General features: G+C 40.7%; 1 protein-coding gene across 5 annotated transcripts; it reads left to right on the plus strand.

The window, feature by feature from the left end:
* The first annotated feature begins 3,083 nt into the window (after window positions 1-3,083).
* On the plus strand, window positions 3,084-107,801 carry igsf9ba (immunoglobulin superfamily, member 9Ba). Of its 5 annotated transcripts, none has more exons than XM_061719553.1 (21): window positions 3,084-3,339; window positions 27,085-27,282; window positions 43,520-43,666; window positions 56,213-56,364; window positions 62,919-63,036; window positions 65,873-66,014; window positions 67,941-68,086; window positions 71,792-71,934; window positions 73,985-74,125; window positions 74,224-74,343; window positions 74,484-74,634; window positions 77,000-77,123; window positions 80,013-80,188; window positions 87,126-87,352; window positions 87,784-87,868; window positions 87,969-88,133; window positions 88,888-88,933; window positions 89,703-89,789; window positions 94,450-96,075; window positions 102,145-102,275; window positions 102,748-107,801. In XM_061719553.1, exons 1-21 carry the CDS (start codon window positions 3,276-3,278, stop codon window positions 102,954-102,956), a joined length of 4,398 nt encoding a protein of 1,465 aa, XP_061575537.1. In that variant the 5' UTR covers window positions 3,084-3,275; the 3' UTR covers window positions 102,957-107,801. The 5 variants fall into 5 exon arrangements, with proteins under 5 accessions (XP_061575537.1, XP_061575538.1, XP_061575542.1 ...); XM_061719554.1 differs by having other exon boundaries at window positions 87,972-88,133; XM_061719558.1 differs by lacking the exon at window positions 102,748-107,801 and adding an exon at window positions 97,277-97,322 and having other exon boundaries at window positions 102,145-102,266.
* Window positions 107,802-110,406: the final 2,605 nt, after the last annotated feature.

Raw genomic sequence — 110,406 nt, forward strand, 5'->3', positions numbered from 1 at the left:
ATCTGACATTATTACCAGAAAACTTAAAACGTATACGGATTTCTTTCATAAATCCTGCCACAATCCGGCCTCAAGCTCCTTTAAATCCACAACGGTGTAGCTTTAATACTGATATATATACATGCTGCACATGTTCAAGAAATAAAACACAGACTATACATAGAAATTTGTGTTTCTTAGGCATGCAAAACACAACACCAGAGAAAAGGAAAACACAAAACAACAAAAGAATACATAAGAAATTCATGATTTCTTTAACTGGAGTAAAAAGGGAACACTGATGCACTGACTATAGGCCTCTTGTGGTGAAGAGAGAGTCAAACCAAAAAGCAAGACTCTTTACCAGTTGATCTATGCTCACCCACGGTCACATGGTGACCAAGCTAGCAAATGTGATGGAGATGAGTTTCCTCTGCAGGCTTGCTGGAGTTTCCCTTTGAGATATGGTCAGAAGTTCAGTCATCCAAGATGGGCAAGATGGAGTAGAGCTATGGCTCCTCCTACACTTTGGGCATCTGGCAAGGATAACTCCTCAATGCCTTTCTTGGGAGGTGTTTTGGACGGGAAAAAGCCCTGAGGCTGCCTAAGAAAGACACACTAGAGAGATTACATCACTTGGATGGCCTGGGAACGCCTTGGCATCCTCCCAGAGGATCCAGGGATGACTGGGGAAAGGGAGATCTGGGCCTCCCTCGCTAAGGTTGCTGTCAGTGTGACCTGAACCCAAGTCAGAAAACAAAGAACACATCATTTAAGAATACAAAGAAACTTTTCACTAATACCAAAATATTTTACAAAATACAGCAGGGCTGCTCTCAGTAGCCAGTGGACAATAATATGTGCAATAATATCACATGTGCAATAATATAAGATGTGCAATATCTGTCAATCTGCCAGTCTACCTCACAACACTCCACCTGCTTTTCTGCACTGTTTCTTAACTGTATATACTGTTCATATCCTGTGTTTATACATATTTTATACGTATCTTTTTGTATTCTTTATATATTTTTTTATTTCTGACTTTTCAGTCTTTTTTACCCCTCCCCTACATGTGTGTGCTAAGTGTACTGCTGACAACAAAATAAGTTTCCCCACTGAGGGAGAAAATAAATGATATCTTATCTTATCTTATCTTGTCCCTATGTTGTTATCTTGTTACTTCCTTCTGATGTATACATACATTTTGTGTTTTGGTGTTGTACTTTATGAGTCATGTATGTTTTGTGTTTCAATGCTGTTTTGTGAAGCATCCTTTTTGCTCTGGGGGCCAAACATGCATACTTTAGACATCATCAAAAGATAAATGTTGTTAACTCATCTGGAACTGCAGTCTTGGAAGTTCATGTGCAGGAGTGTGAATCTTAATGTGATCCTCCTGGATTTAACATACAGATGGAACTCACACGAAGGCTGAATAGTTAAAGGTGGAAAAGCTTGCTGAAGCCCACACAAGGATTTATGCATTAAATTATTTCAAAAACATAGCACTGAATATGTCAGTGGAGAAAAATGAGTACCCTTGAATTTTTGCTCTCATTTGATATTTCCTTTGATTTCAGCCATGAAGATGACAGCTTCCAAAAAAGAGAGGAGGTGGGGGAGCGAGACAGACACAAATGTCGAGACAAAAAATGGAACATGAGCAGAAATATGATCCGTAGACTTCACTCAAGGCTCATAGATCACCTACATGTTTATGTTCCACTAACGCAACAGCAGCAGCAGTAGGTGATATTTGGGTGAGATCTGAGCTGGTGTGGACCAGCCAGAGGCGCACAGGCGTCATGAATCCTCTGTGGTGGTGCATGTCGGAAACAGGGGGGAGAGGGATCTGTGGCAGCAGCCTTATCAGCGCTAACCATGTGTGCGCAGCGGGGCAGCATGATGGAGCCGCAGATCCCCGCGGCCGTCAAGGAAAAAAAAAAAAAGAGCTGGTGTTTGGATGCGTCGCCACACCCATCGCATCCAGCCAGACGCGTGTTTCTCTCGGGATACAGCGGCCGTGGGTGTTGTGGGTGAACCGTGGATGAGTCAAACACCTCCACCAGCACCACCGCATCCTCCTCCTCCTCCCCCTTCCATCACTGATACAGCAAACCCGCAGCATGAAATAGCTGGAGGGGACCAATGCTGACATGAGGGAAAATGCAAAAAAAATAAATAAAAAAAATAGAAAAAGGAAAAAAAAAAAGAAAAGGCAATTGAATGGATGATGGTTATGGTTTCACTTGTGGGGGGCCAGTTTAAGAGAGGTATTAATGCCGCGTTCCATTTGTCCTCGGAAGTGGGGATTTCCCAGTTCCCAGTCGGAATTTTCAATTGGAACGCCCCTCGAAGTGGGATTTCCCACTGGGAAAGTGGGAGAGTCTTCACCACCCCCGAGTTCACATTCCAAGATGGCTGCCCCGGTTGTAAACAGTAGAAGAGAGCTCTGTAAAAATTCGTAGCACTTCATTCTAGTTTTGGTCACACCAAATCAGTCGTATACAAGTATTGTTCGGCATATATATGCTGCTATAGTGTAATTTACATTTTTCATGTGGTATATGCGAACTACAAACTTGTTTTCCTACTTTGTAACTGGAACGCTGATAACTCGGCTGTGACGTCATTCCCAGTTCCGAGTTCCGAGTTCCGACGTAAATGGAACGCAGCATTAAAGATGTGGCCGCGGCTCCCTGTCAATGCGCATGATACTGCGGCTCCACTAAAGCCTGATTTATGGTTCTGCGTTACATCGACGCAGAGCCTACGCCGTAGGGTTACGGCGTAGGGTTACGCGGCGACGCGTACCCCTACGCCGTACACTCTGCGTCGGTGTAACGCAGGACCATAAATCAGTCTTACTACGGCACGCTCCAACTCACCTTGAATCCGCGCATCGCTCCGCCGCGGCTGTCATTCGGGCGCCGGGGCTTCACGGAGAGCCAATACCCGCCCTAAAGCCTCGAGCAGCAGCCAATCCGAGGACAGGGGGGGGGCGGACCCGGCGCCCGCATTCTCACACTCGGTTTCACTATGCGCTCGTAAAACGGCTCCGTCTACTACCAGCGCGGCGGTGCAGGTGCTCTGTCTCTGCGGGAGAGGATGCGGACGGAAGGACGGGGGAGGGAAGGGATGAAGGGAAACGCCACGAGGAAAGACAATTATAGGATATGAAAAGGGGCTTTTTTTGCTAAGAAAGAGACCTGCGAGAGGCTGCGAGGTCGAATAATGAGAGATTGCTTGAACGGGGCACTTTGCGTGGTAATAAGCTGGTCGGCAATAGTACTATGATTTGGTATGTGGCCACTCTGATAGCAAGTGTATTCAGCACCAGAGGAACGGCCGCTCAAGGTGAGTTGAAGTGCAATATATCTCGTGCTGATTTCTGCTGCTGCTGGTTTTTTTTTTTTTTTTTTTTTTTTTTTTTTTTTTTTGCAAATGGGTGTATGTGATCGCATGTTATTTGTTTCATATGAACTGGTATCATCTTTATCAAATGGCTGCATATCTCATATATGTCACGTGAAAGTTCAGCCCTGCTTAAATCCTATCAAGAGAAATAACAACTGTCTTGAAACCTTGAAACGGCCCTGGTTCAGATTCATGATATCCGAGAGAGGGGGATTATTTATCATGACAGTGATGCAAGTCCATGTGTCCGTGGCCTGGCTGATAACTTGCCGTGGCTTATTTTGCGTGATAAAACAGCGAGGAAATTGCAGGAGGATAGCGTCTGCGGTGCTGATGGGAGGAGGAGGAGGAGGGGGGGATGTGTGCGGTGTATCATAGCGAGCAGGTCCCATTTGAGTTCTCCAGAGAGGGGTGTGACCGTCTCAGCCCTAAAGATGGAAAAGTAGCTAAATAATGTATCACGTGTCAGATGAAATGCGTTGTTGAATGTGACAAAGCCCGCTGCAGCGTGCATGACAGTGAAAGGCTGGATTTCACACGGCTTCACATGGATGGGGGTCACAGAGCTGTGCGTCATGCACAGGCCGCAGCTCGCCTTGTGCTGACCTAAGAGCTTCATAAAATACTCATTCCTGCACCTCAAAGCTGCAACAGTATCCATTTTGCTCATTTTTTTTCTTTTTAGCACTCTGTATTGACCCATGTACTTACTTAACCTTGCTTTTCCACTTGTGCCCAGATGAGGGAGACATGTGCCAAGCTGTCGCCTGGTAACTGATCCCAATGACCCCCACATACCCAGTCAGAACTGGTCTTCTCTCTAGTCTGGCTCCTCCTGTAATGCCAGTCAGAGCCGAGATAAGAGCAAAAAAAGACTTGCAGTGCAACGCGTTTGATTTAAGAACAGAGAGCATCTTTGGGGTGTCATTTTCTAAAGCACACCTCAGGCAGGTGTAGATGTGTTGTATTGACTCAGCACTGAAGCAGGTTTAAGCCTTAGAAGCTGCAAGAGAGCTACAAATCACAGCATTGAGTATCAGGAAATACAAGTGAAAGCTAGTCAACTTTTTTTTGCCAGATGTTGAAGAGAAAAGGAAAAAAAACATAATTGCACCAGCTGTGACTTATTTTTTTTTTAAGTAGTTTTAAAGACAGCTCATTAACCTGTTATGACGCTTTAAGGGTTTCTGAAAACAGTTTTGCAAGTTAGTGTAGTAAATCCTTGAATAAATAAGTAAATAATGTGTCAAGTACAGTTGAAAATAATTAACATAGATTGTATCCTTGTGAGTATTTTAAAAGGTATGGTTGCTACTAACGAGCCAATGTCATCATCTACTGGCCCCGCCTTTGTTACTTTACAAGACATGGCAGTGGTATTGATTTGCAATTGGGCTACAAATGTTTGTACAAAATATTTTTTGTTTATATCTTTATATCTTTCCAATTGGAGCTGATCGGGTATCATGCTGACAAAATGATGCTCCATATATGACCTTTGCCTAAGAGAGCTTAGAGTGCATTTGATTGGTTTGGCTTTGTGGATAATGTGATTTTGCCTTGTTCATATTTACTGTATCATGCCTGAAAGGAGGGTTGAAGGTCATCTTTTCAGGCCTGAACCTGCTCCAAAACAAAGAGAAGAAAAGTTGGATCAGGGCAGCTCAGTTGAGCTGAAACTTGGCTCCTTTCTCATGAGCGCTGTTTTGCTGCATGTGCACTTTGCTCAGTGTCAGGCATAAACAAAGGCTCAGTGAGTCTTCAAATAGACATACTTCCAGAGAACAAGATTTGAAGGTAGCTCAAGTTTTATTAAACAAGTGATGTTTGATTTTTATATTCATCTTTTTTTTCAGTATTTGCATTTGTCCTAACTTAAGTGCATGACTAGGCAATATATGACATATAAAAATAATTTTGGATCACACCACAATGTACAGTGAATGCATATTTTTACTCTGATAAGATACAGTGTCACATTTAGAAAGTAGTAATTTAGCATTTATGTGAGTATCTGCTCTAAATTAGTGTCACTTGGAAAAATGGCCACAGAAAGGAACAGTTCTTTCATGAAGAAAGCCGGCAAATAGACGACAACATCCACTGGATTAGCCGAAAGCTCCAAGCACCAACAGATGGTATTATACAGATTTAGACAGTACTAAAACATGCAAACATGCACTAAAATATGTTTTGGATATTTGAACTAGGGCAGACATTTCATCATATCCATGCCACTTGCGGTAGAGCATGAGGCAATACAGGGCCTGCTCTTCCTTTATATGGTTGTATGTCATTTATGTAAGGCTGTAAATTTGGTGTTATAAATAACCAGTTTGGGTTGAAAATGTAGGACCGTGGCTGGATGAAGTAAGAGGAGTAGAAGAAGTGGAGGAGCATGTCAGTCCCAGTAAAAGATAATCTGACCAGTTTCAATCTGATATATGAAACATTTATAATACGACTGAGGCCCTTTTGACTCTTGAAGACAGGCCTTGATTGTGCATCGTTATCCCATTTCCAAAGGTAAGGAGGTGGAATACAGGCTTGAGGTTAGGGTTGGCATTGGAAGTTGTTGCATGACCCAGTCGAGATATGCAATCGTTTTCACATTTCACTTCCTAAGGTCCCACTGTTCCCATTTGGGTACTGGGTCAGGCTATAATGCCACGTCAGAGCATGCTTAAAAACAGCACGCCGTCATGGTGGAATCATCTGAATGATGGCAGCATCATTGGTTCTGGTGTGCTGGCTCACGCTTACACACACGAGCTGATTAGACCCTAAGACCACCTCCACTGCTGCTGCACGCTGACGTCAACCTCCCGTTCTACCTTTATACAAACAGGGGACCAGAAACGCATCAATCAGTCTCGAGCCAGAAGAATGAAAAGGGCTTAACCCTTTAAGATCCGATGCCATGCATGGATATTGGACAGTAATATGTAAAAGATGATTGTGACCGAAGCGTAGCAGTTAAAGTAAAGGGAAAAGTTGACAGGATGCCTGTGAATCCTTCTCTATGGTATGAAGGCTCTGGAAGCAGAAGTAGAGGTGCCAGAATTAAAGACGTTTTTATTGGGAGAGATGAGTATGGATAGGATTATTAATCAGCACATTGGAAAAACAGAGAGTTAAACGTCTTGGAGGTGAGTAAAAGAGGCGAAATTGAGACGATACAGAAGACAGAAACCGACAATCCACTGATGCACCCCTAAAGTGAAAAGCCAAAAGAAGAGGAAGGAGGATCTACACGTGGGTGTTACGGGTCCATCAAGTGCCAACCGTTTTAACTTCCGGGATGAGGCTCATGCAGAACTAAGATTTGTTGCAGTTCCTTGACTGGCATCTGGAGCCTGGCTTCCAAAGCGAGTCAAATTTCCATTGACCTCTAAGTTAAAATGTCCAACTTTAGATTAGAAATAAACATATTTACAACCTGGTTCAAAAAACCATTTTGGTCTCAATCGTTTGATTTCAAATCCAAGACAACTCTGAGGAGGGTGAATTTTTTTTTGTACCACGCCAGGAGAATTTATATAAAGCATTCAATGTATTTCTAATATGATTGATTGGCAGTTGCGTCAGCCAATAGCTAGCCGTTATCATCCCCTCATCTGTAATCGTCATGCTACCGTGCCTAGCGAAGCAACAACCTGTTTTTATTCACCCAACGTCAGTTAGATGTGAAAATCCTTTTTGATTTAGCTGTCGAGTCAACATGTTAAACTGTATATTGTGCTGTAAAATGTCTGATGGCAGCTCTGTAGGTATTTCAGCAGGGTTCAGCTAAAGGAGCTGGGAGCCAGTGCTAACTTTGACTGACACGAGGTGGGCGTGAAACCAATGAGTCACTTGACCTAATGCTTCGGACAGTTTTTTACAGTCTCTGGGGTCCACGCGTACAGTGTGCCTCAGGTTGGGTCTGCCAGCACAGCAGGACACAGCAGTCAACAGCACAGGTGTCGCTGGGCTGACTGCTCTTGGAAAGAATGCGTTGACACTCCACTAAGCTGTTTCTGTTCAACCAGTATGAGCGACCACAGGTGAACACCTCCTGCTTAATGGTGCTTTCTTTTTGCATCCATAATCACATTACATATGATGTGAAACGCCTTGAAAGTTAGGGCCAAATCACTTCTTCTGCAGCCCATTTCAGTTCCTTTTTTATTGTTTTATGTGGTTTGATATTAAATGGTCATGGTGTTCCAATGTTGTGTTTCAGAATAGGACTCACAGTTCTTTAACTCCAGCTGACTTTTCTCAATGTGATTTTATCACATCACTGCTACCTGTAATAACGTGTGAAATAAAAAAGTAGTTTTAACTTGTACTGTCATCTCATGAATTTGTAAGTGTTGGAATTTGCAGTGAGATGCTTCATGAGCCCGCTGAGAACACAGTGGATTAAAAATGCATTTAACTGAAGTGGAAAGTAAGTGAAAACCTTCTGAATTTAAGACAAATCCGACAATTCATTCATTTCCATAAATATTTCAAATGAAAACAGTTGCAGGTTTTCTCTAGTTTCAGATTCAGGTGTGGATGAAGGAGCATTTGGTCAGTTATAAAACTGCGTCATTGCAGGTTGCGGTCTTTTTCAGTGACGTACATGACAAAGCTCAGGTATGAGTATACCTAGCCACAGTAAACGGACATTCAGAAAGGTTGTCCTGTGCCAAGTGCCCATTGGGGAGACAGCATATGGTTAGAGAGATCCAGGGTTAGTTCAACAAAATCCGCGGTGACTTGGCAACCAATCAAGGGAGAGCAAAAGCGACGCTAATGGCAATATAGAAGTAATTAAAAGTCACTGGCAAGTGTTGAGAAGTGGTATATTTGAAGGACTATTTTCAGCCAGAGCCGCTGATGGCAGACAGAGTCTTATTTGGGTCCTGTGCTTGGACGTTGTGCTTTTTAAGTGTTTGTGGAGCTGGCTTTGGGCCAGCTGGTATTCATCTTTAATCTTCTACTTGTGAACTGCCTCCCCGGTGTTTCGCAGGGTCTGGATCTCCCTCATGCACATGGCCAGGCACGGTTGTCATTGAAAGAAAGAAATGCAGAGCAAAAAAGATATGTAAAGGTGTCTGGAATTTGAGCCATAAATCTGAGGGCTCCTGTCGGAGCCGAGGAAGCATCTGAAAGCCCTCTCCACCAGTATGTCTACATGCACAGTTTAGGCTGCTGGACTGGACTTCTTTCATTGTCCCAGTAAACATGCATGCAGGGAATTGATTTACTGGTGAAAGTATGTCACACTCCCTCTTTCCTGCTTTCAGCTCATTAGCAGTTGACTTTTCCGGCTGACCTATTACACTACAAACCAAAGTTTTGATGATATGTATAAGGGACATGACTATGATCCCTTTAAAGCTCTGCTACAGGCGATTCATTTTTATGTCCTTAATTCTTTTATATCGTAACACTTTATTATGTTTACTGAATTTGCAAAAGCAGAGAAGAAAGTTTACATAAAAAAAAACTCTGTTTAGGGGTATTTTAGTGGAACCAGCCTTTAATTGGTTTAACAACTTATTTTCAGTTTGTCGGTGCTCAGCATTAAGAATCAAAGCCCTGGCAGTCCTGCCGTCTTCTGACTGCAGCTTGCGACCAGTGCAACAAATACAGAAAGAACAATATCTCAGGAATGCATTTGTTTTTGATTTCTCTTCATGCTAAAAGAAATCATGGTTCTGTCGGGCTAAAGTCTTGTCATATAAGCTCTTTTAAATTTTATGATTTTAACTTAAAACAGTTAAACTATTTTCTAATCTGGCTATTCAGTGATAAATCCAATAATAAAAAAAGAAGAAAAAAACATAAAAAAAACAGTGTATAAAAGATTTTGGACCAAAACATTTATAAGACATTTGAATTCACTTCACTGTGAAAGAAAGCAACACTGTTTTTAAGCATAAACCATGTGTGCATTCTAACTACGCCTTATCTTTATTATAGAAACTGTAGATAATGTGTTCTGATATCATGCCCTTCTTTCTGTAGTTTTGTTTTTCCTCTGACTACATTGAGAAGAAACAAGAAACAAACACTGTGCCTCAGTACCTTAATGCGTTTAATCATATGCGGTACACAGTATGTATTATGTAGGTTCATGCACTCTTTGCAAATGTTCAGTTATCACAAAGCGCCCATGGCATGGCTTATCTGGGATAAGGTAACAGGTGCCAGGGGCAACAGCCTAAGCAGAGATCTCTCCAGTAGGGTTACATCTTGAGATTATTTTTGTAGTTGACTAATCTGCTACTTTCTCAACAAGGTTGATTACTTTTCCAACTAGTTGCCATAGTTGCTGCAGTCAAATGTCAGCTGGGTATCACAGTTTGCGCAGACAGCTCACCACTGACACACAGACCGTTGAAGACATGGGCAGAAGTTCGCTCAAGCAGCCAGGCAACCCTCCGGGGCATCATCAGAGTCATATGAGCTGTTGAAAAACTGCAAGACTTTCACCGTCTGGCATGCTGTTTGTCCATACTCTTTGTCTTTAGTGGGCTGCACAAAAAATGACATGTGAATATTTACCAGCGGGATACAAAGACCCGTTTGCCTGCAAAGTTTATTTGGTTTCATCGATATGTTGATGCTAAACATTTTGTGTCGGCTAATTTTCTGAATCATTGACACAATTATGTAAACTAATTTTTGCAGCCTTACTCTGCAAGGACTATTGGGTCTAACCACGTCCAAAACAGATCCCCTACAGGCTGTCCAGGAGGCATCCTGACCAGATGCCCAAACCATCTCGTTCCTTTTAATGTGGAGGCTCAATGACACTTCCACTTTGCATTAGGCTTAGAGAGCGCTCCTCCTCATGACAGACTGGTACAGCAGCACAGCACAGAATTCTGCTGCTGTAAATCCAATAAATACTATTGGCCTGCTAGAAAAGTCCCCAAACTAGATGCTATTTTCACTCCCAGAATAAGATGTGTAATCTCCTTGAAATTATTTTTTTATTGTTTTTGTTCATTTGGTTTGTTATTTAGTCGTTTATTTTTTGTTTGTTTCCTAATTATTAAATTGTACTCTATCGTTTTTTATAAATCCAATCATTTTTCTTTTGTGTAAATTCTTTGTAATTTTCCTTTAATTTCTATCATTTATAGATTTCTAACTGCTCATTTGTATATTTAGTTTTTATAAGTATGATATTAAATTTTATGTTAACTATAGGTGGAGGCACCTGATAACTTCTTTGAGTTTTCGCCTCTTCCTGCACTTTAAATTTGTAATGTTGGTAATTTTATTTGTGTAATGTTTAACTGTGCAAATAAATAAATCTAAATCTAAATCTAAATGTGGAGGGCTACAGATACCAGACTGTACACCTGGTACACCTTGACTGGTTTGGAGATGCAACACTACGCTATCTAAGACGGGACACAGCAGAAAGTACTTGAGAAAGCTTAGGTCTTTCAGTGTTTGTAGGAAGTTGTTTTATATATTCTATAATTCTGTGGTGGAGACGGACAGTGCAGGTTCATCTGCAGTCATGTGTTGCACAAGAGCCAGTGAAACAAGGACACTGAATAACTCAGGCTGAGTCTGGACTGGGGACTGGAACCGCTAGAGTTGGTTGTGAAACACTGCGTCCTCTAGACGAAGCATTAATGATCATAGTGTCTTCAGAGACTTCTTTTGCTTTGCTGCAGTACACACCAGAACAGACCTTTTACTGCAACAGTATTATTTCCATGTAGAGATTAATAAAGAATTAATGAATTCAATATAATTTAAATTAGCATATTCATTACATAATCACATTAAATTTCCATTCAGCCTTGATCCGGCCCTCGAAATCTATTTGATTCTCCCCTGCCTCCTGTTCTTAAATATACTGTATATTAACACAAATTTCAAACAGAGCGGGTTTCAATCACATATTTTCTTTCTGTTGTTGTATAGTAAAGTAAGTCTGCTTTGATAAAAAAAAAAAACTAATTTTATAACCACTCATTCATCTCATGACATCATTGTCCAAATTTGATCTCTATTTTTTTTACATTTACAGTCGTGCAAAATGCAGAAGCATCAGGATTTATTGGATCCCCCCCCCCACACACACACACACAGTTCACTGCAGGATATTCCTGCCCATGTGCAAGCAGGTCATGGCTGCTGTTGCCCGTCTCGGCCGCTGACATAGCTCAGTGGAAGGAGAGGAAGTTGCTCCAGTATCAGGAGGAAGCTTCGATCTTGCAAAGCAGTGCTTGCAATGGATATTCTAATAGTCGCTTGAATTTATTGCCGGGTGATTAAAAAATAATCTCTGACGATGTCTGGATAGCAGCAGTGTTTGCATCATCAACACCACTGCTAATGGAGTACTTACTAGTCCTTCCTCTTTCTCTGTGTTGCCAAGATGGCATCCACGGAGAGTCAGAAATGAAACCCCTGAGAAAAAGGGCAGTGGACCAGATAAGAGCTTTATTTTTAGACCAAAGCACACCCTGGTCTGAATCTAACTGTTCATTCACAAAGAAATCAACATTACTGGCTAACATTGATCATGTTGTTGCCATTGCTTTCAAACTTTGAGTCCTAGCAGTCTTCCGGCTGTCGCTTTGACGTGTCGGTAGGGATGGGCGGTATGGACTAAAAAATGTATCACGATAATTTCTGGCATTTATCCCGATAACGATAAAAATGAGGATAAAAAAAATACCAATTCAACTCCACCTTTTTAACTATAAATCTATCTCGCTCTCAGATCCGCCATGTTTGTTACACAAAAACGTCATCAACGGGAATTTATCCTTCCTTCCTTCCTTCCTTCCTTCCTTCCTTCCTTCCTTCCTTCCTTCCTTCCTTCCTTCCTTCCTTCCTTCCTTCCTTCCTTCCTTCCTTCCTTCCTTCCTTCCTTCCTTCCTTCCTTCTTTCCTTCCTCCATCCTCTTTCCTTCCTTCCTTCCTTCCTTCCTTCCTTCCTTCCTTCCTTCCTTCCTTCCTTCCTTCCTTCCTTCCTTCCTTCCTTCCTTCCTTCCTTCCTTCCTTCCTTCCTTCCTTCCTTCCTTCTTTCCTTCCTCCATCCTCTTTCTTTCCTTCCTTCCTTCCTTCCTTCCTTCCTTCCTTCCTTCCTTCCTTCCTTCCTTCCTTCCTTCCTTCCTTCCTTCCTTCCTTCCTTCCTTCCTTCCTCCATCCTCCTTCCTTCCTTCCTTCCTTCCTTCCTTCCTTCCTTCCTTCCTTCCTTCCTTCCTTCCTTCCTTCCTTCCTTCCTTCCTTCCTTCCTTCCTTCCTTCCTTCGTTCCTTCCTCCATCCTCCTTCCTTCCTTCCTTCCTTCCTTCCTTCCTTCCTTCCTTCCTTCCTTCCTTCCTTCCTTCCTTCCTTCCTTCCTTCCTTCCTTCCTTCCTTCCTCCATCTTCCTTCCTTCTTTCCTTCCTCCATCTTCCTTCATTCTTTCCTTCCTCCATCCTCTTTCCTTCCTTCCTTCCTTCCTTCCTTCCTTCCTTCCTTCCTTCCTTCCTTCCTTTCTTTCTTTCTTTCTTTCTTTCTTTCTTTCTTTCTTTCTTTCTTTCTTTCTTTCTTTCTTTCTTTCTTTCTTTCTTTCTTTCTTTCTTTCTTTCTTCTTTCTTTCTTTCTTTCTTTCTTTCTTTCTTTCTTTCTTTCTTTCTTCTTCCTTCCTTCCTTCCTTCCTTCCTTCCTTCCTTCCTTCCTTCCTTCCTTCCTTCCTTCCTTCCTTCCTTCCTTCCTTCCTTCACGTACGTTGTGCGTGGATTTAACGCAGAACCATAAATCAGGTTTTGCACAAAAACGTCATCAACGGGAATTTATCGTTTTTACCGTGAGATGACAAACTCTTACCGTGGGGAAATTTTTTCACGGTATATCGTGAACGATAAAATATCGCCCATTCCTACGTGTGTCGGCCCTCTGTCCACCTGAATACCGTTGCCGCCCCAGCACCTAGTAGCAGGCTCTCTGAGCAGGACGGCAAACCCCAACACAATATAAAAACTCCTCAGGAACAGCTCGACGCACACAGCAAAGAGCTCTCCAAACTCCCCGTGACCCAGTCAGGCAGAAATTATTACATGTGTTGCTATAGCAACATGAGTAATACAATGATTGAATCTCGTGTGCTGGCCAACACAGTCAATGACCTCATATTGGGTTGTACGGGGTGATAGCACTTATCTGTGTCATCATATTACCCCACATTCATTTACTGGTCTATGGCCAGCACGGTGGAGGAAGGTTCAGATACTTGACCACAGTATGAGAATACTCCACTGGAAGCAAGGGCTTTGTTAGAAAATGCTACTTAAAATGAAAGCAGAAGTTAAGTATCAGCACTTTTTATAGAAGTGGATGGTATGCCAAAGTGCGACAATCATTCATCTGTTTTAATAAGCCGAGGTAAAACGCTAAAGCAGAAGCAGGCGATCCGGAAATCAACCAAAAACTCAACGGTAGCGGGGATCCTTGTACGTGTGCATTGTAGTGTGAGACAAATTATTATTCATGTAAAGCATATAAATTAAGACTGAATATCTTGAACGACTTAACACCTCATCCTCAGTATTCAGAAAGCTTTATAAAACCTCGACGACATTTAAGATCACTTTAGCTGCTAGACTTAAATAAAAAAGACATCAAAAAAAGGCTAATAAAAGTGACCTGTACGGTTGAAGTTTTTTCTAGTGACAGTCTCACTGGACTCCGAGGAGTCGTTTTAACAGTCGTTTTAACAGTGTCGCATCATTTCTGAGCTCATCTGTTCAATCTTGATGTTGAACGTTTGACATATTTTCTTGTGCGTGCATGTCAGTCCGTGTTGAAATAATCTCCTGGTTTAACTTAACCAGTATTTTTTATCTTTCGGCAGACGTAAAACGCAACTTCCCATCTCAACCTTATTTTCCCCCCCCCTCTCTGCGCTGTATTTTATCACGATTGTAAGAGGAAAGCTTAGTAATGAGCTTAGGAGAGAGGCTGTGCTCAAGCTGTGGATGCAGACTCTCAGAGCTGGACATCTGCCAGCTCTCTCTGGTGATGGGGCTCCTCCTCTCCTCCCCTCTCCTCCTCTCCTCCTCCTCTCCTCTCCTCCTCTCCTCCTCTCCTCCTCTCCTCCTCCTCTCCTCCTCCTCTCCTCCTCTCCTCCTCCCCTTGGTCTTCCTCTGCCTCAGCCAGTCCAGTCCCACCGGAGTCTTCCTTGCAAAAAAAGCCTGCAGCATTCTGGGAAAGCCAGTTTTCTTCTTTTTTTTTTTTTTTAAATTATGGGCTTCTGTTTGACAAACTTGTTGTAGATTTTCACAGGTTTTATTTTTTATTTTTTTTAAACAAGTAGAATTTGATGTCATGTTGATTTAACATCAAAGTTATGTAATAATTTTCTCTCATATGCAAATAAAAGCTTTTTGGAGATTGTTGCTTGTAACCCTGTTACACTTGAAAAATAAGAGCTGCAATAGGCGCTCGGTGAGGACTTCAACTGTTAGATTTAGTGCTATCTAACACAAAAACAGCTCTTCCAACAGCAGTCTAGTAGGCTTTGTTAATGTTGTCAGTAAGGTTATATAAACCCCATTTAAAATACACAACTCCTCTAGTCGTGGTTGGAGTGGGGCGGACAGATGAAGGGCTATCCCATTTTATAATACAAGCAAATGTTTGGTATTTTTTACTAAATGAGAAAGAGAATACTCAAGTTGTAATACACGGTAAATAAAAATATTTTCAACTAAGTTTGCTGCATAATAATTTAATTTAGTAGCATTAGTCCTCTTTAATTGGATGCTTAATTAAAAATACAAAACATTTTTTCAATACAAAGTGAGTTTTAACCTGTGTTTGTGTGGTATGCCAACAAAATAAAGAGGAATTTCAATAAAAGATATAGATGGATAAAGAAAATATTATTAATACAATTCTATACTTTTTTAAAAATGTAAACTTATATTGACTTAAACATTTTCATTCAGATTTAAGACATGGTTGATTTCAAGCTTGTTGCTGCAGAAAGTAACTATTTTTGATGGAAAAATAATAGAGTATAATTTGTTAAAAAATAAAAAGGCCGTTCTTCCTTTGTGCGTGCTGTAATCCAAGTGTCCCAGTTCGGGGTTGTGGAAGTCAGTCACGATGCAAATGGTTGTGAGACCCAGAGGTCCAGAGGCTGGAGTGGCAGGAAAAAGTCCTTTATTCAACACAAACTGCTGCCATAAGCAGGAAGTCCAATAACACCCCACCAAAGGTTGCAAACACAAGGGGGAGCCAAAGAGAAAGAAGAACCCAAGCAACACTAGCAGTGGCAGCGTGAAATGGACTGTCGGGGAAAAGGGAAGACAAACAATGGCCGTTTCTAAATATGCGTTGTTGTGTTTGCGTGTGGTCTGGTGAAATGTCATAATCTGCAGCCCAAGTGCTGCTCCAGTTCTCAAGGACTCATCTGACCAAGAGCAGAAGAAAATCCCGGATGTGTTCTCGAGGATGCACCCATGGAGTCTTGTGTAGACTTGAGATGGCATGAATCCCAGAATATCCCAGAATTCATTTCACACCAACACGTGACAGTAATGGAAGTGGAGAGGGGAGCAAATATGAAGTTAGAACTTTATATTTGTGGTAAAATTGTAAAGATGGAGTCTACACTGTTTTTACAAAACACTGAAAGACATGAAACACTGAAACACTTGTTAGCTGTGCTGTGACATCATCAAGAACACAAGTACGCTGCTGGTCCAGTTACAGAAAGTGAGAGGCGTTCTTGAGTCCTCCAGAGTACGTTCTCCCGACTTGTACTTGCCAAGTACTGACCAGCGTTCTCGGCAATTGAGAAACGACCAACATGTACTGGTGGGTACTGATGAGACACAGATGTGAACAATCAGGAGAATTGGGACCAAGGGAAGTCAAACAGAACTTAAAACACAAAGAAACAGACTTTCAAACTAAAACAGGAGTTAAAGCAACAAGGAATGTAAAACACACTTTTACAAGCAAACAAGATGAAATAAAAAAATCCAACCCTAAGACATGAAACACAAGACATGAAAACCCAAACACCCTAAATTGCATGTGGATTGAACAAATGTCCAAATTTTACTTCAATGAATAAACAATCGTCTTTGATTAAAATTTTTCCCATAAGGTCAAGTCCATCTTGCTCTTAAAGGGGACCTATTATGAAAAACACGTTTTTTCTTGCTTTAACATGTATAAAGTGGTCTCCCCTCAGCCTGACAACTCAGAGAAGGAGGAAAGAAACCAAATTCTGCAGTGTCTGTACAGCCGCCCAGATGAGCCATCCAGTGAGATGTGGCTTCTACGAGCCGTTCAGATTCTGCTCCCGTCATTACGTAATGACGGGCGCGATTTACATAGGTTGGCCTCCGATGTGTGAAACCACGCCCACAACTAACTCTGCCGGCCGGAGCTTCCACCATTTTTTCGTAGTGGTGTATCGTGTCATTCAGGCAGCCAATCAGCACAGAGCTTCATTATCATAGCCCCGCCCACTCAGAATCCTGCATAGATAATGAGGTTAGAGAATGGGAAGATAAAGACATGGCTCAGAGGCTGAATTTCTAATTTATTTAGCAAAAATAATCAAAAGTGGGGGGCACGGTGGCGCAGCTGGTAGTGCAGCGGTCTCACAGCAAGAAGGTCCTGGGTTCGATTCCCGCCGGGGGACGCTGTGGGTGCTGAAGTGCGTGTTAGTAAGTGCGTGGGCTATACATGCCCCCTCTGGCCAACCGGGGCGCCAGATGGGGTGGGGAGGATCCGGCCGGAATAACGTGATCCTTCCACGCGCTACGTCCGGTCAGAGAAACCCCACCCTGTCTGGTGAAAAGATGCGGCCTGCTCACTCCTCAGGTTAAGGAGGAGACCTGAGCTCAGTGCAGGGCCCTCCCGGGGTTGGTAGAGGATGGCAATGCCCAGGACTGTCAGTAGGTAGGAGCACGGGGTGGTAAAAATGGGAAAAAAACCGGGATAAAAATATTTGAAAAAAAAAAAATAAAATAAAAAATAATCAAAAGCTTGTTTTTAAGACATTCAAGGCCTGTTAAAAATAGGTATTAGATGCCATAATAAGTCCCCTTTAAGATAGCCACAAAAAGATTGCCCCAAGTTGCTTGAAGGGCTCCAAATAAGTTTTTGTGCTTGGTTCTCTTTATCGTGGAGGCAGATGCTCATCCTTTAGTGCAGCACACCAATTTCCTGTGGTTGTCCATTGGACTATTACTGTAAACAATCCTTAACTGAGGAGTCCTTTCAGATTAAGCCAGTATGTTTCTATTCCTGCCTTTCTAACACTACATTCACTAGATACATTCCACTTTCGGTTTCTTTCATCTGCAATCCTTAAGATCATTCTGTCCAAGAAGTACTTATTTTCAGAGACAAGTGTTGCATTTGGAGTCAGCACACTTATGTTACGCTGAACTGCAGCCTGAGTGCAAGAGTTATAAAAAGAAGTGAGTGTGAGAAAAGATGAGAACGCATTGGGAATTACATGGAAAGGTTATATTAATTGAAAAATACTATAAATATAGCTGATAATACTTTGCAGATATACTGTATATCTCATGTGCATTACTGGGATTCTGGGCTGCTTTGACTTTGTCACTCACATGGTTATATGGGGACACTGATGCTGAATAAATGATCTTATAAGTAGCTGTAATTAGACAAGGCAAATGGAAGCAATGATAAATGTTACAGCAGCAATATGCCTCTTTGTATAATTAGCATGAAGCACTTTAGCCAAAGCATTTGAAATAACCTGAACATTGCTGCGAGCCACACTGAAAATGTCTGGATGGAGGAATTTTCGTGAGTCACACCTCTCGCACGTCTGTAAGCGCAGTGCCCAGCAATGTTGCTTTGCCCTCTGTGCCTTTGGCAAGCCAAGTTTATTTCACACATCCTTCATCTCTTTTCTCTCTCCTTGCTTGCGTTCGAGCAGGTGTCAGCACATCCACTGTATTCCTGACTGAGCATCGCCTGCCAGTGGGGGAGGGGTTACTTTGCCAATAAAGCTAAATAATAAAGCTAAACAGTGAAGAGGTGGGATCTATATGGGATATTTCCTGTAGACACAGCAGACAGCTTCTCAGTCTTGCACGGAAACTGAGTTGAAAACTAGAGCACGGAGTCTCACTATGAAGGGATTCACTTCTCAAGACGAGATGACATGAGCTCATGTTATTGATACAAAAGGGGGTGGAAAGTTGTGCTTGATGAATTTTTGTGGACTACGCTGACGAGTCGATTTACAACAGCAAATCTTGTTTTTTAATCAAACAATGGTTAGTATACATCAGGTATAGAGCCACAAATCTTTGCAAACTACATTCATGTTTTGTTCCAATTTAGAATTAAAATGATTCCCTGGATAAGTACAAACAAGTTTATGTTTCGGAGTCTATTCAAGACCCCCGTGTGCAAAGAACCAGAATCAAGCTTTAATGCAAAGTACAATTGTTTGCTGCATACTTCACGTTTATGACATTTCTTTGTTAAAAAAAAGCAAATACTTATGGGTAGTAGCTTCTTTTCTGTTTTTTCTTTTCTTTTTAGAGTCTCAGAAAATAGTTGCGCGCATAGGAACTAAATTTAAGATACATATTAGGATTATTTTTGCACGAGTTACATTCCTTGACAAAACACTTGACTTTCATTTTTCAATGCCTGTATAGTAAATTCATTATGTCTGATGAGTTTTTGTTTTTTTCAAGATCATTGTAGAAAACAGTGTGTCCAAGTGCTTGACTTAATAGAAGACAGGATTGGCTGCATCAAATTCACATTTGTTGTCTCAGAAATGTCAATATGTCAGTTAGTATATCCCTGAAGAGGCGTGTGGAAAATCAAATTTGCCAAACGAGGAAATGAGTGTTGGGTATGCAGTGGGTAGGGGGGTCTTCCTCCAAAAGGACCCTGGCCCCTTCCCTGTGTCTTCCTTTAGCAGGGCACACTTACCCCTGCACTGGGCCCAGTATTTTCATTGTTACAGTATGTGATTGCAGACACTCAAAACTGCTCAGTACTGTTGATAGAGTGACTTTTTTTTAGATTAAAACATGTCTTTTTATGACATGCTTAATTAACTATGAATGATAGACTGGCAGGTACTTGAACCCTCCTGACAGTCTGTGAGAGAGAGAAGAGAAGAACATATATTGTTCTGTTTTGTTCTGCTTTACAGGCCTAGATTAACACAGTCACGCAGACATATACAGACATATACAAGCATACTGCTGCACACTCACGTACATGCTCGCACACACACACTCATAGACACACGGTCAGGCCTTTTCTCTGATTTGACCTTCAGCACATGCAGGCTGGCATTCAATTACCGCCCTGTCAGTGGCCCATCCAGCCCAGTGGCTGCATGTCCTTGAGATTCTCTCTGCAGCCTCTGTCCAGTCTATATTCCATTACATTCACCACGTCGGGAGCTTTGTCCAGCATGAAACGCTGCTCCCGACGTCATCACTATGAAGCATGCATGCACAAATATACACGCACAAAGCATTTTTAACGCTGGATTCAAAACGAACTCTGTGGCTGCACTGAGCAGAGGAAATCCTTGTTCATGTGCTGAATCAAATCCAAGGAGGAGCTGCATATTAGATTTGAGTAACTCAGTGATATATTGTTCTGATTGTGAAGAGAGAGCTTTATGGAGGATAGATCAGGAAATCCAAGCACAGCTCATCTAAAGTCGTCTCTCTGTGAACTCTTTTGGTTTTTGTACATTGTGTTATTGGACTGTATTACTGCGTAAATATTACCCAGCTCCGCTCTGCCTGATTATTACCCCAAAATTGCCTTGAGAGGACTATTTACTGTACAAATCTGCAATCATTACGGAAACTACAGTGTAATGTGTGTTTTGTGAAAAGAGCTATTTTAAGCTGCAGAAATTTAGACAAAGGAGTTGAAATCTCTTTTGAATTCAACCCTGCATGTCCCTGCTGATCTGCTGAGATGATTCTGAAAGATGATTTGACAGCTGTTGATTGAGCTTGAGCAGATGTCTTTTATTGATTTTTTGATGTGTGTTACATCTCATTATGCATATCAGTAAACATTTTCTTTTGCTGCTTCTAATTTTTTTGATTGTCTCATAGTGCACTCGAAAATAGCGATTAGATCAACACAGGATTTCTGTAAATGACTGAGCCGTTACAAAAACAAAGCGTGTACTGGATCTGCAATTAGAAAATTAACTGATTTGCCGGTCAAAAGGAAAGATTTGGTTACCACAGGAATTATTTTGAGGATTGGTTACAAAGTCTTACATAAGGATTTGTTACCTTTTTGCTCTGTTAAGCATTTCTGAAGCTCAAGGAGGAAAACATCTCAAAAAAATCTCAAGTTAAAGATACATTTCAGAGTTAATTAGATTATTAGCTAGTAAAGTGTGTAAATATTCAGTGAGGATTAAACTTACTTGAATTTAAGTAGTATTGAGTGAGAATTATGTGTTTGCATAAAAAGGATAATTAAGACTAGAATTTGTGGCAGTAAAATTAAATTGCTGTTTTAAACCTCTGATGAAACTCAAACTGCCCTTCCATTTAAGAAAATGGGGTCCTGCAGACAAACCGAGGTAATTCTGACTTCACATGTGTACAAATCCAGTACAAAAAGAAATACCATAGACTGTCTAAGACGTACTGGACAAGTCCTATGTGACGTCACCCATGTGTGACTGTTTAGCATGGTTTTACTTGCACTGTGCCTTGATGCAAATGACCGGAACAAGGAGGCCTAGAAGCTGGAACAGTCCCACCTCAGTTCTGTTTCCAAGAGTCATCTTGGCTAGCTTACCCTATGCTAACTTATGATTCTTCTTGATATTGCTTTATATTGATTATGATAATATTTGGCTTAATATCCTCATTTTAAATATTGCTTCCAAAATAAGTGCTGTCAGAACTGAGACGAGTCATTCAGTTCATGGATTGTGGTGGTAGACTGGTGGGCAGGCCAGGTGACACAGGCTTCAGCGAACCTCTGTTCTTGTTTCAGCTCTGCCAGCACCTGTTTTGGATGTTGCTGGTTAGTCAAATTGGAAGGGTCCCAACTAATATCCTGTTGTTAGACTTTGCCAGCAACTTTCAAATGTAGAGAGAAGGGGGCTACTTTAGGCTGCGTTGCTAATCTTAACCCTCCGAACCCATCCTTGCCAACCCAAAATCAGTTGCAGAACTCTCTTATTGCAGCAAAACAAGCTGTACTATATATGTATAAATGTATGCCTTTATATAATTTAACCTCATATGGTACAAAAAGTTCACCACTTGTACATATGTTATGAATATGAAATCAACCTATGGAGACAAAATATTTTAACCAGACTGTAAATATGTTTATATCAGCTGCAAATTTGGACATTTAAAGCAGGACAACGTAACTTTCAGCTTTTCTGAGTTTGGCGGCATCTTTTGGACAAAAGCGGTAGTGCTTTACCAGAAAGAACACTACGTTTCCCATGAGCACCAGCACCAGCGCCGGAAAACTCCTGTCCCGTCGCGTGCATTTGTTTTGAGAGAAGACGGGACGCTTTTCTGTTTCACCAAGTGAACAGACGGAATGCAAAAAAAAAGATGTTAAACTGCTGGGAAGGAACTGGAATTTACCGGAATACCTTAAACAAGGAAGCCAGGGAGCGGTATATGGAGAAAATAATGATTAACGGTCTGGATCCATATGAAATCCCTACTGAAGAATGGAGCCACTCTTTAGAAGGATTTACTGCCGCAGTTCTGCAGAACCACCGTCTCCGGCTACCTTGTTTAGGAGTGTTTGGCAGCTGCTTTGGTAAATGTTTGACTCGCCATGTGTTTCAATAAATGAGTATAATAGTACAACATACAGTACATGTTTTGTATTACTCTTACTTTTCTTTTTTTTTTTTTGACTGCTTTGAAGAGGCTCCGAGGAGTGAGCAATATTTTTTTTTCCTCGTGAGATAATTTTTTTCCTCTGCAGCTACAAATCAAATAGTTAATATTTTTTCCTCAACAAAATTAATCGCACCGCAGAGAGCTGGCCAGCAACTGCGTTTAGCTGGAGAAGTGGGGACTAAAACCCGTTTGAATGATCCGACCCCGGTCTGTGAGTGTTTGTTTGTGGTATAATAAACCCGTGTTTTGATCCGACGCCCGTCTGTGTGCATGTTAGTTCGTTTACTGAGGAACGTTATGTTTGGTCGTTACAGCCGCGATCCAACCGAGCCGACGACTCTTTTACTCTGTTATCTCAGATACTTAGCCTCCGTGGTTCTGCCTCAGAGCAGGAAAGTGGTGAAAAGTTAAACCATTAGCGATCTTTTCCCCACGTCTGTTGTGTGGAGCTGCTGCAGCCACAACGCAGCAACGGGTTACCAGCTTCTGCGGAGCTCTGAGCTCCAAGCCCCGCCCATTTTCGTCTCGACTACGAATCGGGAAGGAGGGGGAAGTGACGTATGTGCCGTAAAGCAGTCAAAGCCGTAAAAAATTTTAGTTTTTAGTGTGGCAGGTTTCCCACCATGCTCCTCATAGTTACATAGTGCCAGTGAAGGTGATACAGACCCCTCAGACCATGACAGAGGTTCATTAAACCTGTTGGAAGTTGATGTACCATCACAATGACTCTGGAAATATGATATTAAGGTGGAAAAGTTACGTAGTGTCGCTTTAACATGGGAGTCAATGGAGATTGACTTGTGTTTTGAGCCAGCTCCCTAGTGGTCAGCCAATGAACTGCAACCTTTCTTATTTTTAAGCATTAACTTCAAGCCAGAAATTGGAATGTTGACAATTGTTTAGATCTAATGCTTGTTGTATAATAATTCAAATAAAAAGACAGTTCTGTTTCTTTAGATCTGTTAACTTTCGCCCCTTTGTGTCTAAAACTGTCCAAAAGGGAGAGTCAAAAGAGATTTAGATGGAACCTGTGAGCTGTGAGGCTTTTTGTTGGACACAACTAAATATTGCTGGTTTATTTTGATTACCAGCAGCCCTATTACACTGTCGACTAACATTTTACAGCTGAAATCATTAATTGCGCGGAAAAAAGTTGCCATTTGGTTGATAATGTTTTTTAACAATGACTACTTGAAGGCCAAGCTCTTACTGTCTCACCGTAGTTGGCCCGTTTAACCAGTATCAAACAGAAAAGTCTTAATCCTACTGTGTTTCTCTTTGGTACCTTTTTGTCATACAGATTATTTATCTGACAGGTGACTTAAACTTTATCCTTTGGGGACTCATAACCAAAACAGGCCAAAGGCTGAGGATAGATAGATAAAACAGATTGGTCTGCATGATTTATTAGATTTCTGATTTATGCTCTTACTCAAGAGATTTGTGTATTTGAAAAGTTTCTATCTTCACTCTGCAAGGTTTGGTTAGTTGACATTTATAGTGCCAAAGCAATCATGAGTTGCAGTCATGTGTCAACCGTACTGATCCCTTTATATCTTCACTTTGTTTATTTGGAAGACCTTATGCACATACCCTCATATTGCATTTATGACTTGTTGAGCACATAAATATTCCCCTTGAATCAGCTCTCATAAAACCTACCGGGTAACTATGTCTTCATTAAGAAAATGAAACGCAGTGACCAAGCTGGTGCTGATTGTTGCCTCATGAGGAACTCATAAAAGAAGTGGAGAATTATTAGCCCTGCAATGTTTTATAGTCCTGCCACGAGCATCTAAAAATAATGCCAGCTAGAAACTTGAGCTGTGAAACTTGTGCAACTTGAACTGTCTGCAGAGAAAACAATGGATTTCAGCTGCATGCGCTGTGCGCCTGAGAGCCTGTGCTTCACATCAAGTGACTCTACTTATTTAAAGCAAACAATGTGTCCAGTGTGTTTCGAAATGCTCTTGTTTTTTTTCTTCTGGAGGTCAAAGAGGATATTGGTGCACAAGTGCCGGAGCTACAAATTTAAGACAAAAGATAGCCAATTTCTCTACTGCATTTAACCCTCCTGTTTAAGTCCACAGATATGGCTTTACCGTCAGTTTCCATTGCTTGCAAGCCTGAAAACCTGCATATTGAAAATCTTAAGATGGGATACTCCAAAATTTTGGATATTTAGCTTATTTGCAAACAATCCCAGCATATGATAAAAGGCCCTTTTTCTTCTCTGTACACCCACTAAATTCATCTTACAGTTGCTCAAAGTGGATTACTAGCCTATGTGACAAAAATCCACACAATAACTCCAAAACGTTCGTATTTACACACGTGATTATGCATTTACTTTGTGTAAAAATAACTGTACAATGTCACTCCACAATCCTATATAAGGAACTATATATTGACGATGCAACCCTATCAGGACATATTTGCCTGCAGCAGCAGATTCACGCATGACCAGGAAGTTTTAATATATCGTGAAGTGTGTTGTGTTAGTTTTGCATTATGAAGACTTTTATAATCACTCACATGATTAGGTCCAGTTGGCATAGAGCAAAATGTATTAAAGCTGAAACTCGTCTGTTGTTGAGAGACAGAGTTTATGCTCCTACTTCTTCTGCAGCTACGAAAAGCCTTGCAATCATGGACGGACCGGCTCCAGTTCCTTTAGCCATTCAATTTCTGGAAAACTCCACCTTTATGTTTAGATGTCGAAGTTGGCATCTGATCTAAGCATCTGATTATTCTCAAATGAGGGAGTTAATCATCTTCTAGATAGTAAAGAATACATGAGTCACGGACTCTATGTTTTAAAGTTGGCTGACAGAATATTTTTGTACTAAATTCGATTCATCAAGTTGACCATGTGTTGTAAACTTTAGCACCGGCATTTTATGGGTTGTTGAAGAGGATTATAATAAATGTGTTCTAGACAGAGCTGTCAAACATCCAAAGGTGTGAATTTCAAAATTTGGCCTTTAAGGGTAATTTAACCAGATTTCTTAGTTTGTAGTGCTTATGATGGGATGGGTTTCCTCGGAGGTGCATTTAAAGGTCATGCTTTGCACAGCTTGCGGGTGGCATGATGCCAACAGAAATCCCTACAACCATCAGATTCCTCATGTTTGGTGTTAACTAGCTGAGATTGTTCACTTTCTTCATTTACTTTTCCCACGTTTCAGGTTAAAGTTCAAACCTGTATTCTTGTGTTGATCTGTCAATGGGTCATGAGGGGGTTTACTGAGCCATGCGCACATGTTTCATTTGTTTTTTGCTGCTGATTAGAGGCCCATGTAGCACGGCTTGTCTGTTTTTTTCCCCTTGTTAACAAAGAGGAGTAACGGCAAAGATTCCAGCACAGAAGTCTGAAACTGGCAGACCAGATTTCCACGTTGAAATGTGTAATTTGATTAAATCTGCTCTGTTTCAGCCCAGAATCTGGGCTGGCTGAAATGAGAAAAGTGGATTATCTCTGTCACAGGATAATGCAGATTAAAGGGGTAAGCACAATTACTAAGAGATGCATATGGCCCATAGGGGTGGAGTTAAAGCTTTATTTTGTAGACAGAAGAACTGAGTCAAAATATTTTAATTTTTATTTCTGTGAAGTCAGAAGGCGGAGCTTACTGGTCATCTAGAATTTCAGTTTTACATATCAATGATGGTGGTGAAACATCAGCGTGGGTAGAACCAGCAGTCTTGCCTAATCTCTTAATACCGACACGTCTGTAGAATTAGTTTTTCCGTTAAAAATTAAACCCGATAATGCAAACGATGCTGCTAATGAAAGCGTTATTCAGCCGGCGGGCCTCTGGAGGGAAATGTCAGCATGCGTCTTGATCCCTGAACCGATTTTCTCCCCCCTGGGCGAGGGCTGGTAGTTGAGCTTGCTCTGACGGTGGGGATATAGCCAGCTCAATGACAGCGGGGGTGGCAGCTGGAGAAAATCCATACCAGAGTGAACGTTCTGCTGAGGCAGGTATGCCGACCTTTGAGTCATCTTGATAGGTCAATGCTCGGGAGCGTGCCAAGACGTTGGTGGCGAAACGCCAGGCCTGGTGGTGCTCACAGTAAAGCTCATCTGAGCAGAAGTCAGCTTTGATCAATGGAACCTCTTGGCAGCACTCTTACAGTACAGTATGGTGCAGCCCCAAAACACTCACCAACAGATGCAGGTGACAGATGACGGTAGTACGATGGGATGAGGGAAAGTTGGTGCGAGGGAATAATAATCATTCAGATTGCAGAGTGCTGCCTCTGTACAGTGCAGTGGGCCTTAAGCAAAATGTACCTGTAATCGATTGAAATCGTCAATCACCTTTATTTGGTGCCCAATTATTGTTTGTGAATTAGTTTTGGATGACTTGCCCTGCAGGAATTGTCTGCATGAGAATGTTCCTGCACATATTTTTCTTGGACTGATATATGGTACAAGGAAGCTAATGAGTAAGTCCATGGGTCCAAATTTAGATTCTACATAGTGAAAAGGTTATGATTTGACACCAAGATCATTCCAATAGGACAACTCTATTGGATTTTATTGCGAAATGCAATATTACTGTATATTCGATGGCGGCCATCTTGAAAAAAGGCCGCCATCTTTTTTTTTTTTTTGGCACAATGGTTTTATCAAAAGAGCAACCCCTAAGGAGTATATGTGCCAATTTTTGCTGCTTGTAGCCGCAACTGAACGATTCACCTGTTTTTTGCCTGTTATTTCTCTAACTAACAGGGCCTCTCTTGGAAATGCGTCCGCTGCACAGCAATGCTCATAGCTACTTTTGCCTCCTCTCAGGTGCCCACGGAGTGAGAGAGGAGCCCCGGTTTGTGACGGCACGCGCTGGAGAGACCGTGATCCTGGGGTGTGACGTGTCCCCTCCCCTGGACGGCCAGCAGCCCCCCTATGTGGTGGAGTGGTTCAAGTTTGGAGTGTCTATTCCTTTCTTCATCAACTTCCGCTTCTACCCTCCTCATGTGGATCCAGAGTACACAGGTAAGATTAAGTGAAGCAGCGTAATCCTCTATGGCATCTGGGATGATGAGGATTTAAATACATTTTGGGTTCATTTGGGATGAAAAACCTTTTAGTCACTGAGTGCAGTATATCCAACTCATTTTGTCTTGTTTACGCTGCATCAAAGAGGGAGTTGATGACAGAATTCCTGACTGTATGTCAATGAACATTGTCCAAACAGAAGGACACAATGAGGCAGTAATATCCATATTATCCACATACGGTGTACCGTAGCAACCATCCATCCATCCATCCATCCATCCATCCATCCATCCATCCATCCATCCATCCATCCATCCATCCATCCATCCATCCATCCATCCATCCATCCATCCATCCATCCATCCATCCATCCATAACTGTACTCAGAACTGTACGGAGTCAGGTCGTAGGGGCAGTAGCCTAAGCAGGGAAGCCCAGACTTCCGTCTCCCCAGCTACTTTGTCTAGCACAGGGGTCGGCAACCCGCGACTCCAGAGCCCCATGCGGCTCTTTAGCGCCGCCCTAGTGGCTCCTGGAGCTTTTTCAAAAATGTTTGACCTTTTTTTTTTCCTTTTTTTCTTCTTTATTTTCCTTTTTTTAATTTTGTTTTCTCTTTTTTACTATTTTTTTTGTTCTTTTTTCTCTCCTTTTTTCATTTTTGTATTTTTTCTTCTTTTTTTTCCTTTTGTCTCTTTTTTTTCTTCCTTTTTCCTTTCCTTTTTAATCTCGACATTTCGACTTTCTTCTCGAAATTTTGACTTTTTTCTCGACATTTCGACTTTTTTCTCGAGATTGTACTTCAACATTAATCTCGACATTTCAACTTTTTTCCCCGAAATCTTGACTTTTTTCTTGACATTTCAACTTTTTTCTCAACTTGTACTTCAACATTAATCTTGACATTTCGACTTTCTTCTCGAAATTTTGACTTTTTCTCGACATTTCGACTTTTTTCTCGAGATTGTACTTCAACATTAATCTCGACATTTCAACTTTTTTCCCGAAATCTTGACTTTTTTCTCGACATTTCGACTTTTTTCTCGACATTTTGACTTTTTTCTCGAGAATTTCAACATTTTTCTCGAAGTGCATAATGAAAAAATTAATTTCCCCCCAGTTATAACTAATATAGATACATGCAGCATGTGTTGCCTTCATTCTAAGGCTTATACAAGACTTTTCATTTTTTGCGGCTCCAGACATATTTGTTTTTTGTGTTTTCGGTCCAATATGGCTCTTTCAACATTTTGGGTTGCCGATCCCTGGTCTAGCACATCTGGGAGCTTTCCAAGGTGTTCTAAGGCCAACTGAGAAACATAGTCGTTCCGGCTTGTCCTGGGTCTTCACAAGGGTCTTCTCCTAGTGCGACGTGCCTGGAAAAACCTATTCAGGGAGACTTTCAGACGGCACCTTAACCAGATGGTCGGACCACCTCATCCGGCTGCTTCTGATGCGGCGGAGCATCGACTCTACTCTGAGCACCTCACGGATCACTGAATTTCTTACCCTATCTCAGTGGTCCTCACTCCCGGTCCTCGAGAGCCGCTGTCCTGCATGTTTTAGATGTTTCCCTGCTCCAGTAAACCCTGATACAGATGACTGTGTCACCAACAGAACTGTGCAGACCTGGAGGAAACATTGGTGATGACCACTAATTAGAATCAGGTGTGTTGATGCAGGGAAACATCAAAAACATGCAGGACAGCGGCTCTCGAGGACCAGGAGTGAGGACCACTGCCCTATCTCTAAGGGAGAGCCCAGACACCCTGTGGAGGAAACTCATTTTGGCCACTTGCATCCGTGATCTTGTTCCTTTAGTCACTACCCACAGCCCCTGAGCTTATGTGAGGGTGGGAACAGTAAAAAGATCTGGACAAACCCTGTCTGATGGTTTCTAAAAAGCAAGTTTAAAACCTGATTCTCCGGACTCATGGCCGGAGCTGACTCTACCATTCCTGGTTAATCCAAAATTGGATCAAATATGCCGTGGCTGGCTGGACCACACCCACCTTAGCTCAATTACCACCCCACGTTAAGGATTTTATCTTTGTTTAGCTCATGCTAACATATGATGCTAATTAATATTGCCTTGGATTCAGTCTGATCAGATCTATCTATCCAGCCTCAATTCAGAAGTCAACATCAAAACAACATCTAAAATGAGTACTGCTGGAGCTGAAACGAAGACTGGCAGAGCTCCACCAGAACCCACGGTTGCTTGGTCACCAAGCAGGCTAGTGACTGCTGTGGCAGACTGTGACCAGCAACCCTTTGTCCTCATTTTCCTAATTTTGCAGAAGCAAATCACACATCACACCTTTTTGTTCTGGATCACGATACAAATATGGTAGATGGGTACCCAGCTAGCCCCGCCCCCTGCCACAGAAAAATTAAAAAACATTTTTTTTTGTCTTTCAAAGCTAGGCAATAAAACACAATAAGAATTTAAGTCTAAAATTACATATTGAGTGATTGCTTTGTTTGATTGTTTCATCCTCTTGACGAGGAGATGGGTACTCATGGTACTCCGCCTACGCTCAATACTAGATAAAATAAGCAAGATTAAAAAAAGAATCTCAGCCTGCACAGTTCAAATTAAAATACTTATATTCCGTTTAATTTGACTACAGTTGATTTTTCACCGACTATATAAGACCTTTTTTCTTTCAAAATTGACATTTTTCTCCTGTTGGTGCATCATATATTACTTGCACATATTTACTGATTCATCTTATTCAAATACTAATTCAACAGGTAACTGAAAATTAAACTTAAGTTTTTTTTTAAGGTAATAATGCAGAATTATCACACAGATTGCGCAAACAACAATTAACTTTCCATGAACGACAGACGTAGCTTCTGCTACATCAGCCATTGATATGTGGACTACTGTTTTGTAGTCTTGAGTTTGCCATTCGGTTGTCACCATCTTGGATTTTTTGCAAGTGATTAATATTTTTGAGAACATGAGGAGTCTGTGCACGACTACTGACTACCTTCCTTGCGTCATTTTAAGAGAGCATTACCTTTAATGACCTTTTAATTGCGTATGGTTACAGCCGGTAAGCACCTTTACTTTTGTTGTAAAGCTTGGAATTGGGGTTGACACACTTTTGGCGTTGGGCTCAGCTAGTCTTTCATGGAATTGCAGTTTTTGGACCTTCAAACAGGTGTTGGCTTCACTTTTCAGTTTGGGATCAACATGGGCATCACCTCCAGTATTTCACTCTGTTTTTTAGCTTGTTTGGTGTACCAGCTCAGCTCCTCAGGGAAATATCCGGCTCTTTAGTTGCTAAGTGCTCCTCAATGTTAACAATGTCTCTCTGCTGCCTGGTACTTGGCACACAGCGAAAGGCGAGATTCAAAAGTTTTATGTTGAAATCTGCTGCCTGTTGTGACCGAATTGACGCGCAGAGACCGCTGACAATCAAGCAAAACAATAAAGTTGTGGGTAGTAAAGCAAAACAGCGATGCTGCAACCCTCTCTTGAGCTAAACTGAAATGCTGAATAGGATAACTCATTACAGGTTGAATCTAATGTTAATGTAGGAATATTGATTGTAGCAGTTTTTAGATTAGGCTATCACATTCACATTAATCTCCTGGTCGCACAAACTTAAAAAAACAATCCCCTGAATCCCTACAGTAGAAAACTTGCTCTCATGATGCTGCTTCAGAGTCTGTGAAAAGACAGCAAGCTGTCAGAATGAGGTCAGAATCATCCCTTCCTGTCCCCACCTCGGTGCAGAAACCCTACCGAACCTGGTAATAAGCTGTGAAATGAAGAAAAGGCATAGCTTGTTGAAAAAGCTGGGGGATTAACATATTACCTTCCCCTAGTGTCCCAAATGTGGATGTGACAGATTTTCTGTGTTTTTATTGACATGAATCTTGTAAAAAATGTGTGAACATAGTAAATTAATTGATATCCCTCCCACCTGGCTTCTTAAGCAGAGCCTTCAATGCAAATAAACAGCAATTGACTGTCTTTTGAATCCTTTTTTCACATTGCAGTGGCCTCAGGAGACACTAAATCTGCAGGGGCATCATTGTTTACCCTCCTGCCTCACAGGGGGTTTGAATGAACAGCACTTTTCATCACTCCGATATGCTACTAGTGGGTATCAGTCATGTGCTGTTGAATCAACTCTTGAAGAATTACCAGTGAATGGATGCAACTTGAATATGGCCAGTCGCATTAGATAGATTAAAGGTTATTCTAAGGATTGCATGTGCATGAGATGCTCTTTGATTGAATTTGTGCAATCTCAGAGCTCATTTGAGCTAATGCCATAAATTGTTATCACTCATGTAACTGATGAATAGAGGACATATGTGCTTATTCTATCACAGTTGCTACCAAAAGGTGATTATCCTCGACTGCTATACAATATTTACAAATCCATTTATTTTTTTACAAGGCAGCAATTTGAAGGTTACATGTGTATTAGCAGTTTATTTGGATCATTCGGCTTATTTCCAGCCTTACTCATTTTAAAAGACTTATTTGATTTCAAAATACCAGAGAGATGCTGTACAGCAGCACCGTTTCCAACATGTCTTTACAGGCTGGTCATAGCGGGTGGTTTTAAGGGGCAGAGCCAGCCACTTTACTCCACCTCTCTCTTCCGCGGGGCTATCGTCTTTTGAAATCAGTGATACATCTTTGTGTTTCTCACTTCAGAAGAATAGTGAATGCTGCATGATGTGAATTTGGGCAGGAAAAAAAAAGCTGAGTCACTTTTAATGTATAATCTAAAAGAAGACATTTTCTTGTTGCAACTTGACATTCTTTCTTTTTGATACACTATATTGTACATATTTCCCTGCTACCCCGGAGGACTTTGTCAGTTTGTCCTGCCGCTCTATCAATATTATTATTTCAAAAAACCTCTATTTTTTGTTACGTGAAAAGTGAAAAGACACAATCAATAAATCATAAGTACAGCTTGTTAAAATTTAGTGTCAGATCCTGCTGCTTAGGGACGAGCTGCTGGAAAAACACTCCAGTCAGTCCTCTCTCTGTTGTTGTCCGTCCGGTTTAGTCACCGCCGACCCATGAATATTATGGATTTTTATGTTTGCATGTTGTCTTAATTTTGTCATCATCTTCAGATGGATGTTGACTTGCTGCAAACAGATTTTTTTTTGTTGCTTCTAACAAAAGAGACATTGATGGTTTTGCTGTTTCTTTCTTGAGCTGAGTTGCTAACAAATGTTGTATGCAGTTTAACAGCATAAAGGGAAATATATAAATACAAGCAGCCACATGAGTGGAAACCCAAGATTATAATAGGAGGAATTTTGGACAGCTGTATGTCCATCTGAATGACCAGAATGGAGTTACATGATATCTACAACTCTAGCTAATTAATATTTTATTCTTTTTAATTTGTATTTAATTCATTATTTATCACATCTAAGCTCAGTAAACCCTTGGTACAGTATGTAGAATACGAGACAAAATGTTATTAGTTCAATTTTGTTTCAAGAAAAAAAGAGTTTTGATCATAGATGATACATATAGATGAAATTATAAATGGTATAAAATTAGATTATAATGGTGAGTAAATCTGAGGTCTAAAAAATAATTTATTTATTTATTAATATATATATTAATAAAATAAATATATGTGATATGTTTAAAAATATATATATATCATATGTATTTTATATCAAAAATGCACATATATATGCTTTAGGTTCTTACCAGCATGGTATTAACCATTAATATATGTGCAGACAAAAAAATTAATAAATAAATAAAAAAAACTGAATATTTATATTGGAAAAATATATGCACAAATTCAAATTGTACGACATAAAAAAAAAACTAAAGCAACAGCTTTAAATGCCCACTACCCTGTAAACAAACTTGGTTTTACCTATATGATATGGTCATATGATATTTGTTTCCAAAGAGCTTAGCTACTTTCCTTGAGGTCAAAAGTGAATTTAGTTTGGAATTCAATTAATAAAATAATGGGTTTTATTACTGATTCATTGATCTTCACCTTTAGATGGAAGAAATGGCACCAGAAAAGAACTTAATGTCAAATAGTTTTCATAGCAGTCAATCTTTCAAACGGAACTGTTACATTAGTGTGAAAAGATGAATCGCTTGAGCAATGAGTGGCATGATGTTTGATTATAGTGATCATAGAGCAGATGCAGGCACATGTTTGCATTGTTAGTAGTTACTTTGAAGGAAGAGTTTCAGTTGTTCCAAACTAGAGCGCAAGGTGGGTTAATGCATCATCATCAGAATACCGAACTGACCCTGCATGCCCCATACTTTCAAGGATGATAACAACTCTATAATTACAACCAACTGCATTTCGAATTATTCCTGCAGCAGTCACACTGCATTTAAAACAGCGCTACTTCAATCAAAGCTCTCAAACCTGGCCTATCAGGTATACATTTTTCCTGCTCTTCTCATTGAAGCTTCTTAAGTTTATAAATATATATTTTTTTCAACATTCTGCCTGCCGTCTTTGTCATTTTGGATCGTTAGTATTTGTTTTTCAAAGCTTTCCTGTCTTGCGAAGCCTGTGATGTGATCTGAACAAGGTGCCAGCTCCTCTGTTTTCAACAGAGACAGAAGCTTGTACTGTGTAAGTGGTCTATGCCCAGGGGGCCCGTCTTCATGTGGATACAGTGCTGTTAACTGTTTACAGCAGCACCCTCTCACTCCTTGACAAATGGGAGCTGGGGTTGATCCCTACCCTTCACGCCACCGCCCACCTCACTCAGCATTTCAATGCCCAGGCAAAAATAGACCTGACTTTTTAAAGGCAAGCTACTTTACTTTTTTTTTATTGCAAGACTGCGTTCCTCACTCCTTTTGCTTCCTGTTTGCTGTATTGATTTCCTGCTAACCCATAAAAAAAAGGCCAGTTTTCCACCCTATCCATGACAGCATCTCCCGGGTTGGGCATCTGCTAGTAGAGCAGTTCAACCCCACGCTCAATATCAGTATATTTTCCCGACATACACTTTGAAGTAAAGGGAAGCTGTGCTTACAGTACATCTACACATCAAAGTTGGGGAAAACGCTCCATCTCTGAACAGTTGTCAGACAGAGCAGAAGCGAATGTTTTAGTCTGTTGGGCTGTCAAAGGCAGCCATGTGAGCAGCAGGCTAGAGGCTTGAAGACAGACAGCTTAGCAGCTCGAGATTTCACCATGCCTGCTTTCCTGATCGTCTCTCCTCCCTTGTGATTTCCTCTTTTTAGAATTCCAATTTATCCTCAGCCTTGAAGTAAGGAGAAGTGCGGATGGGGAAGTTATATAAGAAATATGGTATCTGTGAAGTGCAGGGCTGGTATATTTCCACAGTGACACCAAGTAGTTCATGTTAATCCATCTGAAGGTGTGGCTTCCAGCCAGTTTCATGTATAAATCCTAATTCTTCAGGCTTGGTGGCTTGATGTTAAGTTATGTTCAAACTTTGTGGATTTTGATTAGTAAAAGGTAGATGTTGCTGTTGAAGGGGGGGGTGATGGATATTAGGGATGGGTGATATTTTACTGTTCACGATAAACCGTCAATAAAATTCCCCACGGTAAGAATTTGCCATCTCACGGTAAAAACGATAAATTGAGGAAATGAGAAAGAAAGAAAGAAAGAAAGAAAGAAAGAAAGAAAGAAAGAAAGAAAGAAAGAAAGAAAGAAAGAAAGAAAGAAAGAAAGAAAGAAAGAAAGAAAGAAACGACTATCGTTATTGGGATAAATGCCAAAAAGAAAGAAAGAAAGAAAGAAAGAAAGAAAGAAAGAAAGAAAGAAAGAAATAAAGAAAACGACTATCGTTATTGGGATAAATGCCAAAAAGAAAGAAAGAAAGAAAGAAAGAAAGAAAGAAAGACTTGACTTTATGAACACTTTATTTAAGACACATTCTTACAGTTATTTAAAAAAACATTTCATAATAATTTAAAACTACAGGAATTATTCCACATACACTCTAAAAACCTCCATCTAAACCTTCAACACCAGAGAGCCGTCGTCACCCAGTGAACACAAGACCTGCCTAACAGCCCACATATTCCTAAAACCATCCAAATTATTGGTCAGATTGAAGAAAGCATATTCCACCCTCAGACGTGCTGCCACCAAACCCCTCAGACAGCGCACCGCGTCAGTCCAGCCCACTCCAAGCATCTTGTTCTTACGGCTTTTCCAAATCGCTAATTTGGCATTCGCGAAAATAAAATTCAGTAAAAGCAACGTCTGCCTTTTTTTAGGAGTGTACTTAGCTCCAAACACAAACAGGGGGATGGAAAAAACCTCTCCTAAACCCCTCACCCACTCCTGCAACAGAACAAACAGAGCAGCCAGGCGGGGACAGGACACCACCAGATGTTCTAATGTCTCTGTCTCTGGACAGAAAGGACAGCCCTCCCCAGTGCTCGGGTCAAAGTGAGCTCTGTATCTGTTTGTGGCTAGTGCTCCGTGTACAATCCTCCATTGGATGTCAGCCATCCGTTTTTCAACCGGAGGCTTATACAGGAGCCGCCAACTGCCGTTAGGGGAAACGTCTGAGCCAAACAACTCTGTCCACCTCGACTCCCGAACTCCCGTCAGCATTTCGAGGTTCAGCACCTTCACGCAGCTGGAGTACAGCTGCTTCCCTTGACAGGAGATGAAAAGTCCCAGTGCTGGAGTCTTCATGGACAGGAGGAGACCGTCTTCCTCTCTCCACTCCCCCACTGCAGGACTCACACTCAGGGAAGGGAAGACGTAAACATGCCCGTCACTCCACTGGTCGGCCAGGTCTTTATTGGTGGCAAAATCACGGAAGGGTGCTGCTAGCGACTGCCACACCTCGTCCACCAGCTTCTGCAACACCCTGGTTGACCTTATGCCCGTTACTTCTGCCAGCTTCCCCACTGAAGTCCTCGAGAGATGGCCCAGCTTCACAATTCCGGCCTTAGCGAATGCATCTCTCAGGGTGGCTGAAGAGAAAGGGGCGTCAGACAGAAGCTCACTGCCAAACAGCGGCTCCTCAAACAGCCACATCCCAGGCCTGGGGTCCGGTGGTCTAGTGAACCTCAGAGTCCTCCAAGCATCCATGACTGAGGAGTAGAACGGTGTGAGTCCATCAAGCCTGAACGCAGGGAACTTCAGCAAGAAAAGCTGCTTGTCGTAGCCCAGGCCCCCGGCTTTCCAAAGCAGCAGCTGAGCCGCAGCCAACCAGCAGGGAGAACATCCATAGAGAAGCCGCTGAGCCGCCTGAAGCCTGAAGGCAGCAGTTCTTGCAACGACGTCCACAAGGCCCTGCCCCCCCTCTGCCACAGGGAGATACAGGACCGATGCTCTCACCCAGTGATGACCAGACCAAAAGAAATCCACCAGGAGACGCTGCAGTCGTTTCAAAAGGTCCAGCGGAGGTGTCAACACTGCGAGCCGGTGCCACAGAGAAGAGGCAACTAAGTTGTTGACTATCAGAGCCCTTCCCCTGTAGGACAGCTGGGGTAGCAACCATGTCCATTTAGATAACCTGGCTTGCACTTTCCCGAGCACTCCCTCCCAGTTCTGTGCAACCATGTCCTCACTCCCTAGATAAACCCCCAGGACCTTAAGACCCCTGCTTCCCCACCTGAGGTTACCTGGAAGATTGGGTACGTTGCCTGCAGCCCACCGCCCTACCAAACAGGCCTCACTTTTGCCCCAGTTGACTCTGGCTGATGCAGCCTTCTCATATAAAGCCAGGCTCATTCTTAATTCATTAACGTCCCCCTGATCCTGGACGAGAACATTAACATCATCGGCATAGGCCGATACCACTACAGGGGGGCTTTGAGTGAGCTCCGGCAGGCACAGGCCCCTCAGTCGGCCTCTAAGCCTGTGAAGAAGAGGCTCAATGGCAATGCTATACAGTTGCCCTGAGATGGGGCAGCCCTGTCTGATCCCCCTTCCCACTGGAACAGGACCGCTCAGCCCTCCCCCCACCTTCACAACACAACATGCACCATTATACAGTACTTTCACCCAAGACAAAAAGTGCTCCCCAACACCAAAGGCCTGCAGTGTGGCAAAAAGAAAGGAGTGATCGACACGATCAAATGCCTTCTGCTGGTCAATGGACACAATACCAATGTTGACATCATACAGGTTACAAACATCAAAAATATCTCTCATTAAAAACAGATTGTCCAACATTGATCTGTCAGGGACACAATAAGACTGATCAGTACCAATAAATAATTCCATAAAAACCTTCAGTCTATTTGCTAAAACCTTGGATAATAACTTATAATCTGTGCATAAAAGGGCCACGGGTCTCCAATTCGTCAGTGAGGTCAGATCTCCTTTTTTCGGCAACAGTGAAATCACCGCCCGCCTACAGGAAGCTGGAAGAGTCCCCTCAACAAAGCATTCTTTAAAAACATCTAAAAGGTCGTGTCCAAAAAAGTCCCAAAAATGTTTAAAAAAGTCAGCAGGTAGGCCGTCCAAACCCGGAGCCTTCCCAGAGGCCATCTGTGTCACTGCAGAGGTGATCTCCTCCAGCGTGATGTCCAGGCCCAGCGTATCACGCTCTGCTTCACTCAGCTGAGGAAGACCTTGAAGAAGCTCAGCAGCAGCGTCCTTACTGCATTCTTCTGCCTTAAACAAATCCTTGTAGAAGGACACTGCATGCCTTCTCATCTCAGCGGGTTCTGATGTGACCCGTCCATCCGGCAGACGAAGACAGATCATCTGTTTTCCTCGACCCACAGACCTCTCCAGATTGAAGAAGAAAGCAGTGGGTGCATCTATGTCCCTCAAAGTGGTGAAGCGGGCTCGGACCAGAGCTCCTTTGGCTTTCTCTCTTGCAGAAACGAGTTCAGCTGTTGTTTTTTCAGGAGCAACTGGTCCACACTCTCAGCAGATACACCCTCTAACTCCCTGATCTCTATTTCTAGCTGCTCGATTGTTCTCTTAACAGCTGTAGTCGAGTAAGAGGTATATTGCTGACAAAACACTCTTATTTGAGCTTTACCCACTTCCCACCACTTACTCAGTGAGGAAAAAGCTCTTTTTTCAACCTCCAATTTTCCCAAAACAGTTTAAAATTCTCACAAAAGGTAAAATCATTTAAAAGTTTAACATTAAAATGCCAGAAAGAACTAGCTTTGCCAGCAGGAGATAAAACCAGATCTAAAACTACCAAATGATGGTCTGTAAAAGCAACAGGGTGTATCTGACAGTTTGCTGTCCGGTTGATAAAAGCGGCAGACATGTACAGCCTGTCTAACCTGGCCGCACTGACATTCCCATCTACCATCCTCATCCAGGTGTACTGCTTAGCTGCAGGGTTGTTCCTCCTCCACACATCCACTAAGTCAGCCCCTTTGGTCACTTGTGATAAAAACGAGGATGACTGAGGATGAGGCTCCTGTCCTATCCTGTCTAAAATCCCATCTGTGCAACAGTTCCAGTCCCCCCCCAGGATAACCCACTCCCCCTGTACACTGCTGCCTAACTCGTCTTTTAAAGCCTGAAGCACAGATAACTGTTCAGGGCCTTGATTAGGCAAATAAATATTGATAAAGGTGAAAGTAAAATCTAATACCTCCACCTTCACCATCAGGACTCTACCTGCCACTATCTCTGTGCTGGATATGACGGTAGCATGTAGAGAGGGGGAGAATAAGACAGCAACTCCAGCACTGAGGTTTGAGCCGTGGCTGAGAACATACTGACCCCTCCCACCATATTCCCCAGTCTGTCTCATTCAGGCTATCGCTATGTGTTTCCTGCAGAAAAACAACATCTAGCTTCTTCTGCTTAATCACCTCCGCCACCAAAGCTCTTTTCTGTGCAGTCCTACCCCCGTTGATATTTAGGGAAGCAACTTTTAAATTATGCATAATAAGAAAGGAAAGACAGAAACATAAAACAAAAGGACAGCATGGAAAAAACACCCAGTGTTGGATCTTCATTTTTAAAACTACCTAAAAAACTCTCATTTTTTTCAACCTCTTACTAGTCCGACCTTTTTTCTTCACAGCAGTCACGTGTTTTTTCAAGCGATACCGTTTCTTTTCATCCAGCAGGTCTGTTCCCACAACCTTCTGGAGAGTGCTCACTGTCCGAATAAACTTTTCAATATCAGGGAAGTAATCGCTCACTTCCACTGACCTGCCAAAAGAGTCGTCTAAGAAATCGTTCACCTCCTTCAAGGAATACAAATTCGCACTTTGAGAGCTGGATATGCTGTCTGTGACAGAAGCACTGTCAGAATCAGCCTCCCCGTCTGTTTCCATGTCAGTTACCTGACTGGTACCTGGAGTTTCCTGCTGCCCAGAAACAGACTGCAGCTTCTTCTCCGTCTCTGCAGCCTCTAGTCCTGCACCAGCCTCCACCTGTTCAACCATCACCTGACCTGCACCAGTCTCTTGTCCTGCAGTCTCCACCTGTATTCCCCCATTCTCTACCTGCCCTGCAGGCTCCACCTGCTCGACCATTACCTGTCCTGCCACATCAACCCTCCATCTGCACCACACCAGCCCTCACCTGTCCTGTTATCTGTCCTCCACTCCGCTCCTCTTCCTTCCCCGCCGCTCCTGGTTCCTCTCCCTCAGCCGCGGTCCCGGCCCCGGCCCCGGCCGCCCCGCCGTCCGGCGGGGCCGCGGTCCCGGCCTTCCCGCTCACGGACGGAGCGGCCCCGGCCGCCCCGCCGCCAGGCGGGGCCGCCCCGGCCCCGCCGCTCACAGCGGGAGCGGCCCCGGCCCCGCCAGCCCCAGCTGGTCTCACCGTGTGTGGTCTGTTCGGGCACGCAACACGCTTGTGTCCCCCTTCCCCGCACTCAAAGCACTTCAAGACCCCAGAACTGGCATAGATCATATAAAAACCGTCCTCATGTCTTACCCGGAAAGACACGTCCAGAGTCTGAGTCGGAGAGTCCAGAAACATCAGCACCTGTCTCCGCAGGGACTGGACATGCCTGAGTTTGTCATCCTTACACCCCAGTCCCACCGACCGAAACCCGCTCGCAAACTTACCGAAGCGTTTCAGTTCCCGCTCCAGCGCGTCGTTGGGGATGAACGGAGGAACGCCAGACACGGTGATCCGCGTGGACGGCACTGCCAGCGGGGACACCTGAATGAACTCGTCATTCAGAGTTAATCCGCTCTCGATTATTTCAGTCACATATTTAGGGTCCTTAAAGAACACCACCACCGCTTTATTCATGCGGGAAGCGTAAACGATGTTCCCGTGCCCGACCTGCTCTCCCACGGCCAACAGCACCTGCTCCACGCTGGAGCTGGGCTGGGCTACCAGCCGCACCCCGTGTCTCAGGGACACTGGCGGCGTCCCGGAGGACGCCATCCCGGCCACGAGGCACGGAATAAACACTTAAAACTAACAATAAACTAAAGTCAAACAATACACTAAATTAACAAACAATTATGATCCAAAAAAGAACCAAAAAAGAACATTTAAGAAAGGAAAAAAACTAACGAAAACTGCAAACACTCTCTTCCCTCTTCAGACACACCTCCACCACAGAAAGAAAGAAAGAAAAAAAGAAAGAAAGAAAGAAAGAAAAGAAAGAAAGAAAGAAAGAAACGACTATCGTTATTGGATAAATGCCAAAAAGAAAGAAAGAAAGAAAGAAAGAAAGAAAGAAAGAAAGAAAGAAAGAAAGAAAGAAAGAAAGAAAGAAAGAAAGAAACGACTATCGTTATTGGGATAAATGCCAAAAAGAAAGAAAGAAAGAAAGAAAGAAAGAAATAAAGAAAGAAAGAAAGAAAGAAAGAAAGAAAGAAAGAAATAAAGAAAACGACTATCGTTATTGGGATAAATGCCAAAAAGAAAGAAAGAAAGAAAGAAAGAAAGAAAGAAAGAAAGAAACGACTATCGTTATTGGGATAAATGCCAAAAAGAAAGAAAGAAAGAAAGAAAGAAAGAAAGAAAGAAAGAAAGAAAGAAAGAAAGAAAGAAAGAAAGAAATAAAGAAAACGACTATCGTTATTGGGATAATGCCAAAAAGAAAGAAAGAAAGAAAGAAAGAAAGAAAGAAAGAAAGAAAGAAAGAAAGAAAGAAAGAAAGAAAGAAAGAAAGAAAGAAAGAAAGAAAGAAACGACTATCGTTATTGGGATAAATGCCAAAAAGAAAGAAAGAAAGAAAGAAAGAAAGAAAGAAAGAAAGAAAGAAAGAAAGAAAGAAAGAAAGAAAGAAAACGACTATCGTTATTGGGATAAATGCCAGAAAGAAAGAAGGAAAGAAAGAAAGAAAGAAAGAAAGAAAAGAAAGAAAGAAAGAAAGAAAGAAAGAAAGAAAGAAAGAAGGAAAGAAAGAAGGAAAGAAAGAAAGAAAGAAAGAAAGAAAGAAAGAAAGAAAGAAAGAAACGACTATCGTTATTGGGATAAATGCCAGAAAGAAAGAAAGAAGGAAAGAAAGAAGGAAAGAAAGAAGGAAAGAAAGAAAGAAAGAAAGAAAGAAAGAAAGAAAGAAAGAAAGAAAGAAAGAAAGAAAGAAAGAAAGAAAGAAAGAAAGAAAGAAAGAAAGAAAGAAAGAAAGAAAGAAAGAAAGAAAGAAAGAAAGAAAGAAAGAAAGAAAGAAACGACTATCGTTATTGGGATAAATGCCAGAAAGAAAGAAAGAAAGAAAGAAACGACTATCGTTATTGGGATAAATGCCAGAAAGAAAGAAGGAAAGAAAGAAAGAAAGAAAGAAAGAAAGAAAGAAAGAAAGAAAGAAAGAAAGAAAGAAACGACTATCGTTATTGGGATAAATGCCAGAAAGAAAGAAAGAAAGAAAGAAAGAAAGAAAGAAAGAAAGAAAGAAAGAAAGAAAGAAAGAAAGAAAGAAAGAAAGAAAGAAAGAAAGAAAGAAAGAAAGAAAGAAAGAAAGAAAGAAAGAAAGAAAGAAAGAAAGAAAGAAAGAAAGAAAGAAAGAAAGATTCCCGTTGATGACACTTTTTGTATTGGTATTTTTTTTTATGGTTATCGGGATAAATGCCAGAAATTATCGTGATACATTTTTTTGTCCATACCGCCCATCCCTAATGGATATGTTATCATTAAAACTGCAAACACAAGCTTGATAACTTAATGTTATCTTAAACGGTGGAGGGCAGCTCGGGGAAAACAGCTGGCCGGGCTCTTTTCCAGAAGCTCATTAATTACCACCTTACTTGATAAAAAGCCCCAGAAACAGTGTTTCACTTAACCAACTCACATATCTTATGGCAAACTTTGTTACTTCTGACTCATTACAGCCTTTCAAACTTGGCTGTACCTTCTGTTAAGAGATCAAGGCTGCGGTCAGTGTGCGCTGGGAGTGAAAGTTGGAATGCAAAACCAGACTTTTTCTGTGGGAGTTATTTTGTTCATGGTGTAAAATGCTTATTACCTGAGCTGCAGTTAAAGAGTGCAATAATGCATCTTTGTGGCAGCCGGGCAAACTGTGCTGGTATGTGTGTACTAGGGCTGTTCGATTAATCGATTTTAAATCGTAATCGCGATTATGTAATTAGAACGATGTTAAAACATGAAAATCGTAAAATCGATTTTTCACTTTTTTTTTTTTACCTTGTCTGCACACATTAATGATTGATACCATATTAATGATTGATGGAAATACCTCTCAATACCTGCGACAAGTGCCCCATCGGAGAGGCTCTTTAATGTAGGAGGGGGCGTTGTAACATGCCACCGGGCATCCCTCAAGCCAGATGCGGTAGACCGGCTCGTGTTCCTTGCAAAAAACTTGCAATGTGAATAGCAAATGTAATGACTGACATTACACACCTCTACCTCCTTCATGGGTTGCATTATTATTTAGCATGCAAAGACCCAGTTTAGTTTAATTAGAAAATGTCTTGTTTTATTTAATTGGAAATATAACTTACTGTATGTTTGCAAGTGCTGATTTGCTGATAATTTTTTTCAGAGATAAAACTTTATATTTTATTATATTTTTTAAAACTTTTTTTCAACTTATTTTACAGAGTTTTGCACCTTATTCATTCATTTTTGGTTTAATAAGAGCAAAGTTTGCACTTAAAGCCCAATGGGGCAAATGTTCAATAAAAAAACAGCATATTTGAAATCATTTCTTTGCCTTTTGTCAATTCACAAAATAATCGTAATCGTAATCGAAAATCGGATTTTGAGAGAAAAAAATCGAGATTTTATTTTTGGGCAAAATCGAACAGCCCTAGTGTGTACTGTACATATGTTTAAGAATTTATAAATATAGTCCTGTGGTCCCTTCAAGTGTTTTCCGCCTCTCTGTGCAGGTAGAGCCACTCTGCATGGGAAGGCGTCCCTGCAGATTGACCCCGTGCGCTCCGAGGACCAGGGCTGGTACGAGTGCAGGGTCCTGATGCTGGAGCAACAGTACGACACCTTCCACAACGGCAGCTGGGTGCACCTCACAGTCAATGGTGAGCCATCTGAACAGGAGAGATGTGTGTGTAGGTGGGAGTCTCAGCAACAAATTCATTTGCATCAGACACTGGAGTTCTACGTGGAAAAATCGAACATTTGTTCGAGGGCATTTGAGATACAACCTAGATCTTTTTAAGTCAAAAATAAACACCAGGTAATGATCTGCATATATCAGTCTTATATACAATAAATATATTTTACTTAATCCTAGTCAGTCATAATACATACTTACGTTTTTTTAGTAATTAAATGTTGAATAGGGTTATAAAAGTGTTTTTTATCAAATATATATATATATATATATATATATATATATATATATATATATTTTTTTTTTTTTTTTTTATTTATAAAATATGAAATAGTGCATAGATCTGTAGAAACACATCTGTAGAAATAATGATTTATTTTCTTTGCACAGATTTTTTTTTTTTTAAAGAGTTTACTCTCAGCTTCCCTTTATGATTGTAAACTTTTTTTATGCATGGTTTTAACTTGTCGGATGCTAACAGGTACTTTATGGTTTCCATGTGGAATTAATTTTGTATGTGTTCAGATCGATCCACTTCTTCTCCCCTTCAGAGAAAAGAAAAGAGGGAAGGAAGAGGGAACAAATCAATATGTTTTAAAAACAGTAAGGTAAAAAGACAATAAACTACTTAAAAACACAACTAGAGTAAAAAAAACTAACAAAAAGAAAATGTTTTGCTTAAAAATGTGGACTGTATATCTAATAAAAGAAGAGAGAAGCTGCCTCTCCAAAACTAACATTCAAATCCAGTCAAAGTAGCACTTTCACTTCCCGTGTCCATCTAAAGTCTATCGAAAGTGAGCGCTGGCATCGGTCGATGCGCTGGATTGGATCAAACGTTTGACCAGTTCTACGGAAGCATGCGTTCATTATAAAATCTCTCATGCCGTGTGTCCGGTCACTACGCAGAGAAACAATCTTTGGTTTACTCGTAATCTCCGTGCTTGAACAGACGGTACGGCCAACCATACAGCGAGCTTCAGTCATGGAACATGAGCAGATTGAAATTGTGCGTAAACCGTTCGCGGTGTGTAATTAACACGTGTTTGGACATTTATCAAAGTGTTGGCAGTTTTGAACTTTTCATATACAGTAGGCACTAACATAATCTACTCCAGGCTCTGACCACATTTAGAGCTTCTATGAATAAGAAATGCAGATTTCCGATTTAAAATTAACATCAACACATTATCTTATTTTCACAATATGTGAATGCCTTTAAAACACATTTTAAAATGTGAGAATAAAGTTGAAACAACATGTTTTATCTTAATTGATAGGAATCTTGCTAGATTCAGGAGGAGGAGGGGAAGACGTGCCGGCTGAAACAGGAACTGTTTTACAGTTTAATGAAGTACTGGGTTTGTGGGCCAACGAACGTTAATTACACACAACAGAGAAAATTAACTATACGTTTTATTCCTACCATCCATCCATCTATTCATTATCTAAAGCTGCTTATTCACATTTCTTAATTCCAGTAAGTGACATAATTTGTTATATTCATAACGCCTTTATTAAAAAAAAATGTAAAAAGATTTCAAGGGTCAGAAAAAAAACCCACCAAAGAGTCGTGCTTCAGTTGGTTGAGCTAATATGATGTAAAATGGAAATTGGAGTAAATCAGAAGTGAAGTCTTCTCATTTGGCGTTACGACAAAATCTGTCACATTGTGGTGGATGTAGGAACGAAAAGCAGGAGTTCCAAAAAAAAGGTGATTTAATATATCAAAAACAAACCAAAAGTGCTGCAGAGCAGGGTTAATAAAAAAAAAACACAACACAAGAGCTTATCAAAAACCTGACAGGACACGAGGAGAGTGGAAACAGTTGGGAGCAGCAGGGATCAAGGGAAAGACAAGACAAGATATACACAGAAGGCTTGACAAGTCACAGGTGCAAACGATCAGGGCAGATGGGAACAAGGGAAGTCAAGACAGAACTGAAACACAAGGACACGGGGTTTCAAAATAAAACAAACTGCATACCAAAAGGGTTGCTGTTCTGGGATTTCCAATGGAATCTGGTTGTAGTCGTGTAAATAGTGATCACGTTAGTTTAGGACTTAAAACCCCAGCTTTGTGGTCTTTAGATGTCAAAGGGTGTCATGTCAAAACTTTCCTGAAATGAAATACTTCTTTACACCTGAAGGTGTGGATATAGCAACAATCCATGTGTACATGGAGGGATAAATTGCTCTACAAAATAGGTGCAGCTGCTGTAAATGCTCCATTACTTCTTTGTTTAAATTTGGATATCAGAGTATCCACCTGCTGTTACAGCGGTCTGGATATGTAAAATATCTTATAAATAATATGGTGCCAGTCCATTTAAAATGATGGAAGTCAGTAATAAAATCCTAAAATCAATTTCTAAAATCAACTGACTGTGTGTAAAATCATACACAAAGACAAAATAGGCTACAAAGTGCAGCAGTCGTAAGTAATTTAAAAAAAATTCCAAAACAAGAAGAGAGGCAGGAACATCTGATGGAGGAAAAACAATACATCTAGACCAGGGGTCGGCACCCCAAAATGTTGAAAGAGCCATATTGGACCAAAAACACAAAAAACAAATATGTCAGGAGCCGCAAAAAATGAAAAGTCTTGTATGTATAAGCCTTAGAATGAAGGAAAATGGCGAAAGGCGAAATCAAAATGTTGAGAAAAAAGTCAAAATGTTGAGAAAAAAGTCAAAATTTCGAGAGAAAAGTCGAAATGTCGAGATTAATGTTGAAGTACAATCTTGAGAAAAAAGTCGAAATGTTGAGCAAAAAGTCAAAATGTCGAGAAAAAAGTGAAAATTTTGAGAAAAAAGTCAAAATGTCGAGATTAAAAAGGAAAGGAAAAAGGAAGAAAAAAAAGAGAAAAAAAGGAAAAGGAAAAGAGAAAAAAAGGAAAAAAATGAAGAAAAAACAGATAAAAAAGAGAAAAAAAAGAAAAAGAAAAAAAGAAGAAAGGGGAAAAAAGATTTTAAAATGAAGAAAAAAAGGAAAAAAAAATGTCAAACATTTTTGAAAAATTCTCCAGGGAGCCACTAGGGCGGCGCTAAAGAGCCGCATGCGGCTCTGGAGCCGCGAGTTGCCGACCCCTGGTCTAGACAAAGACCAGGATGTAGCGCTGAGCAAATGAAACCTAAGGAGGTTTAAATACCTCTGGAGGTAATGAATCACCTGTAACGAAGCCGGGTGTAAAACACAGACAGGAAGCAGTTTAGAGGTGTGAACGAAAAGCCTAAATACAGAAGTAAAACTGATTACAAAATAAATCACAAATGAGCCATTGCTAAAATACAAAAGAAGGAAACGAGGCCAATATTGATTAAATATGGAATAAAAACGTAAGAAAGACACAGAAAACCAAGATCCAAACAGAATGTGATACATGCGCGTGGATGAGAATCTTCGGTGCGGCTGACACAAATGTTACTTGTATGTGTTTTTCTGTAGAGCTTTTTTTAGTGACTTTATCTTTAATTAATTGATTGTTCAAACAGAAAGATAAATGATAAGTTTCAGCCTTCCAGTCATGGGATCTTAACGACCCGACTCCCTGGTTTTGGGGACAATATTTATGTTTTCTTCTTAGTTTTTGTCGGCATGATTGAAAGAGGCAGACATTGTTCCCGCTGCTCCTTCTCAGATGGCCTCCAGTAAAAAAGGAGTGATAGGCTGGTTAGAGGAGGATTGATTGTGGCCAGTTTCAGACTGCTCCGGCAGGAATCGTACGTGATAGTCTGAGAGTCGTCGTACTGATGACCAGGCGGAAAACAAAAAAAAAAAAAAACAATCAGCACCTTTGCATTTCCCAGGAATGCCCCAGTGGCTCAGAGAACCCTGTGTGAATGCGATTCCTCTTTGTTACATGCTTTTAAGACTTGTGTCTGCTTCATGTGAGGTGGGACCATTGCTGCATATGTTTGCTGTTCGGACTGCTTGTGATTAAACTGCAGCAGCACCTCAAATTCGGCCCTATTATTATTGCAGTCATCTCAAATTCTAACGTGGCTTTGTGCTAAATAGATGATAAGCAAGGTGGGAAAAGAAATAGGGTTATTTTAATGGTGGCTATAAGCTTCACAGGTTTCACATATCAGAGAGAGCCGAAAGGCTCTATTTAGTTAGAAATAGAGTCAGGGAGCAAAGTACTGTCAAGCTCACTTGCATGTGTATTTTTGGTCTGTGAACATATGAGTGCTGTGTGAAACTCATGCATATTCGATTTGATCATGCATATGTTTTACAATGACTGCAATTTCCTTCCTCGAATAATGATCACAATGCAGGATGTGTGAAATACTGTAAAAAGAAGCATACATAAAGTCCATTGCACAGCATAATCACTTTAGATTAGGAACGCTGATCTGCTTAAACGGTTAATTTCAATGCAGAACAGAACGTTTTCTGTGCATTCACGTGTCAGCGTGTATTAGCGCTCTGCCCACTGCAAAGTACATTCTGATTTAGGTTCTGTGTGTACTAAACTGACATTAACACAAAAGCATCTCATCACATGTATTTGTATGCAACTGAAGGGGATCTCTGTTGGCTGGTGGGCATTGAGTCGGGCGAACAGGCCGTACTCTGCAGCTGAGGGTCACCTGCACACTCTCGTGATGTTGGGACTTTGCGAGCATCTGTAGGCATGTGCGTATAAATGCCTCGTTGTGTAGGCATACTGCATCTCTGTAGCCGTCTCATCAAGATTCACTCTTAACTGCTCTCTCCTCCCCTCCCTCCCTCCCTTCTTCCTCCCTCCCTCTTCCCTCCACTCCTGACAGGCCTTTTAACAGAAACTGAGCTCTTGAGGCTGCAGCAGCAGAGCTAATAATATTCCTTAATGGCATATGTATTTGGCATTGTAAATAATGCCATCTTACATGTCTTCAAATGTGAAATGTGGCCCGCTACAGGGAGCCATACAAAAAAAAGCAAAGGAGGATGTTAGGTTTTCTGGGTGAATGATCATTTCTGTGAATAATAAGCAGAAATTTGATGGAATCTCCAAAACTGCTGTTTAGACGTCGAAGGAGTGAAGACTTTAGGTCCTCTAAATGGACGTCTGTGAGGGAAGCAGGTGCTGTTTTCGTCTGGCCTCCGCACAGACACTAAGGACACTTATTTCCTTTGCCCGTTTGTTTTTGCATATACTCTTCCTTTGAGTTCCTGTTGGTTGGCCTCAACTTCCTGCCAAGCGGACAGCGCTTCGGCGCCCACTCAGTGGCAGGTGTCAGATGGCGAGGCCTTGTGCCTGAAAAAGACACTAAGGCCAGTCTTTCTCTGTCCTCCCTCCTCTCCTCTCTTTCATCAGCTGCGTGTTCCTTGTCCCCCCCTGTTTTTTTTTACTTCTGAGGCTGCAGCAAGCTTTTAACACCACGATACTCAGATGATTATAAGTTGACCATCTACAATGTTTTCAAACAAAAAGACATTTAAATCATTCCACTGCGTTGCTGGCTTATTGAAGATCTGATATTTAGGTCTCATTTGTTGGACCCAACTGAGGCCCAAATGCCAGCTGCACGCAATCCTCGTGTGTATCTGCCTTTTTCTGCCTCCATTCCTTTCTGCCCAGTGTGAAAGAGATTTGTTAACAATCATTCTCTAGACCATATGGAAACCAGGATGACAAATCTGAACTAGGGAGATCATTTTGTTTTCCTTCCATTTATTGGAATAAGATTACATGAATTTTGCCTTTTTTAGTCTGTCGGGACGCACCACCCACTATCAACCAAATATCGTTTTGGATCTGGTGGGTGGTTAATTGAAATATTGCTTTTCCTTTCTTCTAGTTGGATTAATAATATCACAAACTCTTTTTTAGAAATTTACCAAGGTACTGATTACCAGTAATTACAAGCAGTTTTCCCTGTTTTAACTTATAACAAAATGTATATGCAACAATGGATCAGAGTTCAATATACTGTATATTAGTTTTACAATAAAGGTTATAACATTGTGAGATTACCTTTTTTCTTCTTTTACTTGAGTTGAGACAATATAGGGAAAAAAAGAGAAAGGTGGAAAACAAATCAGTTCTAACGTTTACTTTTGAATTTTCTTCACCTGCAGACAAGCCACATTATTTTTATGGTTTGTCTTAACAAACTAATTTAGTAAAATGCATTAATATGTATCTTTCAGGTCTCCAACATAGTAAATAAATACAAAAAAACAGTTTCAACAATTACGGTTTTGCTACTCTGTAATGTGGCTTTCCTAATACAATTTCTAACACAGAACTTCATCATGATCAAGATCTGTTATCCGTCCGTAGCTAACAACCACATGGGTAAACAATTACACTACAGATCTGTTTAAAACTTAAACTGTGCGAAAAGTAAAGCTTAATCGGTTAATATCAAATGTATAATGTTTGATTCATGAATTTCTGAAACCCCTGCAGCACCAATGATATTGACACCCCTGCTCCCAACCAAAAACAACAAGAAAAGGCTGTTTTATGCATTTTAAAAGTAGATGAAGAAGAAGATGAATTGAGGTGATCATTAGATAGTCATAAATGCCCTAAGGACCATGAAAAGGACCATCCAAACTTTTATATGCACAAAGTCAAGAAACCACGGTGTGTAACTGTACGGGGGTTGTATCAGTGAAGCTGAAAAAAGTAATTTATTCTTCTGTGATTGCAGCTTCACTGCAGAAAAGTACACAGAGAGCCTTTGTATAACGTCACAACCTGTCCCCTGGTGAAGAATGTGTGGAGAAATGTTTTTTGAAAATTAAGTCGGAGATGCTGTTTCACATCACAAGACGTGTAGAAAAAGACAGCGTGCAAAACATTTCACTTCCTGGTATCCTCAATTCCCAAACATCCTTTAAAAGAGACATTTTACCTTTTTTTTTCAAAGGTTCTTAGTTGGATTATATGTGTTTTGCTTCAGTTAAAATGCCAAAGCTATAAAATACGTAGCTCACTTTATACCCATGTCTTTAAACCCCTATTTAGGGGGCGCGGTCAGTCAGGTGGTTGAACAATTCTACTCTGATCTAGGTCTGTGATGTCACAGTACCCTCTAGATGACGATTGCCCATTCACTGAGAAATGTTCAGAGCTAGACCTCTCCACGGAAGGTGACAGGGTTGTGAGATATTTTGATATATTTTAAGGTAGTAGTGAATCCAGACACCCATCTATGTGCTCTCAAGCACAAAAAAAGTATTTTTTTTCATTATGTCCCCTTTATGTATTGTGAGAAAGAAGAACATTAGAATGTGGTAAAAGTTTTACTCCACGTTCGCATCTGGTCCTTCAAAAAGTCTCTTGGGACCTGGAATCTTTATTTTTTTTACTTATTCTGAAAGCTCTGATACAATTAAATTGGTTGGTTACCAATAAAATGTGCCCGAAAATAATGGACTCAAACGATTTTGAAATTAACTTGTCAACCCCTCTCTACCAGCTTGTAAAGCAGATCCTGCCTTCACAGGTGAGGAAAGTTGAACACTTGTTTTATTTGTTAGCAGTTTACCGTTCCCTAGATATGTGTTCTCGCAACTGCTCCCAAGAGGCACCAGGGAAGATCCCAAATTGATGCAAAACATATGTTCCAGAGATTGCAGGATTTTGCATATCAAGGACGGCAGTTAAGGCTCCCTACTTTCCTGAAATGATGACTATGCTGCTGTCTGTTCTGCATGCATATGTATAACATCTGCAGCATTGACAAACAAATGGAAATCAACATAGAAGCAAGTATGAAGTCGCAGCCACTATGAATTCTCAAGAAAATTTCTCTGTTAACAGATGACTTTCCACGTTTGGTAATGGGAGTTGAAAAGTAATATGCAGAATGTTTTTTACTTCTCAAATGCATCTTCTCCAAATAATGGCTAGATAATTTGTAGGACTGTGGTGTCAACAAGTTTGCACTGGAAAACCGGCAGCAGCAATTTACTGACATTCCTGCTTCCACACAATTTTGGATGTCTAACCAATGGCGTCCTCTGCGTACCATTGGTACTGCCTGCTGCAGATAAAAGTTGAACCCAGCGGAACCAGATCAATTATTTTTATCGAAGAGGCAAAAGAATTAGGATGATTGGCCAGACTAATCTGATGAATGTGGAACCTTATCATAAAATATTCCGATCAGGATTCTGTGGAGTATCTTAAGTGTTGCCGTTGAGACTGGAACATTTCAGACTCATGATGTGAAATCAATATTAAATATCCTCTGTCTGTTGCTGTTTCCTTAGGAGATGAGAAAAGCTTGGGAATAAAAAAAGATTCAAAAGTCAAGAACGATGCAAAAAGATCTTAGTGTTCAAAGATCAGAACATGTATCTTTGAATGAACGGGCAGAAATGTGGATCTTATAATCCCAGCCACTGCTGATGTGCTGTTTGGTCACAGCGTGGCATCTTCAGACATCTTTGAATGTATATCATTAATGAAGAGCTGCAGTAAGGACGGGGGAGAATCTGAAGTGCAGGTTGCTATTTTGTAGCGCTATTCCCAGGTTTCCCAAACCATGGCAACACTTCCTCCGTGAAGAGCTGCAGCTGACGATGTGAAACGAATCCCAGCTGGGCCGCTGTACATGATGCTGTCACCAGCACCGCCACGTGTGGCACCTACTTCCTGTCAGCTGATGCACGCTCCCTTGACGAAACTCGAAATTGGGTTTGGAAGTGATGACAGCATTTCAAGTGGCCATCTTTTACTTAGGTATCAGTACAGATACTGCAGTGTGAAAACAGCTTACAACACAAAAAAACTAAGTATTATCAAGTAAGTTAAATAATCTTCAGGGCAATTTTTCATAAACTGAGTTTAAACCCTTATTTTGATCCATCATTCCTCTTCTTCATGAAGGTGAAACAGGTTTAATTTCCTATCTTATAATGCACATTTCTACACATGTCCGTGACCTACATGTATGACACATCATTTTATTGATAAAGAGACTGCACTGGCTAGAATAGAGCTGGAGTGGCAATTTGAAAAGGAGCTTACGGCTCCAATGATTTATTCTTAATGTAATGATGTAAGTCAGCTTCAAAAACAGAATTAAACTCCAAATTAGTCCAATTGATATAAAACCTTTAAAAATAACAATTATAATAGCTGCCGAGCTAAGGAAACCAATAGATAAGAAGCTTTATTTATCCCGAGGGAAATGATTAGTGCAACAGTTGCAGTACAAAGGTTGGAATGTAAAACAGGGAGGAGTAAAAATAAAAAAAGTAGGCTAACATAAGATAAAATGGGGGTAAATAATAGAATAAGGCTAACTTAACATAAGAAAACAATTGACAAATGTGACAAAATGAATAAAATTTGCAGCCGACTGTATGTACATACAATATACATTAATACTAGCAGTGCAGTTTAGCAGCATAAACTGATGTAAAATAAGTAGAATCATTAGAATAAGTACAAAATGAATATGTTATGAGGAGCGATTGGATAAAATGGAACAGTGGTAAAAGTGATAAGCACCATAAATTAACAGTACAATCCTCCGTCCTGAGCAAGCACCAGGCGACTGTGGAAACGATAAAACACACCTTTAACAGGAAGAAACCTCTGGCAGAACCAGACTCAGGAAGGGTCCGGTGCCCATCACTAGTCACTCATGTGATATTATACCACTCATTATATTATTTAATTATTCTCCTGTCAGCTGTCCCCTTTGCCATTGCAGCCATGTTCCTTTTTTTCTACCGAAAGATGTGCGGATATTCACGATTTGATTGACATTTAGGTCTACCACTGACAAATATGGTAGAAGGATCTCCTGCACTCACTTGGCGTTGCTATGGTGAATCAGTTCCACTTATGATGGGTTTTTTTTGGTGTTTTTTAATACATGCATTTTATACAGAGTCAATATTCCGTACTCAGGAGTTGGTTAAACTAAGAAAATCCGGGTTCTAAGGCCGTGATTTGAAAGTATAAACTCTAGGTTTCCTATCAGGATTTTTAAATCTGAGTTAGCATTTTAACTCAGACTTTATGCTTATTGAACCTCCTTTCTGAAGGAGACCCCTGGAGAATCTGTGGAACAAACCGTAAAAACAAAAACACAACATTTCAGTGGAGTAATGATTCCTCCTAATGACTTAAATGATGCGTCATGCTCAGTTTAATCTAACCACTGACCCATCAAAGGCATGAACAAGGGACACATGAATCAGTCATGCATTTTATTGGACTCTCTGTTAATCTACTGTATCATGTAATGTAGTGAGTGTTAGGGACTGAGAGGGCAGTATGGACAGGCAGATGTCTAAATGTGTTAATTGGGCGGTTTGTTTAGTCCATGCCAGGTGCTGGTGTGCAGTCTGAAGCGTGGCTGCACTCCCAGCGGCAGGCACTGACCCGCTCATGTGGCAGCAGCAGGACCACTATTTATCCACTAAATATTATGTTAAAAGAGTGAAAGCTGGCTGAGGAAGCTCCAGTTCACCGGGCTACAGGAAATGACGAACAGCTTGCTTCTGGTCGTCAGTGACGCTTGGGAACATCAGTAGAGTGCAGTTGTTTTGGTTTCTGTTTGCTTAAGTTTTCCTATTTTCTGCAGCCTACTGGCATGGTGGTCACATCGCCCAGTAAATGAGCGTTGTATGTGAGAGACATTCCTGCTTTTGCTTACCTAGCCCTTCCTCTAAAACTGTACCACAAAGACCCGCAACACATCATCACTACAATATAATTCCTTTAAGGACGACACAGTTTCATTTTTACCTTGACGGCTATTTTGCAGCTTGCAGTGAATGTCACTGTATTTTCTAACCTTATTGATATAAAACTCATGAAGAAACCTGAGTTTGAGACCACTGAGGAAAAAACAACTATTGGAGCTGTAAGTGTGATTTATGATAATGCCATGGTAAAAATCAAGTTTTTTCATTGCTAAGGCGGCGCCCTATCTGCCTGCAGAGGATCGAGAAAACGTAGTGCATGCTTTTGCTGCCTCATATTTAGATTACTGTAACGTAGAGGTGGGTGCAATTCATCGATGTGTCGATGCATCGCGATGCGTCACGTGACGACTTGGAATCGATTATAAAAAAAAAAAAAAAAAAAATGTATCCTATCCAGATTCCAGACTGAATAAGCTGCTGAATCATTTCATTTTCAAGAATGCACATTTCTTATTGTTCACTTGAAATATGGCAGATATGTTTACACTAAGTACATATCTTGTTTACTTGAATTAATGAACTCATTAAATCCAGGGCTTGACCGTTTTCAGTTTTCCACCAATAGAGGGCGCTCTCATGCAAGTGCAGCTTTCCCTGGTCAAAGTTAAGTAAGTCAAAGAGCAAATGTTTACATAGTCATAAAATAAATTATTTTGTGTCTTTGAAAAATACATGTCAAATGTTCAAAAAACCTTGTTATTTACTTAATGAGTGTCGTTAGAGGAACTGAGTTCATTGATTGGCTATTTATTTACAAATGTAGCCACAGATGAAGACAAAATAAATCTTGTATGGAAAAAAGCATTAAAAATCACAATAATCGAAGAATCGACAATCGTTATAATCGAAGAATCGAAGCACCAATAATCGAAATCGAATCGAATCGTGAGGTACCCTTGTTTGCACACCCCTACTGTAACGCGCTGTGATGGTTTAAATCAATCTTCTCCTCGACGTCTGCAACTGGTTCAGAACACATCAGTTTGGCCTTTAATTGCACCAAGAGAATCGTGATCATGTTTCATGTACCTCCAGTCTCTGCATCCCTCCATTGGCTCCACATCCAGATCCAAACTGATTTTAAGATTTTAAACTTTAAACTTTTAAGTTGAAAATGGTTTGGCACCCTCTTATGTGTCAGAACTCTTGCACATCCGTACACCAGTAAGATTACTGCAGTCAACCAACCAGCTGCTTCCAGATGTTCGATCACAATTAAAGCATAGAGGTGGTCGAGCTTTTACTCCCAAAGTGATGGAACCTTATCATTTTTAATAACATTTTAAATTTTTAATAACATTTTAATAAATGTGACTTTGACCATGACAGCTAACTCTAAAGGAAAAAACAGTGAATGTGAACTGAATTTGATACCTGTGTTTAGAATACCCTTCAAATGTCTGCCACCGAAGAGAATCAATAATTATTAAATATTTTATTGAATTAAATCATACTTTAGTCATCTTCAAAAGGAAATTATACTGCTGTAGTATAAACTGAGGGATATTACATAAATAAAGGCAATACAAATGAAGATAAAATTAAATGATTGTAAAAAAATAAATTTTTTAATTGTAAAAAATCTTCTTGGAGCTAAACGTGACAAATGCTTATACCAGTCCATCCCAGGCCTGTTGTCTAAATCCTTTCACGGTTTTGATTTTGATCCTGCAGGAATAAAGAAAATCACTATTTTTACAATGACTGCCGCTCTCTCAACAGGCCCAGACAAAAAGTTAATATTTCATGTAACCCATTTAACTGTTATTGATCTGTTTGTATCTTAAGCGAAATGGTGCAAATTGTTGTGATGAAAGGGATTGCTTCCTCTCCACAGCCCCACCTTCATTTACATCGACGCCGCCACAATACGTGGAGGCCAAGGAAGGGGGAAGCACTCTGCTAAGCTGCTCTGCCCAGGGAAATCCAAAACCAATGATCAGCTGGCTGCGGGAGGGGGAGGAGCTTGCAACTAACGCCAAATACTCGGTAAGAAAAAAAAAACAAACTCTGATTTATTCTTCTGGACAAAAATAGAAGCAGGCTTCTGTGCACAGATGGTGTCATCTGTGCACTAAGCCCATCTGCACAGAAAGTATGTAATCATCTACATCTCATCTGGGCTAATATCAGCCCATTCTGTTGTTTTGCTGAAGAACTATCACTTTTCTTCCATGCAAAATCCCAAAACAATGGAAATATCAAGTATAATCAGTGAATATTTTCTCTTAAACTGTTTTCACTTCCCCTATGGTGCACAAGAACTTACAGTTATTTCGTTAGAATTGAGCCAGTGTGTGTTCAGTCCAGCATAACTGACAGTTCTTGCATTTTTGTAATGTGTCACTTTAATGGTATTTATAACAGCTGCAGGCAGCAGACCTCACAATTTCAAACCCTCTTTCTTGTCTGGTGATGCCTGATTTTTATTCTTGTGAAAAAAAAAGAAAAAGATGAAACTTTCAAATGTCTGATGTCATGGCGAGTTATTTCCAGCATCACTTCAGTGGGATTCAATAGCAACAAAATGTCTCAGCCACATACCACAACAGCAATAAACACCAGGTTTCTGGTGCCGTTTTTAGAGTCAAAGACATTTAACTCACAGTTCCCTCACAGGTGACTCAGAAACTGCAAAGGCGTCAATGAGCGGTGATGCATAACGGCCACATGATGTTGCATTTTGAGTACGAGGTACAAGCGTCACTTTCTCTGGTGATACATCCCCTACTCTCATGACAATGACAGCAGCACTCCCTCCACCTACTGCAGACATCGGAAACAAAGATTTACGGAAAGAATTAATTAAATCACTGCTTGTTTCAAGAACTTTTGAGCATTGCGGGACTTTTTCCTCCCCCCCCTTTTTTTTTTACACTACATGCACCTGTTTTGGGTGTTTTCATTAAAAGGTGGTTGTCTCCGTCCTGTTTTGCATGCGTTCTCATCCTCATATGTCAGTGATTTAGCATTTTGCTGCAGGCGCTATCGAGCTTTCACAGCTGCCTGTGTGATATACTGTAGAGGGAGTGACAGGAGCATACTGTCTCTGTTAAGAGCCTCTTTCCCCTTTCTCTCTCATTTTCCCTCACTGCTCCACCATCCCTCCCTTCAGTCGCCTCTTTTTACACCATCCCCTCTGTAAATGATTAGACAACATTCTGCTGCATAATTAATGCCTCCTTTTTGCATCAATATTACATTAGACCTAAAATGAATGTTTCACTAAAATGGGAAAATCTCTCGCGACAGCCGAATGTCGTTTTTCACTAGGTTCACTGTTTTTTACCAGCTTCTCTTGCACATTCGCCGGCTTTCTCTCCACATTTTGGGAAATCTCCTTCTTGCGGTGAAAGTGCGTGAGGATGTATTTTCTCACCCACATGCTCAGATCCAAGGAGACGTCATGGAGAAAGGGAGGAATGTGACAGACAGACAGGGTTGGTGTTAAGCAGGAATCTTCCTCCATTCTTCTTCTTTTCTTTTCTCTTTTCTTCATTACTGTTTTTTATATGCACTAAAAGAAACTGAAAAAAATAGTTGAAAAGGAGAGAACAGATGCCAAGATGGGATTGTAAAGTCTTCTCAAAAATCACAAACACCAACAGCCAAAAAAAGAAAAAGAAAAGAAGAAATTAAAGCATGCACATCCCGCTGTTACAGAAGTGAGTATCTGAATTTCCGGATGTTTCAGTGAAGTTAATGTGGGAGACATTGAGATTCTGGCTCACCTTACATACCTTTAAGCTTTTCCTCTACCTGACCTTGGACTGATTTCAGCCAGGGCACAGAGACTGTGTGAACAGGGTGATAACCAAGACAAATCATCAGATCCTGTTAATTTTGACAGCTCAAAGGTCAACTACAATCACTGCTGTATCTGCTCTGTCTGTTTGACTATTATAGCATCAGAAGGCACCCTCCTTCTGGTCCAATACAAATTTAGATTTGTTCAATATTTTTAAGACTTTCAACAGAATTCTCAACAAATTCAATCCAGGCAAGAGAAGTTTTGTCAAACTGTGGGTTATATCTGAGGTTTTTCCAGAGTTTGACTATTTTTTTTAATCGATCGGTTCAGTTTCAGTTGAGCCACCTTTAACTGTGGTCCTTAATTGCTTGAGCTTTTTTCCACTTGCTCTTAAAATATCTCTTACTTACTTCTGTTCTTTAGACTTCATCTGTAACATCCTCAGCGCGATCTCGGTCTGTGATGCTGTGACAAATCTATCGCTCTATCACCTCTATTCTTGGAAATGTCTTATTTTCCTTTGTGGACACATAGATTATTATACCTTGCAGGTCTTTGTTCGATTCTAAACAAAATCTGTCCTGCTTGGTTTTAAGCTATTTAAAGCCACCCCATGTATCACTACTACTTCTGACCACATGGGGCCCTGCAGCGCTTCTGACAATGCTGTCGTTATGAGTGGGGATGGTCTGGCAAGTCTTATTATGCTGCTTAACAACTTTCTTGTGAAACACTTCCCCCATGTGGACAGAAATGGCATTGCTACATAAAGTGGCTTTAAAACTACTCTATGTGGTTGTGGCTATGAAACATGGGACTGATTCCCATACTCTTCCCTTAGCCGTTGGTGAATTTTAGGTTCAACAATAGCCCAAAGAGACAAGCATGGATTTCATCACTTATTTCAGGGCTGGATAGTTTTTTCATGATTACAGAAGATTTAAGGTTTTTCTTTTTTTTCTCCCAACTGGCTCTTGTAGGAAGTTGAGGAAAAGCACGGCATGATGGGAGTCTTTGTTGGTGTGGTTGTTCATCTACTCTGTTGAGTCTTGGAACCCCTCCCCGAAAAAAACTGCTTCTAAACAGACAAAAACTGCATGCAGAGTGAAAAGAGCAATGTGGAGTTATCCATAGTTTACATCCATTGTACACCATTATATGTATGTTTTAGAGGATTTTTTTATTGTGCAGTACTCAATTGTTGTTTTCTTTTGGGGTGTCACTGTTTTTAATGCCTTTGAAATGTGGGCAGAATGTGGTTTTGCATAGTCTTGTTTAAAAAAAATGCAGGAAGATCATAGTAAAACATGTCATCTTAAAGGAATCTCATTGTACCTTTTCTGAATTAATGTTATAGCCACAGAAATGTAAATGACCTTTGCTAATGACCTTTGCTAAAGGCACTGATAAAACCCCATTCCATCACAGATCCTGGCCTTTGGTCATTGAGAATTAAAAAGATCTGGAGTACTAATTTGTCTGATCACAACACACATTTCCACTGTGTGATGGTCCATCCCTCTTGCCTCCGAGCTCAGAGACATCAACGCTGACTTAGGATAAAGTTAACATGACAGGGAAGTGCCAATGGCATTCGTCAATGTACCGTACTTGTGCTCGGCAGAGGCTTCCCTCAGTAATCCCTTTTCCATGTGCACTCATCCTTACACTAACCTTTTGGAAATAGTTTGTTGGAAATAGTGTTGTTTTCACTTATTTCCTTTTTAGGAGAACTAAATTGCCTCTGTGACTTTTTTGCAAAAATACAAAAATTAGGAAAAAAAGTTGATTATTCTTTTTGAATTTTTTTTCTCCACATTGTCCCAATTTTTTCTGATTTTGAGGTTGCATCCTTGTCACTGTACACAGCTTTCCAAACCTCAAAATGCTTCACAACAAATCACTGATTAGTTTTACACTCTCAGCACTCATTGCGTCACACATGTTGCTTGTTTATATCAGTGACAGCCAAAGTGCTATCTTGTGATCGAAAGGTGACGATGCAGTTTGCCAACAGACTTGCAAAAGTTAAAAGCTGCTTGAGTTTATGCACCAGCAGCATCTCTTGAGTATTAAATGTTTGAGACAGATGAATAGGAATAATTGTGTGGTCGTAGCAGACCCCCCCACCCCAGCAGTGTGAACGGACAGACAACAGCTGTGCGTGACTTGAATGGACAGAGTCTTTTGTAACCTGTTACATAATTTATGAGGGGATTTCTATTAGGTTTGGTTCATGTGTTTCCCCACCACTTATTGGTTCTCATCAGCGCCTGCACACAGGGTTGCTCGGCGACAGAGTTTGACTTTTTCAAGGTTACAGAATGCAGTATTCAGATCTGAGGTTAATTAAAGCTCAGTACATTCATGTCTTTTAAGGGTTTGACAAGTTTTTCTTTGAGACACAGGTAGAGGGACATCATGTCTTTGTATTCTCTAGGAAAATCAAACTGACATGCTGCAAACTACCAAAGGCAATGGCTATGCTCTATAATGACTGAAAGTTACAGTTGAACATATTTTATGTTTCTGTTCTCACTTGCTTCCTTGCTTTCTTGAAGAAGGTCAAGTTTTTCTCAATGTGCCTGGAACAATGTTAGCATTAGCCAAACACCTCACAGATAACACACTCGGGGTGAGAGCTGTTCACTTATCCTGTCCAGCTAAACACACAAGACGCCTCATGATACTCTGACCGTATGTCCTGATCTCTGCAGGTGGCTGGCCAGTTACACTGATGCTTAGGTCAATTTTGATTTTTGTCTTCCTCCTGGCTGAGTGTGCATAAAGTACGTCCAAATGAATTCAAAAAGTGTTTGTACTAATGTAATTTGTTGTGACAATGTAACTCATGATACACCTTGACTTATTTCATCATATGGCTCACCAGGTGGAAACCTCTTGCTTAATCTGACATGTTATTTTGTAAATTAACTGGACTATAACATACTAAAAATAGTTAAATATACACCACTTTAATTTTCTATTCCAACCCAACTGCATGTTTTTATTGATTATGTTTGCCATTGCAACGCTTTGTCCCTTTTGGGGTAAAAAACACCCATCAAATTTGAATGGCAGTAAAAACTATGTACAAACAATACCAGGATGTGGTGAGAGGTGTCCTATCCTGACACCTGTAATTTGCTGAATCGCCACATGGCATATTTCTGATTCTGTCTTTTTTAAATAGAGCATCATATTTGACCACTATGACTTTGAACATAAGAACCAATTGCTTTTTTGATGTACCTGTGATAGACGATGAGCACAAACATGTATGCAACAGCTGGCTATGTCCGGCGGTTTCCTGTTTAAATCCTCTTTGCAGATTGCCTGAAGCAACAAATCTTTCCTTTTAGTGTCCTCCTATTGAATAAATCAACAAAAAAAAGATTCTTTTAAATAATGTTTTTATCATAATGCATGAGTAAACAGCTTTTGGGCACGATATCTCCTCCTTTTGGGGGCGTGGTCAACCAGAGGAGAGGGACTTAACGTAAAACTGTTACTGATCTACTGGCTGTTACATTTTACTTTCATCTTTTGTTAAGAGGTTAGAACACTACATTTTTAATTTTGATGTCACAAAAACTGAAAAATGTGTAAAAGGCTTAGATCAGTGAAATTGGTATTCTATATTATGCTTTGAAAATGACTGCTGATGAGATATTGATGAATGCAGGGCAGCTGTGGCCCAGCGGGGTAGACTGGACTAAGGGCCAATCCCAATACACCCCCTACTTTCTACCACTAGCCCTCACCCACTACCACTAGCCCTAAAAATGAAGCCACAGGCGTAGGGCCCTTGTAATCTTTCCTAGGGATTGGGACACCACTTGCTACGTCACTGCGTGGTTTACGTTCGGGTACGTAAGTGACTGAGTAGTTACATTTGCACATACGTCACACCATATCAGGAAGCCCAGAGCTAAAAGCTGTTTTAATTTCCGCTGTAGCACTGTTAATATGCCACTTTATTAAGTTTTAATATTTTTCCAGGCATAAAAGTAACCGTTAAGATCCCCAACCTGGGCTCAGTTTATCCAAATAACGCCTGTTAAGAAATTTGCTCCGATGTTTTCGGGGGATGAGAAGAGCAGCCGGCTCGGGAGCTGATTTATGGTTCCGCGTTAAATCGACACAGAGCCTACGGCGTAGGTTACGCGGCGACGCACACCGTACAGCGTAACCTACGCCGTAGGCTCTGCGTTGGTGTAACGCGGAACCATAAATCAGCCTTTATTCTGGAGATCTGAAAAGACTTCGCAACAACGGGCAAGTGAGTGATTATATACATTCACTGAGTGAATATAATGAAAGTAAAATATATATTTCTCGCTAGAAATGTAATCAAAACGCATTTTTAAGAAACTAACTCAAAATATTGATTTTATTCACTAAAAAATGTTTTTTTCTTTGATTCAGTCTGCAAATGATGACGTAAAGCATTCTGGGAAATTTCTCTAGCCCTCGCTCAGCGAGTCAGCGTCTGAAATCCCTAGCTGTGAAGGGGTAGATTCATACACACTACCCCTCGAAATGCCCACTACCCCTAGATGCAAATAGGAATTGGGACACCACTACCCTCACGGGAACATGCAACATTTAGGGGTAGGGCTGAAAAGTAGGGCTAGGGGGTGTATTGGGACTGGCCCTGGTAGGGGGCTCTCTGATTGGAAGGTCAGCAGTCATTGGTGTGTTTATTGGTATATGACTGCAGAAACAGATCCCTCCACACATGCATTTTTCTTGGATGTTTACATGTGTCCTTATCCCATTTAAATCCCAGGTACATGACGGCAGTTTAACCATTCTTGCTATAAACAGAGACGACAGGGGTGCGTACACTTGCAGAGCCTTCAGTGACCAGGGAGAAGTGCTCCACACTACCCGTCTGCTGGTTCAAGGTAACGCCTCCATAGATTAACACCACTTTGCTACTTAATATGACACTGATAACTGCACTTTTACAGATGATCCGACTTTGAAAATGGTTTCTTGCTCTCTCACCTTCCTTCTGATGCATGTTCATCAAAAGATTTTGGCTGAATTTTCCATCGACTCAAAAGGCAAGGCCGTGCAGCTCTATAGTGCACTGATGTGCGTAGCTTACCTTGTGGAGCTGTATCCGGCGATCCAATAGCTTAGTCTGGGGCTTCTTTATGTGCGTGTTCCTGTGTGCGCTCTTGTGCACAGCCATGTGTGTACAACGGGATCTGTCTGTGAGAACGTCACTGTCTGTCTCCGGTCCATTAACCAGGCTCTCTGCTCGACACAGATCAGATTGATGGTTGTGATACCGGCGTCTAGTTCCTCGCAGTCTCCTGATGCAGCATGGCTTCAGGGAGTTAACTGAGTGTATTTAACAAGCAACTGAGCGTCTTGCTTTTATAGCAGAGTAGGCGTCAGGCCTATTTTAACGCTTGACTTGGGCAGGTGTGAGCGGCAGAGGAATTGCTCTTTCCTGTGTTCCCGGCGCATTGAATGAAGATAAGACACTCAAAAAACGGTGTTTCAACAACATAAAAGACCAGCAATCAACAGTACATTTGTTGTTGTTGTTGACACCAAATTGACAATGCAGTCTGATAATTCTCGCTTTCACATACATCACATATAAAATTACTTCAATAATTTTGCGACATTTTCATAATTTTTCATGAAAATGTTAGTGAAACTGATAGAAATGCTATGATCTGACAGTTTTCCACCATTTTGTGGAGTTGATACCATATACACCATTCACATTTTGCTTTGTTTGTTATCAAAGCCATTAAAGGTAGATAGAATCCTCATGTGGCAGTATTTACCACCATAGCTGATTGTATATCACACTGAAGTACCTGCCAAAACATTCAAGGGATTACACACAGATCTAGCACCGGACAGAATGAAAATAGGAGGTTTCTTTTTAAACAATTGCACTTATCATAAAATGAATAGACTGAGTTTGCATAAAGAGGATTTTTTAAATGGAGGAACTGTCGCATTTTTAGTTTGTATCATTGTCCTTTTCTGTCACCAATCATGTGAGATGCTGACATCTTAATCTAAGACCCTGCCACTCCTTGTTAGCTTCTGTCATTTTAATATCATAATAATGCCAGGAGGGTGACTGATGGGGGGGGGGTGAATTTGCTACACCGCTGAGTGTGCATGCAGAAATCTAGTGCATAGGATGACTGGAAGCCACAAAAATGTTTGCTCTGGAGTTTTGTTCATTAATGCAGTGGGAATAACTGTGAAATAAAAGATCTGATTGCTGCTCACACCCTCGGCAGCAGGAGGCAGATATCTGAGGAGTCCTGGTTCTCAGCAGGCTGATCTGTTTTTAATTGTTTAGTGAAATACCTGCACAGTGCTACCAGTTCTTCTGGCTGATGCGCAAAGCTGCGAGGGCTGAGAGGAAAATAATCAGGAGGTTTGTCTCTGGGCACTCTCATAAAAGACAGCTTACTGTTCATGGCTCCTGCTGTTTATTGAGAGTGTTGTGCAAACCTGGAGCAGCTCAAGGATATGAGGAGGCTACGATGTGACGCACACGAGAGCTGCAAATCTGACTACTGTCAGTATAGTATTTTATTTATTTATTTCGATAGTATTTTATAACAGGTTGTGGTGGTTGTTTTAAATACAAGATGCTGCATGTGCTCGTTCTCATGCTGACCCTCCCGAGGATGAGAAAAAACAGAGGCCTTTGCATGATGGGGAGTTACTTTAGTTAGGTATTATGGTTACACTTTGATACAAAGAATAAGGTTAATTAATGTGGTTATTGATGGTTCTGGTTTTTGTGTTGCGTGTAAATTAAAATGTACATTTTGCTTGATGTATCATACTTGATATACACATTTCTGAGACCGGTCCAAATACCCCATCATCAAATCAATAAAAAAAAGGTTTTATACAATAAAAAATACAAAAAATGAAGAAACAAAAGAAACAATTTCCTAATATTTTCGCAGAGATACGAAAAATATTTAATTAGAAAACTGTTAGAGACAAGATTGGGGGTGTGTTTAATTTGAATATGGAATAAATGCTTAAAAACAAATGAGGAATTTCTGTGTATTATTTCATATTTCAGCCATTGAAGGTTTAACTTTGGGTATTAAACATCAGAAGATGCTATTGGCTCGTAGCTACAGTCGATTTTCAAATAATCCACTTCTCTTGCTTTTCTTTATTTCTAAGAGCTTTATTTTTTAACTTTAGTTTATTTCTTCATTTTCAAATCCTTTGCATAAAAAGAAAATGCTGGATACTTGAAAAATATATACAGTAGGCTATATTAAAATATGGGGTTAAAATACAGCCCAAATATGGTTTTATTATCTAAATATAACAATCAAATGACAGTGTGTGAAGGTAAAGAGGTCACACAGATGATTGACATCCCTCTCTGCCGCTACATTCAGCGTTTTTCCGCTCATTGTTTTCACCGTTATGATTCCAGCATGTTACGGTCCATAGAACTAACTGAACATGACCCACTCATCATCAAACAGAAAACAAAGTAGCTGGTGAAAATAGTCCACTATTTAGCTGCTGGATTTCTAGCCTCGGGAGTTGCATGAGACTGTCTCTGGCTAAAGGAATGAAAATTGGAAACGTATTGATCAGGTAACCTAATTGGCTCAAAGTGAAAAAGCTCAGGTTTTGATGTCAAATTTGATCCTGTTATAACCGAACAGCCACATGTTTGTTGCAGCAGATTTTAAAAGTCCTTCTTCTTTCTCTTAGGGCCTCCATACATCGTCTCGCCGCCTGAAAACGTCACTGTAAACATATCCCAGAATGCACTCTTCACCTGCCAAGCGGAAGCGTATCCTGGCAACCTGACCTACACCTGGTTTTGGGAGGAGGATAATGTCTACTTCAAGAAGTAAAGTTATGATCAAGTTTACCTCGATGTGTACAAACACGTGTGAGAGATGAGATTTTAAAAGCCTTTGACATTTAAATCAGCAGCAGCACGCAGAGACAGCATGAGGCCTTTATCCCCCTCGGCCTCAGTCGTGTGAGTGACATTGTGCGTCTCTGAGCCTTTTGCAGAGCTGTGTTTTGACTGGCTGTCCAAGGGCATTTAGTGTGTGGGTGTGTGTGTGCCCTATCCCGCTGCGGCCCCGGAGGCAGTTAGAGCGGGGGTGCCGGGGGTCCGTCTGGAGCGCGCCAGACCGGTTAGTTTGCCCCAATGACAGCACCACATGACTCGGGCCGGGTGTCATCTCTGCGCCTCATGCAGTGATGATTCCAAGTGCAGCCCAGACCTCTCCAGACTCCCAAGAGTCTTCAAGGCGGAGAGTTGTGCAGCGAACAAGTGACAGACAGAGCTGGTGGGATGAAGGAACAAGTGAACGGAGGTTTTGACAGGCAGTGAAAACAAGTGCCTGAAGAAGTGACTGTCCAAACTCATTTTAAACAGCTTTCGGAGCTTCAGACTCGATCGCCGGCAGGGTATTTATTCTGCATTTAAGTGTGCAACCAAAGAGAGGAGCCTGTGTTCATTGGGCTTTTCTAACGTCACACCTGAAAATGCTCAAATGCTAATTGCTGAGCTACTTACAGAAACAAGTGGAAGAGTGCTATAAGACAAGCTCACGGATGCTCATCTTTCTCAGCAATTTATACCAGCAAAAGTGTGTGACTTAAATCTGTAATGATAGCAAAAAAAGAAAAATCGGTAAAAATATGAACTACCTCATTTCTTACTTATTTACTTAGCATTCCTTTCCAACAAATATGTCTTAAAGTATCATGAACTCTTAATCATTACCTCTTAGCCAAACAAAAGCAAGTCTCAATAAAGTTGCACCAAAAAGATATTTGATAGCTACAGTAAAAGGTAAAATACAAGTATTTATGTGTTCGATGTGCCTTCAGTAAAAGCTCAGAGATCCTTGATAAATGAAACAATGTCATGAGACATCATCCTTTTAATTAAAATTCGGTCTTTCTTTCCAGAATAAGAAAAAAAATGACTTACATTTTTTCTTAAATTTCTCCTAATGGGTTATTCAGGCTTATTTCCAGGAGTTCAATAAGTGCCATGACAGATCTGTGCATCTACTCAGTATTAATAGAGATGTATTAAATCAATCAAGTGGTTTAAATTACAGCATTTAATCCTCAATAACGTGCCATTTCTTTATTTAGAGACGCTCAGTATGGCTTTAAATTCTGATGCGTGTAATCTTACTGATCAGTACTCCTAAAATGCTCCTTTGACAGTATTTTGTGCAACAAACCAAGTCTGTGCAGAAACGCCTGCACAAATAGTTGTTCTGCATGCACCTTCTGTATACATACAAAGTTAAAATTAGCTCAGTTTACCTACACTATGACTTAAGTGGAATTATATTTTTGAGTTTTGTCAGGGGCTAAAAATAGCAAATTATTCTGACGTAGCTCAATTGCCCCCAGTGCTAACTCGAACTGCTATCTTGCTGCAAACATGATCAAAAACACTTTGATTACGATTTTTTGTTTCCCGAATGGAAGTGTACACTCCCTACCATCTAATAATAGGCCAAGGGGTTGTTTTAAATCTGTAATGTTCATTCAATTGTAAATGGTGTCAAGCTGGAAAACACGAAGGCCGTTCCACATGGTAGACAGCAGATTTGAATCATCCCTTTCAGCTTTGTTCTGTGGATGCCTCTCTGCTGGCTGCTGTTTGACTCTCTGCTGCTCTCTTATGGCACCTTAATGTAATTTAGCACAAGAGTTAAAAAAAAGAGAGACTGAGGAAGAAATAGATGTATGCCCTGTCCTGCTGCTGTGTTTTAGCACAATGTTTATTTCCTTGCAGTGACCTGAAGCTACGAGTGCGCATCCTCATCGATGGCACCCTCATCATCTTCCGGGTCAAGCCGGAGGATGCCGGGAAATACACCTGCAGTCCGAGCAACAGCCTCGGTATCTCGCCCTCGGCTTCAGCCTACCTGACTGTTCAGTGTGAGTGTTACCGTGGCAACAAAATGGAGGGGGAGGGGAGGCGAGACATTGCAGCGAGCTGTGCGGGGAGAAGGGAACAGCAGCAGGAGTGTGGAGGCTGCTGTAGTTTTTGGCAGTGCTGCTCCATGACAAGAAATAATCTTCTTGAAATTGAAAAAGGACATTTTTGAAATGGTTTTTTCTTTTCCAAATGCTGCCTCCGTCGTGTGAAGACAGCTGGAGACTGATTCGTTCTCAGACTAAGACATTTTTCACAGTTGTCTTGTGAATCTGTTCCCTGAGCATGAAATGGTGACATTCCTGCACATCAGCTGCCACTGATGAGTAAGAAACACCGTCCCTGCTCAGATGACGTCTTTCTTCCGCCCCCTGTGCTGTGTTGAGCTAATTTGCTCCTGAGATGCTGTTGATCATCGATTATTGTGCTAAAGTATGAGAGAGCTGAGGCATTCCCAGCACTGCAGGCATCACACGCCTCACATCCAGCATACCTTAACCAAACCACTGTCCCTGATTTCACATGCAAAATCAACGCAGGCTGCATCAGTCCCAAGACTGAAACTCTTCCGTGTCAAAGAATTGCTTGAGTCATCCCACTGGACTCCAGAGACATTCACAGCTTCAGCATCAAACAGTTTTTGTTGTGGTTTTTGTTTAACTTTACAGAATAACATAAAGTCATATACCGTGCTACTATTTGGAAAAATGGTTCAGTTTTCATGCAAATATTTGAACACAAGCATCCAACCCACTCTGCTTAAAGTCTAAGGAATGCAAATTTAGACATCTGCTGAAAAACAAGTGGAGCATTTCTGATGAAATAGAGCTTAAAGCACACCAAGAGACTTTGAGTCCTGTTGCGCTTAACCGTAAACAGTTTATTGTTGTTTTCGTGAACCGGCAGGAAGAAAACTGGATCAATTTTGTGTAGTGCAGTCGAAACGTGGCACCGCACGTTGGAGAGCCAAACTCCAGATCTATGCTCAGCAGTGTTGGGCAAGTTACATCCAAAATATAATACATTATATATTACTAGTTACTGTCATTTGAAAGTAATTAGTTACATTACAATATTACTATATCTGAATTGTAATGCGTTACACTACTTGTGTATTACTTTTGAGTTACTTTCAACAAAATAGCAAAAAAAGATAAATCTTGTCCCACTGGCAGATTTTTCTACTTATTTCAAGTGAAAATTTACTTGAAACAGGTGAAAATTGTCAAATAAGTTATTTTTCTGGTGTTATTTTTCTGGTGATGACTCTAAATGTTGAAATAGCAGTAAAACCACATTCATTGATGAAATGACATAAGGGATGGAAAGGAGGGATGGCAGTTTTACAGGGGGGATGATTTGGACCGTTTTTATTTCAGGGGGGATGATTTGGACCGTTTTTATTTCAGGGGGGATGATTTGGACTGTTTTTATTTCAGGGGGGATGATTTGGACCGTTTTTATTTCAGGGGGGGGATGATTTGGACCGTTTTTATTTCAGGGGGGATGATTTGGACCGTTTTTATTTCAGGGGGGATGATTTGGACCGTTTTTATTTCAGGGGGGATGATTTGGACTGTTTTTATTTCAGGGGGGATGATTTGGACCGTTTTTATTTCAGGGGGGGGGGGGTGATTTGGACCGTTTTAATTTCAGGGGGGGGTGATTTGGACCGTTTTTATTTCAGGGGGGGGTGATTTGGACCGTTTTAATTTCAGGGGGGGGTGCCATCACATCACCCCTCATCCCCCCTCAACTCGAATACTGCTCACACGGAACTCAGAACTTCTTCATAAATAACTCCCAGAGAGAAAAAAAACACCAGCAAGCTAACAAACAAACCAATATTTCTCTCAGAGTTAACAAAACGTACCAGCAATCAACAACTCGCAGCTGTTTTAACCTCTCCTCCTGATGGGCTGCAGGTGTGGTTTAAGGCTGATTTATGGTTCCGCGTTACACCAACGCAGGCCATACGCCGTGGGTTACGCGAACTACTGCGTACCCTACGGCGAAAGCTCTGCGTCGATTTAACGCGGAACCATAAATCCGCTCTCACAGCGCGACTGACTGTGAGCCCGGCTCCTGCTCCTCGCCGGGCGCAGCTCCTCGCCGACTCCGCGCTCATATATATTTAATAAATGTATAAAGCCCATATATTAATAAAGCCTCACTTGGCCGAGCTCTAACGCTGAGACCATGGTAGATTTAAGTTACACGCGGACACGCCGCACTGTTGACTTTTCCCTGCCGGCTCTGCTCACTGGCTAAACAGTCCCCACACAAACAGTGTCCAGCGGCGCTACGTTCCGCCGCGCCGCGTTCCCAACGCTTTTTTCTGTTGTCGGGATGTCTCGCGGACGCGGTGTTGGTGAATTCTTTAAAAAACAACAGCTAAACGGGTTAAAATGCGTTGTAACGCGCGTTACTTAGATTGTAACGAGTAAAATATTACCGAAAATTTATTAGTAATGCGTTATATTACTGCGTTACAGCAAATAGTAATACATTACTGTAATTGCGTTACTTTTGTAACCCCAACACTGATGCTCAGTGGGCCGAATGGCCAAGTTAACAGTCTCGCCGTGCAGTTCTTAGAGAACTGGATAAGAGCATAGGAACAGGGTTACCTAGCTTTTGATTAACAGCTGATGCTGCTCTGCAGATGTTGGAGGGTTGCGTACCTACTGCAGGACATTCATTCCTACAGTGTGTATTTGTAATTTCAAATTGAAGGAAACTCAGCCGTGTTTGTCTGTATTTTGCACAGGTAGTGTGGTTCATCTGAGCTGATCTGAGCTCCGTCAGTCCGTGTTGCCAGAGGACAAACCCCAAGCACATCAGAGCTGAGAGGCTCATTTTCATGATTCAGAAACTTAATCTGCTTTCATTTGATTTCATTATTATCTGAGTGTCTAATGGCACCTCTCTGTGATCTGACAAACTTAAAACATATATACAGTATATTTTTTTATCTTTTTTGCTGTATATATATATTTATTTAAGATAAACGATTTGTTCTGTACGTTATGGAGGACAGGTTTGGACATAAAAACCCAACTTTTACTGGTTATAAAGCAGCACCATTCCAGGCAAAGGCAGCGACGACGCTGAAGCTTTTTCCTGCAAGCTGCCACCTTATCATCTCTCCAAATAATTCCCTTTCCAGCACTTCTTTTATGTTCCCTAGGTAGCTGGAAGAATTTATTACCCATTTTTGATAAGGCAGAATAAAAATATCTCAAACAATAAAGCTGCTCTAGTTTTAGTGAGTTAAAACACATCTGTTTTTAAACTTATGCAACAAAACAGAAATCTGCTTTATGCAGATGACTTTCTCTATTCTCCTTTTACCCCCCGCAAAGCTCTGCTTCTGGTTTAAACATTACTTTTCCCACCTGTTATTCAGCTTTTCTTTAAAAGATTGATGTTGGAGGTAGATCTAAAAATAGCCTGCTTTTGTCGAAAACTTTATACAGCACCCATGTTTCTTCTTCTCCTCTCCCGGTAACATGTTGAAGCACAAGGTAAGCTTAAAGAAGGTCAATATGTCCTCCTTTCAAGAAATGTTTTAGTGGAATATTTTATCATTTCCTTCATCTAGTGGTTAGGAAAGTTCTTCACACATGACATAGTTTCAGTTTAGTTTATTTGCACGTCATATTTATGCAATAAATGTCTAAGTCTGAGCCCTCGTCTGTGTGAAGACCCTGCCCGAGTGATCAACATGCCCCCGGTCATCTACGTCCCACGGAAACTGCCAGGCATTATCCGCTGCCCAGTGGATGCCAACCCACCTGTGACATCAGTAAAGTGGGAGAAAGATGGCTACCCTCTCAGAGTGGAGAAGGTCTGTCTTTGATCTACAAATTAAGCTGTGACAAATGTTGTGGTATATAAGTCTGTATTTACTTTCAATTTTCTTTCTTTTTTTAATTTATTTTGTTTAGTTTCAAAGCATGCCTGGACCAACTTGGAAGTTTGCCTTTTTTTAGTATCCATATATACACAGAAACAGCAGATTTTCTCACAACGGGGAATTGTTTTGGAAAATCAACTCGCTGATAATATTTATGCACATTCACCACTTGATGCTAACTGTGCAAGTCACAAACTGCTATCTCCTAATTGCCTTTGAGTGGTGCAGAACATAACTGAGTGTTCAGAGCTTGCATCTGACAGTTTGCTATCATTGTTTATAATTCGTATTAGTTCCGATATTTTCTACTCCACAGAAAAAGAAATAGGCATCACTTCATCATTAAAAACCAAATGGGAATCAGAGATTCTGAAGAATTTTCAATTGTTTTAAAAAATCAAAACTAGACGGGGGGGAGAGTACATTTTTGTTAGGGACCAAAACAACATGAACCGAAGAAGTTTCAAGTTAGAAGGGGGATTCCATGTTTGCAGCATCATGCCATTAAGTCAAATTGGATTTACATATCACCTTTCAACATAAAATCACAAGTGCTTCACAATTAAACACAGATCAAATCGTAAGATATTAAAACAAATAAAAACTGAGCAAAAGCACAAGCAAAGAGGAAGGGAGCTCCAGAGGGAGGGAGACACTGCTGCAAAGACTCTGGTCACGGGATCTCAGGGACCTGCTGGGGGCGTAAGGCTGCAGAAGGTCTCTAATGTAAGGTGGCGCCTGATCATTTAAAGCTCTGTAAGTTAAAACCAGAGAGCTACGTCAGAATAGATGGCTTTTTAAAGTTTCTGACAAGACTCACAAGTGTCATTCTCCATAAGTTATAGTGTGTCCTTGCAGACAAACTCAGCTTACCTAAACGTCGTATGAATGCACAAAGTGTATAAAAAGGACTGTATGCAATGACAGTGCCTTACTTTATATCTGCACCAGTGGCCACCATTTGAAGTGGGTACAAATCGATACCAAATGTCACGGAAACTATTGTCAGTCGAGAAGAGATATATGACAAAAAGGCATGTGTCAGAAGTAGAGGCCATGAACTCTCCTCCTTTTCAATCTAGTGATGGTATTTTGTGCAACATTTTTGTAGTCAGCTAGTAAAGACTTATAACGAAGCAGTGTGGCAACAACACCTAGAGATCCCTCAACAAACACTGCTTTTTATATGCTTTTTATACACGTTTAAAGTTATTAAATTTTACTGCAAAAAATATCTTCAGTTTTTACTCAAAACTGCTTCACATTGTTTTGGTCCCTCATTAAAGTTTACGCTCCTAATAGACCCTCAGTTAATTTAATTCCAGATGGCTTCTTTAATTATTTAATGTCAACTTGGATGCATCATTTATTTATTATGTTGTGGTTCTTACTACAAGGGTGTTGGATCATTCAGGTCCTCTGCTTTATGATCCGTTCTGGTGATGGTGAGAGATTACGGTCTGGAGAGTTTGCAGGCGAGTTACCTGAGTAGTTTCTTGATCCGGTGAGGGTCACTGTAATGTTATTGTGGGGGATGTCTTTGATTTGCAACGATCGTAACCTGCTGGTACATGTCAAAGGAGCATCCACACAGACAGCAAGACCCAAAGTTTGCAAGCAGTGAGTTTTTATTGTGCAATCATAGTGCTGCACTTCCTTGTCAGTGGCTTTAATTCTGTATACCAGTCACTCAGTGGGCTTTTTCTTTTAGAATGAAATCGTTTAAACACATTTTATAAATAATGATCCCACATCTGGGATTTGGTTCAGTGAAAGATCAAAGGTTCTATTTCTGCCACAATCGTCACTATTTTCAAAGATCTTGCCACATTTGAGGGCAACATTTTGAAATATTAATCTAATTGAAAGCAATGTTGGGGATCTTTTTCTTCTCGTGCAGTTCAAAAACATTTAGACGGGACCCTGAAAGTTCAGAAAAGCCCCTGAGTGCAACATTTCAGACGCATCATTGTCTCCATAGTACCCTGGTTGGAGCCTGATGCCAGACGGAAGTATCCGAGTGGCGGAGGCCACAGAAGACTCACTGGGCACCTACACCTGTGTGCCTTACAACGCCCTGGGTACCATGGGCATGTCCCCCCCTGCCACTTTGGTGCTAAAGGTAGCTCACTACTCCCATTTTACTGTCTGCGCTGTTCACTTCTGCCATTTTTCTACTCCCACATCTGCATGATGTGTGTTTGTGTGTGTTCTATCAAGGATCCCCCTTACTTTAATGTGAGGCCTGGGGGGGAGTACCGTCAGGAGGCTGGGAGAGAACTGGTAATCCCCTGTGCTGCTTCTGGAGATCCCGACATACCAATCATCACCTGGAGAAAGGTCTCGCACATTAATAGCAACAACAAAATTCCTGAATGCTTGTCGCTTCTTGTTTGTTTTCTGCTTTTACTTATCATGCTCTTAAATATGCGTATACCCAGTGCTGAATCCTTCTGTTGTAATTTTCATGTCAATTGAAGGTGGGGAAGCCAAGCAGGAGTAAGCACAACATCCTACCCAGTGGCAGCTTACAATTTCAGTCCCTCAGCAAGGAGGACCATGGAGAGTGGGAGTGTGTAGCCACCAATGTGGTCACTAGCATCACTGCCAGCACGCGTATCCTAGTCATCGGTACAGTCTGCCCAGCGCTTTCACTTGCTCACAAATACTGACCTTTTTATACTTAATTCACTGTGGTCCCAATTTGCTTTTGTATTTGGAGTCATTTGCATGAAGTCAAAGTGACTTCCCTCAAACTCATCCCTCAAACTCCTTTCCTCCACCCAATTTCCTTTCGGATGTCATTAAAATTTAATCTGATCTTATCTGTTATAATGCACACAGTTCTTTTAATGGCTGAGTCTGTTGCGACAGTCTGCAGTAGTCATTCTTCTACTGGAACACTGTCCCTGCAGCTTTTCTCTGTCGAGTTATGTCAGACCAAGGACGTCTTTTTACGCTAAAGTTGATTGACTGAAGTTTTGACCAAGAAAAAAAAAACAAAACAGGGTTCTGGAGGTCAACAGATCAAAAAAGGGACTCTAATTAGGATATTTCACATTTTAGCTTATACAATTAGGGAAGTTACTATTAAACATGCAAAAGCAGGTTTGATGTTAAGGTTTTGTTAAATAGTCGTGTTGCCTTTGCCTTTATCTACTTTCAGCAGAGTATATTACAAAACGTTTTTAAACAGCTTCATTGCAGAATCTCACAGACATGTGATCATTATGGCACATGAGGAGCATTCCCTATCAAGGGTGCTTTTCCCCACTGCATTACATCATGTCATGTCTTATCATGTTTACTGCATAAATACAGTAGCAAACATCTGATTGAAAAGCCAATTAAATAAGGCACTTTTGTTTTTTTATTTGCTATAAAATACATATTCTGCAGACTATTTTATGTGAACATTAACACAATTATTTTCAGGTTCTAGCACAGACATTAAAAAAAAAAATGCTGTTAAGCTGGTTTCTCAGGTGTTCATGCCCATTTAGTGTCCGAGCCTTGTTGCTTTTTATTTTGTAAACTATATTGTACATTGTCCTGACCTCGCTGCTTCTCCAGCACAGATACATTGATAGCTAAGACATGTACTGGTGAAGCATCATATAATAAATAACCCCCAGTTCACTATATTGAACTTATCCTTAGTTACTGTATCAGGGATGTAGAGGACCATAAACTGTAGCAAAAAAACAAATAAAAGAAAACAACTTGAAAACTCGGAAAGGAAAATTTCAAATTGGCTGTGATAACCTAACGATAAATTTGAAATTAGAGGAACTGTATTCTCATGCAAAAATACCTCACAGCTGCACTCACTTATATAACCACAAAGTTATAGTATACAAGCACACAAGTACAAACAAATACGCATCTTGACAAACAGCCTAGCTCTACTGGAGCTGACTTATTGCTGTTATGATCATTTATTTGAGTTCTATGTATTTTTGCATGTCTTATGGAAATATATGTGTTTCACTTTTCACTGTCTGTCTGTTGAATGACATGAAAATTAAGCTCAAGCAGAGAAATTACCTACATCTTTCATCAAAAGCAACGTTAGGTATCGGGCTGGCTGCAGTGGAGGGCGGAATACCATTATAATATGATATAAATACGAATTAATCAAGCTAGTGCAATTTAAAGTACCTGCACAGAAAAGTAATAACGTTTTACATTGATTAAGTCTATTGTCTGTCAGTGAAAGAAACAGGATGCCCTCTAGTACTTGTAGGCTATATTGATAAGAAAAAAACAGCAACTTTACAGCTAAGCTAAATAAGACTATCACTAAGGAGCAACTGGTCAGTTAGTTCTATACAAAGTTCAACAAATCACCACGTTTAAATCTTACTAAACTTGTTATATCATATTTTTCTAACGGTCAGCCATTAAATAAAAATACTGGAAGCCAATTTTAAGGGAAAACTAACATCCTTAAGCACAGATCTCCAAAAGTCTAACTACTGTGTGTAAGTGTGTCAGAGGAGTGGGCAGGTTGGTGAATCTGCAGCAATGGTTGTTTCTGAGGTTACCCATGGGGTTGTTATCTTGTGGCACTGCTGGCAGCCGGCCTGGATGTGACCAGCCGTCAGCTGACACCGGGTCACATGGCAACGCAGACAGCTGTGCTCCTCAGTCCACGCTCAGGTCTCTCTTTAATCTGAGCGAGAAGCTACTGGCTTCGGTCCACGCTGCACAGCTGTGAGGTGGGTGGGATGAACTTGACCTTGCGCTGGTGGCCACCTCAGCCTGCATCACATTATCCAGCAAGAACTGGCATACGGCACGACGGCCTGTCGATCAAAACTGCTGCTGAATTTTTCATCAATTACAAACGATCATATAAAGATCTTTGTGGAAAAACATGGGATTTTCACTTTAACAGTATATAAATGCATGCAGTTAGTTATTTGATAAATAAATAAGCACGTGTGCATCGTAAACAATTCTCCCTCTTTATCTGTTTCTGTAAACTCTTCAGGCACCAGCCCACATGCTCCTGGAAATATCCATGTATTGCCCTCAACAACCTCTGCTAATGTGTCCTGGGAACCAGGTTACGACGGCGGCTTCGAACAGACATTCTCTGTGTGGTACGGTCCAGTGTGAGTGCTCTTAGTTTACCTTAAATCAATGGTGCCAGATTGCAGATGTGGAAACATACTGGAGGGTTATCTGGGTTAAGATCTGGCAGACCGTCCAAACCCTTCGGCTCTGGCGATAATGAAAGTGGAATTCAATCAGCAGCTCTGCTGAATTGTTTTGATAACAGATTACCTTTGTGCATAATGCAGTGCAATGGACTTTCACTGCATCTATCTATCTATCTATCTATCTATCTATCTATCTATCTATCTATCTATCTATCTATCTATCTATCTATCTATCTATCTATCTATCTATCTATCTATCTATCTATCTATCTATCTATCTATCTATCTATCTATCTATCTATCTATCTATCTATCTATCTATCTATCTATCTATCTATCTATCTATCTATCTATCTATCTATCTATCTATCTATCTATCTATCTATAAATGATTTTGATATAGCTTATTTTGTGACAAATTGACTTGAATGTTTTATTTGAGATTTGCACAAATGTTTTGTTATTTGCACAACTGTCAACCTCAGTGGAAAAGTCTGCCTGTTACTGTCTACATTGTATTAATTGCACAGTGTATTTTAATTTACAGTTTTTCTCAGTCGCTTTGGTGCTATTCTCAGATCACTCTTAACATTTGCACAACACTTAGTGCATTTCTCAGAACAATTATCACAAACTGCAAAACCTAGTGGATGACCTGCAAAAGCGCGTCACTTGCTCAAAATGGATTGTCTATCCCTCAAAAGCAAGTACTCATGTCAATGAAACTGTCAGTGTCGTCAAAATGAGAAGTCCTGTCACCATCGTTTATGAGCATGATAGTCAAATGGCTTTGTCATGTTTTCATTAGGACAATATATTCTCTAAGAGTTTTCTAATGTAAAAAAAAAGGCCAGGACTTGGTGACACTACCTGAAAATGCTCAAGGCAGAACTATACACTACTTGTACAGCCATTTGAAAACTACAGTAAAGTTACACATTGCTGTAGTTAGGGGAGTAACTGAGTACAAGACACTGAATATGTATGTTTCACATTTTTACTGTATGCTCTTTGCAATTCTACAGCATTGTGCAAAAGAAAAATACACTACAGTCACTAATTTACTGTAGAACAAACATAAGAAACACCTTTTTGGTAAAGCTGTGCACAAATGTGAACAATACACTATAGCAGTACATATTCTAACTGAACATAGGTACAGTAAATCATTCTGGCACATCCAGACGTTCCTGTCTGTCTGGCCACATATTTTCATCTACATCACAACGGATATCATCCCTTGCAATGCAACGAGGAAAGTATCTTCTGGAGTGGCGAATCCACCCTCTGCATGAATCTGCTGTGATGTCGTCACATGCTGCATCCATGGCTGCTAGCAGGGCCATTCGTGTATGTGGACGCCGGTCATAAACCTTCCACCTCCAAGCAGAAAAAAACTCCTCAATCGGATTAAGGAATGGGGAGTAGGGAGGGAGATACTCGACCAGCATCCTGTCATCATGTGCAGCAAACCACTGCCTGACCAGAGGTGAAAGGTGAAAACGGACATTATCCCATACAACGACATAATTGCTCTGTTGGCCTCCACCCCTCTCATTCTCGGGGATTATATCCCTGTAAAGAGAGTCTAAAAAAGTGAGCAGGTGTTGTGTATTATATGGACCAATGCGTGGGATATGGGTGAGGACTCCATTCTCCGAGATGGCTGCACACATTGTGATATTTCCTCCGCGTTGGCCTGGGATGTCATTGGTTGCAACTAAATGCTTCGCACACCTCCTCATGAGTGAAAACTGAAGTTCACCTGAGAGCAATTGTTCAATTTAGAGAGATTTCCAGGAAAAATGATAAAGAAAGGTATTACAGTAAATTAGCTTGACACAATTTGATAACTTGTTCAACAATTTTGTATGTAATGACTAAAGCAATGAAATGAGGACTATTAGTTTTTTAGGAAATGACTATTCAGCGTCCATAAGTATAGTTAATTTTGACTGACATGACATAAACAAATGATAATGTTGTAAAACAGCAGAGAATTGTATGAGAGCAACTGATACATGTCCAAAAGCATTTGCAATTTGTTCAGAGGAAGGAGAAACTGCTACTATGATGTGGACAAAGGACTACATGTTGTGGAGGTTGAACTAATAGTTATGAGAACTTTCATTCTGATCTGAGAATAGCACCAAAGCGACTGAGAAAAACTGTAATTGTTATGCAGGAAAGGGATATTTGTTTTATTTTATTCAAGAAGCATTTTTATTCTATATATGCAGGAAGTTTATTTTTATTTCATTTGTTTTATACATTTTGATATTGTGCAGACCTCTGTTACTGTAATAAAGGTACCTGTGTGACATTTGGCACGAGGCTTTGTATTAAAACTGACTGTTTTTTTAAGGGTTTGCCTCAGAAAAAAATGAAGCTAACAGAGATGCTATGCTATAATGCTTTGGGGGAAACCCCAATTATGGCACAGAAAAAATATCGAGATATATATCGAGTATCGCCATTTAGCTAGAAAATATCGAGATATGACTTTTGGTCCATATCGCCCAGCCCTAATGAAAAGGTTGTAATATCTTTATCCAGGTCTAGTTTCCTCCAAGTGACAGCAGTCTTAATTATTGAGTTATTTTAATGTCAGGTTACCAAAGCCAAATGTAAGTTGGAGTTCATTTAGGTTTGTTATAATTTTTTCACAAGTTAAGTCTTTTTAAAGTTTTAAGCATTAAAGGTCGGGTAAGTGATTTCGGGATGACATCACGTCAGTTGATCTTTGAACAAGACATCAACAAAACTCAGAGAGACTTCTCCTTCCGCCGGTTTTAGTCTTCCTATTTATAAGTTGCTGTTTCTGTCATTTTCTAACCACAGGTCAAAGAGAATAGACTTCGGTCCTCATGACTGGCACTCATTGCCAGTTTCCGGTGCTCAGACATGGTTGGTGGTTCCAGGGTTGGAGCCTGGGATGGAGTACCAGTTCAGTGTGTTGGCACAAAACAAGCTGGGCACGGGCCCATTCAGTGAAGTTGTGACAGTCACCACTGCAGGTAGGTTCCTCCCCCCACACTCTTGCTGTGTCATCCCTCTAGAAGCAGCCCACAGAGCTATGCTGACACAGTGTTTATAAACTCATAATATATCATGAATATTGAAGAGTATGCTGCCCTACGAAGTGACAAAGGTGCCCTAACCTTTATAGTTTCAGTTTTATTAATTAATACAATACCATGGAACACTGTTTTTTGGCTCAAAGAGGATCTTAGCTCAATGTCTGAATGAACACTCTTATCACCCTCGATAACTGCTCTGCATTACTTACAATTGTTGAATAAGTGCAGACAATACTATGTTAGATTTTATTGTTTTAACAATAATAATGTCATAGACAGGAGGCTTTATGAAGCGACCGTTTGCCAAACCACTGTGATCCTTGAAGCTGCTCCATAGATACCCAACACACCCCTTTCTTGATGAGATTGGCCCTTTGCTGCTCATCATTCAACCAGAACATTAAAATCAACTGATTCGTAGGTTTTCTACTTGTAAAAATAACTTTGACCTGTCAAGACATGAACTCAGTGAGACCTCGGAGGTTGTGCTGTGGCAGCAGACAGAAAGACAGCTGCAGAGCCTTTAAGTCCTGCAAAATGAAAGGTGTGGTCTCCATGTGTTGGACTTGTTTTCCTAAGTCATCCCACAGGATCTCAGTTGGACTGTGAACTTGTGTATTCGGAGTCTAAGTAAAAACAGTCTACTGAACACTGTTTACAGTGTTTCAGAATGTTTTCAGGTGTGCATAAATTCTGATGGCATGAAGGGGTGTAAGGGGGTGTGCAAAAATGTCTAAAGAGGTTGTGTGTTCAAATGACATGTGCATGAATGCCAAGGTTTTCCAGCTGAACATTTCTAAAGCGTCATGCTGCCTCTATCGCCTTCTTTCCGCTGGTTACACACATGACGTGCTCCAGCTGGGATGCTCATGAGGTCATCGTAGGTCCTTAAGGGGCTGGATAGACCCCAGGCTGACCATATTGCAGTAACGCAGTCCCATAGCTGTGTAGTGGCCCATCACCAACAAGCTGTGATGCACTATGCGTCTACAGTTTCAGAATGGCACTGACCCAGTTGTCTGGCCATCCCAAAAGTCAAAATACGTCCAGATCTTTACATGTGTTGACTCTTCACCCTTTGCTTCAAGGAAAATAATTAAAGTTACTGACTTCACCTCTCAGTGTCTTTATTGTTATAGCTGAATGATGCGTCAGTGGATGCATGCTTTACTGTAACATTTACAGCTGACAGTTATTCAATCAATTGATTACAGTGAGCAACGCAATAGATAATTCTTACTACAAACATTTCAACTAGTCACAGCTGGAAATGTGCATGCGTGACTAATAACATTAATGTTGGCACTGTTCCATCTGGGTGTGCCAATAAACCAACCAGAGCTGTTATTAATGCTATTAGTTCCACCTGTTTCACAAGTCAACAAGTTTGGAAATAGAAATACTCTTTCCAAAAAGACCCTGTCTGCAGAGTCAACAGAACATGACTACTGTTAAGAAATCCTGTTTGGATACAAAGGGCTTTGTATATTTAGGGCCCGAGCACTTACAGTGTGAAGGCTCTATTGTATCTGTAGGAATTCTTTATTCTTTATTCTTTATCCTTCTGACGAAAGGAGGGCCTTTTTGCCCCCCTAAATGTGCCAAAAGTCACCAAATTTTGCAGGCCAGCCAGGCCTGGCGAAAAATTTGATATTTAATGGTTTGCATTAATGGGCGTGGCAAAATGGCTCAACAGCGCCCCCTAGAAAACTTTGTGCCTCAAGCCCCACAATACGGTTTGACGTACATGCACGAAAATCGCTACACACCTGTATCATGTCGTAACTTAAAGAAAAGTCTCTTGGCGCCATGGCTAAAACCGAACAGGAAGTCGGCCATTTTGAACATTTTGAATTAATCGCTTAATTTTGGCGCAATTTATGCCATTCCTTCGGCAGTTAATACGGTCCGAACTGTAACGTGCACCCAGGTGTGTTATACATCAAAATATGCGTCTCCATCCTGCGACAACACGCATTACTTTTCTCTTTCAAAAGCGTTACCGTGGCGACATTAGACGCCAAAAAGCGCGCCCCCCCTTCATCTGATTGGTCCATATTTGATAGTTCCCCAAAAGATTTTGCACGCAAGCCAGGCCTGGCGATAAATTTGATATTTCATGGTTTGCATTAATGGGTGTGGCCTAATGGCTCAACAGCGCCCCCTAGAAAACTTTTCTCTGCCATAACTCTTGAACGGGTTGTGATAAAGAGTGGGTGGTGTCATCTGACTCGGTTTTGAGTACTTGACCTTCATTGGCATGATTTAGCCCCGCCCCTTCTTCTGATTGGTCGATATTTGATAGATCCTATTTTCTGCCATAACTTTTAAATGGTATGACATACAGAGTCGTGGGTGGTGTCATCGGACTCGGTTTTGACTCCTTCACCTTAATTGGTGCAAATTAGCCCCACCCCTTCTTCTGATTGGTCGATATGTGATACTTCCTATTTTCTGCAATAACTTTTGAATGGTTTGACAAAGTCTCGTGGGTGGTGTCATCGAACTCAGGTTTTGAGTCCTTGAACATAATTGCTGCAAATTAGCCCCGCCCCTTCATCTGATTGGTCGATATCTGATAGTTCCTACTTTCTGCCAAAAGTTTTGATTGGTTTGATATAGAGAGTTGTGGGTGGTGTCATCCGCTAAATGTCCAGGCCTGAAGAATCTACATGACAGTCAAACAAGCACTTCCGCTACAGCCTGAACGTGCACAAGGGTGCGAGGGCCCGTTCATCGCTGCTTGCAGCTTTAATTTAAAATTTTGATTGCCAGTTTAGTCTTTGTATCACACCTCTCAAACAGAAGCTGAGCTAAAGGTGTGCAGCATTTAAGCTCATTATTGGGAGAAGGGGGGAAAAGCATTAAAGAAAAAAGAAGGTGGAGATACTTTGTATCCCAAATTGCAACATGCTGCATCTCAAAATGTGAAAGGACAAAGAACAAAAGGCTTTTGAATGAGGCTGTGCAGTGAAATCAAAACTCAGACCTCATATAAGCATCTGATGTTTTCAAAATCAGAAAATCAGGGCAGGTTTTACCATTTTTCCTTACATGAGGTGCATATAAAAAAACTAAAATCTTTTTCTATGGTTGAGAGCATTTATGGTGTTTGGGTGTTTGAAGTATCTACAAGCTCAAAATCTCTGTAAAAATAGAGCCCTGTCATTTTTTTGGTGCTGCTTTAGTCTGAAAATATGTTATTCAGTGAGCAATTTGAATTTTCAGGATGCTTTTAAGATCACTTTTGGGCTCACAGAGGAATGACACAACAATGAAGCTCAGGGTTTATCGAGCTTATATGTACAACATGATTTTGAGCAGCAGGTTGGCCATTAAGTTACTACAGTGTTCCTTTTTTGCATTGTGATATGTTTGAAAGGGCTGCTGTCTGAGGTTGAGGTCAAGGTCAAGGCCAAAGTGATTTATGTATTTGCATTTGACATTTGCATTTAAAACAGATCTCAGAGTTTGGTTCAACTTGAAAGCCAGTCAGCAGAAATGATCTTGAGCATAGATACTAATGTAGCAACAGATCAAGTACTTCTTTATGTGCATAGTTAAGCTGTTCTAAAGAATGAGGGCAGCATGGGTCACCTCTGTTTTTGAGTCTAGATCTGGAAATGTGAAGGCCCATCTTAGGTCATCTGGATGGACAGGAGTATGAAAATGTATAAGCTCAAATTAATAAGGCAGCACCAATTGTTTCCCAGTTAAGAGCCGGGTCAAAGCATTTTGCTTTTGCGATTTTTTTACCCTCCTATCTATCACAGATCAGTTATGACTTGTGGACGTTTAAGCAGTAAAAACAAAAAGTTCCAGGATTACGATATTATCAGTTTCAGACTCCATTCATGTGTGGAAGTAAATAAGATAGGAGTGGGATACGTGCATTTGCATCTGCCGTCTAAGCAGACAGATTGGATTTTTACCATTGATATGAAATGAGTGATGGAAGCACAGATGGACTCTTTCTTCTCCACTTTAAAATATGTCTAAGCCTTTGTTGACCTCAAACAATGCTTCAGAAAGTAATATATTCTAAAGTGTCTTTCACTACTTCAAGAAAAACAAGGCGGACACAGAGCTTCTGTCCTAGCAATGAGCTTTCACTGAACCATCTGACAACATCTAAGTATAAATATGCATGTTCTGTGGAACTCTAAGACAGCATGTCAGTGTGCTAGTGGAAATAGGTCCAGACACTACTTCTTCCATTTCCCTTGCATTCATTGAAAATGTTTTTTCTCCTTTAGCCTAACTTTTTCCAGATCACTAACCGAGCGTATCTACCTTGCAAGGTTGTTTCACAACCAGTTAACCAGTGTAGGCAGATATAATACTGTAGATGCTGTAAGCGACTAACAACAACAACAAAATAGTCATTATAGGATAGGTAAGGTTTCACTTTGGTCGATAGTCTGAACTGGACGAAGCTGTTTTTTCCAACAGAATTCATCTGTTTGTAAAATTTAAATGTGTCATAAATGACCATTGTTTCTTATACTGTTGAGTAAACAAAACAAAGGGTCAAGACTGGCATCGCTGTCCTTCAGATGATCTAAATACAAGGAAATATAGCAATTTCTGTCTCACTTTTACTGAGATGGGGAAAGTCCAACCAGTTTTATAAATTACTAAGGCAGTATAACAGGCAGTTTAACAGTTTCTGGGCTGCATTGACTCTTAATTCTTAGATCTTATTGGCAGATATATATGCAAAACAATGAAAGAATGGTTTGTATTTCTTAAAAATTGATGCCAAAGGTAAGATATACAAAGAAAACAGAAATGGGCCCAAAATAGACCATTGGGGTTTCCCACAAAATAGAAGGACCACATAATAAGAAATCTCACCAAGCTGTACAGAAACTCTTCTGTCAGTTAAATTTGACTTGAACCAATCAAGGACAGTACTCTTAATGCGGATAGTATTCAAGATAAAAAAAATATTTGTGATCAAAAACTGCATTTAAACCTAGAAGTAACAAAACAGCAATTTTTTTTAAATGAATTTAACAGTTAAATGAAGATCATTAAAACTCATTTTTAGCCAAGTTTGAGGTTCAGTCAAAACCAGACTGAAATTGTTCATAAATACTGCATTGATCTTAAAAGAGATTTATTGATTAAATTTTAAAATGCATGATCCAACAGTGTTAAAAACATGTTTAAATAAATGATATGGGATGGTGCCCACGGGACAGTATAGAGTTGTTTGCTTGAGTATGTTGGTTAAATAAGGGAATATATCTGGCTCAAACGACTGGAAACAGCTGGACCCAGAAGAGAGACAGGGGATTGATGAAAACAGACGTGGGAGAAAACCTAAGACGAGACAATTCGGCAATTAAAAAAAGAAATCAGAAAGCTCACATTGCATAGTTGATGGTAGAAATGCAATCTTTGTTGCAAGTATTGATAAAAGAGTTAAAAACATTAAAAAGAATTCAAGACATGTGGCTGTTACTGGTTATGAAGGGACTATGAGTTGTTTACAGCTCTCTGATAATTAAATAATGTGTTATGCAGAATTTCAAAGGAGACTAGGACTTGGTGTTTTATCTTTTTGTTATTTATGATATTTACTCATTGGTATTTTCGGTACTGTGTGATCTTTTTCTTTTTTTAAATAAAACCCTATGTAGTTCAGTTCAGTTCAGTTCAACTTTATTGTACCCAAAGGTAAATTTGCCTTGCAATAAGGTGGTCTAGTCTAGCGAGTCCATCAACAAGACACCTTTAGTACATACACAACATACAACGTAAGCATGAACCACAATCACAACATAAAAGGCTAAAACTTTATCTATTTATTTAGGAGGGTTATAGCAGTAGGTATAAAACAAAACAAAATATACCAATACTGTTTATGTGTATAGAAATGATCAAATTCAATTTGTTTGATAAACATTCATTATTCTTAAAAGAAGCTGCAAAACCGACCTGATATGACTATGTTGCAATATCTTTAAATGCACTGGGTTGTTTTAAATGCACATTCTGTGATGTTTCCAACAAAGAAAGCTTTTCTTCACTCAACAAATGCTTAATGAGGCTTGCAAAGTTCTGACCTAATTCACAGACACGGATAGCATCCTGTCTGTGTATTGTAGTAAACAGTGGGTTTTGTTCTGTGTATTGCTTTATTCTTTTTTTTGTTGTTGTTACATTGTCCAGCCACATGCAGTAGCTGTGGGTCATTTTGTAGAGCAGACTGCTGGATGTCGGTGCACCTGACTATGAGTAGAGTTTCTATCTGAGTCTGATGATTCAAAGACAGGATGACTCTAATCCAATCCCTCTGACATCAGTCTACCAGATTTTCCCCTATCCCGTGAAATGTCTCAACTCCTACGTGCTGGACTGGCAAAAATGTGCACAGTCATCCGTGGTTCCTCTACAGTGTATTTTAATGACTTTGACACAGATGCTTTTCTTGTAGCACTGCTACAAAGTTGTTGTTTTAAGTGAAATGTATTGCCAGCTCTTAGATTACTATTGGTTTGGAGCATCTTAAGCTAAAGGTTTTCACAGTCAGGACATTTCTGTTTGATACTAATTGTCAAATGTTTGCATGATAAGGCTCTAAAGGGGCTAATGATAGTCAATATTGAACTCTTTTTATCATCAGCACATTAGTATTATCAGAGTTTAGCATGTTAGCATTGTTATTTGGCATCTGAGGTCAAATAAATAGTGTCATAACTTAAATGAAGGATTTTCCACAACAGTGTTCATCTTGGAAGCATGAATGGTGATTCTTTGTTTACTTAACTTGTTTCAAATAACTTAACTTTTTTCAAATAATTACAAATCTTTGGGATCTTTTAATGTGAGATAATTTAATCTAAAAGAAGATTGTGGTCCACAGGCTCCCCCCTGGGTACCCCCGAACCACTGGTGCTTCTTACTCCACCACGGTGCCTCACAGCCAATCGCACGCAGCACGGTGTCCTCCTCACATGGCTCCCTCCGGCCAACCACTCCTCGCCCATCGACCGGTATATCATGGAGTTTCGTCTCGGGGAAAGGTGGGAAGTTCTGGATGACTTGATCCCATCCACTGAGACTGAGCTCATTGCAAGAGATCTCGTTCAGGTCAGTCAGAGACGCAGTTTCAAATGGAAGCCTGGCTGTTAATGGATTCATCCTTTTATGTCTTTGAAAGCAAAGCAGTAGTGGGGTAAAATCTGTAGAATAATCCATGGGATTATGTGCCAAACCAAACTAATAAAAGGACTCTTCAGTATTATCATAAAGAGAACAATCAAAGACAACTTCTGTATTTTTCTTAGCATTTCAGTTCCAGACTGATGTGCAAAATTACAGACAGGCTGTATCTGTAGGTAAATTAGTAGAATAAAAAGAAGATAACTGAAAAAAAATCTGTTTATTCTGCTTTATAATATATCATATATTGTCCAGTTCCAACAACACCCGTCTCACAGTGATTTGATATTACGCCACAGTACAAAAACCAGCCACTTAGACGAACATAAAAGAGTATATTCGGTGCATCACTCTGACAGGAGTCCTGGTATGAGTTTCGAGTGATGGCAGTCATGGATGACCTGATCAGTGAAAGCAGCAATGTAGTGGGAGTGTCTAGCACAGGTGAGTGTCTTTTCACAGAGATGCTTTGTCCTTTAGTAAGGTAAAGATTAGTGATGGTTTTGTGTTTCTAACCTCTCCTATTACCCCCTCATTGCCTCAGCAGACCCTTTCCCAGCTTCAGAGTTCCCTGAGGAGGGGCTGGCGCGGCCCGTTGTGGCCGGCGTTGTGGCAACTATATGTTTTCTGGCAGCAGCAGTACTGTTCAGCACTCTAGCAGCTTGCTTTGTCAATAAGCAACACCGGCGAAAGCTCAAACGCAAGCCAGGTTGGCTTTCTTACTCTTTTTCAGTTTAAATACCGTATTTTCTGGACTATAAGCCGCACCTGTATATAAGCCGCATCCGCTCTATTTAAAAAAAAAAAGATATGCAAGCCGCAAATATTTATGTTGTTAGATTAGACATTTACTACATGTACAGAAGGATTTTGAACTGTAAATGATGTACATGTTTGTACCTAAATAGATCTTTCCTAACAGTGTCTTTTAACACGGCAGCAACTTTGCTGATAAAATGGGACAGAACCAAGAGAAAATAACCAGTATTTATTTATCTATTTATCTGTTTGAAATCTGCTTCTACCTACTTCTATCTGCTAAAGAAGAAGTAGCGTATTCTTCTTTGCATTTATTTTGTCTTAGTTTTTATTCTAATTCCGGTTAGAGCGCCTGAGCGGTGGAAGAAAAATCCACAGAATAGCCGCACCTTTGTATAAGCCGCATGGTTCAAAACCTATGAAAAAAGTAGCGGCTTATAGTCCAGAAAATACGGTATATGAAAATGTGACGTACGCCTGACAGGTGATTGGTTGTTAACGGGCCTGCAGACTGTCGTTTGGAAACAAAAGTATCACAAAATATTTTTTGTGAGCCTGAGCATCTTGCTTTTCTGATGGCAAATGCGTGGCCTTATTTGTCTGTAACCAGGGTCCCATTTTCTCAAAATCTGTCTCAGTGTTTGACTTCTGCTTGTGCTGTTAAACAAAGGAAGTGCTAAATTTAAATGTGTTTTTTCTCTTAGATCCTCCCTTGTCGGTGACACACTTCAGGAAAAGCATTGAGTCGCCGTAAGTAAAGACATCTCAGAGCCCCAGCACTCTGCCAGAGGTGGCTCAATCTGCTCATCTTCTCTTACACCTTTTAGCAAAATCTTATTCTTCTATACATGCTGTGGGAAAGCATGAGTTTTAACAAAAAAATAATAGCAAAAGCACCTTTTTATACAAGGTTTTAAATCCACAAAAACTAGTTGCTTAAATGATAAAAATAAAAAAATGCTAAGGATTGTTGAAAGGGTGTGGAAGAACATGTACAGAGGCGACCTCCAGCAGATCACGGGCAAACTAAGCAGAGTTCAAAGCAGCAAAGTCAGCATTTCACATTACCCAGAATTCCTAAGCTGCTGTGTGTGTATTGATTTTTGACCCATCTGTATTCTTTAACTTCGAAGGCTGTCTGCATCCTGCATGATTCTCAGTGTTTAACGTTGCTGTTGTTTGTACAGTATCAGCCGTGTGCGTGTGTGTGTGTGTGTGTGTGTGTGTGTGCGTGTGTGTGTGCGTGTGTCTGTATTTGTTTGTCTGTAAATCTTGTGTACGTGTACGACTGCATTTCAATCTCCAAAGATGCTCATTTCTGAAAATAAATACCTGTAAGTCCCATTCAGAGTCAACTGCCTGTGAATTTAGGTACATGTAAATCATCAGTGTGAGATCACTTGTGTCTGTTTTTTTTTATGAAATGGTCCAGGCAGGTCAGGGAATTTCCACTTAGACCTTCCTGCATGTAGTATAGTTGGAGATGAACCAGGCCCATGTCGTTTGTCTCCCATCGCAGGCCTCCTCTCACCCCCTTGCCAGGGGTAGAGCCCTGCTGGGACGAGCCTGCCAGGAGCAGTTTCTTGCCCCCGCCGGCCAGCCCCCAGTGAGTGCCTGCCTGCACCAAAATACAGAGTGTGCTGCTCTGAACTGGCTTGGCTGCATGGTTGATACATTGCATAGAAATGACCAGCAGACACATATAGCTGTATTGAAGGCTATTCAAGCCATAATTGCATGACAGACTTTAACACGCCATACACAGAACAAATTTGCATCAGCTCTGTTGCATGTACGATTAAAATACAGTGTACTCATAACAATTTGCAATAAAGCCAGAAATTATTCATACCCATCAGAGATTTTGATTTAATGTGACGGATAGGTTTGTTCTGGCAGGCAGTGATGGACGTGAAGGGATGCGATGAAGTGCCTTCAATCATATCTAGCTCCCTCTCCAAATTCTGATCTGGATCATGTTTGGGAATCTGTCAGGACCCATGAGAGATTTTGATATTGTTTGCTATAAATCAGTTTTTGATCACTTTGGAAGGATGATTTGTGTCAGGATGTGGTTGGGAGCTCAGACGCTTCGTCAAGCCAAGTATTAAATCCAGGGCTGTTTTCCAAGATTCAGTCAAAGATCCCTATGAAGACCATTGTGCTGAATCTTCTCAACTCTGGTACCAGGACAGACATACCCCTTTTACACCAAGCTGGTTCCAGGGCTGGTGCTGGTGCTGGTGCTGGTGCTAGAGCCGGTTCGCGGTTGGTTCTAAGTAAGAACCGGTTGAGAACCGTTTGCTTTTACACAAGCCAGCAGCTGGCCAGAGAACCACGTCATCACGTTAGTGTATACGTCTGTGTACGTCACCATTTCCCGGTACAACTAGCGCCAAATTCAGTCACCACAACAAATATATCTTATCAAAACAAATAAAATCCGACTTGGATTATCTGAAATAGAGACAGGACATATTTATAACCTCATACACAATTAAAGGAAAGATCAGTGAGTTTTATATTTTATTTATAAGATATCTCTTCAAAATGTCCAAGATGTAAAAGAATCGATGGAACATTTGTACATATGTTTTGGGAATGTGATCTTTTAATACGTTTCTGGAAATCAATTAATTCCTTCACACAATCAGTATTAGAAATTAAATTTGAGTTAAGCTACAATTTGTATTAATTAAATGACACACTGGATCTTCAGTTAGACCGGAAAAAAAGCAGGATATTAATTATGATCACATACTTTGCTAAGAAATGCATGCTTTTACTTTGGAAAGATGATTCCCCTCCAACTTTCAATTTTTTTTGGGATCAAATTTCAATTTTTTTTTACCATTTTTTTACCATAAAAAGATATATATATAAAAAAAGAAAGAAATCACCTAATATTGGCAAAAATGGCGCTCTTCCGTGTTTACTCTGCTTTGGTTGTTCAGTAACACCGTCCCCAGCCCCGCCCCCGGCCCTTGACGTAAGCACGTAGCCCCCGCCGTAAAGCGGTTCTTACCCTGGCCCAGCAAAGAGTTGGGGCTGGAGTAGCACCAGTTTTTGAGAGCCAGGAGCCGGTGCTTAGGCTGTGTAAAACCAAAGAACTGGTGCTAAGTCTGGCTCTAGCCCAGAACCAGCCCTGGAACCAGCTTGGTGTAAAAGGGGTAACACTGAGCAAGGCTGTCCTCCACGGATCCCAACCAAGGGGTATCCACTCACACGGGAGAGATACTACAGTTTACCTTGCCTTGCCTTTATATGGATAACACTGATATGGATAAATAAGAAAGTGAGTCTTTAGGTTAGTGGCTGGCTGATAAACTGGGAACGGGCTTTGAATTTGGTGATGATAAGGAGAAACCTAAGAGCAGCATCATGGTAGATAATAGAAATGTAACACGGTAATCAAGTCAAGTTGACTTTATTAGTACCCGTAGGTAGATTTGTTTAGCAGTAATAGTCCAGTGAGGGAGATGTAGTGATGTCCAGCTGTTCAAATTTCTATCACACTGCAATCAATACCTCCTTCCTCAAGCAAAGGTGGCTGACAAAGCAAATAAGACCAAGATAGGGTACACTCTAAGGCCCAATCCCAATACACCCCCTACTTTTCTTCACTAGCCCTACTTTCTTTCACTCGCCCTTCCTTTCTTCACTACCCCTAAAAAAGAAGGGACAGATTTTAGGGCACTTGAAATCTTCCCAGGGGCCTGTCCCAATACTCCCCCTACCCCTCGTTTTCATCTCTACTCCTAATCAGGAAGTCGAGAGCCAAAAGCTGTTTTAATTTCAGCTGTAGCGCTGTTAATATGCCACTTTATTAAGTTTTAATATTTTTTCAGGCATGAAAGTAACCGTTAAGATCCCCAACCTGGGCTCAGTTTATCCAAATAACGCCTGTTAAGAAATTTGATCTGATGTTTTCGGCGATGATGAGACCGGGGCGCAGCAGCAGCAGCACCGTACGGCGCGCGTCTTCGCGTAACCTACGCCGTAGGCCTGCGTTGGTGTAACGCGGAACCATAAATCAGCCTTTATTCTGGCAAGGTTGCAAAAAACGGGCAAAAAAGTGATTATGTACATTCACTGAGTGAATATTATGAAAGTAAAATATATATTTCTCGCTAGAAATGTAATCAAAACTCATTTTTATGCAGAAACTGACTCAAAATATTGATTTTATTCACTAAAAAATAAGAAATGTCCACCATTTTTTTTTTTTTTTTGGATTCAGTCCGCAAATGACGACGAAAAGCATTCTGGGAAATATTTTGGTCCCTAGGTCAGCGAGTGAGGATTGCAAATCCCTCGCTCCGTACAATTCGGGACAATTCATAGCCGCTAGCCCTCGTTTTCCCCACTACCACTAGGTGAAAAGAGGAATTGGGACACCACTACCCTCACGGGAACGCGCAAAATGTAGGGGTAGTGATGAAAACGAGGGGTAGGGGGAGTATTGGGACAGGGCCTAAAGCTGGTGTATCTTTGGTCCCTTGTGGGCTACCGTAGTACTGTGGGTGTACAACTTATTGGAGGACTGAGGAGGATAATCCACAGCTCCTGTGATTGAAAAAACGTGACCTAATGAAGAATATATTTTGGAGGAATATAGCCAGCCTGATGAAAGAAAAAGAAAAGCAGTAGAAAAAAACTTTGGCCTACGACAACATTGGACCTCACAACAAATTGGTGATCTGAAAATCTTGTTGCTGCTAGAGTCCAGAGCAAATCCCATCAGGAGTTGGTGGGAGCCACAGTGATGGTAAAAAAAAAGCCTGGAAATGTTGGTAGAAGAGAAGGTGTCCAGATAGTACGCTGATCATAAATAATATCGATCGCTGTGACAGCTATTAAAGGCATTGCTACTCATAATTGAGTAAGGGTATGAATAATTTTGGACATGGCAATTTCAGTAAAAAAAACAACATACATTGTTGAAAGTTTTTCATTTATATTTAGTCAAGGGGCAACTTTATAAAAAAGCCTTTTGTTAGAACAAATCTATAGAAGGAATTTTAGGGGTGTTGTCATCTTGAATTATTTAGCTGGTGACCACTAGAGGCGCTAGAATATTCAAGTTCTCAATTCAGGCATATGGTCAGTTTTGGTCAACCTGTACAATTTATATGCATAAGTGTCAAGATTAAAACATGGTATATCTAAGGAAATAGATAAAACAATAGTAAAAAAGCCTTTATGAATCATTTTGTAATATTTTAGCCAATATTGGAAAAAAAAAGAAAAAAGATGGTTATTATGTGTGTGTTAGAAACGCCTATAAAAAAGTCATATTTTTTAACCAATATTGGAAAAATATAGAAATACAATTAAAAAAAATGTTTTTCAATTGATGTTTCATCCATTTCCCTAAATATAAAATCTTGAACATTGAAGATTTTGCATATAAACTGTACATTTTGACCATTATTGTGACCATATGCATGAATTGAGTATTTGAATGTTACAGCGCCTCCAGTGGTCATCAGCAAAACAATCCAAGATGACAACACCCCTATTATTCCTCCTAGGGGTTCCTTCTAACAAAAAAATAAGGTTGTCAAACTTTACCCAGAAGCGTGAGCATAGTTATCAATCTTAGGGTTTGCCCCCTGACTAATTGTCTAGTAAAATCCACAGTCATAAGTAACTCCTAGATTATATTTCCAGCCATAAAAAAAACAAAACCCTATAACAAATTAGTTCAGGCCAATTATAATTTAGCGTGAATATAGATGGTGTTGGGCTTAAGGACTTTCCAGTGCGTTCAGTGACCCAGTGCAGTAAGTGTTGAGTCTGCTGCTCCTGGTCTGGGCAAATGAGGCCTGGTTAGATGTCATCTGCTTTTCTCACACCGCCATTTGGTGCAGCATATGGAAATTGGTCTGGCATCTTTTCAAGAAGGTGTAGACTCAATAGAATTGTCATACGGCTGTCATGGTTACGTCGTTATTTCTTTTCTCATCACATCACGGTGATTTGGTTGATCAGCTGACGCCCTATCAGGAGGCTGCCGCTGCCACAAACCGCTCATTATCATAATGTAGTTGATTATGGCTGCCTTGATGGAGTGCTTGGGTTTTGTATTGTGATGTCTGTTTAGAACCTGCAATCATGCCTATCATATTTATTTACAGCATCCAGAGATTTTGTTTGTTTGTCTTTTGTTTTTTAAAATGCTTAAACTCACTCAGCCTGTTGGGGGTTTTGGTCAATATATGTATTCCATTAAGCCAGGGCCTTGTGTCTGCATTTTTGTTTAGGTTATCTTCGGGGAAGATAAGTCCAGACAGCTCCACTACGTCTCGGCCCCGTTCCATTTCATCGGAGGAATCCCACGGTCCGGGCCTATATGTCAGAAAGCTGCCGAGTCCTCTGAGAGAAAAAGATAAAGAACTGTCCTTCTACAAGAAAACCAAGCGTGCCATAACCAGCAAGAAATACAGTGTATCCAAACACGAGGCAGAGGTCACCACACCTATCGAGCTGATAAGCCGAGGTCCTGACGGCCGCTTTGTCATGGATATCAGCCCGCCTCCCTGCCGCATCCAGGGCTTCCCCTTCGCAGAGGAGTCCGACATGTACCCCGAGTTCCGACAGTCTGACGAGGAGAATGATTTTGACCCCGGGCCCCTGCCGCCCATCATGCCCACGCTGCGACCCCAGCTCTCCCCAACGTCCTCCAGCTTGGAGTCAACGCAGCCCCCCAACTACAGCCCCCGCCTTCACAGGCCCATGGAAGGTATGAGCTTTGCAGAGGGCAGTGCTCTCCATGCCTCAGGGCAGGCCCCGGCCTCCCGCTACAGGGGCTTTCCCCAGGGCCCGTTCTATGGGTATCTAGGCAGCCGCACTGAATCAGGGATCCCACCACCATTCTACATGCCTGACATCAGCCCGCGTAGCTCTGCTCTGTCCTCACCTCCAGGCACCATGGAGGGGCCCTTCGGTTACCCCTCCATCCCCGAGGAGAGTGGAGAGATGGAGCTCCACCAGTACACTGCCTCCGGCCACTCGCTGTCTCACACGCACAGCCCTCCGCCCAGGTCACCCGACAGCTGGCAGCGCCACGACTTACCGTTCCTGGGTCTAGAGGGCCCGCGGTTCAGATACCCAACTCACCATCCCTTACATCATCCCCAGGACCTCCCCGACCCGCCCCCTTACCTTCCTCACGCTTTCCCCCCTAGTCGCCTACGCTTCCCTCCCCTAAAGGACGGAGCAAGCCCTGGACTCCTGCAGCTTGAGGTCCCCGTGGCTCCCCCGGGCAGAGACAGGCCCCCAGGGCCTCCGGTTAGGCATTTAGCTATGCAACAGGCCCAGAGTCTCGGCCAGCTCAGACACACGGCCCACGGTGTGGGTGTACCAGTGTTGCCTTACCCTGACCCGGCCGCCCGTGCAGGGAGCCCAAGCACAGCCCCCAGTAGTAGCCCTCAGTCCTGGCTCAGCCCGAGGGCGGGGCGCCGGGCGGACCCTTGCCTACCGCCGCTTGTACTCCAGCCCTCCCGCCTCTCCCCGCTGTCCCAAAGCCCCCTCAGCACCCAGCCGGGTTCCCCAGATATTCTAGTGCGGCCCCCTCCGCGCCCGAGCATCCTTCGGACCTCTCGGTCTCTGGAGATGCCGGAGATTACCTTGCAGCCCTCGGCCACCGTCGGCTTCTCCCGGAGGTCCTCCCTGACCGCCTCTCCCACTCAGAGCCAGGGTGCCAAACAGCCCAGCCCCAGCTACCATGCCCACATGTCCTACGCGTCCACTGCAGCCAGTTACCCCTCCCAGTCCCCCTCTCCCCCTCCAGAAGGCAGGGATGTTTTCGGGCAGAGGCCATCCCAGAGAAGGACAGAGGAGGATATTCTACCCTCAGAGCACTCCCAGCTCCAGATATCAGCCTCAGGGTAGGTGATCCATTCCAGTAGAGAATAGTCATATATTTATTTAAGGAGGAGACTTTTCTCCTAATCTGTTCTCTTTTCCAAATTTCCTCAGTATTTATCCACAACTTTGATGTATTCGTTTAGGAATAATTAAGATGCATATTTACGTTAATATGCAGAAGGCATGTAATTGCATTTAGCACACGCTGTGTAGGCTCATAAAAAAAACGCTCTAACGTTTAAAATTAAAGTGGCTTGTGAAAGCCCAGTTCAATTTTAGGTGCCGCACAATATTTTTCTTCAATATCTTATGATCAAACAATCAAAATATTGATTGTTATTTTAATCTTAAATGAAGTATAAGTAGCATTTTGATAAAGTGCTGCTGACAGAAGTTATTAAGTTTACTTTACCTAAAAATAAGGGCCTATTCTTTTTTGTCTTGTAGTTTGGAAATAAAAACTTTGATTAAATGTATTTTCTGCCGCTGGAGTAAATAAGATAAATTGTCAATAGCAGTAAGAAAGTAAAAACTCAAGCGAGACATTTTTGCATTTATGCTAATCATATGATTAGATAGTCCAATCTAAAAATATATAAACTGTAACTAGTTTTACAATTAACATCTAATTATTCATAGAAATGTTATTACTTTAAGGCCTTTATGGACAATTAAAGAGCCAAGATGACAAATAAGTGTTCCTCTGAATTAAAATAAAAACAGGCAACAACTTTGTAACTCAACATGTTTTGTGGATTGTATTAAGAAATTATTCACCACCCATTAAGTTAATACCTTTATAAGATTTCAAAACAATCACTTCTGGACGCTTTACAGTTGTTGGATTAGTAAGTATTTCCCTTAAGGACAAAGTGTCTCATAAACGAATGTCATCATAGCGAGTATTACAACATATTTCTCTTGTTGCACCACCTCGGGCTCCATATATACATTTTATACACAACAAATGTTTATGTTTTTACAAGTGCACGAAAACATAGCTGAGAATCGTCAACATTTATGTCATATAAAGGTTACCAAACATGGCCAGCCCCCGACACCCACCTCACAACCCTAGAAGCTGGAGTCATATGGTAGCCCAAAGCACGAGGCAGGGACATGCTCCTGCACCATCACTGGCCTGTAAGAGGAAGTAGCTTGTAGGGCTGCTGCTGTGTAGAGGGTAAGGGTCTTACCTGATTTGTTTTTGATTGATCTCAGCTATCTGGGCAGCGTTGTTGTGACCCGGTCCCCTACGCCACAATAGGTAAGGGTCGGACCCATGTCTGAGAGGGGAGGGGTCAGCAGGGGGAGGGCTCTAATCACACTCTCCTTTAAAGGGGAATCGCTTTGGGTTGTGCCTCTGTGCAGGATTCAAGTGAAGTACGACTAATGCAAATAATGATTGCAGGACACATTTGTCAATACAGTTCAAAGGCACAGTCAGCCTGCTGTGGTGTTGGCTGCAGTAAATACGCTCGAGGAGTGGTTTTGGACTGTGGTTAAGTATTTAATTTTGCATTTTTCAGCTTTTGAATACAGAAATGTTTGTCTTCACTAAAACAAAGACAAAAGAAAAAAAAAAAACCTTGAATCAATAGAGGACGCACATGAATGACAGAATGGAGTATTCCCCTTTAAAGTTTTGTTCCATGTGCAAAATGCCATGCATGCATTCTCTAAACTTCTCTCTTTGACCAAACAAGTAACAACAATTCTCAAACTAAATTCTTTGTTACATCTTTTGTCCTAAGTGCTTTCGTTTTTCTGTCATGTGACTGTTTTAAAGGCCATTTCCTCTTCCTGTCATGTGACTTGTTCTTTAACGGCCATTTCCTCTTCCTGCCATCTCCTCCCGTCAGCATGGTGAAGCCTCTGTACGCAGTGTTTATGTTTATGAAAGTGTGCTGTAAAGTGTTTATGTCTCTGGAAATGCACTGTATTTTAGCACACTGTGGCCTCTGCACACAGCTTAAATGATAATTCAAATGTTTTTTATCTGTCCAGGACTATTGCAATTCTCAGATTTGTCTCCCCCTCTCTGCTAATGGCTCTCAATCTCTCTCTCCACAGTGACAAATGATGGACAGCATCTCTAAAGCTTTGTGTTCCTATGCCTTTTGAAACCGTACATGTTTGGTACAACAGCTTGACTTAATGAGAGCATTAAGTCAGGTTTTAAAACTGTTTGTATTCAGACATTCAGTTCAAACCGAGCCTCGCGGAGCTGAACTTAAGTGTAAAATGGTTGGAAGTTTCTTGTTTTCTTAACTTAATCTCATCTTTCTATGAGAGATGGACAGGAAAACCAGGGTATTCATTATGAGGTAAACTTTGTGAAACAGCCCATGAAAGTGAAGATACTTGATCTTTTTATGATTTTTATTATTTCTTTTTTTGGCTGATTATACACTGAATACTTTCATCCAACTTGGCATGTATCACTCATGAAATGAAAATAGTTTATCAGGTTTCTGAAACAACCTCCTGGTTATTTCCACTTTATAATAATACATATTGAAGTTAGCATGTTGAGCAATTAAAAATAAACATTCCGAAAGGGGTCTGCAACCTTTTCTATGAGCTTCAGGTCATGCACCCGCTATTTAAACGATAGAGAAAGTTTGAACTGTTTTACAGTAATATGAGTTGCGGGTATGTTATGTTGTATTTGCATTGATGGAGTTTTATTCTAAACACAATATTTTGTCTTTTATTGCATTCCATCAAAACAGGCAGACTTTCAAAGTCAGATGGGAAAAAGGGGGGAAATTCTCCTTGATATTGAATGCTTAAAGTTATGCCCTCATTACGGCGACTTCACCCTGAGCCCTTACCAAATGACTGAGCTCCTCTGTCCCTCAGGGTTAACCCAGCAACCTATCAAAGAGAGCTCATTTCACTGAATTGTATTCACAACCTCATATTTTAGTCCACTTACTTACCGTTCCTGGCCATAGGAAAGTTTTGGAACATAGATCAACTAAATTGAGATCTTTTCCTTTAGGGCTATCTCTCTCCTCAGCCTGTTTTTTTATTTATTTTGCACAGTGATAGTACAATAATTTTTTTATCATATAAAGACAAATAATTTGTGCAGGAGAGGAAAAGAAGCCCGAAGGGCTTATAAGAAATCCTCCCCTCAATACAAAATCACCAAAAACAAATTAGTCAATAGCAAAAGAATGGAAAGGAAAAAAGAAAAGGTAAAATAAACAAAGAAAAATACAATAAGTACACAAACAAAAATATCCATGAAATGGCAATTTCATTTCCGTAAGAATAGCCTGTTAATTTTGTCTAGATAAAAGATACCCCACCAAGCTGGTCCTAAACATTTTTAAGGATGAGGCTAATTTAAGAGATCTATCTAAAGAGTTCCAGAGTTGAGGGCCATGGAATTTGATAAAGGATTGGTGACTGCAGGTACGACAAAGAGGTAAATGAAGGTTCTTCCCACCTCTAACTGAATGAGAATGAATATCTGATGATAACAGAAAAAAATTATGAAAAGTGCCTGGAATGTCTTGTTTGCAATAAATTAACATAAACAGGCATGTTTGAAACTTGTTAATAGAAAAAATTGATAATAATTTAAATTTGCTAAATAAGGGTGCAGAAGGTGCTTGATGAGAAGAAAATGAAATCATTCTCAAGAATCTTTTCTGAATTAAAAATAATTAGTTAAGGTACGAAGAATAAGAAGCGCCCCAAAATATGTTGCAATACGTCAAGTATGGATAAATTAGACTATAATATAATATCATGAGACATAACTGATTAACAAAGAAAGAAACTCTTCTAATAATACCATAGGATTTCATAATTTTTTTGCATACATACTCAATATGTTTTCCCCAGGTTAATCTTTCATCCACTAGTACACCAAGAAATTTGACACATGAAACCTGTTGGATTTCAATATTATTAATTTAATCCTCAGCACACCAGACCAGTTTAGTGTCTATCCCAGTGCACACGTCAGTCTTTTTTACTCTTCTTTTACTACTCATGAACAAGACCCAGAGATACTTAAACTCCTCAACCTGAGGCAGTGTCTCATTCCCCAACCCGGAGACGATGAGCCTCCTCTTTCCAGTTGAGGACCACGGCCTCAGACAAGGAGGTGCCGATGCTCATCTTGGCTGCCAACCGTTCTGCTGGAGGTCTCCAGTCAATGAAGCCAGCATAACTTGTCTTGTCATCTACAAGTGAAGATGCAAGCCTAAGCCAACTGCTATGGAAACCTTACAATACCAGGTTAAAGGGAGAAATTGTATTAATGAAGGTTATTAACAGTCAGGGCAGTGGTGAGAGTCTTTCTGTGTGGAGTTTGCATGTTCTCCCCGTGCTTGCGTGGGTTCCCTCCGGGTACTCCGACTTCCTCCCACAGTCTAAAAACATGCATGCTAGGTAAATTGATGATTATAAATTGCCCGTAGGTGTGAGTGTGCATGGTAGTTTGTCTGTATATGTGACCCTGCGATGGACTGGTGACCTGTCCAGGGTGAACCCCTTCCTCTCGCCTGTTATTAGCTGGGATAGGCTCCAGCAGACCCCCGTGACCCTGCACAGGATAAAGCGGGTATAGAAAATGGATGGATGGATATTAACAGTCAGCGACAAAGGGTAGTTCCTTGCAAAGGCACGTCAACTAAAACAGCCCATCAGCATCCAGTTCCAAAAGGAACTCCACCTCTCAGTGCCCTGACACGGTGGTATTGTGTGCTAGCTCAGAAACTCTCCAGCCCCTGCTCCCATTGCAAAACACACATCAGTTTGGTTGGGAAGATCCTCAAAGTATTCTTTCAGATGATAACCCCATTTAAGGTCTACAGCACTCCGTCCCAACTGTTGACAGTGTTGGCGAAGCACAATTTTCCCCTCCTCAGGGAAGGTCCAAGTTTTACTCATGTACTCATGTCTCATTGAAATGCTGAAATGAGTTCAAAGTAGCCCAGTGATGGACGCAACCTTTCCAGGGTGCAGACAACATAGCAAAAATAAATAGTGGTTCTCAAACCTAACCCCCTGTAGGTGCATATAAGCAAGCATGCCATACTTAAATTGATCATTTATACTTATACCTTTATAAATTGAAAACATAACATTTTTAGAAAGAAAATACACTTACAGTTCAGCTTCTTCCAACAAACACTGAGCTGAAACTCTGGCTCGTCACCATGTTCTCTGAGTCTTGCTCCCAGAGGTTAGTTCTCATGGTAAATAATCTGGAGTCCATGTAAATTGCTTTGGATAAAAGCGGCTGCTAAATGACAGTAGTAGTAGTAGTAGTAGTAGTAGTAGTGCAGTTTAAAAACTTCTCAGCAGGACCTATCGATGTTTAACGAACAGTCGAGTGGTAAAACCCTAAGATTAAACAAATCTAGGGTATGTTTTCATGCATCAAAGGTTGCTGATCCCTGAAATGAAAATTACCAAAAATTGGGGTATTGGAGGATTTCAAGAGACTCGTCATTGTTAAAACAATGATAATTGTACAACTCAAGAAATTATTTTCATTTCATGAGTTTTATACGGCAAAAATACAAATATTGCCCACATTTCTGAAGCAGTCACTCCTTAAAGACCCAAACCTGAATTGATGCCGCCGGACTGACAGATGTCCGTAATTGTAATTTTTTTTTATCATACCTAACATTGGAGAAATAAATTTGGATTTTAAACAATTACCCTGAAATAAATACATGTGTTACCCTTTCTCTTTTTTAAAATCTTGTTCTGGGTCTTTTCATGAAGTGATTGTTGAAGAACAGAAATAATTTCACCAAATCCACGCCCATCTTCTCTCAACTACTCTTTCCTTCACTTTCTCTCTTTCATTATTCCCCTCTGTCTTCTTTATGTCTAACTTTTATCATCCATCAACGCAGATAGAAAGTGGAAATTCATCATGTTAGTCAAACGGCTCTCAATAGAAGTTCAAGTGATCATCAAATCATCCGATAACATCTACTGGAAATAGCAATGAGAGTGTTGTTTTGTCTTTTTCACTCTGAGACGCGAGCGAGTACAACTGCTGGATTAATACAGACCGCCGTGCGCTGTGCTGTCTCTCGTCTTCTCAGGGAACCTCTAGGTGCGTCTAGTGATACTGCCGGGTCTGAGAGTTTACCAGCACTGCTTCACCACTGTATTACTAAAGCCAAGGGAGTGGCTGCAAACAACAATAACAACACAACATCCACAAGGAGAACAGGTTTGTCTGACGATCGGGGGGGAAAAGAGCAAATCCTGATTAGGGCTGGGCGATTTTGGACAAAAATAAAATCCCGATTTTTTTTTCTCTGAAAACCCGATTTTCGATTTCGATTTTTTTGGTAAAACTACAAAAGACAATGGAATAAATTGTTTCAAATATTTTATCTTTATTTTAAAAGAAAAATAGCAAACAAATTTCCCTATTGGGAATGAAGTGCAATTGAAAGATACCGTAAATCGTCCTTGAGTTTAGTAAAGTGACATTTACAATTTTCTTGACCAAACAAAGATGACTAGACGAGCTCTGTCTGTAATGCAGTCAGCTGCAAAAAAGGAAAATCGATTTTCCGATTTTCCTTTTTTTAACATCGATTGTGATTAATAAATCCGATTTAGATTTAAAATCGATTAATCGCACAGCCCTAATCCTGATATTAAACCGGTGCTTTACCCGCTTGCCTCTCTTGCAGGTGTGTCTCCCTCTCAGACCCAGCAGCAATCTCAGACACCCCAAGAGGGAGAGGATCTCAGCTTCCACAGAAAGAGCAAAAGGCAAAACAAGAAGCACCCCTACCACTATTTGACCTCCTTCCTTCACCGCAGGCAGTCTGAGGAGGACCAGACAGGTATTCTGGCCAGTGCAGACTCTGAGGGTCCAAATTATGGGACTCTACGCTGACCCGGTTGCCCATCAAGCCATCGGACTCAACTAAACTGGCCCTTCCTGGAAAAAAAACAAAAACAAAAAAAACAAAATAAAAAAACACCTTGGCTCCTACCTGCTCCATCACAGTAACAAACAAATATGTTTCTTATAATCTCTAGAAATTGATCTGTGTTTGGGTAGCAGGAAACGTCACCCTGAATTCTTCAAGGTTGGAAATCTCATCTGAAGACAAGAACAATGGCTTTTCTGAAGTTTCACCACTATTCCTCTCTAAGGATTTTCACTTTAAGATGCTCTGAAAATATATAATGTATATAAATAGTAAAACAAGGGAATTAAGCTTCCTCTTACAGTAATAATGTTGGTTGAGTATGTCACAACATATTAAATATTTTTCACTCACTGGTCATTGAGGGGTCCATAACTTTAGGTTTTTCAGTGATTCAGCGTACTGTTAAGCCTGGTGCGTCCTCGAACAGGGACAGGAACGTACCTTTCCTACAATACAAAATAGTGTCAGTATATAAACACAGGGTTCTTACCACAAAATATACCTCAGAGTAAACGCAGAGTTGCTGTAATTCTTGTGGTATACTGTACGTACTTGACCTTTTCACATATGAATCGTATGATTAAAAAAGGTTTATATCACTCGCCACTCATTACAACGGATAATATGGCCTACCGTTATCTAATTTAGAAGCATTTTATTACTGTTAATAGCTGGCATATTGTGTTTACTTTGGTTTGTGAGCAAATGCCAACCATTAGAGACCAGTGTCTTAACTTCAGTGCTTGATGGCTCAGTGTGTTTACACTCATCACGGCAGCACCGCATTAAGACAAAGATCATAGCCTTCATGAGAACTGTCAGACTAATTTGGGACTTTTATGCTGAGCAGAGGTTGGACTAAAGAGCGGCGCAACAACTTGTGAAGTGTATGCATGTATGTCTTTTATTGAGGAATCATTTGTGAAATGTGGCACATCTCGACGTGCCCCCTTTATTTTGCCTTTGTTATTATTTTTCTAACATAAACTGCCTTTTTTCCTTTGCCTTCTCATATTAGTCACTCTAAGGGAGTGAGGGACTCAAATATTACGTGTGGTTTTACTTTCTCTGCCAAGGACACATAAAAGAAAATGCTACAGATAGCTCTTGTTTTGTTTATTTTAAACCTTTAAGTAACAGGACAGCACCAGAATACTTGTAAAATAAGTACATAAATAAACAAAGACTTTGGGACTAGGCTGGCCAGCCATACTTGTTCATTTAGTGACATTTTTCTCTCGTGAAGTGGGTCTGGTAGGCCTCATATTCACTGCCGTTTCCACCGGTACAGAACATACCGAGCCAATTGCAATGGAGTGGGGGCGGGCAGTATGTGGTGATTCATACAGGAGCCTCAAAACAACCAAGATGACTTCACAATTGCTAATAATGTCTTGGATCAAGCTTTTTTCCCCCCCTCAAAAGTCATTCGCCTGCATTCCTACTCCACAGCACGCCAGTTTGGATTTCTGTTGTCGAAACGGTCGACACCATCCTGGTTGTGGCTCTGCTTTGTTACATCACACGCTTTGTTTCTCTGACTGCTCGTGCATCTGTCCCATGGCATCCAGAGGCAGCTTCCTCTGCATCCTGGAAACCGGAGTCGAATCTGGAGGAGCCAGACTAATCCTTTGTGTCACAGAGGAAAATACTTAGAATGGCTGGCTAGGCTAGGAGAGGAAAAACAGACAAACAAAAAACGACAATAAATAAATAACAAGCACTGTACATCTAAAAAGACTGAAGCGGTACAGTGAGGATGTTAATGTTTAATAGTAGCTGTTAGAGGAGAATGTGACTGCTTCATAGAGCTGTTAACAAGCAATGGGAAATATTCAAACAAATGGCCACCTTGACTGTTTAAACTGTATATTACTTGCTAGCTACTTTTGTGTATGTTTGTTAATTTTTTTCGACACTAACCGATAATGAATGTATGTTTTGCTGTACAGGAATTGAATGTCCCAATATCACAGTGCATTGAATGATCCATTATATTGCTTATAGTGTAGCTGTGATCGGTGAGATGACCTGTCGGCACATTAGGTCCAAATTCCTGTACGCGGTCCCACACAGGTCCCGAGACAAGTTCCCCTTTTTTTGCTCCGTCGGCTCCAATAATATTTTTCATTGTCCTGCTAATGCTGGTTCAATCACTTAAAGACATATCAATCAGATTTCCATATCGTACAATTAAATCAGAGACTTTCCACTAAATATCCACATGAATCGCTCCGAAATCTTTCAGCAAGTGAGAAAAAGCGGTGATTGTCTGAAAGTGAGTGTCAAAGTGCACATTCTACTTTAACAAGTTGGTTTCATGTGAGATACAAGGGGGGAAAAAAATCTATATTTGTTATGTACTGTACATGGCGTGTATTGTATTTGTAAAGAGAAATCGAACCATGTTTTACAGGAAGACCTTCTTGTATGAGGTTGTACGAAAAGACGAGAAGGATCCCATGTTCAAAGAAATTAGATTATATATCAAAGTATTTGCTTACAGTACGGCTTTAAATGGATAATGTTTATAAAACATTTTAAGGTGCCTAATTTGTCATACTTTAGCAGACGTTATTTTATCTGAGAAGAAAAAGAAAACTTAATGTTAGTACCGTACAGTGTGTTATCGCCATAGCCCGCTGGCCGCACAAGTTGAATAATATTTTCTCTGATGTATAGTATGTGGATGCCCACCGGGGAAAGCTTTAGAAGCAGAAAAGTGTTGCCCTCTATTATATTTCTGGAACAAAGTAATACTGTATTTTGCCCGTTCATGAGCACATGTAGATTCACTCCAGATCTCTTCGCCTTCACGTGTCCAAAGCAAATAAAACTGAAGGAAACTTTTTTTTTTTTTTCTAAGAGTAATGGACATGCTGTAGTCATGTACAAAACGTGCTGTGGAGGAAATTGTGTTTACATTAGTTTGATGAAGACAAGTGTGTTAGGGCATAGTTGCTTTGAAAATTACGACTTGGTGCTATGTTTAACTTTGTGGTGCTGTAGAATAGAGGTCTAAAGATTTTTCTTTTTTTTTTCTTTCTTCTTTTTTGTTTGTTTCTGTTTCCACAAGCGACTTTTTCTCAGCCCTGTGGGCCTGAGCAGCTAAACTAGCTCCGGTAGACACTATAGGTCCTTATCATAAACAGTGTGACGGCAGTGATAGACAATACTGGAACGTAGACGTATAACCTCAAATAATAGAGACTTGTGACATTCAAATGAACTCAAAATGACCTGTTTTCTATAGTGTGTTTGCAATGTCTGTCTGTGCTTCCAAGGTACCCTCTCTAAAGTATATCTGTGATGATATTGAGATTATTAACCCAGCCTGAAAGGAGAAACATAGCCTGACTTCAGTTAGCATCCGCCACAGGACACGTGGGAGAGAAACTGAGAGCATCGCCAGGTCACGTGGAGATCTTTTCTACGCACTTCCTGCTGCTCTTTGGTTAACATCGCTCTTTTTCAAGCACACTACTGCAGGGGCGTAACTGTCTCCCGTCATCCCACCCGCCCTTTTGAAGGAACAATTCCTATTAGTACTGTACAGTATAGCCATGAGTAGTCACATTTGTATTTATTCTTCTGGTGGCAAGGTATCGGAAAACCTCATACATCCTCCACACCGGATTTTAAGAATGGATGTTGTCTTCCGGCCGTTTTTGTTTTTTCTCACTGATTCAGCAGAAACATGTACAGTGTTTAAAGAGGGCTGCTTTGGACGTACTGTTAGCTAAGGCTTTATTTCTTTTTTTCTCTTTGTTTTCAGTTTTTTCTGCTTACAGCTTTTAGTGCATCACTAGTCGCTGGTAGGATGATATTTAGAAAAGATTTGATTTTCTTCTTGTATTAATCTTGCATGTAGAGACAATACAAAAAAAAAGAAAAGAAAACGCCTATTTAGCAATCATTCATGGACATCCAAGCTGGTTGTTATTGGACAGAAACTAGAAGTATGTAGTATTTTCTATATTCTCTGTTTTTTCATGTGTACCAGCACTGAGAAACTAGAATGTATAATTATCGTAGGCTACAATGAGCACTACATCGTTGACTGTTTTAGCTAATGCTCATACTCAAGCAAACCAAGTAGTGCTTAAAGGAACAAAAATTTACCACATTTCATTTCACTTTCATCCACTGAACTCTGTGCTGTACATCACATGTTTACATACTGTATTATATGTTTCTCTTTTTTTGTGCATAATTTGTTTCCATAATGTCCATATGTAAATATTTCAGAGATTTTTTTTTTTTTACTTTTCTTTTTTAAAACAATAACCTGATGTTTCTGTTTTCTGTCAGTTTTTTAGAGATGTCATTCTGTTCGGTCACTGCATCAGGTATTTACACCTCACTTAACTCTTTTGTGAGCAGTTAACTCATACTGTATGGTGCTGTACCAAAGCCTTATGTATATTTGTATTACTTTCGTCTTGTTTGCCACTGCTGTCCGGTGAATTCTGCATCGTCTGAATTCATGTCTTACTCACTCTTCATGTTCAACTGCCATGGATCTCGGTTTTTTTTTTGTTGAGCAAGCTGAAACCGGAACAAATGACGATGTAAAAAAAAAACAATCTGGCCTGTTACCAAACTGGCCTGGATGTACAGCAATGGTTGCCATCACAAGCCTTTATAGGGATAAACGCACAGGCTCACCCCTGGTGGCTCATCATGACGTAGACATGGGCCTAGCACATGATCTATGCTCTATCTATGGCATGTCTGTGAGAATATGAAAGAAGTGTTGTATTCATGTCACTATATCATTTCAAATGCTTAGTCCCATTCAAAAATTTTCCTCTCAAATTTTTGTATTTTGATATAATAAAAAAATCAAAAGAGGTTTTACTTTTTGTTGTGGATTTGTCTCCAGTTTGTAGGAAGTATGGCGATGTAGTTCATAAGCTGGACACAGGGTGTAAGTGTTGCGTAGAAAGTGGGAAGTGTATCACCCCAGGACAGGGACAGCTTTATCAGGGCAGGGACATTTATTACATTTTTTTTACTTTGTTTTGGGTTTTTTTACTTCTAGGACGCACAGGCCGGAGCACCATAGAAATGCCAGATTTCTCTCTTTTCTTTTCTTTTTTGGTTAAAGAAGGAAGGAAATAAAATTATAATCTTTTGAATTTACAGTTAAGTCCGACAAATCAAATGCATCCTAATTAAAGATGAGGGAAGTGGAAGACTTTGTTCAAATGAAAGCACGTTGTTTAATGATTAATGCTCTGACTCCAACTGTGCCGTCTCCATTTAGGCGTTTAAAGGAGCGACCGGTGTGGCAGCTGTGCCACAACAAGGAAAACAAACAACCTGAAAGAGGATGAAGTCTGTCAGAATGACCTTTGCGCCTTTGTTTAAATTCCCTCAGGCAGGCTGGGGAGCAAACAAATGGGCAGCCGCCTGCATACACCTGAGGAAAACAAAAAGTTCACTTCATCCACCAGTCAAACATTCAGAGCCTTTGAGGCCATACTGCCTAAATGTCTATGGATTCCTGAGGAAAAAAGATTATTGCTTAACATTCTTCATTGTTATTACAACTAATAAACTGTGTATTTAGATCGAAGTGGAGGCTTTACTCTGTAAGCCTGTTTTATATTTAGTACATCATTTTAATCTTCAAGCACTCGTCAATAGTCAGGTCTCGCACTTCCTACACAGTCCTCATAAAGCACTTAATGCACCTGCACCCCAATACCCCCCTGATCTGTGATAGATAGATAGATAGATAGATAGATAGATAGATAGATAGATAGATAGATAGATAGATAGATAGATAGATAGATAGATAGATAGATAGATAGATAGATAGATAGATAGATATTCAGAGTATATATATATATATATATATATATATATATATATATATATATATATATATATATATATATGATGCAAGTAAGGAATTGGAGATACGCCCAGTCTTAAATTTAACAATATTTCTCTTATAACACCCCAAAACTGTAACAGATGGTGTGCTGTCTACTTGATTTAGAAACAACCAGGAATGCATCTGTTGATTTTGCAAGACTGTTTCCTGTCAGGGAAAGCAGCTAACACCAGGAACATAGTGCTGTCTTTAGCTTTTCATAATTCATAATAAGCTAGATATTGATATGGATATTGGTATGGTTCTTTCCTCAGGACACAGAGTGCACTATTATCTGATTTCCAGTTTAAACCAGGTTGAAAGACATATTTATGTGTGAGGTGTTATATTTGAGAGCAGTAAGTTGTTCAGTCTTTTCTTGGAAGCAACAATTGTGATTTTTAAAGTGAATAAAGGTAGAAATCTGCCAATTTTAACATTGAATTGTTCTTTGAAATGATCAACAATACAAAAAAGTCTGATTTTGAAACCTGAAACAGTGAAGAATCCTCATTAAAGAACAATTGTAAGTTCGTTTTTCCCTCCTTTGGTCATGGTAACCTTAACAACGCTGTTCCAGTATTGTGGTAATGGTTAGTGTAGATTTTCTGTCATCCAATGTAACTCTTGAGGCTTCACTTAAAGTAAATAGTCCTTCTTTTCTTGGTTCTTGAATACGCTTCATGTTTCTCCTTTAATCCTGAAACCTCCCACCGATGACATACAACCACAGAAATCTCTCAGATGAGACATGAAACATATTCAAGAAGTCCTGTTTCATTGATTCATTCCAAAGCAAAACCGGCTTTATTGTCTTTTTTATTCCAAAATACCACCATCATTTACTGGATGGGCATAATGCTACTTTAAAAAGAAACTTGAAACTATATCATCTGCCAATGACAGATGAGGTCTGGATGTCAAAGAAGCGTTGGTTACACTGAATACACATATACATCATCTTTTCCATCATCTTGCGGCTGTCGTCGTGGTGCAGAGACAATAACCTCCTCCTGAACAGCTCCAAGACCAAAGAGCTGACCATAGGAGGAAAAAGACAGAGATTCCTCCGCTCATCATTGTGTAGAGAGGGTAGCCAACTTCCGGTACCTGGGAGTCCACATGGAGGACAACCTGACCAGGAGTGTGAACACCTCTGAGCTGCTGAAAAAGGCCCAGCAGAGACTGGACTTCCTCAGGATCCTCAGGAGGGAGAACATCACACACAGGCTGCTGGTGTCCTTCTACCGAGCCTCCATCGAGAGCATTCTGACCTACTGTATCTGCATCTGGTACAGCAACTCAGAGGAAAGACCTCCAGAGGGTCATCACCACCGGCTGCCCTCTCTCCACACTGGAACACCTCCACCACTCCACACGCTGCCAGAAAAAAGCCCAAAATATAATAAAAGACACTTCACACCCCGGACACTCGCTGTTTGAACTGCTGCCATCTGGGGAACGATACAGACTCATGAAAACGAGGACAAACAGACTCAAACACAGCTTTTACCCAACAGAAATAA

This window comes from Cololabis saira, chromosome 4 (genome assembly GCF_033807715.1).
Source record: "Cololabis saira isolate AMF1-May2022 chromosome 4, fColSai1.1, whole genome shotgun sequence".
Lineage (NCBI taxonomy): Eukaryota > Metazoa > Chordata > Actinopteri > Beloniformes > Belonidae > Cololabis > Cololabis saira.

What these genes read in the sequence shown, in the direction of transcription:
- igsf9ba (XM_061719553.1), top strand. Translation starts at nt 3,276, where the DNA reads ATGATTTGGTATGTGGCCACTCTGATAGCAAGTGTATTCAGCACCAGA. An exon ending in CAGAGGAACGGCCGCTCAAG is followed by an intron (nt 3,340 to 27,084) that starts GTGAGTTGAAGT and finishes GCCTCCTCTCAG; the next exon opens with GTGCCCACGGAGTGAGAGAG. An exon ending in CTCCAGATATCAGCCTCAGG is followed by an intron (nt 96,076 to 102,144) that starts GTAGGTGATCCA and finishes TCGTCTTCTCAG; the next exon opens with GGAACCTCTAGGTGCGTCTA.